Below are 144179 nucleotides of genomic sequence, written 5' to 3'. Positions count from 1 at the left end.
CACGAACCCTGGCACGCCCAGAGCGCCAGCGCCCTCGCTCCCTCGCATCACCTCTACCCTCTCTCCTTGCGCCAGTCGACGCCTCACCTCACCCTGCACTGCCTGGACACGGCCACTTGCCCGCGGGAACGCCACAGGTGACGAACGCGTCGACGACCGTCCGCCATGGCCTGCAAGCTCCCATCAACCTCACCATCGCTTCCGAGCCTCCTCTTCACTGCCATCACGCGCGTCAGCCTCGCCAGGACACCAGCAACCAGACGCGCCCATCACTTGCCTCTTCGCCACCCTGGAACGACGACGACGACGGCGACCCTAGCCGAGCGCCACAGCCACCTCCCGCCGCTATAAAAGGAGGACTCCTCCTCTCAAATTGAGCACGCCCTTAGCTTCCCCTCCTCACACAGCCTCTCCGAGACCACTCACCTCGCTCGATTAGTCACCGGAGGCCACCAATTGCAAGCTCATCGCCGCCCATAGTAGCCGAAGCTCACCGGAGAAGGAGGCCGCCCCAGACGACGCAACTGCTTCCAGACGCTTCCTCATCTACTCCAACGTCGCGGCGCACCCCTCCGACGATCGCCGGAGCTCCGACGACCTCTCCGACCCCCTACCTCCGCTTCCCGTAAGTCTCCCTCTCGCCGGAGAAGACGACCATCCTCGGCCATCGATCTCATCTCTAATCGCACGGCCATCCTTTCCCTGTACCGCTTCGTGCGTTACAGCCCACAGACAGGTGGCCCCCACCTTGTTAGCTGGCCTGCTGCGAAGCTGGGCCGGCCCATTCCTCCCTCTCTCTGCACACCCCATTAATTCTCCCGCCAGCCCACGTTTCAAATTCAAAAATTCAAAATAGAGAAATATGCAATCTGATGTAAACTTTAAAATTTAATAGGGACAAAACTACTTGGCCAAATTTTACAAATTTTATATATTTGGAAAGCTTAGGAATTTATCTACACAATGCCACTAGATTAAACCCTAGATCTATTATATAATTAAAGTATGGAAATAAACAAGGCAGGGACTTTTCTGCCTTAGAATAATTATTGAAAATCGACCACAAATGCTTTTAAGTTAATTCCAACTCCTATAAATCACATTACACTTGTACTAATTGTTTCTGAAAAAATATGCCATGCTTACTTTGAATGATCATGGCCTAGTTTAATTAAAGGACTATATGGCTATTTCTAGTCAAAGATATTGTCCAAAACTATTAATAAGTCTCATGGGAGTTTTTCTCTCATTTAAATCTTGTCACCAACAATTCAAAATGAGGTAGAGACTCTAGTCATTTAGGTCTCATATGATTTGTTGATGATATTAAATCTTTACTATGCTAGGATTAAATTGTATGGGGTGCTCACCTCATTTAAATCATTTTCTTAAATGATAAGTGTGAAGACGCTGACTTTGGTCAACCTAGGTCACATATTGTTCATGAGAGAAATTAAATCTTAATAAGATAATGAGAGGAAATTATTTATCTAGATAATTAAAATTAACACCTAAGTTAGTATGAGAGGAAATTATTTTTCTTAAATAAGAAAACACATCCACTAACTAAATAGTAATGTGTGATGCTAGTTTAAGTGTGTGAATCATGAGTGTGCCTAGTTTAGTAAATAAGTTTTGTATGATGATTGTGTACCCGTATTCGTATTTTAGACGCTAGTACCGAGGAGTATCAAGAGGAGGAGGAGGTCTACTTCCAAGGAGAAGAAGACCACTTTGACCAATTCCCCAACCAAGGCAAGATAATACTCTTGCAAAGTGCAAAGCTCACCATGAGCAAGGCATTACCCCATTTAATTTATGTTTATGATCCTACTTTCCCAGTTTTATTTACAAGCTTTACTTACTTTTGTTTTACTAAAGTAATTTTTGATTTATGATTCACTTGGTTAGTATTGGATTAGTACAAGAATATCAAAGTTAGCCTAGAAGCAAAGCAAATTACTTAGCACCCCTCATACCTAGATGCTAGTGCTAAACTAAAACTGACTACTCTAGATGGGAACATGTGTTTGTGAAATGATGATGGTGAAAACCTTGGAATGATGAGTCATTTCCATTGAATGATTTTTGAAGATGAATATGACATGATTTTTTGACATGGTGAAATGGCTAAAAACCGATGATTGATTTGGATGCGATACCATTCCAATTTTGGAGTACCCCCACAATACCTGATTATGGGTAAGGCTTAGCTGGAAATTTATGTGTCTTAGTATGGGTTCCCTCCGAACAAGCGTCATAGGGGTTATGTCGAGGCTGCCTCCGTTGAAAGTGAAATGACATGAATTGAAGTGAATTGTACGGCCAAGCCCTGTGCAGTTCCCGGGATAACAGTTGGTTATCACCGGGAGGCCAAGCTCATGGGAGAGGTGCCTATACTAGGATGTGTAAGTGAAAGGTTAACGGTTGATGATCCGCGTACTGAGTTACGATTATTCGGGGTTTATCCCTAATGGATGTAATCAAATGTTGTGGCACAAGTGTGCAACCTCTGCAGAGTGTAAACCTATTCGAATAGCCGCGTCCGTGGTTATTGACAATTGGAAAGGCCATACGGTTTCCATCATTAGAAATTATGTCTTTGTGACTGGTGAATTTGAACTTGAACTTGAACGGTGACTTTGAATTTGAATCACAACAGAGTTGTGGGAATGACACTAATGTTCCCACTTGAGTTAGTTAGCATATGAGGAGTTGTTTACTAAAATGTTTCTAAACTAAAATTGGCTTTATGAAAATAACCTTAGAGCTTAGAACACTCTCAATAGCAATGTTAGTACTTACATTACTATTAGTTTGCGAGTACTTGAAAGTACTCACGGCTTTGTCCCTGGCTATTCAAATGGCCAGACTATGAAGCCGAGCAGCAGTACGAGGAGGACGACCAGCAGGACGTTTACCACAACTAAGAGATTCTAACGTCAAGCGTTGGCCTGTGGACTAGAGAGTCCATTTATCTTTACGCTTCCGCTATGAACTTATGTTTGTTCGTTGATCAATAGATCAACTATTCGTGTAATATGGATCATGTGATTCAAGTTGTAAGACATTATGGTTTGTAATGAATGATGACTGTGATACTTAACTATTATGCCTCGCAACAACAATATTCCTGGGATTGCGATGTATGACATAATAGGCATCCGGACTTAAAAATCCGGGTGTTGACACGCGTCAGCGCTCCCGATGGGAGTAGCCCCCGAGTCTGAGTGCAGATGCTTTGCAATCTGTGCACAGACTCAAGTTCACCATCCGATACCTTTTCATTTTATCTTCGGCCGCTCGCAGCAATCTCTATGACGTCACTGTTGACGTGCGGCTGCTGTGGTTTGATTGACAAGACTTGACCTGACGGGCCCACCATAGCTCTGCGCGGGCAGTTTTTAGGACTTCACCAGTGCACGCGCGGTGACCGAGGCGTCTCCTCGATTTTCGCACAACATGGGAATAATGGGCCGCCGGTTCCGTTCTTTCTTCAAGCGCCACGTGTACAGCCAGATCCGCTCCACCTCCCACAACGCCTGCGGAGTTATGGCCACGATCTCGCGTAGATTTTTACGGCATAAATAGAGGGCCTCTTCGTTTTTACCTTTCACACCTCTTACTGCTCATCTTCTCGCTCAAGCCTTCCTGCCTCCTCTGTTCCTTCGTCAGAAGCTCCGCACGCCATGGGCAAGAAGAAGAGCGGCAGCACCTCGGGCGCGGCGAAATTTAGCCGCGATTGGAGCGCCTCCGCCATTTCCAACAGCGACATCAACAAGCTGCGCGCCCTCGGCTTCATCTCCGCATCTGAGGAGGACATTCATCTTCCAGGTGCGGTCTCTCGCCCAAGGCCCCCCAAGGGTTTCACTGTCATGTTTGTTTCCTTCTTGTTCCGTGGTCTCTCCCTTCTGGCCCACGAGTTCCTTCGGTCCCTCCTTTTCTTCTACGGGATCCAGCTCTGGCAGCTGACCCCAAACTCCATTCTCCATCTCTCCATCTTCATTACTGTTTGCGAGGCCTTCCTTGGCATTGACCCTCACGGAGGTCTTTGGAGGAAGATCTTCTACGTGAAGCGCCACAACGACAGCAATGGCCCCCCCGTCGTCGGTGGCGTTGGCTTTGTTGTCAGGAAGGAGGTCGACTACTTCGACTATCCAATGAAGGAGTCCGTCCAGGGCTGGCGCAACAAGTGGTTCTACCTACCCCATAGTTCCTGGGCGGCGTTCGAATCTCCCTCCCTTCGATGACGTCCTGGTGGCTCACAAGAAGAAGTCCTAGCGAAACGCCCTTTCCCCCGAAGAGAGGGCGATAGCCGACAGGCTGTTTGAGCGGGTCGTTGTCTTGAAGAACACGGGAGGCTTGACGATGTGCAGCACTGAAGTAGTTTCAGTGTTCTTGCAACGTCGAGTGCAGCCGTTGATGTCTGATACGTCTCCGACGTATCGATAATTTCTTATGTTCCATGCCACATTATTGATGATATCTACATGTTTTATGCATACTTTATGTCATAATTATGCGTTTTCCGGAACTAACCTATTGACGAGATGCCGAAGGGCCAGTTGTTGTTTTCTGCTGTTTTTGGTTTCAGAAATCCTAGTAAGGAAATATTCTCGGAATTGGACGAAATCAACGCCCAACATCTTAGAATCCCCGGAAGCATCCAGAACACCCGAGAGCCGCCAGAGGGGGGCCACAGGGGCCCCAGATGACAGGGTGGCGCGGCCAGGGCCTGGGCCGCGCCCCCCTATTGTGTCATCGCCTCGTTGACCCTCTGACGCCGCCTCTTCGCCTATAAGAAGCCCCTCGACCTAAAACCTCGATACGAAAAAGCCACGGTACGAGAAACCTTCCAGAGCCGCCGCCATCGCGAAGCCAAGATCTGGGGGACAGGAGTCTCTGTTCCGACACGCCGCCGGGATGGGGAAGTGCCCCCGGAAGGCTTCTCCATCGACACCGCTGCCATCTCCACCGCCATCTTCATCACCGCTGCTGTCTCCCATGAGGAGGGAGTAGTTCTCCATCGAGGCTCGGGGCTGTACCGGTAGCTATGTGGTTAATCTCTCTCCTATGTACTTCAATACAATGATCTCATGAGCTGCCTTACATGATTGAGATTCATATGAGTTTTGTATCACTATTCATCTATGTGCTACTCTAGTGATGTTATTAAAGTACTCTATTCCTCATGCATGGTGTAAAGGTGGCAGTGTGTGCATCATGTAGTACTTGGCGTAGTTTATGATTGTGATCTCTTGTAGATTATGAAGTTAACTATTACTATGATGGTATTGATGTGATCTATTTGGTTATGTTGATCTATCTTGCACTCTAAGGTTATTTAAATATGAACATTGAATATTGTGGAGCTTGTTAACTCCGGCATTGAGGGTTCGTGTAATCCTACACAGTGGTGTTCATCATCCAACAAGAGAGTGTAGAGTCTAGCATTTATCTATTCTGTTATGTGATCAATGTTGAGAGTGTCCACTAGTGAAAGTATAATCCCTAGGCCTTATTCGCAAATACTGCTATCGCTGCTTGTTTACTGTCTTACTGCGTTTCTACTGTCTGCAATATCACCACCATCAACTACACGCTAGTCCTGGATAGCAAAGCACTTTTCTGGTGCCGTTGCTACTGCTCATACTTATTCATACCACCTGTATTTCACTATCTCTTCACCGAACTAGTGCACCTATTAGGTGTGTTGGGGACACAAGAGACTTCTTGCTTTGTGGTTGCAGGGTTGCATGAGAGGGATATCTTTGACCTCTTCCTCCCTGAGATCGATAAACCTTGGGTGATCCACTTAAGGGAAACTTGCTGCTGTTCTACAAACCTCTGCTCTTGGAGGCCCAACACTGTCTACAAGAATAGAAGCTCCCGTAGACATCAAGCACTTTTCTGGCGCCGTTGCCGGGGAACGGAGGAAAGCTACTCCATTTCCTCCCTCGTCAACTACGCGCCAAGCACTTTTCTGGCGCCGTTGCCGGGGAGGAAAGGTAAAAGGCACTCATACTCCGGTTCCAGGTAACAGTACTTTTCTGGCGCCATTGTGTGTGTGCTCGAAGCTATTTCCTTTAGATCCTGCAATTGCATCTTTTTGTTTCTTGTTTACACTAGTAAGGCATAATGGACAACAATGAGCTTCTTATTCTATTTCCTGATTTAAGACATGGATGGTTTGATCCGAAAATTAAAAAACCCATGGAACATATTAGTATGAACACTTTGAACACTATTGTTGCTAATGCTGTGGAAAACTCTAAGCTTGGGGAAGCTGGTTTTGATGAGCATGATATTTTTAGTCCCCCAAGCATTGAGGAGAAAATTTACTTTGATGATACTTTGCCTCCTATTTATGATGATTATAATGATAGTAGTCTTTTGGTTCCACCTGTTATGGAGGATAAATTTGATTATGATTACAATATGCCTCCTATATTTGATGATGAGAATAATAATGATAGCTACTTTGTTGAATTTGCTCCTACTACAATTAATAAGAATAACTATGCTTATGTTGGGAGTAGTACTAATTTTAAGCATGAGACTCATGATAAGAATGTTTCATTTGATAGTTATATTATTGAGTTTGCTCATGATGCTACTGGACATTATTATGAGAGAGGAAAATATGGTTGTAGAAATTTTCATGTTACTAAAACACCTCTCTATATGCTTAAAATTTTGAAGTTGAGCTCGTCTAGTTTTCCTATGCTTATTGCATTATGCCTACATAACTTGTTTATTTACAAGATACCTTTTCATAGGAAGCATGTTAGGCTTAAATGTGTTTTGAATTTGCTTCTTGATGCTCTCTTTTGCTTCAAATACTATTTCTTGCGAGTGCATCATTAAAACTGCTGAGCCCATCTTAATGGCAATAAAGAAAGAACTTCTTGGGAGATAACCCATGTGTTTATTTTGCTATAGTATTTTGTTTTATATTTGTGTCTTGGAAGTAGTTACTACTGTAGCAACCTCTCCTTATCTTAGTTTTGTTGCATTGTTGTGCCAAGTAAAGTCTTTGATAACAAGGTTGATACTAGATTTGGATTACTGCGCAGAAACAGATTTCTTTGCTGTCACGAATCTGGGCAAAATTCTCTGTAGGTAACTCAGAAAATTATGCCAATTTACGTGAGTGATCCTCAGATATGTACGCAACTTTCATTCAATTTGAGCATTTTCATTTGAGCAAGTCTGGTGCCTCAATAAAATTCGTCTTTATGGACTGTTCTGTTTTGACAGATTCTGCCTTTTATTTCGCATTGCTTCTTTTGCTATGTGGGATGGATTTCTTTGTTCCATTGACTTCCAGTAGCTTTTAGCAATGTCCAGAAGTGTTAAGAATGATTGTGTCACCTCTGAACATGTGAGTTTTTGATTATGCACTAACCCTCTAATGAGTTTGTTTCGAGTTTGGTGTGGAGGAAGTTTTCAAGGGTCAAGAGAGGAGGATGATACAACATGATCAAGGAGAGTGAAAGCTCTAAGCTTGGGGATGCCCCGGTGGTTCACCCCTGCATATTTCAAGAAGACTCAAGCATCTAAGCTTGGGGATGCCCAAGGCATCCCCTTCTTCATCGACAAATTATCAGGTTCCTTCTCTTGAAACTATATTTTTATTCGGTCACATCTTATGTACTTTACTTGGAGCGTCTGTATGTTTCTTGTTTTTGTTTTTGTTTGAATAAATGCTTGTGTGGGAGAGAGACACGCTCCGCTGGTTCGTATGAACACATGTGTTCTTAGTTTTTAATGTTCATGGCGAAGGATGAAACTGCTTCGTTAATTGTTGTATGGTTGGAATCGGGAAATGCTACATGTAGTAATTGCTAAAATGTCTTGGATAATGTGACACGTGGCAATTGTTGTGCTCATGTTTAAGCTCTTGCATCATATACTTTGCACCTATTAATGAAGAAATACATAGAGCTTGCTAAAATTTGGTTTGCATAATTGGTCTCTCTAAGGTCTAGATAATTTCTAGTAGAGAGTTTGAACAACAAGGAAGACGATGTAGAGTCTTATAATGTTTACAATATGTCTTTTATGTGAGTTTTGCTGCACCGGTTCATCCTTGTGTTTGTTTCAAATAACCTTGCTAGCCTAAGCCTTGTATCGAGAGGGAATACTTCTCATGCATCCAAAATCCTTGAGCCAACCACTATGCCATTTGTGTCCACCATACCTACCTACTACATGGTATTTCTCCGCCATTCCAAAGTAAATTGCTTGAGTGCTACCTTTAAAATTTCTATCCTCTACCTTTGCAATATATAGCTCATGGGACAAATAGCCTAAAAACTATTATGGTATTGAATATGTACTTATGCACTTTATCTCTTATTAAGTTGCTTGTTGTGCGATAACCATGTTCCTGGGGACGCCATCAACTACTCTTTGTTGAATATCATGTGAGTTGCTATGCATGTTCGTCTTGTCTGAAGTAAGGGAGATTTACCACTAAAATGGTTAGAGCATGCATAATGTTAGAGAAGAACATTGGGCCGCTAACTAAAGCCATGATCCATGGTGGAAGTTTCAGTTTTGGACAAATATCCTCAATCTCATATGAGAAAATTAATAATTGTTGAATGCTTATGCATAAAAAAGGAGTCCATTATCGGTTGTCTATGTTGTCCCGGTATGGATGTCTAAGTTGAGAATAATCAATAGCGAGAAATCCGATGCGAGCTTTCTCCTTAGACCTTTGTACAGGCGGCATAGAGGTACCCCTTTGTGACACTTGGTCAAAACATATGCATTGCAATGATAATCCAGGTAATCCGAGCTAATTAGGACAAGGTGCGGGCACTATTAGTATACTATGCATGAGGCTTGCAACTTGTAGGATATAATTTACATGATGCATATGCTTTATTACTACCGTTGACAAAATTGTTTCTTGTTTTCAAAACCAAAGCTCTAGCACAAATATAGCAATCGATGCTTCCCTCTGCGAATGGCCATTCTTCTACCTTTATGTTGAGTCAGTTTACCCATCTCTCTCTATCTTAGAAGCAAACACTAGTGTGAACTGTGCATTGATTCCTACATACTTGCATATTGCATTTGTTATATTACTTTACATTGACAATATCCATGAAATATACATATTACAAGTTGAAAGCAACCGCTGAAACTTCATCTTCCTTTGTGTTGCTTCAGTATGAATTATTGCTTTATGAGTTGACTCTTATGCAAGACTTATTGATGCTTGTCTTGAAGTACTATTCATGAAAAGTCTTTGCTTTATGATTCATTTGTTTACTCATGTCATTTACCATTGTTTGGATCGCTGCATTCATTACATGTGCTTACAATAGTATGATCAAGGTTATGATGGCATGTCACTCCAGAAATTATCTTTGTTATCGTTTACCTGCTCGGGACGAGCAGAAACTAAGCTTGGGGATGCTGATACGTCTCCGACGTATCGATAATTTCTTATGTTCCATGCCACATTATTGATGATATCTACATGTTTTATGCATACTTTATGTCATAATTATGCGTTTTCCGGAACTAACCTATTGACGAGATGCCGAAGGGCCGATTCTTTGTTTTCTAACATGTTTTTGGTTTCAGAAATCATAGTAAGGAAATATTCTCGGAATTGGACGAAATCAACGCCCAACATCTTAGAATCCCCGGAAGCATCCAGAACACCCGAGAGCCGCCAGAGGGGGGCCACAGGGGCCCCAGATGACAGGGTGGCGCGGCCAGGGCCTGGGCCGCGCCCCCTATTGTGTCATCGCCTCGTTGACCCTCTGATGCCGCCTCTTCGCCTATAAGAAGCCCCTCGACCTAAAACCTCGATACGAAAAAGCCACGGTACGAGAAACCTTCCAGAGCCGCCGCCATCGCGAAGCCAAGATCTGGGGGACAGGAGTCTCTGTTCCGGCACGCCGCCGGGACGGGGAAGTGCCCCCGGAAGGCTTCTCCATCGACACCGCTGCCATCTCCACCGCCATCTTCATCACCGCTGCTGTCTCCCATGAGGAGGGAGTAGTTCTCCATCGAGGCTCGGGGCTGTACCGGTAGCTATGTGGTTAATCTCTCTCCTATGTACTTCAATACAATGATCTCATGAGCTGCCTTACATGATTGAGATTCATATGAGTTTTGTATCACTATTCATCTATGTGCTACTCTAGTGATGTTATTAAAGTACTCTATTCCTCATGCATGGTGTAAAGGTGGCAGTGTGTGCATCATGTAGTACTTGGCGTAGTTTATGATTGTGATCTCTTGTAGATTATGAAGTTAACTATTACTATGATGGTATTGATGTGATCTATTTGGTTATGTTGATCTATCTTGCACTCTAAGGTTATTTAAATATGAACATTGAATATTGTGGAGCTTGTTAACTCCGGCATTGAGGGTTCGTGTAATCCTACACAGTGGTGTTCATCATCCAACAAGAGAGTGTAGAGTCTAGCATTTATCTATTCTGTTATGTGATCAATGTTGAGAGTGTCCACTAGTGAAAGTATAATCCCTAGGCCTTATTCGCAAATACTGCTATCGCTGCTTGTTTACTGTTTTACTGCGTTTCTACTGTTTGCAATATCACCACCATCAACTACACGCTAGTCCTGGATAGCAAAGCACTTTTCTGGTGCCGTTGCTACTGCTCATACTTATTCATACCACCTATATTTCACTATCTCTTCGCCGAACTAGTGCACCTATTAGGTGTGTTGGGGACACAAGAGACTTCTTGCTTTGTGGTTGCAGGGTTGCATGAGAGGGATATCTTTGACCTCTTCCTCCCTGAGATCGATAAACCTTGGGTGATCCACTTAAGGGAAATTTGCTGCTGTTCTACAAACCTCTGCTCTTGGAGGCCCAACACTGTCTACAAGAATAGAAGCTCCCGTAGACATCAATGTCTCGACCCCACCAGTTATGGCTTTATACCGGCAAGAGCGACAAGTCAAGGATCAACTCTGCCGACCTGTCGGCAGATGAGCTTCGGGACGAGGTTCGTCGCCTGACGTGCCTCAGTATGAAGGATAACATCGTCTTGACGTCGGCTCGTCCCCCTTTCGACTTCGACCACCTCCCGACCGAGGTAATCTTTACTGTTTCTTGCTTGCTTTCACCTTTTTTTCTTCGTTGCGTTTTACAAACTTCACTTTCTCTTCTTGATAGGCGTCCTTCGTCACTCAATGCTATCCTCCTACGCCGGAAAGCGGTGTGGAACCATAGGATGATGATGATGATTCTGAAGGGACTGAGGACGCCCAGCAGGTCTTTGAGGACAGCGATGTCCAGGAGGGCGACACTGTCGAAGAGCCTGCTTTCACCAGGAGCAAGCGTCGCCTGCAAATAGACGAAGATTATATCGCAACGGCTGAATCTAGTCCCAGCGACCAAGATAATGATGCCGTTGGAGCTTCTCCGCCTTCTCCTGCTGACAAGGGGCCTTCAGGCTTTTTCGCTGTCGAAGATGACCTGGAACTGTGAGCATCTTCACTCCTTTGTAATTTGACCTTTGCCACTTTGTATGCTAATCATCCTCTTTTCCCAAGTAGCTCTGATGATGATCTTGTCCCTCTCGCAAAGAGGGCTAAGTTATCTGCTGAGAGAGCGGCATCAGCTAAGGAGCCAAACCCTTCTCCTGCTAAATCGACTCCTCCTACGAGGACAACCGTGGAAAAGATTCCAGTGTCGAAGCTTATTCCTCCTAGCGATGCTCCTACTTCGTCGGCTTCTCGTGATCACGTAAGTATTTATTTTGCCTTGTTTTGTTGAATTTTCTTCATGTCGACTGAATCTCCCTGATTTCCCTTGCTGCAGCCGATTTATGCCACAGTCGACGCTGTGGTAGATTTCGCCGAGCAGTTTACCCGACTGGAGGCTGAAAACGCCCAGCTTCGGAAGACTGTCAAGTCTTCGGCTGATCAGGTGCTGGAAGCCAACAGGCTTGCCACCGATGCCAAGAAGGAAAACACCTCGCTGAAGGAGGAGTTGTCGAAGCTGAAGCAGCAGATGAAGGATGATCAAGACGCCAGGCGTGCGGCAGCGGTCGCAGTCGATAAGAAGGAAGGCGTCCTCCGTGAATCCATTAAAGATTTATTGGGTAAAATTCACGACTCATAGTTTCTTTTTTGGTGTTTCTTTACTGGCTATTGATCTGTCTTTCTTTCAGAGGCTGCCAATATAACCATCACTCGACGCCATCAACTTCGGGAGGACTCCACATCCGATGCCTTGTCGCTTGCTGCTGAGTCAAATGTCCAAGTCCTCGGGCTTCTGCAAAAGACTAGAAGAGCACTGTCGAGGCTGTACTCGATGATCTTCCCGAAGGTGAAGCAGGACAAGACCCTTGGCGAGATGGTGGATGCTTTTCTTGTCGACTCTTCCGAGCCTGTGGAGGTATTGAAACGCCGTTCTCGATTGTTTGGGGCGGTTCTTACTTTCCAGCTGCTAATGGGTCATGGGCTGGGGTCTGATTTGGAGAAGTTATCTAAGGCATTGCCTGTGGATGACGACAACCACTTAGTTGACCTTGAACCCTTCAAAGATCGGCAGTAACTTGTGCCAATCAACTGCTGAAGTTGGTAGACGAAGCACAAGCCAAGCCTACTCCCGAAGCTGCCCCTGGCTCGTCGTCAGCGCCTCCTTGATATTGTTGCTTCATTACTTGTAAAAAATACCAATCGTAATTTGACTTAGTCTTATTTTACCTTGGCTTTGTTGCCAATTCAAACAACCTTTTGGATGTAATATATATGCCACGCGCTCCCGATGGGAGTTTTTATGTTAATGTCTTTCTGAATCGAAGATTGCACTGCGGGTTCCTTCATCTTCTTCCCGTGCCGAGATTTTCTCAGATCCTTCGAGTAACGATGAATCTGACCATGTTCGCCGCTTACGTGACCAAGTGTCTCATTTAAATAAAGACATTGCTCCTCTTCGGGCCATGGCAGCGTTGGTGAAGAAAAAAGGGGGAAATTGCAACTGCTATCGAGCAATATGCTCTCGATGGTCTCCATGTTGCCACCGAAAGTTTGGGTTGTGAGTGTTTTCCCCATCTCGTGACTCCTGGCTTAGCTCGGATGTTCTTTTTCAACTGATATTCGTTCCCTTCCAGTTGTATCTTCAGATAAATCCGAGGAAGACAGGAAGATTCATGAGAAGGTCGAGGCGATGACTGATGCTGCTCACCCAAAGCACGATATATGGCTGCATCGTCCGAAGGCCGTTGTCATGGCGAAGTTTGAGTATCGGGTGGAGAAGGCATATTACTACTTCGATAAGTTCCACGCCCATCTCAAGATGGTCTGGAGTACTTTGTTTCCTCTGGATCAGGCACCCGGAACCTTGTCTGCCTTGTTCACCCGACTCAAGTTGCCCGAAAGGATTCGGCAGTTGGTGCGGAAAGAGCTTCTAGCTGGTGCTGAACTTGCCTTTGCCTCTGTATTGGCATGTCATCCTTCCTTAGACTTGAGGGCCGTAGCAAACACTGAGAGGAGTTTAGGCCAATATTATGATATTGCTAGAGGCCCTGCATACACCATTGTCTCTCGGATGGAGTCGTGCCTTGAGAGGGAGACGAGGGGTCAAGGGAACCAGGAAGCCCAATGATGAATGTAACAACCTTGCCCCTGCATAAGATTGTTTTGTACAAATTTACCGCGTGTGCTACACGCTATACTGGTTTGATTGATAATTTATTGTCGAGGGCGGCTGAGTGATCAGTTCAACCTGCTCTCTCGACGACTTCGTTGAATTTTGCAATGTTATTGCGAAGTCGATATGTAAGTTTTTGTAAGAGCGAGACCCGTCGACTTAGTCGAGGGAATTAGACGCTTGGCTTCGTCACGCGGTGCACCGGTTTGAGCCTTATTTTGAGATAATGTAACCATCGACTGCAGCGCTCGTGTGTTTTTTCGAGGCTTGGATTGGTTGTTTTGACGTGTCATTAATCTTAGCTCTCGTCGAGAGTATTTAATCAATGACACTATGTGAACGTATCCTTTAGGCCAGTGCCCCCGATGGGAGTAAGAGCCGATAGTTTAGGGCCTGAATTAAGAAAAAAGGTAGAAAACTTGATTAGAACTTTATTCATAATGCGAAAAGCAACCTTAAGGGCTGTCAAGTAAGTAAAAACAATTGTATCCTATGTATAGAACCGTCGCAACTGTGCGATGTTCCATGGATTCCCAACGTCTTTTCCTGAAGCTGGGTTTTTGAGCCGATATGCTCATCCTGGTATCACTTCAGTGACGACGTATGGTCCTTCCCATGGGGATTCAAGTTTCAGGGGTCTTTCTTGCTTCAGCCGAAGTACCATATCCCCAACATTAAAGCTTCGACTGCGTATTCGTCGGCTGTGATAATTCCTCAATGCCTGTTGGTACGCCGTCGTTCTTGCCAAGGCAATGTCTCGTGCTTCGTCGAGAAGGTCCACGGCGTCCTGCATCGCGATGTTGGAAGAAGATTCTGTGTACGCTGTCACCCGAGGAGCTTCGAACCGAACGTCGGCTGGTAGAACTGCTTCGGCTCCATACACCAAGAAGAACGGGGTATACTGAGTCGACATGTTAGGCGTAGTGCGCAAACTCCATAGTACAGACGGTAGCTCCTCGACCCAGGCTCCAGCCGCGCCTGTAAGGCGTTTCTTGAGGCCATCCCCTATTAGACCGTTGATCCTTTCCACCTGCCCGTTGGTCTGTGGGTGGCTTACTGATGCAAACTTTAGTTTGATTCCTCCATCGTCGCAGAACTTTCGAAACTCTTTGGAGTCGAAGTTAGATCCGTTGTTTGTGACGATACTATGGGGCATACCAAACCGACAAGTTATTCCTCTGAAGAACTGAACTGCTGTTTTGGCCTTTTGGTTTCGAACGGGCACTGTGTGATGACCCAGCGTACCACTGCATGGTGTAGTACACAAGTCGTTGACATAACACAAGTGAAACACCGTTCCACTCATATTACATCTCTCAGAGTGGTACAACAGAAACATATGCGAGTCCAAGGTATGTCTATAGAAGTACACACGAACTGATTACATAAGATCCACACAGCCTCCTACTTTACAGTGAGGTAAAACTTCAAATAAAGCTCTAGAAGAACGACTCGTAGTCTATCTTATAGCTAACTCAAGTTTAAGAGCTAATTGTCTTGCTATAGAACTCTAGCTACTTAGGTGCTAGGATTAGGGAAAAGTTCCCTTCTATTACTAGTCTAGGTTTCCATTATAGCTGATGCAGAAGTTGACTCCATTGACTTCTTTGATTGAATTCCTCATCTTGTTGCAGTTGACTCCTCTATCTTCGAGTTCCACGGTAGTTTCTCCTTCGGTGCCTTGATCTAAGAAGGGGGTTCAAACGAGATAGAATGAGTACGAGCGTACTCAGCAAGTTCATATTAGGAAAGAGGTGTATCATGCACTAGCTACAGCCATAGACCAGAAAGTCATAGGCCAATGCAAGTTTTCATAAACATTTCTTCAAAAGGTTTATTTTATTCAGAAAACTATGCCCGTCAGTCTTCACAGGTTGACTAGAACTTCGTGGAGTTCCTTTCCTGCCGCGTTCGCAGTTCCCTTCCCGGAACAGGGAGTGACAGTCACAATTCTTGATACCCTCTGCAGAGGTGCGTTACTTTACCCCACAAGAGATCTTAACTTTGTTGTCGGCCGAGAGTATGTCCTCGTCCACACTTCCTTTGGTGTGAGGCCCAGTGTAAGATCCAAGCCAATCACTGCCTTCTCCGCGACCCTGCAAACCCACCCTTTTGTCCAACCGTACACCCCCAATAGACTTCTCCCGATAATACGGCTTTACTCACGGTGTACTCCGGACAATCCATCATAGATCGTAGAGCCATCATCACTAATGGATGGGGATTTAAAAGGCTATCCCAACCTACGGCAGTGCCTCCAACACCCCGCCGGCTCTACCAATCCGTTGGCGTGCAGAAGGGAAAAGATACAGCTGACTTCCCCAGAGCCATTATAGATCTTATGGATAACGCGATATGTACGGCGCTAGAATCACTGTACGGCATTGGTAATTAATCCTAGGGTGATATAACCCATGCAATGGAACCTCCACCATATCAACACATACCATGGTTCCATTGTCCACCACATAGTCATATTCATAATTGTAAAATAATACTTTGCTTTTCAATGCATGAGTGATAAGTATAGTACTTTGCATATAGTTTGATACAAATAATAAAATGACATGAGCAAGCGATGAACTTGCCTTTCTTGACTGCAAGATTATGCAGGCAAAAGCTTCGATACGTGATAACTCCAAATTCTGAAATACCATCATCGTCCGGTAAGGACAATGTTTAAAGAACTGGCAAAGATGCTATAATGCATAGTATGAGATGCAATCGTCCCGAGCGTAACCTAACCTCGATGATTTAGGATGTATGAGTTATAAATATTTATTTAGGGTTTGTTGCACTTTTAGGATGGTTCTCAAACAAGGTTCTTATTAGGGTTTGGTTAAATTAACATCTTAAACAAGTGATATAAGACATCATAACAATCATACACATAAAGAATAGTGGTGGAACAATATATAAAGAACAGTTGTCAATTTTAAGTTCTATAAGACATGGTTGATGATTACTTATGCTATACTTCAAAAGAATAACTTTTGAAGAACATGTTGTTTAAGAAATATTGAGTATTTCAAAGAAGGATTAGGGCTTCTAAGGTTTGATTGGTATTTGTACTTCAAAAGAATAACTTTTGAAGAACAGGTTAAAATAAGAATATGAACTACTATATATAGGTGCTATGGCTTCTAGGGTTTACTATTGGATTCATTTAGTTTCACTAATAGGAACTAGTTGGGTTCTTAAGTAGAATTGGTTCTATATACAACAAGCATTGGTAGGGTTATTGCTATGGTCGATTATGGTATTATATTAAAGAATGATGGTCAAGATGGTGCTATGAGTTAGCTATTAGGGTTAACTATGGTTTCACAATTGCTTCACTAAATAATCTCTAATGGTTTCTAAGCTAAGTGGCTTATCATTTGCTAAGTAGGGTTGAGTGGAATAGGAACATGTGATGTGCATTACTAAACAAGATTGGTATTGGGGTTTATCATTATGGTTCAACTAGGGTTTGATGATTGAAGTTGATCCTAATGGTGTGCTACTAAGCATGATAATCAGTGGTGCTAATATATTAACAAGCTAGGGTTTATACCTAGGTGATACTAGTGAATCATATAGATTTTAAATTGGGAATAAAGACATGAAATGATGACTCATGTGAATTGGTCCTATGTTGGTGGATTATGACTTGTATTTGTTGGTCATCTAAAAGGGTTCTCTATGTAAAGTGAAATTCACATGATCACATGTGATAAGCAACTAGGGTTTTAGGGTTAAAGCATTCTTAAATGATCACATAAAATAATGGAATCAAGGTCTTACTCAATTGAAACTAGGGTTTCTAAATTATGATCTAATTCTTAAAGTAATACTTGGTACTAGAATTAATGTGATTAAGTACTTGAAATAAAGTTATTAATAATTTTAACATGCTATTAATTTTTAGAGGGTTTAAGAATTAAAATAAGTACTAGTTAGGGTTTAATTGGAAGTCAGGGTTTCCTAATTATTATTAGGTTTTAAAATAATGACTTGTTAACTAAAAATGCTTAAGTACATAATTGTTGGGCTACTAAAATAATATTGGCTTTTAATATTTTCATGAGTTATTACTATTTAAAGAAAATGGTAAATGGTAATTTGCAAATTAGGGTTTATGAATTTCCACTAATAATTGAGTTAATGCAAATATGATAAATAAAATTAATCTTAACATTTTACTTAGTTACTGAATAGTTAAAATTTAATTTTGGAACTTAATTATTTATTGAATTCAATTTGCATTTTAAATAAATGAAAAGGCATAATTAATAAGGTTAAAAATAAGTGAATTTTTATTTTGACACACATTTTTGTTTTATATTTTATTTGAATAGAGTTTATTTTTGTGAGCATTTTGATATATTATTCATATTTTTCTGAGTTGAAATTATTTTTCCATGATTTTACAAAGTTTCTGCAATTTTCTGGAATTTGAAATTAACACTAAATACTAAAGGTACCGGTTCACCGCCTAACCTAAGACACTGACCAGTGGGGTCCTTTGACCGGTCAATTGCCACGCGGGCAGAGGACCAGTCAAAGGTTCTGACGTGGCGGTGAACACGCCCCTCTCGCCGTCGGCTTGACGCCGGCGACCAGGCGAGGGCGGCGCCGCCGTTTTACTGCTCCCCAGGATGCGCTTCTAGTACTAATCAACTCCCCTCGACTCGCTGAAGCTGATGGTGGTGATGTCTTGGCGAGGGAATCACCGGAGCTAGCTCCGGCGAGCACTCCCGCGGCAAAGAACTCCGGCCAACTAACGAACTGTGGCTACAGGACGCGCAAGGATGTAATTAAGGGCTTCAGAGATGCGCGGGTTCACCTTGAGTCGATTGCAGTGGTCAGAGGCGAAGAAGATGGTCGAATCCGACGAGGAATTCACCGATTCCGACGAGGTGCTGTGGAAGGGATCAACCAAATTGGACTGATTGAAGAAGCTCTTGATCGATTCCTTGCTCGAGGATGATCTGTAGGCTCTCGTGCATCTCCCAGGCCACTCGACGGTCTCCGGGGTGCTCTCAATCGATGGCGCCATGGAGGTCGCCGGCGACAGAGACGCACAGAGTGCGGGAGAAACAGTGAACGAGAGAGGATAAGGATGGGAATCTGGGGTTTCTCGAGCCGTGGCGATCTCTCCGACCCTCTTATAGCTCCGAGCACGGTCTGGTTCGACGGCGAGGCTTGGCGGTGAGCGTCCAGGATGCGGCGGTGTTCCAGGTTAGGGTTTTCGGGCGGGAATCGTGATGCTCCGACTGGCAGTGGATGCAGATGGAATGCTCATCGACTCTGGAATGATTCTTGGCGTCCGGCGGTGTCCTTATCCGCAGCGAGGACGTGGCGGAGCACCGTCGGCTCACTGTCGAGCGTGGAGAAGAGGAGGAAGACGACGGTCTTCTTTTTGTTTGACGCCAGCGACGAAACGGTAAGGTGGGTTGGGTTGTTTTCTTTGGTGGGCTGGGCTGGTTCTGGGCTGCGATGGTTGCTGCGTTGGCCTGCTATGGCCCGGTAGGTAAGCTCCTTTTCCCTCTCTTTTTCTCTTTTCAAATTCTTGTATCTATTTACTAATTTGAGTTCAATTTTGAGTTCTGTTTTGTTTTGCAGGTTCTAAATTATTTGAATGGTTATACAATTTGATAATCATGCTCACTGCCTAGTTTGGTTGTGAAACAACCATTTTATAATTGATAAATTTTAGTTCTTATGAGGCACAAGTTAAAAGTGCAAATAGATATGATCTTAGGGTTCATCTCACTTGCTTTTTAATTAATTTAGGAATCAAATCTGTTTAAATGATTTGGAATGTAGAACATGTGCATGGTGAACATATTCTATTTTTTTCTAGTGCTTAACCATAGTGATTACTCACATATTATTTAATTATGGCTAGGTTTTAACAAATGGTAAAGGAAATGGGATTGGTTCATGATTTTATGTGAATGATGGTTCTTAGAGTTTAAGAAGAGTGGTGATATAACCTCTATAACCATCAATCAATCTTTGACTTAAATTATTTAGGATGAATCCTATATTCCTCATGGTTAATTCAATTGCTCTTGTGGTGATTCTATTTTATAAACTACTATTTCATTTGGTTCCCAAAGCAAGTACTAGGGAAGCAAAATAGAATTGAATATTGGTTCACTCTACTCACCACATGGTATTTAGTTCTAAGTATCTATGGCTTGGTTTATACTTGTGATCCATGATACACAAGTTAGGACATAATATTTTATGTGGGTGAATTCTATTTGAGAGGTTTAGAGCTTTGGTGATGCTTCACTAATTGAAGTATAAAATAGGCATGAGGCATGGCAGGGTTCTAATTATAATCCAAATTAATCCATGGGTTGGAATCCAAATGTAGTTTAGGGTTTAAGTAGTGATCACCAATGTGATACACAACTAGGATTAGAATATGAGCATAAGCTTTGGTTATGTTTCACTAATGGAACATGGCTCTCACCTCCAAGATTAAAGGTTGGTTTGAACAAGTAGAATTTAATACTACTCTAATATTCTCTAGGATAGATATGGATATGGTTAGCATCTATAATCTCTCTCACTTCTAAATGTCTTGCAATAGCCTAAGGTCCTACTCAAGATATGATGATATGATCCTCTAAATATATGGTTTGCCTAGGGATTCTACCTTGCAATATTATGTAGCTTGTTCTTCAGGAAATCTGATAAACCTTCATCTTGTGGTATGCCTCCACCTCCTAGCTTCTTCATCTTGATCCTAGCTAACTCACATGGAAGGTCTCAAGTGTTTGGTTTCCTTGTATCATGCTACAAGGTGATCATATGGATGAAGGGTGTGGCTCTATTTATAGGCTTGGGCAAGCTCTAATATCATGACACATAGGTGGTGACTCTTGTGTTGGTTTGATGAGTAAGGTGCTTGGGTGTCATGTCCTCATCCATAGCAATCCTTTGAGCATGAGGTGGCATAGCTTGGAAAGCAAGTCATTTAGATATTTTCATCCTATGTGGCAAGATCATTATCCTCTCATATGATTTATTTTTGGATAGCCAAGTGGCATTTGTTACTAAATATCTTGTGGATGGTTTTATTATTGTGAATGAGTCACTATATCATATTGGATTGGATTTATATTATAATATTGATCAAAAGATCAAGGTTGAAGGTTATTCCTCAAATTTGGATAGTTGGTGTTTGATTTCACCAAGGCATGATCATATGAGTTTCAAAATACCCATAGTTAGTTTTATTCAAATAGTTTGAACTATAATTTGTAATGTAAATGGATTTAGTTTTATGATATTCCATATATTTAATAAGTTATGATTTAAATAAGAATGTGTGGCTTTTATGCACTTTAGACCCTGTGGTTTACCTTATTTGGTAATAAGTTTAGAAGTGAATTAATTTACACACAAAGGTAGTTGCTAACTTTTAAGTGTTAATAAGTTAGGGTTTGATTCTTAAAGAATGTGTTGTTGTAAATATAATTCCATTTGATCTAATCCATAGATCAAATCATCTCTACCCAAAACAAGGTTTTAACAAAGATCACAGTGAAGTTTATAGCGTTTGACTTGATGATCTACTTCAATTCCAGCAAGTCAAGTGAAACTTCAGTTACTGTGGTAAGTTTTATTTGAAAGCGCGAAAATTCCCCGGATTTTCTATGCATGAATGCAATGCACACTTTGGTGTTCTCTCATTTTATAGCCTCTAAACCTGGGATATTACACACTGCCTCGATCCACTTGGTGAACTTGTCGACTGCGACCAGCAAATACGTGTGCCCTCCAGGCGACGACCTCGGCAGTGGTCCAACTTGGTCGAGTCCCCACTGAGCAAAGGGCCAGGCTAGAGGTATTGTCATTAGATCTGTTGCGGGGGCATGCGGTTTTGGGGAAAAGCGCTGGCATGGATCACATTTCATGACTAGATCTCGAGCATCCGATGCTGCTGTTGGCCAGTAAAATCCTGCCCTGAAGGCTTTTGCTACAAGGGCCCTGCTTCCTGCGTGGTGTCCACAGGTTCCCTCATGTATCTCGCGCAGTAGTGCTTTTCCATCATCAATGGCGATACACCTTTGGAGGATACCCGAGATGCTACGCTTGTAAAGTTCGCCATTAACCACAGTGAAGGACTTTGACCGTCTGACGATCCACCTTGCTTCTACAGAATCCTCTGGCAACTCCTGCTTCGTCAGGTATGCTAGTAATGGTTTGGTCCATAGCGGCTCAAGGAGGAGGACTTGTTCCGCTGATGGTGGTGGAGGTTCTTCGACAGTTTGCTGCTGGTTCTCCGCTGATTCATCAGTCGATGGTTTTGAAGGTGCCGAAGCTTTCTCCTTTATCGATCGATGGGCAATGACTTCATAGAACACTACGTCTGGGATGGGGGAGCACATGGACCCGATATTTGCCAGAGTGTCGGCTTCTTCATTGCTGGCTCTGCCGATATGTTTGAGTTTGCATCCTTCAAACGTGGCTTCCATGTTTTGATACAACTGTCGATAAGCGATCATGTTGTCGCTGACCGCGTCACATAGGTTCATCGACTGCTACACCACCAAGTTTGAATCTCCATAGATTTCTAGGCGAGTTGCCCCGCATGCTTTCACCATCCTCATCCCGTGCAGCAGCGCTTCATACTCTGCTTCATTGTTCGTCGTCAGGGAGAAATTCATACGTAGTGTGTACTTCATCTTATCTCCCTGTGGTGATATCAATATCACTCCTGCTCCTGCGCCCGTGCTCCGTTTTGACCCGTCGAAGTACATTGTCCATGATCCTGACATGTCGGGTGCCGCTGGTGTCTGCGACTGGATCCAATCTGCCATGAAATCAGGGAGGACCTGGGACTTTATCGCCGTCTGATTAACGTAAGTTATGTCGTGTGGCGCTATCTCGATGGCCCATTGGGACACCCGACCTGTGGCTTCTGTGTTAGTCATTATGTTCTTTAATGGCGCTTCACTTACGACGAAAATCGGGTGCTCTGTGAAATAATGACGTAGCTTGCGAGCCGATTTCCATAATGCATACGCCAGCTTCTGATGATGAGGGTATCTCTGCTTCGCGGGTGTGAGTACTTCACTGAGGTAGTAAACAGGCCTCTGGACGCCGTGGACTTTTCCTGCCTCTTCCCGCTCGACGACCAAAACGCTGCTGAAGACTTGTGCTGTTGCAGCTATGTACATAAGCAGCGTCTCTTTCTCACGCGGGGTTTCAAGGACTGGGGACGTTGACAAGATTTTCTTCAGGTTGTCGAAGGACTCCTGCGCCTCTTTTGTCCACTCGAACTTTTCTGACTTTTTCATCAGGTTATAGAACGGCAAAGCTTTTTCTCCCAGCTTGGCGATGAATCTACTGAGCGCTGCTAGACGTCCTGCCAACTGCTGCACTTGGTGTAGATTCTTCGGTGGCTCCATGTCGAGAATAGCTTTAATCTTCAAAGGTTTGGCTTCAATCCCCCTAGCCAAAATGAAGTACCCGAGTACTTGTCCCCCTGGCACTCCGAAGAAGCATTTTTTGGGGTTCAGCTTGATTTTATACTTGTCTAAGTTGTCGAAAGTTTCCCGCAAATCGTCGATGAGTGTGGCGGCGTGCTTCGTCTTCACCACAATGTCGTCAATGTAAACTTCGATGTTTCTCCCAATCTGCTCTCCAAGGCAAGCCTGCATGCAACTTTGATAAGTTGCTCCTGCGTTTTTCAACCCGAAGGTCATGACGTTGTAACAGAAAACGCCGTGTGGGGTGATGAACACGGTCAGCTCCTGGTCTTCTTTCTTCAGCTTGATTTGATTATACCCGGAGTATGCATCAAGGAAAGAGAGGCGATCGCATCCAGCTGTGGAATTGACTATCTGATCGATGCGAGGCAGCGGGAAGTGGTTCTTTGGACAGTGTTTATTAAGGCTGGTGTAATCGATGCACATGCGTAGAGCGGTGGTGTCCTTCTTGGGTACCATGACAGGATTGGCGACCCACTCGGCTTCCTTGAGCTCCCGAATGAATCCTGCTTTACGGAGTCGACTGATTTCTTCGCCAATTGCTCTTCTCTTTGGTTCGGAAAATCGGCGCATTGACTGTTGCACCGGTTTAGTTGTCGGGTCAACATTAAGGGCGTGCTCAGCGAGTTCCCTGGGGATACCTGGCATGTCAGATGGTTCCCATGCAAATATCTCCCAGCGCTCACGGAGGAACTCGATGAGTGCGCCTTCCTATGCGTCAGTAAGGTCAGCCGACGTATTGACCGTTTTCTTCGGGTCAGTAGGATGCACCTGCAGCTTCTTGGTTTCCTTTGCAGCGTCAAACTCGTCGGATCTCACGTTTCGATTGTCGACTGGTGGTTGCGTGTGATCTATAACGGTGTCAATTGCGTTGAGCTCTTCCTTGGCTCCGAACTTCGAGGCAATCTTCTGGAACTCCCGGTCGCAGTTGTCTGATCGAGTAAAGCTTCCATGGACGGTTATTGGGGTCCCGTTGTTGCCTGGCATCTTCAGCTTCAAGTACGCGTAGTGAGGCACGGCCATGAATTTGGCAAACGCGGGCCTGCCAACGATGGCGTGATACTGAGACTCCCAGTCGACTACTTCGAACTCAATCTTTTCTTTCCTGAAATTGCTGGGCGTGCCGAAGACCACATCCAATGATGTTTTCCCAAGAGAATAAGCGGGTCGAGTCGGTATAATGCCATGGAACCCTGTGTCGGATTCTCTTAGCATATCGACTGTTAAACCCATTGCTCTCATGGTGCTGGCGAACAATAGGTTCAGGCCACTTCCTCCATCCATAAATACTTTGCTCATATTGTATCCTCCAATCTGTGCTTCAAGAACAAGAGCTGCATGGCCAGGCCTCGGGACAACTTTCGGGTGATCCGCCCTGCTGAAGGAAATACTCTGATCTGACCAGTCGATAAAGTCGGGTGTATCAACCATGGCAACTTCCGCATATTTTACTTCCCGGGAGAACTTCTTGATCTCTCTCTTTGAAAAGCTGGTCTTATGGATCATGTTGACTTGGCCGCATGGTTCCGGAAACACCTCAGTCGATGTACGCTCGTCTTCTCCTGCTGGTATGTATGGCTCTGGTACGTACGGCTCTGGTGCATAACTGTAGGATCTTGCCCTTCTCTCCATTGCATGAACTCTTGATATGGCCTCGGCTCTGAGGTCATCGCAGAACTGCCGAATCTCCAGAAAATGTCGACAGTTCCTTAGCAGGTGACTGGACTTCTCTCGACCATCCTGCAGATCGATGTAAGAGTGGAGGTAACATGGTGCCTCGAGCTGCTCTGTAGCCGATAGATACGGCGAGCAGGTGCGTCCCTTGATCGATAACATGTCGTGGTATCCTTGCTCGACCTGCCGAAGGTGAGGTGCTGTTCGTCCTTCCTCCTCGCGGTGCGAGTCCCTTCGTCTTTTCCTCCGCCCAACTACAACGTCGAAACTTCCCTGGTGGCTCTCTTGTATGCTCCTGGGTGGAATCCTTAGGGTTGCCACTGGGGGAACGCTTTCCGGGGCCGCGGCCTTCAGACTGGATGCGCTGGTCCTAGGGAGGCGAAGGAAACCTCCAGAGTCGATGATGAAGTGAACACCACCGAAAGTAGCATCCATATCGCCAGTCGATCCTGTAGGGATCAAGTGAGGCGCTTCGTGGTGCGGTACGAATTCGAAGGATCCGCAGCGGATTGAATCCCTTGGTTCCGCTGGCGTTGGCGAATCGAGTACAAACGCCGTGGACGTGACTGGTACTACCGATGACTTGCCTGGTGCCGACAGGCTTCCCACAGACGGCGCCAATTGTCGAGGGTACTCCTTGGCAATGCCCTCCGATTGGGGCTTAGGGTTAGCGGAATCCTGCAAGCTGACATGAGACATCGGTTCACAGACAAGCGGGGAGAGCGATTTACCCAGGTTCGGGGCCCTCGATGAGGTAAAACCCTTACGTCCTGCCTGTCTGTTCTTGATTATGATGATAATGGGTTACAATGGGGTGCCGAATAGTTCGGCTGAGATCTCGTCGAGAGGCTAAGCGCAGCGGCGACCTAGCTCTAGACTGTTTGGTGGCTAAGGCTGCTAAGATTGATTGTAACCCTCGGCAGCCCCTCTCCTGGCCTTTATATAGGAGGCCAGGTCTCAAGAGGTCTAACCGAGTACGACTAGGTTTACAACAGTTTTGCATCTAATCTTTCCTTGTTCGGTTGTTTCCTTGTCTTGCCCGTCAAGGATTCCTCCGGTGCGCCGCCCAGGTGGCCCATCTTGCCTTCAAGTGTCTTCATGGGCCTCCAATTAGTCAATACAGGATATGGAAATGTCGGTCACCCGAAGGGTAATGCCCACGTCAACGGCCGGGCGACGATGACGCGTTGTGTCGTGCCCCTTCTTGGAGTCATCGCTTTGGGATGAGGGGACAGTGGGATGTAGGTGCGGTGACAATGATGGTGATGTCGTTCGGGTGTGGTAATGGCGAGCCCGGAGGCGGCTTTCAGCAAGTTCAAGGATTTTTGGGCGCTCAACCACCTCGATTTTCTGTGGTGGTCGGTGGTTTGACACCCTCGAGCCTGGGTGAGGAGGGAAGGGTCCGTCCTACGGTAGCAGCATGGCGAGGTGGTCTCGGAGCCGGGTCTTCATCCCTTTGACGCTGGTGCTTCTCCTCTTCGCGCGCCAAGGTCTCTTTCCGTCTACAGTAGTTCTTCGTGGCCTTTTCAAGATGGTTCTTTGCTGGCGCTGCTGGGTGGAATTCGTTGTAGTTCTTCTAGGGCTTTGCCTTTTTTTCTTTAAACTTGCTCAAGTTTGTGTAATAAGCTTATTGTATCCTAGCCAGTTGATGGCTTTATTAATTTAAAGTTGGTTCTCTGAGCCTTATGTTTAAAGTTTGTGTGAATAAAGTTGCTGACTTTTGAAATCCTGAAACTGCTTCCGGACCCTTCAGTGATCCAGGCACATCTGGGGTATATGGAATCCGATTGTTGTGGGTTTTTACTCTAGAACAATTGACTTGAAATTTACCACAACTTTATCAATAGACACTTTTTCATTCTTCGGGGTTTACGCGAAAATCTTTGAAATGTGTTCCACAGGGACAGATTTCAGGAAACTCCCGATTTCACCATAATAACTGGTTTCCTTTTATATTTGCCTATTTTATATATAACAAAGTATAAACAAGAACTTGTGCACTTTTGAAAGTATTAATAGGTTGCATAATAATATTGATTTTGGCACACTTCATGTATGCCCTTTACAAGCATCACACCGGCCCATTGGCTTCGCGACGCGCCCGCCCGCCCGTATATGTACCGCTCATTCCCCTCATGCTGCGCACAACCTCGATCTCGCAGACACAAAAAACCTAGCGCCATCCACCCACCATCCACCGTAACCATGGTCGAGCGCTACAAAGGGTACGACGCCACCGCGAACGGCTTCGTCCGCCGCACCCTACACGAGGAGAAGTCACGCGCTCTACGTGTCAGAGTAAATGGCCCCGCTAGACATGCGCGCACCCTTAGGGTGGCTGCTGAGCGCGGGAGGCATCCCGATGTCGCCGGAGTCGCGCGGAAACGTGTGGACGCATGCGATGCACCATCACTTCTACGGTGAGCTGATACGTCTCAAACGTATCTATAATTTCTGATGTTCCATGCTAGTTTTATGACAATACCTACATGTTTTGCTCACACTTTATAATGATTTTATGCGTTTTCCGGAACTAACCTATTAACAAGATGCCGAAGTGCCAGTTCATGTTTTCTGCTGTTTTTGATTCCAGAAAGGCTGTTCGGGCAATATTCTCGGAATTCAACGAAACAAAGACCAAACATTTTATTTCATCGGGAAGGTTCCAGAAGTCCGAAGGGGAGACAAAGATGGGCCAGGGGGGCCCCACACCACACCTGGGCGCGGGCCCAGGCCTGGTCGCGCCACCAGGTGGTGCCCCTCTTGCGCCACCTCTTCGCCCATATAAGCCCTCGTTACCTAAAACTTCGATACCAATTGACGAAACTCCAGAAAGACTCCAGGGGCGCCGCCGCCATCGCGAAACTCCGTTTTGGGGGACAGAAGTCTCTGTTCCGGCACGCCGCCGGGACGGGGAATTGCCCCCAGAGTCATCTCCATCGACACCACCGCCATCTTTATCGCCGTTGCTGTCTCCCATGATGAGGAGGGAGTAGTTCTCCTGTAGGGATTCGTTGCATAGAAAACAAAAAATTTCCTACCGCGAACACGCAATCCAAGCCAAGATGCAATCTAGAAGACGGTAGCAACAAGGAGATGATCGAGACTCACCCTTGAAGATTTCCAAAGCCTACAAGATGAGGCTCTTGTTGCTGCGGTAGACGTTCACTTGCCGCTTGCAAAAGCGCGTAGAAGATCTTGATCACGGTGCCACGATCGGGCAGCACCTCCGTACTCGGTCACACGTTCGGTGTTGATGAAGTCGACGTCCACCTCCCCGTTCCAGCAGGCAGCGGAAGTAGTAGCTCCTCTTGAATCCGGCAGCACGACGGCGTGGTGGCGGTGGTGGTGGAGAACTCCGGCGGAGCTTCGCTAAGCGTGCGGGAGAGAAGGAGGAGTGGGGTGGCTAGGGTTTGGCGAGAGGGGGGGCGCCGGCCACTTAAGGGGTGCGGCCACCTTGTGGTGTTAGGGTGGCCGGCCCCCTCCCCTTGGCCCTCATTATATAGGTGGAACACCCAAGAGTTGGTCTACAAGTCTTCGAATAAGACCCCAAACCAAAACCTTCCATATGACATGAAACCTACCCAAGCTAGGACTCCCACTTGAGGTGGGATTCCCACCTTCCCTTGGGAGGGGGTGGCCGGCCACCTTAGGTGGAGTCCACCTGGGACTCCACCCCTAGGGTTGGTCGGCCATGGTTGGTGGAGTCCCTTCGGGACTCCGCCTTCCAAAGTGATTTCTTCCGGACTTTTCTAGAACCTTCTAGAACCTTCCATAAATGCACCGGATCATTTCCAAACTTGGAATATGACTTCCTATATATGAATCTTATTCTCCGGACCATTCCGGAACTCCTCGTGATGTCCGGGATCCCATCCGGGACTTCGAACAAAACTTCGAACTCCATTCCATATTCAAGTTCTACCATTTCAACATCAAACCTTAAGTGTGTCACCCTACGGTTCGCGAACTATGCGGACATGGTTGAGTACTCTCTCCGACCAATAACCAATAGCGGGATCTGGAGTTCCATAATGGCTCCCACATATTCAACGATGACTTCAGTGATCGAATGAACCATTCACATACGATACCAATTCCCTTTGTCACGCGATATTTTACTTGTCCGAGGTTTGATCATCGGTATCACTCTATACCTTGTTCAACCTCGTCTCCTGACAAGTACTCTTTACTCATACCGTGGTATGTGGTCTCTTATGAACTTATTCATATGCTTGCAAGACATTAGACGACATTCCACCGAGAGGGCCCAGAGTATATCTATCCGTCATCGGGATGGACAAATCCCACTGTTGATCCATATGCCTCAACTCATACTTTCCGGATACTTAATCCCACCTTTATAACCACCCATTTATGCAGTGGCGTTTGATGTAATCAAAGTACCTTTCCGGTATAAGTGATTTATATGATCTCATGGTCATAAGGATTAGGTAACTATGTATTGAAAGCTTATAGCAAATAACTTAATGACGTGATCTTATGCTACGCTTAATTGGGTGTGTCCATTACATCATTCATATAATGATATAACCTTGTTATTAATAACATCCAATGTTCATGATTATGAAACTAATCATCCATTAATCAACAAGCTAGTTAAGAGGCATACTAGGGACTCTTTGTTGTTTACATATCACACATGTATCAATGTTTCGGTTAATACAATTATAGCATGGTATATAAACATTTATCATAAACATAAAGATATATAATAACCACTTTTATTATTGCCTCTTGGGCATATCTCCTTCAGTCTCCCACTTGCACTAGAGTCAATAATCTAGATTACATTGTAATGTACCTAACACCCATGGCATTCTGGTGTTGGTCATGCTTTGCCCTAGGGAGAGCTTTAGTCAACGGATCTGCTACATTCAGATCAGTATGTACTTTCCAAATCTTTACTTCTCCATCTTCGATGTACTCGCGAATCGAGTGGTAACGCAGCTTGATATGCTTCAGCCTCTTGTGTGACCTTGGTTCTTGTGCATTGGCGATGGCACCCATGTTATCACAGTAGATGATTAATGGGTCCAATGCACTAGGAACCACACTGAGCTCTACAATGAACCTCTTCATCCATACCGCTTCTGATGAAGCCTCTGAAGCCGCTATGTACTCTGATTCTGTTGAAGACTTCGCCACCGTGCACTGCTTCGAGCTAGCCCAGCTAACAGCAGCACCATTCAATATAAACACGTACCCAGACTATGATTTAGAGTCATCAGGATCAGTGTTCCAACTTGCATCGGTGTAACCGCTTACAACGAGCTCTTGGTCACCTCCATAACAAAGAAACATATCCTTAGTTCTTTTCAAGTACTTCAGGATATTCTTGACCGTTGTCCAGTGTTCCATTCCTGGTTCACTTTGATATCTGCTAGTTAAACTAACATCATGTGCTATATCCGGTCTAGTACATAGCATGGCATACATGATAGATCCTACTGTCGAGGCATAGGGGATATTACTCATCCTTTCTCTTTCTTCTGCCGTAGCCGGTCCTTGAGTTTTACTCAAGACCTTGCCTGGTAACACAGGTAAAAACCCTTTCTTACTTTCGTCCATTCTAAACTTCTTTAGAATCTTGTCCAGGTATGTACTCTGTGATAGCCCTATTAGGCGTCTTGATCTATCTCTATAAATCTTGATGCCTAATATATGCGATGCTTCACCAAGGTCTTTCATTGAAAAACTATTATTCAAATAACCTTTTACACTGCTTAATAGTTCTATATCATTCCCAATCAATAATATGTCATCTACATATAATATCAGGAATGCTACAGAGCTCCCACTCACTTTCTTGTAAATACAGGCCTCTCCATGACATTGTATAAACCCGAAGTCTTTGATCACTTTATCAAAGCGTCGGTTCCAACTTCTTGATGCTTGCTTCAGTCCATAGATTGAACGCTGAAGTTTGCATACTTTGTCAGCATTTTTAGGATCGACAAAACCTTTGGGTTGTACCATATACAATTCTTCCTCAATGTCTCCATTAAGGAACGCCGTTTTGACATCCATCTGCCAAATCTCATAATCGAAAAATGCAGCTATTGCTAACAAAATCCTTACAGATTTTAGCTTCGCTACAGGTGAGAAAGTCTCATCGTAGTCAACTCCTTGAATTTGTCGGAAACCCTTTGCGACAAGTCGAGCTTTATAGACAAGAATATTACCATCGCATCTGTTTTTCTCTTGAAGATCCATTTATTCTCGACAGCCTTGCGGCTATCAGGTAAGTCTACCAAAGTCCATACTTTGTTATCATACATGGATCCCATTTCGGATTTCATGGCTTCTTGCCATTTGTTGGAATCTAGGCTCATCATCGCTTCTTCATACGTCGCAGGGTCCTCATCATTGTTGTCCACAATCATGACATTTAGATAAGGATCATACCAATCAGGAGTGGCACGTTCCCTTGTCGATCTGTGAGGTTCAGTAGTTTCCTCGTTCGAAGTTTCATGATCATTATCATTAGCTTCCTCTGTTACCGGTGTAGGCGGTATAGGAACAGATTTCGTCTTCGCGCTACTCTGATCAACGAGTATAGATTCATCAATCTCATCGAGTTCTACTTTTCTTCCAGTCACTTCTTTAGTGAGAAATTCTTTCTCAAGAAAGGTTCCATTCTTAGCAACAAAGATTTTGCCTTCGGATCTGTGATAGAAAGTGTACCCTATAGTTTCCTTAGGGTATCCTATGAAGACGCATTTCTCCGCTTTGGGTTCTAGCTTGTCCGGTTGTAACTTCTTTACATAGGCTTCGCAACCCCAAACTTTAAGGAACGACAGCTTAGGTTTCTTATTAAACCATAATTCATAAGGTGTCGTTTCTACGGATTTTGATGGTGCTCTATTTAAAGTGAATGCGGCTGTCTCTAATGCATAACTCCAAAATGATAACATCAAATCAGTAAGAGGCATCATAGAACGAACCATATCTAAGAGAGTTCGATTACGACGTTCGGACACACCGTTTCGTTGTGGTGTTCCCGGCGGTGTCAATTGTGAAAGTATTCCGCATTTCTTTAAATGCATGCCAAACTCATAACTCAGATATTCACCTCCACGATCAGATCGTAGAAATTTAATCTTCTTGTTGCGTTGATTTTCTACTTCACTTTGGAATTCCTTAAACTTCTCAAAAGTTTCGGATTTATGTTTCATGAAATAGATATACCCATATCTACTCAGATCATCTGTGAAGGTTAGAACATAACGATAACCACCGCGTGATGCTACACTCATTGGTCCGCACACATCGGTATGTATGATTTCCAATAAGTCAGTAGCTCGCTCCATCATACCAGAAAATGGAGTCTTAGTCATTTTTTCCATTAGACATGCTTCGCATCTATCAAGTGACTCAAAGTCAAGTGATTCAAGTAATCCATCGGTATGGAGTTTCTTCATGCGTTTCACTCCAATATGACCAAGACAGCGAGTGCCACATATAAGTAGAATTATCATTCAATTTAATTCGCTTAGCATCAATGTTATGTATATGCGTATCACTACTATCGAGATCTAACAGAAATAAGCCATTCTTTTCAGGTGCTCGACCATAAAAGATATTATTCATAAAAATAGAACAACCATTATTCTCAGACTTGAATGAATAACCGTCTTGCATTAAACAAGATCCAGATATAATGTTCATGCTCAACGCTGGTACAAAATAACAATTATTTAGGCTTAAAACTAATCCCGAAGGTAGATGTAGAGGAAGTGTGCCGACAGCGATTGATACGTCTCCGACGTATCGATAATTTCTTATGTTCCATGCCACATTATTGATGATATCTACATGTTTTATGCATACTTTATGTCATATTTATGCTTTTTCCGGAACTAACCTATTGACGAGATCTTTGAAGGGCCGATTGTCAAGTTTTAGCTGTTTTTGGTTTCAGAAATCCTAGTAAGGAAATATTCTCGGAATCGGACGAAATCAACGCCGAGCATCTTAGAATCCCCGGAAGCATCCAGAACACCCGAGAGCCGCCAGAGAGGGGACACAGGCCCCCCAGATGATAGGCTGGCGCGGCCCAGGGGTGGCCCGCGCCCCCCTATTGTGTCATCGCCTCGTCTACCTTCCGACTCCGCCTCTTCGCCTATAAAAAGGTCCCTGACCTAAATCTTCGATACGGAAAAGCCACGGTACGAGAAACCTTCCAGAGCCGCCGCCATCGCGAAGCCAAGATCTGGGGGACAGGAGTCTCTGTTCCGGCACGCCGCCGGGACGGGGAAGTGCCCCCGAAAGGCTTCTCCATTGACACCACCGCCATCTCCATCAACACTGCTGTCTCCCATGAGGAGGGAGTAGTTCTCCATCGAGGCTCGGGGCTGTACCGGTAGCTATGTGGTTAATCTCTCTCCTATGTACTTCAATACAATAATCTCATGAGCTGCCTTACATGATTGAGATTCATATGATGATGCTTGTAATCTAGATGTCATTATGCTAGTCAAGTGGATTTTACTTATGTGATCTCCGGAGACTCCTTGTCCCACGTGTGTAAAGGTGACAGTGTGTGCACCGTGTGGGTCTCTTAGGCTATATTTCACAGAATACTTATTCAGCTTTGTATGAAGAGCATAGTGAAGTGCTTATTTATATCCCTTTATGATTGCAATGTGTTTTGTATCACAATTTATCTGTGTGCTACTCTAGTGATGTTATTAAAATAGTTTATTCCTCCTGCACGGTGTAATGGTGACAGTGTGTGCATCGTGTAGTACTTGGCGTAGGCTATGATTGTGATCTCTTGTAGATTATGAAGTTAACTATTGCTATGATAGTATTGATGTGATCTATGCCTCCTTTCGTAGCGTGAAGGTGACAGTGTGCATGCTATGTTAGTACTTGGTTTGGTTGTGTTGATCTGTCATGCACTCTAAGGTTATCTAAATATGAATATCGAATATTGTGGAGCTTGTTAACTCCGGCATTGAGGGTTCGTGTAATCCTACACAGTTAGTGGTGTTCATCATCCAACAAGAGAGTGTAGAGTCTAGCATCTATCTATTTATTCTGTTATGTGATCAATGTTGAGAGTGTCCACTAGTGAAAGTATGATCCCTAGGCCTTGTTCCTAAATACTGCTATCGCTGCTTGTTTACTGTTCTACTGCATTTGTACTGTCTGCAATATTACCACCATCAACTACACGCCAGCAAGCACTTTTCTGGTGTCGTTGCTACTGCTCATATTTATTCATACAACCTGTATTTCACTATCTCTTCGCCGAACTAGTGCACCTATTAGGTGTGTTGGGGATACAAGAGACTTCTTGTTTTGTGGTTGCAGGGTTGCATGAGAGAGATATCTTTGACCTCTTCCTCCCTGAGATCGATAAACCTTGGGTGATCCACTTAAGGGAAACTTGCTGCTGTTCTACAAACCTCTGCTCTTGGAGGCCCAACACTGTCTACAAGAATAGAAGCTCCCGTAGACATCAAGCACTTTTTCTGGCGCCGTTGCCGGGGAGGAAAGGTAAAAGGCACTCATACTCCTGGTTCCAGTAACAAGATTTTTTCTGGCGCCATTGTGTTTGTGCTCGAAGCTATTTCCTTTAGATCCTGCAATTGCATCTATTTGTTTCTTGTTTTACACTAGTTAGGCATAATGGACAACAATGAGCTTCTTATTCTATTTCCTGATTTAAGACATGGATGGTTTGATCCGAAAATTAAAAAACCCATGGAACATATTGGTATGAACACTTTGAATACCATTGTTGCTAATGATATGGAAAATTCTAAGCTTGGGGAAGCTGGTTTTGATGAGCATGATCTTTTTAGTCCCCCGGGCATGGAGGAGAAAATTTACTTTGATGATACTTTGCCTCCTATTTATGATGATTATAATGATAGTAGTCTTTTGTTACCGCCTGTTATGGAGGATAAATTTGATTATGATTACAATATGCCTCCTATATTTGATGATAGCTACTTTGTTGAATTTGCTCCCACTACAACTAATAAAAATGACTATGCTTATGCGGAGAGTAATTATTTTATGCATGAGACTCATGATAAGAATGCTTTATGTGATAGTTATATTGTTGAGTTTGCTCATGTTGCTACTGAAAGTTATTATGAGAGAGGAAAATATGGTTGTAGAAATTTTCATGTTACTAAAACACCTCTCTATGTGCTGAAATTTTTGAAGTTACACTTGTTTTACTCCCTCCGTTTCAATCTATAATGCATATAGATTTTCTGCACGGTAATTAGAGCAAGTCATTTTTTAACAGAAAATCCCCTAACGAGTCCATCCAAGATTTCAGAAATAGGAGAGAAACAAGGAAAGACAAAACAGAATCTCGGAAACCTCTATGTCGTTAAAGAAAATCCACTGATTTCCTCCCGATCGCTCCATCCCGCGTATCCCCGCCATACTTTTTTCTTATATTATGAAACAAATGCAGAAAATCTATAGGCATTATAGATTGAAACGGAGGGAGTATCTTTCTATGCTTGTTGCATCATGCTTCATGAACTTGTTTATTTACAAGATTCCTATGCACAGGAAGCACGTTAGGCTTAAATTTGTTTTTAATTTGCTTTTTGATGCTCTCTTTTGCTTCAAATACTATTTCTTGCGAGTGCATCATTTAAACTGCTGAGCCCATCTTAATGGCTATAAAGAAAGAACTTCTTGGGAGATAACCCATGTGTTTATTTTGCTACAGTACTTTTGTTTTATATTTGAGTCTTGGAAGTTGTTACTACTGTAGCAACCTCTCCTTATCTTAGTTTTGTTGCATTGTTGTGCCAAGTAAAGTCTTTGATAGTAAGGTTCATACTAGATTTGGATTACTACGCAGAAACAGATTTCTTTGCTGTCACGAATCTGGGCCAAATTCTCTGTAGGTAACTCAGAAAATTATGCCAATTTACGTGAGTGATCCTCAGATATGTACACAACTTTCATTCAATTTGAGAATTTTCATTTGAGCAAGTCTGGTGCCTCAATAAAATTCGTCTTTACGGACTGTTCTGTTTTGACAGATTCTGCCTTTTATTTCGCATTGCCTCTTTTGCTATGTTGGATGGATTTCTTTGTTCCATTAACTTCCAGTAGCTTTGGGCAATGTCCAGAAGTGTTAAGAATGATTATGTCACCTCTGAACATGTGAGTTTTTTATTATGCACTAACCCTCTAATGAGTTTGTTTCGAGTTTGGTGTGGAGGAAGTTTTCAAGGGTCAAGAGAGGAGGATGATACAATGTGATCAAGAAGAGTGAAAGCTCTAAGCTTGGGGATTCCCCGGTGGTTCACCCCTGCATATTTCAAGAAGACTCAAGCGTCTAAGCTTGGGGATGCCCAAGGCATCCCCTTCTTCATCGACAAATTATCAGGTTCCTTCTCTTGAAACTATATTTTTATTCGGCCACATGTTATGTACTTTGCTTGGAGCATCTGTGTGCTTTTGTTTTTGTTTTTGTTTGAATAAATGCTTGTGTGGGAGAGATACACGCTCCGCTGGTTCATATGAACACATGTGTTCTTAGCTTTTAATGTTCATGGCGAAGGTTGAATCTTCTTCGTTAATTTGTTATATGGTTGGAAACGGAAAATGATACATGTAGTAATTGCTAAAATGTCTTGGATAATGTGATACTTGGCAATTGTTGTGCTCATGTTTAAGCTCTTGCATCATATACTTTGCACCTATTAATGAAGAAATACATAGAGCTTGCTAAAATTTGGTTTGCATAATTGGTCTCTCTAAGGTCTAGATAATTTCTAGTATTGAGTTTGAACAACAAGGAAGACGGTGTAGAGTCTTATAATGTTTACAATATGTCTTTTATGTGAGTTTTGCTGCACCGGTTCATCCTTGTGTTTGTTTCAAATAGCCTTGCTGGCCTAAACCTTGTATCGAGAGGGAATACTTCTCATGCATCCAAATCCTTGAGCCAACCACTATGCCATTTTTGTCCACCATATCTACCTACTACATGGTATTTCTCCGCCATTCCAAAGTAAATTGCTTGAGTGCTACCTTTAAACAATTCAAAATTTATTACCTCTGATTTGTGTCAATGTTTTATAGCTCATGAGGAAGTATGTGGTGTTTATCTTTCAATCTTGTTGGGCAACTTTCACCAATGGAATAGTGGCTTCATCCGCTTATCCAATAATTTTGCAAAAAGAGCTGGCAATGGGATTCCCAGTCCCAAATTAATTAACAAAAATAGACACTCCTCCATGGTATGTGATTTTTGGACGGCATCCGAAGGATTCGGTTAGCCATGGCTTGAGAAAGCAAAGGTGGGGAGGAGTGTCATCATAATAAAACTAAAATAAAAAGGCACTACTTCATGGTATGAGATTGTTGGCAGGCACCCGAGGATTCGGTTAGCCATGGTTTGTGAAAGAAAGGTTGGAATGAGTGCCACACAAAAATAAAATAAAATGGGAGCCGCTCTTTGAAGGTTTGTCTGGCAAGGGGGTTAGAGTACCCGCTACCATTCGTTGACAACAACAAACACCTCTCAAAACTTTACTTTTATGCTCTCTTTATTGTTTTCAAAACCAAAGCTCTAGCACAAATATAGCAATCAATGCTTCCCTCTGCGAAGGGCCATTCTTCTACTTTTATGTTGAGTCAGTTTACCCATTTCTCCCTATCTTAGAAGCAAACACTTGTGTTAACTGTGCATTGATTCTTACATACTTGCTTATTGCACTTGTTATATTGCTTTGCATTGACAATATCCATGAGATATACATGTTACAAGTTGAAAGCAACCGCTGAAACTTAATCTTCCTTTGTGTTGCTTCGATACCTATACTATGAAATTATTGCTTTATGAGTTAACTCTTATGCAAGACTCATTGATGCTTGTCTTGAAAGTACTATTCATGAAAAGTCTTTGCTTTATGATTCAATTGTTTACTCATTGCATTACCATTGTTTTGATCGCTGCATTCATTACATATGCTTACAATAGTATGATCAAGGTTATGATGGCATGTCACTCCAGAAATTATCTTTGTTATCGTTTACCTCTGGACGACGAAAACTAAGCTTGGGGATGCTGATACGTCTCCGACGTATCGATAATTTCTTATGTTCCATGCCACATTATTGATGATATCTACATGTTTTATGCATAATTTATGTCGTATTTATGCGTTTTCCGGAACTAACCTATTGACGAGATGCCGAAGGGCCAGTTGCTATTTTCTGCTGTTTTTGGTTTCAGAAATCCTAGTAAGGAAATATTCTCGGAATCGGACGAAATCAACGCCCAGCATCTTAGAATCCCCGGAAGCATCCAGAACACCCGAGAGCTTCCAGAGAGGGGACACAGGCCCCCCAGATGATAGGCCGGCGCGGCCCAGGGGTGGCCTGCGCCCCCCTATTGTGTCGTCGCCTCGTCGACCTTCCGACTCCGCCTCTTCGCCTATAAAAAGGTTCCTGACCTAAATCTTCGATACGGAAAATCCACGGTACGAGAAACCTTCCAGAGCCGCCGCCATCGCGAAGCCAAGATCTGGGGGACAGGAGCCTCTGTTCCGGCACGCCGCCGGGGCGGGGAAGTGCCCCCGGAAGGCTTCTCCATCGACACCACCACCATCTCCATCAACGCTGCTGTCTCCCATGAGAAGGGAGTAGTTCTCCATCGAGGCTCGGGGCTGTACCGGTAGCTATGTGGTTAATCTCTCTCCTATGTACTTCAATACAATAATCTCATGAGCTGCCTTACATGATTGAGATTCATATGATGATGCTTGTAATCTAGATGTCATTATGCTAGTCAAGTGGATTTTACTTATGTGATCTCCGGAGACTCCTTGTCCCACGTGTGTAAAGGTGACAGTGTGTGCACCGTGTGGGTCTCTTAGGCTATATTTCACAGAATACTTATTCACTGTTATGAAGAGCATAGTGAAGTGCTTATTTATATCCCTTTATGATTGCAATGTGTTTTGTATCACAATTTATCTGTGTGCTACTCTAGTGATGTTATTAAAATAGTTTATTCCTCCTGCACGGTGTAATGGTGACAGTGTGTGCATCGTGTAGTACTTGGCGTAGGCTATGATTGTGATCTCTTGTAGATTATGAAGTTAACTATTGCTATGATAGTATTGATGTGATCTATGCCTCCTTTCGTAGCGTGAAGGTGACAGTGTGCATGCTATGTTAGTACTTGGTTTGGTTGTGTTGATCTGTCATGCACTCTAAGGTTATCTAAATATGAACATCGAATATTGTGGAGCTTGTTAACTCCGGCATTGAGGGTTCGTGTAATCCTACACAGTTAGTGGTGTTCATCATCCAACAAGAGAGTGTAGAGTCTAGCATCTATCTATTTATTCTGTTATGTGATCAATGTTGAGAGTGTCCACTAGTGAAAGTATGATCCCTAGGCCTTGTTCCTAAATACTGCTATCGCTGCTTGTTTACTGTTCTACTGCATTTGTACTGTCTGCAATATTACCACCATCAACTACACGCCAGCAAGCACTTTTCTGGTGCCATTGCTACTGCTCATATTTATTCATACCACATGTATTTCACTATCTCTTCGCCGAACTAGTGCACCTATTAGGTGTGTTGGGGACACAAGAGACTTCTTGCTTTGTGGTTGCAGGGTTGCATGAGAGGGATATCTTTGACCTCTTCCTCCCTGAGATCGATAAACCTTGGGTGATCCACTTAAGGGAAACTTGCTGCTGTTCTACAAACCTCTGCTCTTGGAGGCCCAACACTGTCTACAAGAATAGAAGCTCCCGTAGACATCAGCGATCACATCGACTTTGGATCCGTTTCCAACGCGCATCGTCACTTCATCTTTCAGTAGTCTTCGTTTATTCTTTAGTTCCTGTTTCGAGTTACAAATATGAGCAACCGAACCAGTATCAAATACCCAGGTACTAGAACGAGAACCAGTGAGATAAACATCTATAACATGTATATCAGATATACCTTCTTTCTTCTTCTTGACAAGGCCGCTCTTCAGATCAGCCAGATACTTGGAGCAATTACGCTTCCAGTGTCCCTTCTCCTTGCAGTAATAGCACTCAGCATCAGGCTTAGGGCCGTTCTTAGGTTTCATAGGAGGCATGGCAGCTTTCTTGCCACCCTTCTTGAATTTCCCCTTATACTTGCCCTGTTTCTTGAAACTGGTGGTCTTGTTGACCATCAACACTTGGTGCTCTTTCTTGATCTCAATCTCAGCAGCTTTTAGCATGCCAAAGAGTTCAGGTAACTCCTTGTTCATGTTCTGCATATTGTAGTTCATCACAAAGTTCTTGTAACTTGGTGGCAGTGATTGAAGGACACGATTAATCCCCAGTCTGTTAGGAATCACTATTCCCAAGTCACTGAGTTTCTTCGCATGCCCGGTCATAACGAGCATGTGCTCACTAACGGAGCTGCCCTCTTCCATCATACAGCTGAAGAAGTGTTTCGATGCTTCATAGCATTCCACGGCCGCATGAGTCTCAAATATAGCTTTCAGCTCATTGACCAACTCATGAGGATCGTGGTGCTCAAAACGTTTTTGAAGATCGGATTCCAGATGTACAGATGGCACAATCGTACTTGAGAGTACCAAGCTTTCCGAGTTGCGTAAACATTCTTTACTTCCTCGGTTTCAGTTTCTGCAGGAGGGTCACCTAGCGGTGCATCAAGCACATATTGCAGATTTCTGCCAGCGAGGAAGATCCTCACATGACAGAACCAGTCGGTGAAGTTGCTACCGTTGCTCTTAAGCTTTTCTTTCTCTAGGAACTGGTTAAAATTGATTGGGGACGCCATCTCTACAACATATATTTGCAAAAGTTTAGACTAAGTTTATGACAAATTGAGTTCAAATTTTAATTCAACATAATTAAAAATCTAGGTGAACTCCCACTCAAAACAATATCCCTCGCATTGTCTTACTGATCACACGAACCAAATCCACCACACCTAAGTCCGATCATCACGAGACAAGGTGTAATTTCAATGGCGAACACTCAAAGTGTTCATCATATCAACCATATGATTCATGCTCTACCTTTCGGTATCACGTGTTCCGAGACCATGTCTGTACATGCTAGGCTCGTCAAGGCCACCTTAGTATCCGCATGTGCAAAACTGGCTTGCACCCGTTGTATGCACTTGTTGATTCTATCACACCCGATCATCACGAGATGCTTCGAAATGACAAGTCTTGGCAACGGTGCTACTAAGGATGAACACTTTATTATCTTGATATTTTAGTGAGGGATCATCTTATAATGCTACCGTCGCGATCTAAGCAAAATAAGATGCATAAAAGGATTAACATCACATGCAGTTCATATGTGATATGATATGGCCCTTTTGTCTTTGCGCCTTTGATCTTCATCTCCAAAGCACGGACATGATCTCCATCATCTTCGGGCATGATCTCCATCATCGTCGGCGTAGCGTCAAGGTCAATGGCGCCGTCTTCATGGTTGTTCACCTCATGTAGCAACTATTACAACTACTTTGAAATACTACTCAACATGAAATTTAAAGACAACCATAAGGCTCCTGCCGGTTGCCACAATACAATAATGATCATCTCATACATATTCATCATCACATTATGGCCATATCATATCACCAAACCCTGCAAAAACAAGTTAGACGTCTCTAATTTGGTTTGCATATTTTACGTGGTTTAGGGTTTTTGAGAGAGATCTAATCTACCTACGAACATGAACCACAACGTTGATACTAATGTTGTCGATAGAAGAGTAAATTGAATCTTCACTATAGTAGGAGAGACAGAAACCCGCAAAGCCTCTTATGCAATACAAGTTGCATGTCGAACGAGGAACAAGTCTCATGAACGCGGTCATGTAAAGTTAGTCCGAGCCGCTTCATCCCACTATGCCACAAAGATGCAAAGTACTCAAACTAAAGATAACAAGAGCATCAACGCCCACAAAACCATTGTGTTCTACTCGTGCAACCATCTATGCATAGACACGGCTCTGATACCACTGTAGGGATTCGTTGCATAGAAAACAAAAAATTTCCTACCGCGAACACGCAATCCAAGCCAAGATGCAATCTAGAAGACGGTAGCAACGAGGAGATGATCGAGACTCACCCTTGAAGATTTCCAAAGCCTACAAGATGAGGCTCTTGTTGCTGCGGTAGACGTTCACTTGCCGCTTGCAAAAGCACGTAGAAGATCTTGATCACGGTACCACGATCGGGCAGCACCTCCGTACTCGGTCACACGTTCGGTGTTGATGAAGTCGACGTCCACCTCCCCGTTCCAGCGGGCAGCAGAAGTAGTAGCTCCTCTTGAATCCGGCAGCACGACGACGTGGTGGCGGTGGTGGTGGAGAACTCCGGCGGAGCTTCGCTAAGCGTGCGGGAGAGAAGGAGGAGTGGGGCGGCTAGGGTTTGGGGAGAGGGGGGGCGCCGGCCACTTAAGGGGTGCGGCCACCTTGTGGTGTTAGGGTGGCCGGCCCCCTCCCCTTGGCCCTCATTATATAGGTGGAACACCCAAGAGTTGGTCTACAAGTCTTCGAATAAGACCCCAAACCAAAACCTTCCATATGACATGAAACCTACCCAAGCTAGGACTCCCACTTGAGGTGGGATTCCCACCTTCCCTTGGGAGGGGGTGGCCGGCCACCTTAGGTGGAGTCCACCTGGGACTCCACCCCTAGGGTTGGCCGGCCATGGTTGGTGGAGTCCCTTCGGGACTCCGCCTTCCAAAGTGATTTCTTCCGGACTTTTCTAGAACCTTCTAGAACCTTCCATAAATGCACCGGATCATTTCCAAACTTGGAATATGACTTCCTATATATGAATCTTATTCTCCGGACCATTCCGGAACTCCTCGTGATGTCCGGGATCCCATCCGGGACTTCGAACAAAACTTCGAACTCCATTCCATATTCAAGTTCTACCATTTCAACATCAAACCTTAAGTGTGTCACCCTACGGTTCGCGAACTATGCGGACATGGTTGAGTACTCTCTCCGACCAATAACCAATAGCGGGATCTGGAGATCCATAATGGCTCCCACATAATCAATGATGACTTCAGTGATCGAATGAACCATTCACATACGATACCAATTCCCTTTGTCACGCGATATTTTACTTGTTCGAGGTTTGATCATCGGTATCACTCTATACCTTGTTCAACCTCGTCTCCTGACAAGTACTCTTTACTCGTACCGTGGTATGTGGTCTCTTATGAACTTATTCATATGCTTGCAAGACATTAGACGACATTCCACCGAGAGGGCCCAGAGTATATCTATCCGTCATCGGGATGGACAAATCCCACTGTTGATCCATATGCCTCAACTCATACTTTCCGGATACTTAATCCCACCTTTATAACCACCCATTTACGCAGTGGCGTTTGATGTAATCAAAGTACCTTTCTGGTATAAGTGATTTATATGATCTCATGGTCATAAGTATTAGGTAACTATGTATTGAAAGCTTATAGCAAATAACTTAATGACGTGATCTTATGCTACGCTTAATTGGGTGTGTCCATTACATCATTCATATAATGATATAACCTTGTTATTAATAACATCCAATGTTCATGATTATGAAACTAATCATCCATTAATCAACAAGCTAGTTAAGAGGCATACTAGGGACTCTTTGTTGTTTACATATCACACATGTATCAATGTTTCGGTTAATACAATTATAGCATGGTATATAAACATTTATCATAAACATAAAGATATATAATAACCACTTTTATTATTGCCTCTTGGGCATATCTCCTTCATCTCCCCCGAGGCTGAGGGCTCTACCGGTAGCTATGTGGTTCATCTCTCTCTCCCATGGTGTGATCTTTATGTGATCATGAGCTTTGTATCACTATTAATCTATGCGCTACTCTAGTGATGTTATTAAAGTAGTCTATTCCTCCTCCATGATGTAATGTTGACAGTGTGTGCATCATGTAGTACTTGGCGTAGGTTATGATTGTAATCTCTTGTAGATTATGAAGTTAACTATTACTATGATAGTATTGATGCGATCTATTCCCCCTTTCATAGCTATTATTGACAGTGTGTATGCTATGTTAGTACTCGGTCTAAATTGCAATGGTCTATTATGCACTCTAGAGGTTACTTAAATATGAACTCCGGATGTTGTGGAGCTTGTTTACTCCGGCTTGAGGTGTGCTTTTATAGCCCTACACAATGAATGGAGTTTGTTATCCAACAAGAGAGTGTAGAAAGTAGCATTTATTTATTCAGTTATGTGATCAATGTTGAGGGTGCCCACTAGTGAAAGTATGATCCCTAGGCCTTGTTTCTAAGCATTGAAAAACCGTTTCCAACAAGTTCTGTTACATGTTTGCTTGCTGCCATTTTTATTTCAGATTGCAATTACGACTTACAATCATCCATATTACTTGTATTTCACTATCTCTTCGCCAAACTAGTGCACCTATACATCTGACAAGTGTATTAGGTGTGTTGGGGACACAAGAGACTTCTTGTGTCGTAATTGCAGGGTTGCTTGAGAGGGATATCTTTGACCTCTACCTCCCTGAGTTCGATAAACCTTGGGTGATTCACTTAAGGGAAATTGCTGCTGTTCTACAAACCTATGCTCTTGGAGGCCCAACACTGTCTACAGGAATAGAAGCGTGCGTAGACATCAAGCTATTTTCTGGCGCCGTTGCCGAGGAGGTAAGGTAAAAGGTATTCACATCCTCCGACTACTAAGCTATTTCCTAGCACTGTTGCCGGTGTGTGAGTGCTCGAAGCTATTTCATTTAGATCCTGCAATTGCATCTTTTTGTTTCTTGTATTTCACTAGTTAGGCATAATGGAAAACAACAATGAGCTTTTTAATCTATTTCCTGAGTTAAGACATGAATTGTGTGATGCGAAAACTAAAAAACCTATGGAACCTTATTTGCATGCTAGTAGCAATGTTATTAGTATGAACGCAATTACTGCTAATGTTATGGAAAAGTCTAAGCTTGGGGAAGCTAGTTTTTATGATCTTTTTAGCTTCCCATCTTTAGGGGAGAAAATTTGCTCTGATAATACTTTATCTCCCATATGTGATAACTCTAATGATGCTTGTGATATTTTAAATCCACCTACTGAAAGTATTCCTTTCAAGATACCCATGAAAATTATTGAACGTGTTATGGATAACCGCTATGAAGGGGATGGAACTGTCCATCCTGGAGATCATTTACTATTTTTGCATGAATTATGCGGGTTATTCAAGTGTGCATGTATCTCTATGGATGAAGTTAGGAAGAAACTATTCTCTATATCGCTGTCCGGTAAAGCGGCGCATTGGTATAAATTGCTGAAGAATGGGGATTCTCTTGATTGGAAGGATATTGTGCCTCTATTTTACTCTAAATTCTATCCTCCAAGTGAAATTCACAAAGACCGGAACCGCATATATAATTTCTGGCCTCATGATGGAGAGAGTATTGCCCAAGCATGGGGGAGATTGAAGTCTTTAATGCTCAAATGCCCCATTCATGAGCTTCCTGGTAATATCATCATTGATAATTTCTATGCAAGACTTTCTTTTCAAGATAAAACCTTTCTGGATACTACTTCTTCTGGATCATTTACACGCAATGAAGAAGAGTTTAAAAGGGACCTTCTTGATCGGATTCAGGAGAATACTGAAGGACGGGAGAACAACAAAGGTAAAGAGTCAGGTATAAATTATGATTATGAATGCATTGAAACTTTTATGGATACTGATAAAATTCGAAATATGAGTGCTACTTATGGTCTTGACTCTCAAGTTGTTGCAAATCTTTATAAAGCTTTTGCCTCTCATTTTGAATTGCCTATGAAGAATTTTGATAAGTATCATGAACCTTTTAAAGACGCTTGCATGAAGGATGAAATTGTTATTAATGATTGCAATAAACATGCCCAAACTTCTGAAAATACTATTTCTTATAAGCATGTTAATTTTTGTGGAATGCATAGACCTTGTGGAATTAATCAAATCGAAGATGAATATTGTATCCATCATGGGAATGAAAAAACTAGAAAGTGGTCTAGGGCTCTAGATGATCTTGGTAAAAAAAGTTTGTGCCCTCTATCCTTTTATTTGTGAACTTTGCCATAGAGTGGGTCATTTTAATTTTCAATGCTCCTCCAATGATAATTCAAACCCCATGAGTGCTGCAAAGTTGTATTATGATGATGAAATTACTCCTAATCAACATGATGAACTTACTTTATTTTTGTGGTGTGAAGAGTTATCAAGAAAAATCTCTTTGTTACATATGAGTGATCTTGATATTGATGATGTCCTGCATGGGTGTCTTTCTTATTGCATTGATAATTGCCATACAAATACTTACATACAAAATATTTTAGAAGATGACACTTTGCCAAAATATGATAGGACCGCTGTGTGTTTTGAACTTATTAATGAAAAGGAGGAACCCTCCCAAGTTTCTTCTATTGTTTCCGGAAATAAATCAGGTTATGTGGAGGAGCCTCTATTCAAGCCTCTTCCTCCTAAAGAAGGGAACAAGAAGAAGGGAACGAAGAAGAAGAAGAAGAAGAAGAAGAAGAAGAAGAGGGGGAATAAAAATAAAGAGGTAACAGCATATCCCCGCGTGTATGAGGTAACGATAGGTAACCGTAAGTATGTTGCTCCTAATGATTATTATGATAATGAATCTGAGTACAATGATCTTAATATGCCCTTTACCTACATTAGTGATCATGATTTAGAAGAGCACACTACTTTTGATATTGAAAATCTCTAGGAAGGTAATTCTGAAAATGATGATGTTAATAATTGCCATAGTATTAGTACTATCCATGCTTCCTCCCATAATGATATAGAAAGCTCTAAGCTTGGGGATGAGGTGTTTGAAAATCCTTTTGCTACTAATGATTATATGCTTGATACATCTCCTTCTAGTAACAATGATGGTATGGTTACAAATGAACATACTGTGGAGGATAACTATTCTATTTCTTATGATGACACTATGCCTCCAATCTTTGATGATTATTATAAAGAATGCTATGGCATAGGTTATAATTACCCTTATGAAACTTGTCATAGTTATGATTGGATTGCCAAAAACAATTCCCTTAGTATGCAACTGATACGTCCAATTTGCATCACTATTTTATATCATAATTTGCTGTTATTCATTGATATATTTCATATTGGGACACAATACTTATGTTATTTCATCTATTTTGCATATTTCATCATTATTGGAGGATCAAGCACCGGAGCCAGGATTCTGCTGGAAAAAGCACCGTCAGAACGCAATATTTCGGAAGATCAACTGTGGAAGGAAATTATACCAAAAATCCTATTTTTCAAGATGGCGAAGGAAGCCAGAAGGAGGAGCTTAGAAGGCCCAAGGTGGGGCCAGACCACAGGCCGGCGCGGCCCATGGCCTGGCCGCGCCACCATGTGGTGTGGGGGCCCCACATCCCCTTTCGCCTCCTTTTCTTCGCGAAACCCTTCGTCCCGAAGACCTAAGCCACAGAGGGTACCTCACGAAGAGTTACAGCCGCCTTTGCGGGGCGGAGAACACCAGAGAGAAAAGAGCTCTCCGGCGGGCAGGAATCCGCCGGGGAAATTCCCTCCCGCAGGGGGAAATCGATGCCATCGTCACCGTCATCGAGCTGGACATCATCTCCATCACCATCATCATCATCTCCACCATCATCACCGTCATCTCCACTGCAGCACCTCGTCACCGCCGTAGCAATTTGGGTTTGATCTTGATTGTTTGATAGGGGAAACTCTCCCGGTATCTATTTCTACTTGTTGTTGATGCTATTGAGTGAAACCATTGAACCAAGGTTTATGTTCAGATTGTTATTCATCATCATATCACCTCTGATCATGTTCCATATGATGTCTCGTGAGTAGTTCGTTTAGTTCTTGAGGACATGGGTGAAGTCTAACTGTTAGTAGTGAACTATGGTTGAGTAATATTCAATGGTATGATATTTAAGTTGTGGTGTTATTCTTCTAGTGGTGTCATGTGAACGTCGACTACATGACACTTCACCTTTATGGGCCTAGGGTAATGCATCTTGTACTCGTTTGCCAATTGCGGGGTTGCCGGAGTGACAGAAACCTAAACCCCCGTTGGTATATCGATGCAGGAGGGATAGCAGGATCTCAGAGTTTAAGGCTGTGGTTAGATTTATTCTTAATTACTTTCTTGTAGTTGCGGATGCTTGCAAGGGGTATAATCACAAGTATGTATTAGTCCTAGGAAGGGCGGTACATTAGCATAGGTTCACCCACACAGCACTTATCATAACAATGAAGATTATTTAGCCGTATGTAGCGAAAGCACTAGACTAAAATCCCGTGTGTCCTCGAGAACGTTTGGTCATTATAAGTAAACAAACCGGCTTGTCCTTTGTGCTAAAAAGGATTGGGCCACTCGCTGCAATTGTTACTCTCACACTTTACTTACTCGTACTTTATTCAACTGTTACATCAAAACCCCCTGAATACTTGTCTGTGAGCATTTACAGTGAATCCTTCATCGAAACTGCTTGTCAACACCTTCTGCTCCTCGTTGGGATCGACATTCTTACTTATCGAAGATACTACGATACACCCCTATACTTGTGGGTCATCAAGACTATTTTCCGGCGCCGTTGCCGGGGAGTGAAGCGCTATTGGTAAGTGGAATTGGTAAGGAAAACCTTTACTGTTTGTGCTGATTTTATTTCTGCCTGCTGCTATAAGTCATTATGGAGAGATCTTCTCTTCAATTTCTATTTGGGAAATCTACTACTACTACAACGGTAGTGGATGAGGCGCCAGGTGAGGAAGTGATACCATATAAAATACCTATGAAAATTATTGAACGTGTTATGGATAACCGCTATGAAGGGGATGGAACTGTCCACCCTGGAGATCATTTATTGTTCTTGCATGAATTATGCGGTTTATTCAAGTGTGCAGGTATTGCTATGGATGAAGTGAGGAAGAAACTATTCTCTATATCGCTGTCTGGTAAGGCGGCGCATTGGTATAAATTACTGGATAATGGGGATTCTCTTGAATGGAATGATATTGTGCCCCGGTTTTATTCTAAGTTCTATCCTCCAAGTGAAATTCACAAGGATCGGAATCGCATATATAATTTTTGGCCTCATGATGGAGAGAGTATTGCCCAAGCTTGGGGGAGATTGAAGTCTTTAATGCTCAAATGCCCCATTCATGAGCTTCCTGGTAATGTTATTATTGATAATTTCTATGCAAGATTTTCTTTTGAAGACAAGACCTTGCTGGATACTTCTTGTTCTGGATCATTTACACGCAACAAAGAAGAGTTTAAAAGGGACCTTCTTGATCGGATCCAAGAAAATACTGAAGGTTGGGAGAACGACAAGGATAGAGAATCAGGTATAATTTATGATTATAAATGCATTGAAGCTTTTATGGATACTGATAAATTTCGTAATATGAGTGCTACATATGGCCTTGATTCTCAAGTTGCTGCAAATCTTTATAAAGCTTTTGCCTCTCATTATGAATTGCCTAAGAAGAATTTTGATAAGTATCATGAACCGTATAAAGATAAAATTGATTCATCTATTAATAAATGCGTTGTAGTTGAAACTGTTGATCATGTTATTCCTGAAGCTTATATTGAAAAAACTCCTTTCCCTGCTAAAATGAAGGAGTACTCTGTTATAAATAGTGCGGTTCGTAAAAGTGAAAAGAAACCTGTAGAACCTGAAGAACAAATAAAAGTTGAACTCATTGTTGCAATAGTTAAAGATCTTGTGACTGAAAATGTGGAGGATGGTCATATTATTTTCTGTGAAGATGTTTCTAATATTGTTTCACATCCTAATAAACCCAAACAAGTTAGTGTTCCTATGCTATCTGTTAGAATTGGTGATCATTGCTATTATGGTTTATGTGATATTGGTGCAAGTGTTAGTGCTATCCCTTATGAGCTTTACACGGAGATTATGCATGAAATTGATTCTTGTGAACTTGAAGATATTGATGTGGTTATTCAGCTGGCTAATAGAGAAACTATTTCTCCAATTGGTATTGTTCGAGATGTAGAAGTTCTATGTGGTAAGATTAAATATCCTGCTGACTTTTTGGTACTTGGTTCTGCTGCTAGTGATTATTGTCCTATCATTTTTGGTAGACCTTTTCTAAATACTTGTGGAGCTATTATAGATTGCAAGAAAGAGAAAATTTTGACTAAATTTGCTGGTGAATCTTATGAGTTTAACTTCTCTAAATTTACCAAAACTCCTTATAAAGCTGATTTGCCTAGTGATGATTTTAAAATGGAACAGTGTGCATCTATTGTTCTTGTTCCTAATAATCCTTTGCAGCAACATTTGGAGAATAGCGAGAGTGAAGTTTTTAGGAGAGAAAGAGATGAGCTTGAGGAAATTTTTCTTCGTCAACCTATTCTCAAGCATGATTTACCGGTGGAAGATTTGGGTACAACACCGCCGCCAAAGGAAGATCCTGTTTTTGATTTAAAGCCTTTGCCTGATAATCTTAAATATGCTCATATTGATGATAAGAAAATATATCCTGTTATTATTAGTTCTAAGCTTTCAGAGATTGAGGAAGAAAGGTTATTGGAAATATTGAAGAAACACCGAGGAGCTATTGGCTACACTCTTGATGATTTGAAGGGGATTTCTCCTTCTATTTGCCAACATGCTATTAATATGGAAGATGATGCAAAGCCTGTTGTTGAACATCAGCGTCATCTAATTCCGAAGATGAAGGAGGTGGTAAGGAATGAGGTATTAAAACTTCTTGAAGCTGGTATTATATATCCTATTGCTGATAGTAGATGGGTTAGTCCTGTGCATTGCGTTCCCAAGAAAGGAGGAATGACTGTTGTGCCTAATGATAATGATGAGCTCATCCCTCAAAGAGTAGTTGTAGGGTATAGAATGTGCATTGATTTTCGAAAAGTTAATAAAGTTACTAAGAAAGATCATTACCCTTTACCATTTATTGATCAAATGCTAGAAAGATTGTCTAAAAATACTCATTTTTGCTTTCTTGATGGTTATTCTGGGTTTTCACAAATTGCTGTTAAAACTAAAGATCAAGAGAAAACCACTTTTACTTGTCCCTATGGAACTTATGCTTATAGGCGTATGCCTTTTGGTTTATGTAATGCTCCTGCTACTTTTCAAAGATGCATGTCTGCTATTTTTCATGGCTTTTGTGAGAGTATTGTGGAAGTATTCATGGATGATTTTTCCGTCTATGGGAATTCTTTTGATAGTTGCTTGCGAAACCTTGATAAAGTTTTGCAGAGATGTGAAGAAACTAACCTTGTTCTTAATTGGGAGAAATGCCACTTTATGGTTAATGAAGGAATTGTATTGGGACATAAAATTTCTGAGAGAGGTATTGAAGTTGATAGAGCTAAAGTTGAAGCAATTGAGAAAATGCCCTATCCGAGGGATGTTAAAGGTATTCGTAGTGTTCTTGGTCATGCTGGGTTTTATAGGAGATTTATTAAAGATTTCTCCAAGATTTCAAAGCCTCTTACTAATCTTCTTCAAAAAGATGTACCTTTTGTTTTTGATGATGATTGTAAGGAAGCTTTTGAAACTCTAAAGAAAGCCTTAACAACTGCTCCTGTAGTTGAACCTCCTGACTGGAATTTGCCTTTTGAAATTATGTGTGATGCTAGCGATTTTGCTGTAGGCGCTGTTCTTGGACAGCGAGTAGATAAAAAACTGAATGTTATTCATTATGCTAGTAAAACTCTTGATGCTGCTCAAAGAAATTATGCTACAACTGAAAAAGAATTATTAGATGTAGTCTTTGCTTGTGATAAATTTAGATCTTATATTGTTGATTCAAAAGTTACGATTCATACTGATCATGCTGCAATTAGATACCTTATGACAAAGAAAGATGCTAAGCCGAGGCTTATTAGATGGGTACTTCTTTTGCAAGAATTTGATTTACATATTGTAGATAGGAAAGGTGCTGATAATCCTGTTGCTGATAATTTGTCTAGATTGGAAAATATTGCTTATGATCCTGTTCCTGTTAATGATAGTTTTCCAAATGAACAATTGGCTGTAATAAAGGTGAGCTCGCGAGACAGTCCTTGGTATGCTGATTATGCTAACTTTATTGTTTCCAAGTACTTGCCTCCAACCTTTTCATTTCAGCAAAGGAGGAAATTCTTTTATGACTTGAGGCATTATTTCTGGGATGACCCACACTTATATAAAGAAGGAGTGGATGGTATTCTGCGAAGGTGTGTTCCCGAATATGAACAACAAGAGATATTGAGTAAATGTCATGGTAGTGCTTATGGAGGACATCACGCCGGAGAAAGAACCGCGCAAAAGGTTCTACAATCAGGTTTTTATTGGCCAACTCTCTTCAAGGATGCGAGAAAGTTTATTTTATCTTGTGATGAATGCCAAAGGGTTGGTAATATCTCCAGACGTAATGAAATGCCTATGAATTATACTCTTGTTATTGAACCATTTGATTGTTGGGGATTTGACTTCATGGGACCTTTTCCATCTTCAGAAGGTAATACTCATATACTTGTTGCTGTTGATTATGTTACTAAATGGGTGGAAGCCATACCTACAAAAAGTGCTGATGGTGAGACCTCTTTAAGAATGCTTTTAGACATTATTTTTCCTAGATTTGGAGTGCCTAGATATATTATGACTGATGGAGGTTCTCATTTTATTCATGGAGGTTTTAGAAAAACTCTTGCTAGGTATGGTATTAATCATAGAATTGCTTCCGCTTATCATCCTCAAACTAGTGGTCAAGTAGAATTATCAAATAGAGAGATTAAATCTATTTTGGGAAAGACCGTTAATAAAACTAGAAAGAATTGGGCTAGTAAATTGAAGGATGCACTATGGGCTTATAGAACTGCTTATAAAAATCCCATGGGAATGTCACCTTATAAAATGGTTTACGGAAAAGCTTATCATTTACCTTTAGAACTAGAGCACAAAGCTTATTGGGCTGTTAGAGAATTAAATAAAGATCCTAAACTAGCTGGTGATAAGAGGTTGTTGCAATTAAGTTCTCTAGATGAATGGAGAAGTGAAGCTTATGAAAATGCTAAACTCTTTAAAGAGAAAGTTAAGAAATGGCATGATAGGAGGATCATCAAAAGAGAATTTAATATTGGGGATAAAGTCCTATTGTATCGGTCTCGTCTCAGACTCTTTGCAGGGAAATTACTCTCGAAATGGGAAGGACCATATGTTGTTGAGGAGGTGTATCGTTCAGGAGCAATCAAAATTAGCTCTCTCCAAGGCAATGCCACGCAAGTGGTGAATGGACAAAGACTCAAGCATTATATCTCAGGTGATTCTTATAATGTTGATGTTGATATTATTCAAGTGGAAACACCGGAGGCTTTCATTAAAGGACAAATTGACAGTCCGCCGGAACTCGACTTTGAATAGGTAACAGTACTGGTAATGAAAAGTTCGCAATTTACTTTCCGAACAATATTTTTGCTGTTTTTGGAAAATATGAAAAATTACGAGATCGAAACAGAGTGGAAAAGACGCACGAGGGCGTGCCACCATAGGCCGGCGCGGCCTGGCCTGGGCCCGCGCCGCCCTATGGTTTGGCCGCCTCGTTGCCCCTTTCCGACTCTGGTTCGATCTGGTACTTTCCTTATGTCGCGAAATTTTTTGCTATATAATCCCCCGGACCCCTGGAGGCTCGTATATCGTTTTCTCGACGTGTTTTGTTTCGAGCTGTTTCTGCCAGGATCTGTTTTCAGTTTAGAAGCACCATGGTCTCCAAGAACAAGGGTAAGGAGCTTCCGGATGAAGATAATCAAGATCTTGAGTGGAAAGAGGAGGACAAGGACGTCAAGGAAGAGGATGAAGAAGAGATGGAGGAAGATTCGCGCGCACACCCGCGTGCTACCATCGCAAGCATCAAGGTGGTGGACAACCCTTTTAGTGCAAACAAGAGCGCAAGAATTCGCACTGGAGGAGCGGTTCCACGTCATTACCTAGCTCTGAAGACATCCTTATCAGGCACTCATCACCCCTTCCACAATCTAATTTTCAATAATCAAATTGAAGGGACTCCCAAGGCAGCATTGCCTAGCAATTGGGATATAGATCGCTCTAACACTGCAGGAAGGAGGGAGCCTGAGGCTGAAGAGTGGGGAAATAACTCCAAGAGTTGGGACTCGCCGTCGGACAGACTTCTTAACCGCGTCGAGCACAATTCGGAGATGATTCGCAATCTCACATACAAGATTGATGAGCTTCAGGAGCTTATTGAGAAGCTTGTCAGGAATTCATCACCACCATCGCCGCAGGAGTAATTCATCATCGGTATTGGCATCCCCTTGGTTTGTTCCAAGCTTGGGGGAGTGCCGCGGTATCACATCATCACTACCTTTTACTTTTTATTGTCAAGTAGTGTCATATCATGAGTAGGGAAGTTATCATATAAGATGGGTTGCAGTTTGGAATTATCTCTCCTTTAGTTGGTTATCTATGTATCCCTTGGTGTGAGTTATCGTTATGGAATATTAATGAGAAGTCTTATCATTTACATATTGCACATCTCATTTTAGTTTGCAATCTCTATTATATGATTTACCTTGTTGTTAGTATTGGTATCACTTTGGGAGCATTGAATAAATCTATTTGGTTTTGGCAAACTTAGCATTGGTCAATAGCAACAACACTTTGAGGTTTAAGTAGAAAAGAGAAATACATGTAGATGTTTCATTGTCTTTCTTTCTTGTTAGCTCATAGCTTATTATTCTGAAGTTAAAACTGTTTGTGCTTATAAGGAAGATGCATGATTATTTCTATCACATGTATATTTGTTTGTTTCCTTCAACTCTTATGCTTGCTAATTAACCTTGCTAGCCAAAGACCTGTACTGAGAGGGAATACTTCTCGTGCATCCAAACCTTAACCCAAACCTATGCCATTTGTGTCCACCATACCTACCTACTACATGGTATTTTCTGCCATCCCAAGTAAATACTTCATGTGCTACCTTTAAACAATTCAAAACTTAGTATCCCTTATTTGTGTCAATGTTTTATAGCTCATGAGGAAGTATGTGGTGTTTTATCTTTCAATCTTGTTGGGCAACTTTCACCAATGGACTAGTGGCTTCATCCGCTTATCCAATAATTCTGCAAAAAGAGTTGGCAAAGGGATTCCCAGTCCCAACTTAATTAAACTAAATAGACACTCCTCCATGGTATGTGATTGATGGACGGCACCCGAAGGATTCTATTAGCCATGGCTTGTGTAAGCAAAGGTTGGGGGGAGTGTCATCATAATAAAACTAAAATAAAAAGGCACTCCTTCATGGTATGAGATTGTTGGCAGGCACCCGAGGATTCGGTTAGCCATGGTTTGTGAAAGAAAGGTTGGAAGGAGTGCCACACAAAATAAAAATAAAATGGGAGCCGCTCTTTGAAGGTTGTCCGGCAAGGGGTTAGAGTACCGCTACGGTCGTTGACAACAACAAACACCTCTCAAAATGTTACTTTTATTATCTCTAAATGATTTCAAAACTGAAAAAGCTCTAGCACATGATTTAATCACTGCTTCCCTCTGCGAAGGGCCTGTCTTTTACTTTATGTTGAGTCAGTAAACCTATTTCCCTCCATCTTGAGCAAGCATTTGAGTAGTTGTGATCAAACCATTATATTGTGATTTACTTCATCATGTTTTTATTCTTCCTTGTTTAGTACAAGTTTTATCTTAATGAATATAGCTTTGCAAGTTATCAATGATCATGAGGAGACCATTATGATTGAGTATGCAAGTTGTGCAATATAAACTTTAACATGAGAGCGTTGCTCAATGAGATAAGTATAATCTGTTAATTGTTCTCTGACCAAGAACGAAGTTTGCCATCACCAACTATGATTTCTTATGCACCTTTATTTGTGATTACTTTATACTTGTTTCAAGTTGGGTTATATGAGGAAGTTGTTTACTAGAATGTCTTGTGTGAATGAATATGATGCTTCTTGTCCGTATTTTATTTATCGACTCTTCACTCCATAAACATGTGGTCCTGTTTACCGAGTTCAGTTTCGCTTGGGGACAAGCGAAGTCTAAGCTTGGGGGGAGTTGATACGTCCAATTTGCATCACTATTTTATATCATAATTTGCTGTTATTCATTGATATATTTCATATTGGGACACAATACTTATGTTATTTCATCTATTTTGCATATTTCATCATTATTGGAGGATCAAGCTCCGGAGCCAGGATTCTGCTGGAAAAAGCACCGTCAGAACGCAATATTTCGGAAGATCAACTGTGGAAGGAAATTATACCAAAAATCCTATTTTTCAAGATGGCGAAGGAAGCCAGAAGGAGGAGCTGAGAAGGCCCAAGGTGGGGCCAGACCACAGGCCGGCGCGGCCCATGGCCTGGCCGCGCCACCATGTGGTGTGGGGGCCCCACAGCCCCTTTCGCCTCCTTTTCTTCGCGAAACCCTTCGTCTCGAAGACCTAAGCCACAGAGGGTACCTCACGAAGAGTTACAGCCGCCTCTGCGGGGCGGAGAACACCAGAGAGAAAAGAGCTCTCCGGCGGGCAGGAATCCGCCGGGGAAATTCCCTCCCGGAGGGGGAAATCGACGCCATCGTCACCGTCATCGAGCTGGACATCATCTCCATCACCATCATCATCATCTCCACCATCATCACCGCCGTCTCCACCGCAGCACCTCGTCACCGCCGTAGCAATTTGTGTTTGATCTTGATTGTTTGATAGGGGAAACTCTCCCGGTATCTATTTCTACTTGTTGTTGATGCTATTGAGTGAAACCATTGAACCAAGGTTTATGTTCAGATTGTTATTCATCATCATATCACCTCTGATCATGTTCCATATGATGTCTCATGAGTAGTTCGTTTAGTTCTTGAGGACATGGGTGAAGTCTAACTGTTAGTAGTGAACTATGGTTGAGTAATATTCAATGGTATGATATTTAAGTTGTGGTGTTATTCTTCTAGTGGTGTCATGTGAACGTCGACTACATGACACTTCACCTTTATGGTCCTAGGGGAATGCATCTTGTACTCGTTTGCCAATTGCGGGGTTGCCGGAGTGACAGAAACCTAAACCCCCGTTGGTATATCGATGCAGGAGGGATAGCAGGATCTCAGAGTTTAAGGCTGTGGTTAGATTTATTCTTAATTACTTTCTTGTAGTTGTGGATGCTTGCAAGGGGTATAATCACAAGTATGTATTAGTCCTAGGAAGGGCGGTACATTAGCATAGGTTCACCCACACAGCACTTATCATAACAATGAAGATTATTTAGCCGTATGTAGCGAAAGCACTAGACTAAAATCCCGTGTGTCCTCGAGAACATTTGGTCATTATAAGTAAACAAACTGGCTTGTCCTTTGTGCGAAAAAGGATTGGGCCACTCGTTGCAATTGTTACTCTCGCACTTTACTTACTCGTACTTTATTCAATTGTTACATCGAAACCCCCTGAATACTTGTCTGTGAGCATTTACAGTGAATCCTTCATCGAAACTGCTTGTCAACACCTTCTGCTCCTCGTTGGGATCGACATTCTTACTTATCGAAGATACTACGATACACCCCCTATACTTGTGGGTCATCAGCAACTTGTTTACCATGTTCAAATTCTTGATAATGATCCTGCTCCAATTACTATTAATGAGAAGAATTCTTCTTATGCCAAAATCAATGATACTTTTATGCATATGAACCATGATAAGAATGTTTTAAGTGATGGTTATATTGTGGATTTCATCAATGATGCTACTGAAAGTTATTATGAGAGAGGGAAACATGGTTATATGCATCTTAATAATATAAAGTTTCCCCTCTTTATGTTGAGAATCTTGAAGTTACTCGTGTTTTATCTTCCTATGCTTGTCACTTTGTTATTCATGAATTTATTTGTGTACAAGATTCCTTTTCATAGGAAGTGGGTTAGGCTTAAATTTGTTTCATACTTGCTTTTTGATGCTCTCTTTGCTTCAATTCTCATCCTTATGTGAGCATCATTAAAATTGCTGAGCCCATCTTAATGGCTATAAAGAAAGCACTTCTTGGGAGATAATCCATGTTTTTATTTTGCTACTGTTTTGTTGTGTCTTGTAAGTTGTTACTACTGTAGCAACCTATCCTTATCTTTATTTTATTACATTGTTGTGCCAAGTAAATTCTTTGATAGTAAGGTTGATACTAGATTTGGATTACTGCGCAGAAACAGATTTCTTACTGTCACGAAATTGAGCAGCCCCGTCTGTAGATAACTCAGAAAAATCTGCCAATTTACGTGCGTGATCCTCAGATATGTACGCAACTTTCATTAAATTTGAGCTTTTTCATCTGAGCAAGTTAAGTGCCCCAGGAAAATTCGTCTTTACGGACTGTTCTGTTTTGACAGATTCTGCCTTTTATTTCGCATTGCCTGTTTTGCTATGTTTGATGGATTTCTTTGTTCCATTAACTTCCAGTAGCTTTGGGCAATGTCCAGAAGTGTTAAGAATGATTGTGTCACCTCTGAATATGTGGATTTTTTATTATGCACTAACCCTCTAATGAGTTTGTTTTGAGTTTGGTGTGGAGGAAGTTTTCAAGGGTCAAGAGAGGAGGATGATATAATATGATCAAGAAGAGTGAAAAGTCTAAGCTTGGGGATGCCCCCGTGGTTCATCCCTGCATATTTCAAGAAGACTCAAGCATCTAAGCTTGGGGATGCCCAAGGCATCCCCTTCTTCATCGACAACTTATCAGGTCACCTCTAGTGAAACTATATTTTTATTCTGTCACATCTTATGTGCTTTACTTGGAGCGGCTGTGTGCTTTTATTTTCGTTTTGTTATTTTCATTCTCTGAATAAATTCATGCATGTGTGGGAGAGAGACACGCTCCGCTCGTTCATATGAACACTTGTGTTCTTCGTTTTACTTTTAATATTCATGGCGAAGGTTGAAAACTGCTTCGTTCATTGCTATTTTGTTGTAAACAGGAAAATGCTTCATGAGGTAATTGGTATATGGTCTTGAATAATTTGATACTTCGCAATTGTTGTGCTCAAATAGATCATGTTTAAGCTCTTGCATCATGTACTTTGCACCTATTAATGAAGAACTACCATAGAGCTTGTTGAAATTTGGTTTGCATGATTGGTCTCTCTAAAGTCTAGATATTTTCTGGTGAGGTGTTTGAACAACAAGGAAGACAGTGTAGAGTCTTATAATGCTTGCAATATGTTCTTATGTAAGTTTTGTTGTACCGGTTCATACTTGTGTTTGCTTCAAACAACCTTGCTAGCCAAAGCCTTGTATTGAGAGGGAATACTTCTCGTGCATCCAAATCCTTGAGCCAAAAACTATGCCATTTGTGTCCACCATACCTACCTACTACATGGTATTTTTCTGCCATTCCAAAGTAAATTTCTTGAGTGCTACCTTTAAAATTCCATTCTTTGTCTTTGCAATATATAGCTCATGGGAAAATAGTCTTAAAAACTATTGTGGTAAAGAATATGTAGCTTATGTATCTTATTTCTTATAAGTTGCTTGTTGAGCGGTAACCATGTTTCTGGGGACGCCATCAACTATTACACCTTTGTTGAATATCATGTGAGTTGCTATGCATGTTCGTCTTGTCTGAAGTAAGGGTGATTTATCATGATCAAATGGTTTAAGTATGCATATTGTTAGAGAAGAACATTGGGCCGCTAACTAAAGCCATGAATCATGGTGGAAGTTTCAGTTTGGACATTAATCCTCAATCTCTTATGAGAATATTATCTGTTGTTGAATGCTTATGCATTAAAGAGGAGTCCATTATCGGTTTTCTATGTTGTCCCTGTATGGATGTCTAAGTTGAGAATAATCAAAAGCGAGAAATCCAATGCGAACTTTCTCCTTAGACCTTTGTACAGGCGGCATAGAGGTGCCCCTTTGTGACACTTGGTTGAAACATATGTTATGCAATGATAATCCATGTAAATCCAAGCTAATTAGGACAAGGTGCGAGCACTATTGGTAATCTATGCATGAGGCTTGCAACTTATAGGATGTCTTATGCATAACACATATGATTTATTACTACCGTTGACAAAATTGTTTCTATGTTTTCAAAATAAAATCTCTAGCACAAAAATAGTAATCCATGTTTCCCTCTGCGAAGGGTCATTCTTTTACTTTATGCTGAGTCAGTTTACCTACTTCTTTCTATCTTAGAAGCAAACACTTGTGTCAACTCTGTGCATTGATTCCTACATACTTTCTTATTTGCATTCATCATATTACTTTGTGTTGACAATTATCCATGAGATATACATGTTGAAGTTGAAAGTAACTGCTGAAACTTATATCTTCCTTTGTGTTGCTTCAAAACTTTCTACTAAGAATTTATTGCTTTATGAGTTAACTCTTATGCAAGACTTATTGATGCTTGTCTTGAAAGTACTATTCATGAAAAGTCTTTGCTATATGATTCAGTTGTTTAGTCATTATCTTTACCATTGCTTCGAATCACTTCATTCATCTCATATGCTTTACAATAGTATTGATAAAGATTATGTTGGTAGCATGTCACTTCAGAAATTATTCTTTTTATCGTTTACCTACTCGAGGGCGAGTAGGAACTAAGCTTGGGGATGCTTGATACGTCTCAAACGTATCTATAATTTCTGATGTTCCATGCTAGTTTTATGACAATACCTACATGTTTTGCTCACACTTTATAATGATTTTATGCGTTTTCCGGAACTAACCTATTAACAAGATGCCGAAGTGTCAGTTCCTGTTTTCTGCTGTTTTTGGTTCCAGAAAAGCTGTTCAGGCAATATTCTCGGAATTCGACGAAACAAAGACCAAACATCTTATTTCACCGGGAAGGGTCCAGAAGTCCGAAGGGGAGACAAAGATGGGCCAGGGGGCCCCACACCACACCTGGGCGCGGGCCCAGGCCTGGTCGCGCCACCAGGTGGGGAGGGCGCCCTGGTGCCCCTCTTGCGCCGCCTCTTCGCCCATATAAGCCCTCGTGACCTAAAACTTCGATACTAATTGACGAAACTCCAGAAAGACTCCAGGGGCGCCGCCGCCATCGCGAAACTCCGTTTTGGGGGACAGAAGTCTCTGTTCCGGCACGCCACCGGGACGGGGAATTGCCCCCGCAGTCATCTCCATCGACACCACCGCCATCTTCATCACCGTTGCTGTCTCCCATGATGAGGAGGGAGTAGTTCTCCCCCGAGGCTGAGGGCTCTACTGGTAGCTATGTGGTTCATCTCTCTCTCCCATGGTGTGATATTTATGTGATCATGAGCTTTGTATCACTATTAATCTATGTGCTACTCTAGTGATGTTATTAAAGTAGTCTATTCCTCCTCCATGATGTAATGTTGACAGTGTGTGCATCATGTAGTACTTGGCGTAGGTTATGATTGTAATCTCTTGTAGATTATGAAGTTAACTATTACTATGATAGTATTGATGCGATCTATTCCCCTTTTCATAGCTATTATTGACAGTGTGTATGCTATGTTAGTACTCGGTCTAAATTGCAATGGTCTATTATGCACTCTAGAGGTTACTTAAATATGAACTCCGGCTGTTGTGGAGCTTGTTTACTCCGGCTTGAGATGTGCTTTTATAGCCCTACACAATGAATGGAGTTTGTTATCCAACAAGAGAGTGTAGAAAGTAGCATTTATTTATTCAGTCATGTGATCAATGTTGAGAGTGTCCACTAGTGAAAGTATGATCCCTAGGCCTTGTTTCTAAGCATTGAAACACCGTTTCCAACAAGTTCTGTTACATGTTTGCTTGCTGCCATTTTTATTTCAGATTGCAATTACGACTTACAATCATCCATATTACTTGTATTTCACTATCTCTTCGCCGAACTAGTGCACCTATACATCTGACAAGTGTATTAGGTGTGTTGGGGACACAAGAGACTTCTTGTATCGTAATTGCAGGGTTGCTTGAGAGGGATATCTTTGACCTCTACCTCCCTGAGTTCGATAAACCTTGGGTGATTCACTTAAGGGAAACTTGCTGCTGTTCTACAAACTTCTGCTCTTGGAGGCCCAACACTGTCTACAGGAATCGAAGCGTGCGTAGACATCATGAGCTCACGCCGGAGAAACCCAGTAGGACCTGGAGAACACCACGACGTGGGACAACTTCATCAGGCAGCGACGCCTCTTCGAGCTCAACCGCTACGAGGGGAACGGGCCGCCGCTCGCGAACAACAATGCGACGGCCAATCGGATCTGGTGGGGCGCCCCCAGGCTGCACCCTCGCCGCGGTGCTCGAGCACATCACCTATGGGAACGAGCCACGACTTGAGTTTCCAGCGATCCCGAGGACGTGGACGCTAGAGAGGATGGACACCGCATCCTCTTCCTCATCGTTAGGCTCCAGGGCCTCCACCGTGTCCATGCCAAGGACGATAGGGAGCGGGGCAGCCTCTACATCCGAGCGGCGCCATCGACAGGAGCGTGGCTGCCAAAGCGTGAAGTTGGCGGCATCGGTTCCTCTCTGCCAAAGAAGCCGAAAGCGGAGGAGCCGGAGTAGACTCTGCCTGAGGAGTACCATGCCGGTCAGCTCCTCTATGCCGCCGTGGATGACCCAGACGATTTCCCGGGGTAGAGGGCGGCGCTCCCGGCGTCGTTGAACGATGTTCCGCTAGCGTCCGGAGACTTCACGCTGGCGTTGTCACAGTTTGAGGCCAAGACGGAGGTGACTAAGTGCGCGCGCCGACTCGGCATCCTCGTCGAACTGGAGGACTCGTCGCGACAGTGACGTGGGGATCCCATCCAAGGCTGCAGCCGGGCACCGGTCCCCAAGGACGAGCCCAAGGACGACGATTGCTCTAACGAGGACGGCGGAGACTACGACGTCTTCTACCGCCGCCTGGGGCTCAGCTAGTTTTTGTTTTTGTATAAATGTTTGTGATGAACTCGGAGTCGATCGGTGTCGTGTTGGCGCCAAATTATCTATCTATCTCCGTTTCTAAATTTGAATGCGTTTTGGGGGTGATATGGGGGCACTACTGGGTTAATTGGCCCCCCATAAAAAGATCTTGCCGGCGACCCTATACGGTTGTCAAAGAGGATTCACCGGACGCGGTATGGGGAGGACGGTTGGAGATGCTCTAAGTCCCTTTTTTCAGAGTTATGTAAATTACTTGCTATTTATAAAAATTATTATTGAAAAAAATATGTTGGGCCGCTGGGCAACTCTCCACCTATATAGACACTGTCAAAATTTGGCCATTTTGGTGTTCTCGATCAGATCCAAACAAACACAAAGCGTGTCGAAAATGTGTTGGGCCGTTAGAGCATCCCCACTCGTCTCCCCGACGAGGCCCCCGAGCGACGTTTTTTTCCATCCGGATGGCGAAATTCGGCTCAGCCGCGCCCCCGGTTCCTCGTTTTCGTCCGGATTTGGCCCTTCATCCATCCGGCGAGCCCACGCCAACCCCGGTCCCCCGGGGATCTATCGGGGAGTCCGGACGAGTGAAAAGCGGGGAAGGGCCCGATCTGTCGGCGACTCGACACACGAACCCCACCGCCACCTCGCTCAAAATCTCCCCCACCCCTCGTATCTCTCTCGCCGCCGGCACCACCCCGCCGGCTTGTTGCCCAGATTCCGCCGTCCCTCCTTTCCCACCTGCCTATATTCCGCCGTCTTTCGACGACGGCCTATCTCGCTGCTCCTCCGCCGGCCTGTTTTCCGACGACGGCCTACTCCTCGTCGTTCGCGGCTCGGGTTGCCTCGACCACGCCCGTCGGTTGTTCATCCATTTGCCTCGCCGGCCATGGACTCGGACAAAGAGGAGGAGCAGATGTTCATCGAGCTTATGCGAGAAGAGATGACAGCCGCCGCCCAAGACGAGGAGCACATGATGATCCTCGGTTGCTTGTCAAGCATGTACGCCGGGGTGGCAACTGGTCGACGTGGTGGGTCGGCACCAGGTCGCCGGAAGTGAAAGCGGTCGAATTTGTTTGAAATATATCAAATGGTCGAGGTTGGGGGTTTCCTGCCGGGGGACGGCTGGAATTTCGGCGCTCCTCAGGCCAAAATTTCCTCCAATCCGGACGAAAATTCCGCCGGATTTGGACGTGGGGAGCGTTCACGAGTGGAGATGCTCTTAGAGAAGGTGAAGTGGACATGGTCGGTGGCAGGAAGGCCCGCCGTGTCCACGCAGACGCATTCCGAGCCTAAATTTGAGCTACGAATCCATGACCACGGATGGGTCGATTAGTTTGCCTCAGGCCGCTAAGCTTATCTTTCCCCATTTTCTGTCCGCGTGGCCACGTCCGTTAGGATGGCTAGATATTCCCTATGTAAACTGACCGCTTGCGTCCGCGTAGCCGAAAAAAGTTCTGACCCTAGACCAGCACCCTGACAAAAACTGAGTGGCCTAAATTCGGAGACGTAAACGCGGGCTAAATTTACACCGTGAATTCGTCGGTGCGTTCATGATACGGATGCAGCGCGTGTCCGCGCCCTGTCACCGCAGGCCCACATGCGAGCGGGCACGAGGCTGCAATGGCTCCACCGCTTCGCTTTGGCCTCTTCGCTTCCACACCTGCGCGTGCCGCAACCTTCTACGGCCATCATCAATGTCACGCTTCGTCTTCACCGGCCAAACCAGGAATGGTTGGCGGCGGCCGGTCTTCTGCGCGGCCATCAAAGCCAGTCTTGCGCTCATCCTTAAAAGGGCACCGATCATCTTGCCATCGCCCACACCTCCCTGACACCCATTTCCGTCCATGCTTGCTCCCATCACACCGACATCCGCAACGCGCCGCCGCCTTGCCATGGGGAAGAAGAACAACAACCACGAGGCGTCCTCGTCATGGGTGAACAAGGAGGAGCAACCTCAGATAAGGGCCCGCCCTCCTTGTCAGCATCACCCGACTGCTCTACGACAATTGGTAGGCTTGCGATGGCTAGAACGACATGCACCTACCGGGCGGGTGGCGCCTCAGCACCGCGCGGGTTCCCATCCCACCGGTGCCATGGTCCGCCCCGGAGCGGCTTGAAGAGATCCAACGCAGGCAAGCGTTCTCCCGTCGGACCTCCACGGCGAACCCGCGTATGCCATCGACTACCCCGAGTGTGACGACTACCGCTGACACACAAAACCAACAAGAGGCAGCTGGTGGGGTTCGTCGGCGACCGGGAATACAACTTCGGGCGGCCTCTACGCCCTCATCGGATGCTGCCGCGTATGTCGCCACCTTCGCCCCAGGAAATGTGGGGCGAAGAGATCCCGGGCAGGGTGGTGCGGAACAACTCCGATGACTTTGTCACCAACGTGTTCCACGACATTCACAGCACTGGAGGAGGGCAGGAAAATCGAGCTTCAGGAAGAACTGACGAAGGAGGAGTCGATGAGGCTAGGCATCCTCATATTGAAACCGTCGTAGCTTCCACCGATGCCCCGGTATGCCGTCGAGCACATGCCAGCAACCTATCGGAGCAAGACGCCTTCAAACTGACGTTGCAGGCCTCGGTGCCGCCGCCTCCGCCCTCGTGGGACCTGTGGGCAGCAGCGGTCGCTCCATCTCTACCACCGACCGCCCCGACATTTGCTTCGCCGGTTCCCGACTTGTCATGGGTTATCCCGGACCTCGTCGACATGACCCAACTACCCAATGATGGCGAAGCGTAAGCTAGGGTTAGCTGGCCATGGCCATTTATATTTTCATGTTTTTATTTTTCGGATGATGTAAATTTTTTCATCAAAAACTTTTTTGTGGGGAAACAAATGCGTCGGTCCGCGAGGGCACCCTCTGACTCGAACTGTCAGCTGCTTCTTTTCACCCGATCTCGCGTCCACGACCGGACTTAAACATACGCTTAGGATTATTTTTAGTAAGGGCTCTCCAACGGCGTGGCGCATTTCAGACGTCCAAAAGTGGTCGCGAGCGTCCGTTTGCGTCGTCCGTCGAACATATTTTTTCCGCTCGTCCGTTTGCATCTAGGTGTGTTCCCACTGGGGCGCAACGAATTTAAAAATACAAAAAGTAGTACATTTAAATGCATAAAAACTATACAATGTAGATCTAGAAGCCTAGACTATTTGCTTCCGGACGGGCCGGCTCCATCGTTGCGTCGCTCCATCGCCTGCTTTTCCGCCGCCTCCCGTGCTGCTGCTATGGCTCGGTGCGTCGCCGCGTCCTCTTGCAAGCACTGCTGCAGCCTCGCGTTGGCGGCGTCGTCCTTGAGCGTCTCGAAGGACTCGACTATAGCTTTCTGCTTCGCCGTCCTCTCCTCCGGGGTAGGCGCAACAGGGTCATCGGAAGACCATGATATGTTGGAGTCGGACTCCTCTGCGGCTGCGGCAGCCGCCAGCTTGCGTTGTTCCATCTCGACGTCCAACGCTGCGTGGCCCGCCCGCTCCTTCTCTGCTTCCTTCTCCGCGTCAGCCAAGGCCTTGGCGTCCCTGATCGGGTCGAGGAGGTCGCCTGTGCTGTCGTCGGAGCTCGAGGCCGGGGGAGGTGGAGTGGGAGGTGTAGGTGGAGGTGGAGGCGCGACAGCCTGGCCGCGGCTGGCGTTGCTCATGGTGGCTGCGGCGGAGTCTGAGCCACAGCGGCGCTACAGTGGAGGTTATGCGTCGGCTAGGGTTTTTGTGGGGAGGAGATGAGATGCTGGTGCTCCTGTTTATATAGATCAGAGGCAGGGCGACGGCCGCGGCACGCGTGGCAACGCCATTACTTCGTGCACAGAGGTAGGCGACGGCCACTCGCCACGCGAGGCATCGCCATTTACGCGGCCGCAGACTGCCGAAGCGACGCCTTGGCGCCAGTACTGACAGAGAAGACACATCGACGATGGGTCACTGCTAGGCGGGCCCGACAAAGCGTCCGCCAGACGCGAGCGGACACTTTTCGCGTCCGCGTAGCGTCCGCAGAGACGCATCCTAGACGCATATTTGAGCCAGGTTTGCGTCTTCGCGGATGGCCCGATCACTTTGCGTCGCCCCGCTGGAGATGATGCCAGACGCATTTCCGGTCACGGCGGATGGAACGATCGCTCATCATCCATTTACATCACGCCGCTGTAGATGCCCTAACTAAATTGCGCGTCAGGCGGACGGAGATGACATAAAAAGGAGAAGAATTATGCACACAAAAATTTAAAATACAATAGCTAACATCCAACGGCTGATTATCATCATTGGCATCAGAGCTGACATATCCCTGCCGATAGCGACCGGTGATGTGCTCAACTTGGATTGGAATCATAGCCAGATAAATCCGTCCAATTATTCCGTTAGGTCGCGCTTGCTTACACGCTGTGTGTTGCGGTGTGGGCTGTGCGTCTCTACCTACAGTGAAGTCTGTCTGAACATGAGTGGATTCTTCCACTTCATCTCCCTCTCTCTCTCCCTGCTACACGCTCCCCGGCCAAGGGAAACCATACGCACAGAATCAGTCCGGTGAGGGGAAAACTAGTCGCCGCGCCCGGAAATCCGACATGGAGGCAAGCATGGAGGAAACGCTTCTCTCGAGGAGGCCGGAGCCCAAGGAGGAGCAGAGCTCGGCGGTGAGCGAGGAGTTGAAGAGGCAGCTGTGGCTGGCCGGGCCGCTCATCTTCGGCTTCCTGATGCGGAACTTGATCCAGATGATCTCCCTCATGTTCCTAGGCCACCTCGGCGAACTGCAGCTCGCTGGCGCCACCATGGCCACCTCCTTCGCCGGATTCACCGGATTCAGCCTCCTGGTATGTATATGCTCGCTTTGGAACTATCCCTAGATATCCTCATGCCCGGACTCCTTTTGTGGTTTCCTGGGAGCATTTTTTTTCCTGTGGTTCATGCTAGCCCATTCGATACAATATGACACCTTCATATCACAACTATTCAGAAGCAGAATTTAAAGTACTCCCATCTATTTCACCAAAAACATCTCAACTTTGTCAAAATTTAGAGATCTACCTACTAGATAATATATATATAGATTTAAATTTTGATAAAGTTAAAACATTTTTGGTGGGGCGGAAGGAGAATACAAGTCCATAAATAGGAAACCAATACATACCGCATTTTTTCAGTCGCTATCCGTAGTGCTTTTGATAATAGGAGTTAATTAAAAAAGTTGCCCGCGCGTTGCTATTTTTTTTTTTTTTGGATTTGCTTTTTAGTGAACAAGAAAATATATGTTTTTAAGAAGGTTGTCTGTACGTTGCTACGGAAATTATTATATACTGTAGTAGGAGGCTTTGTTATCCCCGCTCTTTACCAGGCACTCCGTATACAAGAGACACTCTTTCGAGCATCCCTCCCTTCGACAATTCACCCATATTTGGCTTAGATATAAGAAATCTGAAGCTTTGCTATTCTGTCAAAAATGAGCTAGAGCAGCATACCTATATCCGGGTAAACTGGGTATTTCGGCCAAAAATGAACTCACGCCGAAGTGTACAACCGGATAGACCCTCCACCACTGCACTAATGCAACGTTGGTGTCAATTACTTGTTTTTTGTTCCTCTTAGAAAGCGTCATGTTTGGACTATTTCTAAATTTAACCAATTTTTTTGGCTGAAATTATTATTTTGCGCTCCTAAAAATTTGGATGAATTTTTTCTTTGACCAGCCGTCCTCGCCAATTCCGTCCGCCGGGCTCCATCGTGCTTGCTCCTGCACGCCTTTCATAGTCCCTTTGTCATCCTCCTCTTTCCTCGCGCGTCAGTCGTCACCATGGAGTCTGATGTCGCAGTCCTATAGTCCCCCCCCCCCCCCTCGCCCCCGCCCCCTAGTGCGTGGTTCATTCTTGACCGGTGCAACTCCTCCGCGAGTTGGTGTCATCCAGCCGTCCTCTCTATCCTTCGACATGCCCGAATATGGCCCTTGGTCACCGCTCGTCCCCACCCGTGTGCGTGGAACTGTTGTCGCGCCCCGATTTGCATAACTTGCACCAACTTAGGTGGTTCGCACCGCCGCCCTTTGCATGAGAAGAAAATAATGAATCAATGAGAGAAACCCACATGTCAGTGTGTGCAAAAAAGGGTATCCAGTTGGTAAGAGCATCCCCGGCCGTTGGAGCTCCCCAGGCCAAAATCCGGCGCGATTTAGCGCCGGATGGATGTATTTTTTGGCCTGGGGAGGCCCATTTTCCCAGCGGCGAGCCCATGGTCGCCTGCTGACGCACACCCACCGCGTGCATAGCGACGGTGCAGTCCTCGGGAAGGGGAACCGTCAGAGTGGCCTCGACGCATTGAACCGCCGTAATGGTTCGCGGAGTGGTCTAGGGAGCCCAAACGCCTCGTCGGGAACGGTCGAAGTGGCCTCAACGCGAGAACCGCCCCCGTAATGGAGCATGAACTCCGCGGAAGAGCAACCGCCGCTCTCTTCATCGGTAGACACATATACGGTTTCCGACGGCCGACGCCATTCATCTCTTCTCTTCTCACCATCCTCTGTCACCATTAGCGATCTCTCTTTTCCATCGGACACCGACAGCGAGGGGAAATCGCCTGGATGGCGCCATTGGTGGGACCGAGCTGCATCGTCCAGCAGCGATGATTCCCCGCCGCCAGCCAGCGAGGAGGAATGGGATGACGACGAGGAGGAGGATGAAGAGGCCGATGAGCTGGCCGAGGAAGAGGTTGAGGAGGAGGAGGAGGAGGAGGAGGAGGAGGAAGAGGCCGAGGACGCGGCGGCCCGGGCGAACGTGAAGGCGAAGGCGAAGGCGCAGCCTGCGAGCACCTTCGACGACGAGGAGGACTCAACTTGCTCCGACACGTCGAAGGACACCAGCTATTAGGAGGAGGTGACGAGCCGGAAGCGTCACCACCAGGACGATGAGGCGGGGCCATCTAGGAGGATAAAGTAGGTTAAGTTTGTTTTAAAGTTTTTATATGTACTTTTTATGTTTATTCGAAGTTTTATATGTAATTTGTCTATGTTGGACCACTTTGTTTGTTCAAAGTTTTCGTTCGACGAGGGTATTGTCGTAGAATTACAAATTTTCCCCCAAACGCACGCGTGCCGTATATCGGGAAGACGAGGGTATTGCCGTAGAACCCAGGCCTTTGTCGCCGACAGGTCGGGGCCACCAGACGGTTCCCGCGCTTTTCTCTCGTCCGGAGTCCCCGAGTGCTCCCGGGGATCCGGGGATGGCATGGGTTCGCTGGACGGATGAAACGGCTAATCCGGGGGAAAACGAGGAGCCGGGAGCACGATTGGACCGTTTTTATTCATCCGGAAGAAAAAAAGGTATTCTAAGGACCTTCCAGAAAGACGGCTGGAGATGCTCTAACGTATGCTTCGACACTTATGCATAATTTGGATACCTACATGTTTTGGTTGGCTTATTAAATTATGAGCAAGTTGCTGAAGATGCTTTCATTTATAAACTTATCAACCTTCCTACTACAAGTTTAGAAAACGTGCCGAAAGCGACAATCTTTTCTTTATGGAAAAGGCTTCGATTCCTCCGGAGGCTACGAGCAACGCAACCTCCGGATCGGCGTAGACCTTCCGATCGACACGCGTCCCATGCAGGCCCATGACCGCACCGATGACTTTTCCTCCTCCTTCTCCTATACTCTCGTCTTCGCCAGGGAATCGACAGCTGCAGCCGCTCCCTTCCATCCTGCGCGGCGAGCCTCCCGGCTCCGGCAGCCACCTATCCCCGCCGCTCTCCACGCCGGCCGCCACCAATCTTCCTCCTCCTCCTAGATCTCCAGCCGCCGCGCCAACCGCCACCAACCTTCTTCCTCCTCCTAGATCTCCGGCCACCGCGCCCCCTACCGATACTCCCATGACGCTGAGCACTCGCAGTCGCCGACCAACTTTCCTTTACCCTGGAGGTCCGTCTCCATTCGCTGGGTCCGAGGAGGAGACACCAGGGGCGGCCAATCGAGCGTGCAGAGTGCTACAAAGGGAAAGCAGTGGTGCTACCATCGTCGGGGGCGGTGCTGCAAAGCAAGGAAGGGGGAGCTTCAACACCGCGTGGAGCTGCAAAGGTGGGCGGCGGGAGCTTCAATCGACCTTGCATGGAGCTACAATGGTGTGTGGCGGCAGCTGCAAAGGTGCACGACCAGAGCTCCAAATCGACGTTGCTTGGAGCTGCAATGGTGCGCGGCGGGAGCTTCAATCGATGTTGCCTGGGGCTGCAATAGTGCGCGGCGGGAGCTTCAACCGATGTTGCCTGGAGCTGCAATGGTGCGCGGCGGAGCTTCAATTGACGTTTCCTGGAGCTGCAATGGTGCGCGGCGGGAGCTTCAATCGACGTTGCCTGGAGCTGCAATGGTGCGCGGCGGGAGCAACGGAGGTGCGCAGCCATTGCTCCAAAGTTCTACTGCCGGAGCTGCAAGCGGTGAACGCCGTCGTTCTCAGCGCCGCCTCGTCTGGAGCACCGGAGCCGTCGTCGTCGAGTGCCATCGCAATTCTTTAGGCTCGCCGACGTCGACATCGCCTCCGTGCTGCATGTCCGCCAGCGGGAGTCACCGGCGGTGCTGCAAGGGAGCAACGTTGCTACGATGGATGTCTTCTCCGGCCACGGCGCAGGCGACGGTGCTGCAAGGGGAGCAACGGTGCTACGATGGGTGTCCTTCTCCGGCGACGGCGCAGGCGGTGGTGCTGCAAGGGAAGCAATGGTGCTTCAATGGGTGTCTTTTCCGGTGACGGCGACAGCGGGTTGGGGTGCTAATGCGAGAAAAGCGCCGGCGGCGAGCTGCAAGCCGGATTAGCACTTTAGCAGTACTGGCGCTGCATCGTGCTACAAGCGTGGGCTCACGCCATGGCTTGGAGGCAAGCGCTTGCGGAATTCCGTGTGTGGGTATTTTTTCCGTCGTTTTATTCGCTGGTGGTCTTGGGGACACGTGTCGGGTGCTGGAGCCGGAGGCTCGGGAGGTAAAATCCTCCGGAGGATTATCAGCATGACCCTTTCTTTATATGTGTTTTGTAATCAAAACTGCGAAAAAGTAGGTCTTCACGCATAAAACATTCGTGTACGGATAAGCTGCTTTCCGGCATGCATGTGCTCTTCTCCATTTTTCTCCTGCAGCGGGGCCAGCGATGGATACGGATATAGAGTAATTTAATTGTAAGTTGGCAGAGATAACAAACATGCATGAACTGTGTATGTAGCCACTTTAGCAGCCACCGATATTGTCCACATGTGCGGTTGTTTTTAATCTCGTAATCCACGTGTTAAGTGCATCTTCGGTACGTTGGCTCCCTCATATACCCCAAACAGCTTATGTAGACGTCGAAGATGAAAATATTGCTCAGTCGTTCCGATAGCCCAATTTTGTCTTGTGAGACCAATTTTTTCCATTCACACCTTTAGGAGAGATCCTCCCTTTTCGCCACTTTCCTTGGCCCAGTCCCCCGATCCGCTTTACTTTGGCGCCCGTCAATAGCTCTAAGCCCCTCACGGCCATCTTGCACGCTAGGTATTCCGCGAACTAAGAGCATCTCCACCGATAGCTCCTAAATAGACGCCGGCAGAGACACCAGCACCTCCGTTTGGGGGACGTTGGTACTGCATCCTCTATTTGGGGGAGCTGTTCCCACACTGACGCCCCCAAACAGACGGTTACGATAGAAATTTTCTTTTACACAAACTTCATATTATACTTAAAATTTCATTTTAATGTCATCCAGGATCGAGGAATGAAAATTATTTTCGGGGTAAATCCGAGTAAAACATTATTCACTCCTCAATCCCGGATGACATATGAAACCTGCTTCATCTCTAGACTACTACCTACTGGCCACTTGGCTCTATGGAGGTGGAGCTGCTCTCTTCGGTGGTCTCTCCTCTGCTCTCTCCGCTGCTCCTCCGACGATAATCCCCTGCTCTCTCCGTCACGAATGTCAAGTAGGTGGCTCTATCCGCGGCCACCGCTCCAGGTCCTCCCGCCGCCGACGGTGATCCAACTCCTGCCTCTGTAGGCGGAGCTGCAACTCCGCCAAACGCCGCCGCTCACAGACTTCCTCCTGAATCTGCGTCTCCTCCCGCTGCGACCGCCGCAGCAAAAGGTCCTCCCACCCCTTCTGTCGTCGCGCCTCCCACCGACACTCGCTCGCCGCCTCCCGCCGCCGCCGCGCCTCCAGTAACTCCGCCTCCTCCGCCTCCTCCCGCTGCCGCCGCTCCGACTCCTCCCGCCGCCGCGCCACCTCCTACCGCGCCACCCCCCCACACCGCCGTCGCGCCTCCTCGGTCACCCGCAGTCGTCGCTCCGCCTCCTGGCCTGCCGCTCGTCCGCGACGTGGGCATCCACGGTCGCCGCTAGCGCCGCCTCCTCCCACGCCTCGTACTCTACGAGCTGCGGGTCCGCTTCCACGACTTCTACGGCCGCCTCTAGCGCCGCCTCGTCCCACGAATCGAACATTGTGCTATTTTTCTAGGGTTTTTGCACTATAGAGGCAGGGGAGGAGGGATTATATGGACCGTCGGCGAGGCGGGAAACCTCCCGCGCGGTGTCGTGGTGGGAGAATTTCCCGCGCAGCATCGCGGCGGTAAAATATCCCGTGTGGCGCCCTGGCGTCATTGACATGTGGCTCCCACGACCAAAATTTCAGCCTCGCGAGGCGTCGGCGCGCCCGATTCGCGCCCTTGGCGAAGGGACCGGCACGGGGTTGCCGGCGATTCTATTGGGCTCCAAAATTGGCCGACGCCGTTTGGGGCGCGCCGGTGCGAGCCCATTTTCGCCCCCGGCCCCCAAAAAGCTATCGGGGGCGCCGGTGGAGATGCTCTAACTAGGCCATGGATTCCGACGACGAAGAGATGATTGCAACTCTGCTGGAGAAGAATCTGACATGTTGCCACCCCCAACCATGAGCATATGAAGATCCTCTCTTGTCTCCTAGGCTTGTACGCCAGAGAGGCAAAGCAACAGCATGGAGGTTCAAAGTCATGGCGATGCAAGAGCAAGCCAAGGAAGATTTTGGAGCGCTATTGCATGATGTACGCTGACTACTTCGCCAATAATCTATTGCAAGGCGAGCTGGTAATTCAACGCTGTTTCAGGATGAACCCAAAGGTATTCATGAACCCAAGGGAGTGTGACACCTACTCCATTTGCAAGAAAGTTTGTGTCGACATGGTAAGTTTTTCCTCAATCCAGAAGTGCGCTGCTTCTTTGAGGGTGCTTGTCTATGGTGCTCCTAGTGATACACATGAAGACTATCTACGCATGGCCGAGTCCACAACCATGGACTACATGGGCGGATCCAGGCGAATGCCCCCACTGGATTTTCTGGCATCCTTATACCTAGCCCTAGTATGGGGAGTTGCCAGAAAATCCAGTTGTTGTTGATTAAAGATGGAAGATGTACAACCCATGAACGAGGAGCCGGATCCAACCTAGCCTATGCAAGAAGCCAAATCTATGGAGGCCCATGAAGGAAACCGGATCCAATACGATAAGTTAGGATAGGTGGATCCTTGACGTGCACGGTAATGTAATATTCCGTAGATATGCAACTTGTATCCGGGTAGGACTCTCTGTAGAAACCCTAGGATACGGGCGCCTATATAAGATGGATCCTGGGAGGCCTAGAGGCACAACCACAACACATTGTAATACGCGCAAGCGTCTAGATAATTCCAGATAAGCAGCAGGTCGCTGCCATCGTGCAGCGTGATCTGAAGCTGGGTAAATCGTGTACCACCGTTCCGGTTGCTCTTCGCCCTATGACCCCATCTTCCTCCCTCCCTCGTGAGGATACCTCCTCTCGGGTATTGTCTTCTATGCAACGACAGTTGGCGCCCACTGTGGGGCCAGCGGCGTCTGGAGGCCAGAACCGGACGGGTTCCGTGTTTTCAGGCATCGGTGATACGGTCGCCGTGGGGTGCGTTCTGTACGCGGGAGGTTTTCCGATCATTCCGCCAGACGAGTGCTAGATTTTGGCTAGGAAGAACACAGTCAAACTCTCCATCATCACGGTCGGCAGGATACACATCTTCATTGGCGAAATTGTTAATTTCGACGGAAACGCCCTGGTAAGTAGTGCAGTTGCCTTTGTCGCTGAGCTGGGCGCAATTGCACATGTCCGATCTAAGCTGCTGGAGCTTCCGAAGGAAGATTCTGCCTTAGATCTGGAAATTTCAAAACCCACCCAATCCGCCCTGAGTATAAAAAAGCGGTGCAGGACCAACGCAGGTCCACATGGGTTTTCCAGGTGTTATAAAAACAGAGGTGTCACTTCGTGCACTTCCTCGCACATACGTCAAGATCCGCCTCTCGGAAAGAGGGCATCGGATCCGGCCAGATGGAGGGTGCCGGAGAAACTGATGAATCCATACTCGATGATCTCAGCCCACTTCCAGACGATATCTCCCCCATGGGGTCAGCCGAGTATGAAGCATGGTGCAGAGATACGGAAGCGGCTTTTGAGGCTGACGATCAGTCATCTTCACCAAAGCAGGTCTTCGCGACCATTGCTGGCATGGACGAAGAGGAAGTCGAGTCAGATCAAACTCCATCTGAGGGAATACCGAACCCAACGGTTCCGGGCGCTCTGCCATGAATTAACCCTCGATGGGTGGATCAACTAATAGGACGGATCCTAGATTTTGCGGAAAAAACGACAGCATAAGAAATCATGTGGTTGGCAGGCGAAAACGGAGAGAGAACCGTGCACGAGGAGATCCTAACCAATCCCCTCATGCTGGATCAGGTGGCGGATCTGGAGGCCCTCGAAGAAAAGTGACAAGAAGTCCTGGCCGAAGACAAAAAAAAACTCGCAAAGCTTAACTCGGACATCCTCAAAGAAAAGGTTGCCATCAACCAGGGGTACGAGCAAGCCCGCATCTTTCAGCAGAACACAGAGGAAGCCTACCAGAAAGCGGAAGCACTCAAGATCCAGATGGAGACGCAAGTTAAGAGAACCCGTGAGGACCTGGAGAAGAAAAAGATGAGCCGGAGAGATGCGATCCAAGCCTCGCCACATCGACTTCGATGGCGCAGCGCACCGGAGGCTGATGGCCACCCCAAAGGACAACATGGAGAAAGCATTGGAGCTCCTGGCCAACGACGACGATAAGATCGACCTTGACTACTTAAGGACGATTGTTGCACTGACATGAAGCAGCAGAGCAAGGCGGATACTTCACACAAGCTGGCTTCCAACCTAGAGGCCTGCATGTCCACCGCGCGAGATCTGTCTACCAGAGACCACCGCGATAACCAATCTTGTACCGGCTTATCAGAAAGGTATGTTGGTATGCCCACTGATGTAGGAAAATCAAATAATGGATCTTTCAAATATTTAAGAGATAAGATTTCGAAATATATTCAGGGCTGGATGGAACAGATCCTATCAGCAAGAGCCAAGGAGATGTTGGTCAAAGCCGTGGCTTAGGTTATAGCAACGTTTTATATGTCATGCATCAAACTGCCAAGAGGCTTATGTCTTCAAGGATATGGAGCTCTTCAATTTACCCCTTCTCGCAAAAAAGGCGTGGCGTCTGATACAGACTCCAGACTGCAGGAACGTTGAGTGCAGGAATATTGATTTCCCTATGGGAAGCAGAATCTCACAGATTAGGAAAGCAATATTGGGCAGTTGGGATGCTCTGAAAGTTGGACTTATCAAGCAGATAGGCAATGGGCAGACCATCTCTATTTGGAATGAAAAATGGCTTCCCAGAAGTACACGTTTACGACCATATGCGCCAAAGGCTGCTCACCCTCCACTTGTACTTTCAGACCTAACTGATGCAACAAGTTTAGAATGGAGATATGATATTCTTGATGAGCTTTTTATCCAATGGACGCGGATGGAGGTCATCAAATCAATCCCACCTACCACAGCCAACCAAACAAGAAGCCCGCTTCGATACGGGGGCTTGGGGATTCCAGACCTTGCTCGCACTACGATAAGCCTCAGGGTGCGTTGGTTGTGGAGGATGCGTACTGACCCGCTACGACTTTGGCGCGGGCTCCACATGCAGTTCTCCAAGGTTGAGAGGGATGTCTTTGCCGCCTCCACCTTCATGGTGGTGGGCGATGGAGCATCTGCCCTCTTCTGGGAGGACAAGTGGGTGGATGGACAATCCATCGGCGAGATCGCGCCGGAGGTGTACGCGTTGATCCCGAACCGCCACCGGAAGAGTCGTACGGTTCAGCAGGCGCTGGTGGAGCGCACTTGGATTTCATACATTGCTGGTGCGCCTAGCGCTCTGGCCCTCTGGCAGTATGTCCAGTTGTGGTGCAGGCTTAGAGGCGTGCAGCTCTCGATGGAGCCGGACAGGTTGGTATGGCATTGGACGACGGACGCACATTACTCTTCCTGTTACAACACCCTCTTTCAGGGGGTTGTTCTCTCAGGTTCTTGGAAGCTGAACGTGGAGATCCTGGGCGCCGCCTAGGGTGAAGTTCTTCATTTGGTTGGCCTGCCTTGACAGGTGTTGGACGAGCGAGCGACTTGCGCGGCGTGGCCTGCCACGCACCGCGAGATGCCCGCTGTGCGACCAGTCAGAGGAGACTATGGCGCACATTCTCACCGGTTGTTCCTTCTCCAGTGTTGTGAAGTGTATATGTGGATTGCCTAGCTCTTTCCATCAGTTCGGACTTTTGGTTCAAGTGGCTAGTGCATGAAGCTTAACATGGTATCAGAGCCCCAGGTCTCGAGTTCAAATCCTGGCTTTCACATGGTTTTCGCAATTAAGCCTAAAAATTGTTGTTGCCCCCTCTTTAGCCACCGCTGTTTCGGTGTGCTCTTCTTCTTTCACGTGTTGACTTTCTCTTCTCCCGTCACACGCGAGTGGGGGTGTACCATCTGGTATGAGGTCCTATCTTGCGTTAGGTCCACCTCTGGGCCACCCACGGTTGAGAGTGACTTAGCGGAGTGGTGGTCGCTATCGGTGCGGACCGGCCCTCGCCAGTTGCGCAAGGGCACCTCGTCACTAATCATGCTCACGGCAGGGTGGATATGGAAGCATAGAAACGCTGCAGTCTTTGACAACGCACGTCCTTCGGTTGCTTCCCTATTCGACGACATTCGGGCCGAGGCACGACTTTGGGCGGACGCGGAGGCTCGGGGTCTTCGCCAACTTCTCTCCTAGATTAGGTCTTCTGGGTTGAGTTGTATGGCGCTTGGTCCTTCTTTGGACTTGTACATATAACTCTCTCTTCTATCAATGCATAGAAACGCAAAGCTTTTTGTGTTTTCGCGAAAAAACAGCCAACCAAACAGATTCATGGGGTTGGCATTATGAACGATTTTTAGGTTATTCACTGTCCGATCAATGTACAGGCTTTTGGTTTCGACCAAGAAAGTTAGGGATGATTGGCTAGAGGGTCGTGCAGCAAGCTCCTCGTTCGGTTCAGAACAAAAGATGTGGTGTAAAATGTGGAAAACAAAGGTACCAAGCAAGATAAGAGTGTTCTTGTGGAAATTAGCACACCAATCACTACCCATGGTCTCTGTTTGTCATCATAGGAATATGGCACCGGGGTGTCCGTTTTATGCAGCTACAAATGATAACTGGAGACATTTGTTAATGGACTGTACAACAACTCGTTGTGTATGGGCACCGTTAGATGAAGAGTTTTTGAGGCTGAATCAGTGGGTTTCCCCACTGAGATATTTTTATTAATTTTCAATAAAAGAGTATATACAAAAAGGAGTTGCTAGAGATTAGCAAACAACCTCTATCTACAGGCTCCAAGCCTAAAATAAAAGAAAGAAGAAAAGGCAGATGTTACCGAAATCTCGCAATCCAATTTCCGAATCCACCATAGGACTTTCTGGTGGCTTTATGCAAAAGGAGAGCCAACTCATCCTTGAGCTTTCTCCTGCATCTGTATAAGCTCGGAGGAATGCCTTTGAAGATGAAATCATTGCGCGTAGTCCATGTTAGATGAAGAGTTAATTGAACATATCGCATTAACCAATGTGGAGAGGCTAAGGAATGGATCTTCTTCATTATTGAGTAACTTTCTCATGAGAATTTCACCAAGGTCGTGGTTACACTTTGGGCAGTATGGTGTGCAACAAGAAAAGCGATACATGAGAAGATATTTCAGAGCCCTCTATCGATCTATGGGCTTACCACAAGCTACCTTGTTGAATTGGACATTGCATATATTGCTAAGCCAGCACATCATCAGACGGATACCATGCCATTGACTGTTACCTGGATCCCTCCTCCAGATAATTTTACTAATATTAATGTTGATGTCGCGGTCTCCAAACAAAACAACAGAGGAGTTGTTGCAGTTGTATGTAGAGATGGATCAGGCCAATTTCTTGGAGCATCGGTTCTTGCAGTACCGGGCATTTCTGATCCCGCTACGCTAGAAGCAATTGCATGCCGTGAGGGTTTATCGCTTGATGCTGATATACATGTTCAACACCCTTACATTGCTTTAGATTGTTTAGAGGTAATCAATTCCGTTAGAGATTCAAACAGATGCAACTATTATTCAGTCCTGTGTGAGATCGATCAACGTCATGCTAAGTTTCCAGATTCTAGGTTCCGCCATGAGAGGAGATGTTGTGTGCATCCTTTATGCCATTAAGAGGCTAGGTGTAATTGATATCTACGCGATATTAATATAAGCTCTTTATCGGAAAAAATTGAGAGGAGATGTTTTAATACTCATGCTCACAATCTAGCTTGCTCTACTATTTCCTTAGAACATGGCCGCAATGTCTGGCTTGTGAACTCGCCTGATACTTCAATTGTACCTCTGATGATTGAACAATAAAAGACGACGTTTACCCTAAAAAAAGGTGGAGAAATCCGTCCAATTATTCCGTTAGGTCAAGCTTGCTTACACGCTGCGTGTGGTGTGGGCTGTGCGTCTGCCTACACTCTGATGTCTGAATACGAGTGGATCCTTCCACTCCATCTCGCTCTGGCACACACTCCCAGGCCAAGGGAAATCATACGCACATAATAAGGCCCGTGAGAAGAAAGCTAGTCGCCGCGCCCGGAATCCGACATGGAGGCAAGCCTGGAGGAAACGCTTCCCCCGAGGAGCCCAGGGCGCAAGGACGAGCAGAGTTCGGCGGTGAGTGAAGAGGTGAAGAGGCAACTGTGGCTGGCCGGGCCGCTAATCGTCGGCTTCCTGATGCGGAACTTGATCCAGATGATCTCTGTCATGTTCCTAGGCCACCTCGGCGAACTGTCGCTCGCTGGCGCCACCATGGCCACCTCCTTCGCGGGATTCACTGGATTCAGCCTTCTTGTACGTACCATACCATCCGCCGATTTCGTTTACATACTGGTTTTAGAATTTTCACCAAGTATGCTAAAAATAAATTATTTTAATTTCGTAACTGTTGCCTTATAATTTGTGCTAGTTATATGTTGCAACATAGGTTGTAAGCGGCTTGAACTGTTGGATTGCTTCATAATTTGTGTTACTTATTAGTTGTGGGAACTAAAAATTAACGACATCATCTGACTAAGAACTAATAGCTAAACTAGCTTAGTTCTGAGTTGATTGAGAACTAGTCACGTCCTCTTTTCAGATAAACGAGTCTACACAATAAAACGTGTCTACATCTAGATAAAAACTAATCGAACCGTTTCACTTAATTTGCAATTCATAGTAAAATTTTGGCATCTAATTCAGATATGGCCCAAACACCAAATCTTAATACGAAATTCTCATATTTCAAAGTGTACTTAATATTTTTTGTGTTTTCTACAATCTTGATCAGAATGGTTTGGCAAGTGGTCTGGAGACCTTGTGCGGCCAAGCATTTGGAGCGAGGCAATACCACCTCGTGTGCGTACACAAGCAACGGGGAATGCTTATACTTACCCTGCTCAGCGTCCCGCTAGCCGTGGTGTGGTTCTACGCCGGCAGCATCCTCCTCCTGTTCGGCCTCAAGGACGAGGACATCGCCATGGAGGCTGGCACCTATGCCCGGTGGATGATCCCGGCGCTCTTCGCCTACGGCCTGCTGCAGTGCCAAGTCCGGTATCTGCAGATGCAGAACATCGTGTTCCCGGTGATGCTGAGCGCTGCCGCGACGGTGCTCTTCCACCTAGCCGTCTGCTGGGTGCTGGTGCATGGCCTCGGGCTGGGTAGCAAGGGTGTCGCCATCGGCATCGCCATTTCCTACTGGATCAACGTGCTCATACTCGCCGTGTACGTGAGGGTGTCGAGCACTTGCAAGAACACGTGGACGGGGTTCTCCATTGAAGCCTTCCATGACCCTCTCGTCTTCTTCAGGGTTGCCGTGCCCTCTGCTCTGATGGTCTGGTGAGTGAGGTTAAATTTGAGCTCCATCTGATCGACCATGTTATTCGTTTGATGTTGTCAAGTGTGATCACCGATATATGTCTTGATAATGCAGCTCGGAGTGGTGGTTGTTCGAGACCATCATACTGCTTTCAGGCCTTCTTCCTAATGCAAGGCTGGAAACATCCGTCCTGTCAATCACGTAATACAATCCTAGTACCAGCTATTTTAACTTATTCTCTTCATCTTCACATCTACTAGTTTTTTTTTTTTTTTTTTTTTTTGGATAGACTCAGCACGGCGGACTGCCTTTACATGATACCCTCCGGCCTCGGAGCCGCCATAAGGTAAACACGCCAGCGAAACTTGCTCGATCCTTCTCATGCGGTCCTTCTCATGGTTTCTTGCATTATCTGATCTCATGCAGCACCCGCGTCTCAAATGAGCTGGGCACGGCCCGACCACGGGCTGCCCGCCTCGCCGTGCGTGTCGCTATGTTCTTTGCCATCTCGGAAGGATTGGTCATGGCGATGATCCTGATCTCTGTGCGCCACGTCTGGGGCCATGTTTACAGCGACCAGGAGGAGGTGGTCACGTACGTGGCCAAAATGGTGCTGCTGATTGCAGTGTCCAGCCTCCTTGATGGAATCCAGTCCATTCTCTCAGGTACTACATACAAATCATAGAAATTAATGGCCATGCATTGGCTACTTAATTGCCAAGTAGTTTTCCATAAATACTACTAGTAGAGACGACTCATGGATTAATTGATCTCTAGGTGTGGCTAGAGGATGTGGATGGCAGAAGATCGGCGCATGTATCAACCTCGGCGCATTCTACATCGTCGGCATCCCTGCAGCCTACCTCTTTGCCTTCGTGCTGCACATCGGCGGGATGGTGCTCAATTCTCCTTTAATTTTTTCCACGACTCATGCATCTTTTCTGCTTGATAACCTGAAAATACTGTGAAAATAATGCATGACCAGGGTCTTTGGATGGGAATCATATGCGGCATTCTGGTACAGGACTTGCTGCTCCTAGCTATCACACTATGCACCGACTGGGAGAAGGAGGTATTTTATACAAAAAGCTTGTAGCTTTATTATGCACTTTTCTGTTCTGGTGGATTACTTAGGTCGATGCGCGCAAGTGATTTATGTCAACCTGACCTACATATATACATTCATGTTTGTCTGAACCGCATATGTATCCATGTGTTTATAGGCAACAAAGGTGAAGGACCGAGTCCTCTGTTCTGCCCTGCCAACAGATCTCACGACATAAAGATATACTGTATACGCGTGAAATACCCAGGACCTTCAAAAGAATGACGGTCGGGGTGTGAATCAAGCCACTTAACGAGCATTGGTAATTGCTGATTTGGTGTTGAATACCACTTGGATGCTGAGTACGGTGGAATTCACGTGGCATCAAGAAAATAATGCGGAGCAGGTCGAGATCTATTTTTGGAAATAGCTATTTTATTAATACTTCAAGGTGAGACAAATAAGTAAACCATGACCTAGAAGAGCAGAAGCCGAACACAAAGATATCACACATATGGCCACTTCTTTTTAGCTTCAGCTTATGAAGAAGGTCACTTGCACTGGAAAACTGGAGATAATCTCCTCGAAGCTATTTTTCTTATCCTTTTTTAGATTTTGAATTTAGGCTTATTTGCTGTATTGAGTAGTGAAAATATGTAATGACCCTGAATTTAATATGTGCCCTGGATAAGTGACAATATCATTATGTATGATAGATTAGTAGAAGAAAGGGCTCATTATGTATGGCAATTTATTAGAAGAAGATGAGCTCATTAGTTATGAGAGTTCAATACAAAAAAAAAATGGGCCAAAAACGAATAAGGAACATTATGAAGTGTCAAATCATAATAAAAACATGGTGTCAATGAATAATTCTGTCAAACTAAAGAAAATCTCCGTGGTTATGTGATTACAATTTCCAAGCCTTAAAAGAGGACTATGGATGTTCAACTGGGAGCTGTTGGTTCTCGTGGATTTCCATCAGACATAGACCCTTGAGGAATTCGAATTCATCAGCACCCCGTGTTGGATTAGAGTTCTAAAGATACCATTTCGGATAATGGATAATTTATGAGTCCGAGATGGTGGAGCGGATTGAGGAGGAGAAGTGTTTATGTCCGTTTCAATATGACTTCTTTCTGGATTTATATTGTCTCTGTTGTAGGCTCGGGGACATGAAGGAGTATTGGACTACTTGATATCACAAATAAAAAAAATTCGAATATGGTTCAAGCTTGAAAACAGGCCATGTACAGAGGAGGTTTGGAGAGAATGGGACTCGTGATGGTGAGGGGAATTTCTGGAGGCGGCAGGGGTGGTTTTGGCTCGATAAGCAAGACCAGGATACGGGGTGATGGAGGATCATGGTAGAAGGAAAGTGGAACAATGTTGTGGCTAGTTGTGGGAGAGATGTTCTAAATTACATACTAAAAACATACTAAAATGAGTTGTTCCCATGTGGAGTATGGCGTGATGCCGTTCGGAGTTTGGCGGCGGTGGAGCTGGAGCTACTCCCTGCGGCTGGTAGTGATGTTTCTACTGCTCGCGGCGCCGATGGTCGGAGCCAAAGGCGACTGGCGATAAAGCTTCTACACCTCCCCCAATAAAGCTTGTTTACTGCTCTTTGGATCTGGGCGGTGAGGCCTGGGTTCCTCCACTTTCAGAACACCGTGGTGGTGGTGATGAAGAGGAGATTCCGGGTCAAGCCGTTATTGGCGGATCTACGGAGGACGTTCTGGAGCTGTTGTTCATCTTCGAGCGCAACACACGTTGACCGACGCCGCCATGATCTTCGCGAAAAAGGTGGTCCATCTACAACCTCCTTGACGGAGGCCTCCATGGTCAGTCGCTGGAGCTCGGTGCTTCTGGAAGGCGAAGTGATTCGTCCCCGGCCATCTAGTGGTTGCCATTGGCTACATCCTGTCGTCGGAGGAGAGCTGTATGCATCCTACTCTCGAAACTCGGCGGAAACGCCTTGAGTTCGACGGCGCTGGGTGACAGAGGCGCCCCTAGCTATCCTTGATTGTGTTTTCTATTTTCTTTTTAGGATGCTTTTTGTAAAGTGCAAGGCCCCATCTTTAAATTACAGGTTCTTCAAGACGAGTGATGAAAAAGGGTCTTTCTGTAAAATGTACCTGTCACGTGTTGATCTATAAAAGCTCCACCGGGGCATTTGACCCCCTTGTGTTAAAAAAAAACCGAATGATATGCAACGAGACAATATGGTTTGGGTTTGTGCACGGGATGCTGCTCACCCTTTGGATGTATCTCTTCAAGCAGCTCTATCCTCCGAGAGCGAGCGTCACCCCTCAGTCCCCATGGCCTACCGCACTAGTCCCGCACGTCCCCGCCTCTGCCGCTTGTTCTCACGTGCCGCTGCCGCTACCTCTACCTCGAGGTCTTCCACGAGATCCACGATCGTGGACCAGGCTGCTTCCCAACTACATTGTGTGGTCAGTCATCATTCACACCAGAGGTGACCTGGAGTACCACCGTCCAAAAGGGAGGTGAGGGCCTGGATTACCCTGGCTGTCTGGCTGTGGCTGTGCGTGTTGTGCTTCTGAGTTCTGAGTGCGATGTGCGTCGATATATATATAGTCTGGATTCTGAACACGATTGATACTTACTCTCTTTGTCGCGCACACTCTCGGGTTCGGGTCAACAATACACAGAGAAGAAGGGTGAGGGGTTTGACGCCGCGCCGAAATCCAACATGGAGAAGCAGGCAAGCTTGGAGGAAACCCTCCTCCCGAGGAGCCGGCCGGAGTGGAAGGAGGAGGAGAGCTTGGTGGCGAGCGAGGAGGTGAAGAGGCAGCTGTGGCTGGCCGGGCCGCTCATCGCCGGCAACCTGATGCAGAACCTGGTCCCGATGATCTCCGTCATGCTCGTCGGCCACCTCGGCGAGCTGCCCCTCGCCGGCGCCTCCATGGCCAACTCCTTCGCCACCGTCACCGGATTCAGCCTCCTGGTACGTGCGTATACGTATCTATTTTGCGTGCACATCCTCTGTTTTTCTTGCCCTGCTGGTTCTTCGATCATGCTAGTAGTATGCTTGCCCGAAGTCACAAATCAAATCTACCAATTCATTATACGCATCCTTTCGTATGTATTCATAAATGTTCGAGTTACAAAAAGAGAAAGTCATCACGTAGCCATTTCCTTGGACTGTCGTTGCGCTGTATGCATGCATGCATCACGTGCTCTTTAATCCCATCCATCAAATTGGCATATACCCTGCAGAGATCGATGATCCTCTGTTTCCCACTGGAATATATACATGCCTGCATGGTCTCGTCGTGTCCCCGGGCGAAGTTCCCGGCATGTACTTTAGCTGGCAGAACTGAGAGGGAGAAGAAGAGCACGGGAAGAAGAGGAGAGGGAGGAGCAGCGCCGCCGGCCACCGGACTCGATACCTACTCCACCGCCGGCCGGACCATCTGCCACTGCCGCCCCGCAATACTCGAAGCTCTTCCTCCCTCTATGCTCCGCTCCGCCGCCATCTCGCTTTTCTCCAGCGACGACGCAACCCACACCTCCCTTCCCCAAGTCTACTGCTCGCCGTCGCTTTTTCCACCGCAGGCTTGCTCTCCTCTCTCTCTCTCTCTCTCTCTAGGCGCTGGTCGCTGCTCCCCCCGCCCTCTCTCTGCAGAAGAAACGAGAATACCGGTAAAAGCGGATCGAACAAGAAGAGTAGAATCGTGCAATTAGAATAATGGGTGTTCGTGGGCACGATCACCCCGTCGGGGAGCAATTCTGCTAGCAGTGATGGATTGTTGGATACATTGGAGTATTTTACGTGCTCGGGCCAGACTGGAGGCCTTAAGTTTAAAAAAAAGTACTTTACGTGTACGATGACAAATCCACTTCTGTAGCCACCCTTGCAGTCAACGTATGGGATTAGTTTTTAACCACGCAGTCCATGTGTTCACTCAGAAACGAATCGGCTCGGTCCAAATTTCGACAGCTTGACGAAGATTTTCTAACACCAGTAAGTTAACCCAAAAGAAGAAGAAATAAATCTCATGCGTGACCTTCAACACTAAACCGGACGGACCTTAATGGCTCTGGGGATATACTAGTCGCTTTGCTATCGGTTCAACTGAGATTTTCTTAAGTCTAAGTCACTTACAAAAATGTGCCTTGAGTTGCACTTTTCTGTTAAAAAAGTGCAATTTTACTTTTCTGACAGAAATGTGCAACTGAACCGAGTTACATTTTTCTTTAAACTGTAGTTGCACTTTTCTGAGTTGACTGAGACTTAAGAAAATCTCAGTCAACTGAGACGTAGGCACACCCCTTTGCTATCTACCACAAACTTGTGGCTCAGACTAGTCACAGTGTACTCATAGTACTCTGAGAATATCATGATATTATCATGTAGTATACTATCATAACTAGATTCAGTCTCCAGTCATTGTATCACTTTCTCCTTGAAGCAAAGTATACTATTATCATATAGTACTATCATAATTTATTGATTTAGAATTTTAATGCAAATTGTGTATAAGATTTATTTTTAAAATGATATTAGTTTCTATAGTTCTACATGCTGTAATATGGCATTTTCCTATGATAGCACTTAATTGTTATGCTTATTTTGATATGTCCTCTCACACTTAATTGTTTTAAGTCCTGAATGTTAAAAAGAGGAGAGATAAAAATGCAACAGGAGGATCACAAGTTTTCTTGCAAGATAGATTTGAATTTGACATGTGGGGCATACAATTATTCATGAATCTCTATACATATAACTGAGCTTGTGATGCCTTAAATAAATATTAGCTATCTTATCTCTTTTTTTTTGAAACGAGGCAAAAGCTTTGCCTTTCATTGATATAGGAGAAAAGAGTTGACCCGTTTATGAGGAAAACTGGCCGAAAAATCGCACAACACGACACCACACGCCAGCCCCGAGGCTGCGCTCCACACGGGTCGACGACCAGCCAGGTCGACACTACACCTCAAACGCGACAGGCGGAGGCGAAAGACCGGAGCCACCGCTCCCACTACCACGCCGGCCCCGAGGCCGCGCCCCACCTGGCCGAAGACGAACCCGCCTCCGCCGAAAACCACCAAAACACACCACGAGATCCTTTGTCCGGTGGACATCCAAAGCGAGGCCCCAAGAGGCAAAGCGACGCAAGATCGCCGCCCACGCCCGATCCCGCGAGGGATCTAGGGTTTCCCCCGGAGAGCCCGAGCGGAGAACAAGAAACCCCCGCTTCGACGACGCCTTCAAGAAGAAAGTGGCGCCCACAGGCATCACCGTCGTCGGTCCTGGCCAGCCGCCAAGATAGAGCTTTCGCCCAGCGAAGAGATTCAAGACCTCGCGCCCGCCAAAAAAGGACCGGCACAAACCACCACTCGCAACCGCAGAGCAACCCCCAGGACAACCTGTAGCCGCCGACGCGCAGAGGGCAGCACAGCCCGAAGCCAACGGAGTACCGCCGAAGAACGCCATGGGAGCCGCCGGAACGCCGCATAGAGGGGACGCTGAACAACACCAACACGGGACTCGAGGACGAACACCAAAGTCCGTAGGCATGAACTCCCCGCACCACCAGCCGCCACCGCACAGCCAGCATAGCCGCCATGGCCTCCAGCAGGCTCCTCCGCCGACGCATCCATCGCATCCGCCGCACGAGCCCAACACCACGCGGCCGCTGCCCGGAGCCGTCGCGCCGGCAACCCATCAGAATCCAGACGCAGCACCAGGAGCTCCTCGTCACGGCCGCCGCCGCTGCCAGGGGACACCGCCCCGGCAAACCGCTGCACCTGCCCCGGACCTGGGCAGCACCACCGGCCGCCCCCCGCGCTGCCGGAGAGGCGCCACCGCGGCACCGCCCGCCGCGCAGCCCCTCACGGCCAAGATCTAGCTCGGAAGGCCTGCTCCGCCCGCCGGCACCACAGCAGCGCCATGAACTCGCATGACCACCGCGCTCCGCCCGCAGACAGCCATGCCCGCCGCCGCGTCCGCCGACCGTCCTCGCGCCCGCCGCGGTCTCCGCGCCCGAGTGAGCTCCCTCTCACCAGGGACGCGGGAGGGAAGAACCTCCCTGTAACATCCCTGTTTTAGCAAACCCTAATTAGGAGTTGTTTGTGCATTCATGAGCATCATTTAAAATGCATTAAGAAAATTTGCAAAAAAATCAATGTGGAAACCAAAATGTGTGCAAACTTCCCTCTGTTTAAAATCCTCTTAAAATGTTTCAAACCAAATAGTTGGATCCTCAAATATAATTAGAAGGGCCACTAAGTATTTTAGCTAAAGTTTCAGAGAGGTTTTGGATCTTTAAAAGAATTCAAAACACCAAAATTAGAGTTGTTTTAGCCCTGTTTTAAAATTTCAGAGAAAAACCCAAAGCCTAGGGGGTTTTCTAAAAATTCCCCTTTGTCTTCTTCGGCAGACACGCACGCTGCTGCGTGCCGCGGCTCCGGCCGTCCATCCTGGCCGCGATGCGCGCCGCCGCTCGCCGCCCCTGGGAGGGGATAAGGCCGCCACGACGCCCTGCCCCTCTCCCTATCCTCTTCCTCTCTCCCTTGCGCGCCTCTCTTCCTCTCTCTGTGAGCGCGCGACCAAACCCTAACCGGCCGGCCACCGCTCGTCGTCGTCGCTCCGGCCAACCCCGCGCCCAGCTGCGACCTCCATTGGCTCCGCCTCGTCGTCCTCGACCTCCCCGTAAAAGGAATCGGCCGGGGAGCCCCGAAATCGCCCCGCCGCCCTCGTCTTCCCCGCGGCTGACCACCATCTCCGACGACCATGGCGTCGCCGTCCGGCCGCCTCTGCCTCGTTTGAGCCCACCATCGCGCAGCTGGTGAGCCGCCGGTACTCCTGCGCCTCTCCAATCTCTCCCTCTCTCTGCGTATCGCCGCCACGCCGTGCGCCACCGCCGGCAGCCGCTCGGCCTCGCCGTCGTGGTCGCTCAGGCGACCCTACGCGGGCGGCGCTGCCACCATTCGAACCGCCCCGCTCACGCGCATCCAACGCACCCGCTCGCGCGTGCAGGCGAGCACGGGAGCGGCGGCTCCGCTCGTCACTGCCGCCGGCCGCCGTGGTCAACCACCGGCGGTTGACCCGGTGGGCCCCTGGCTGTCAGCCTTTTCCTTTTATGTTCTTTATTTTCTGTAAATAATAAATCCATGACAGGTGGGCCCCGTCCGTCAGATATTTATTCTTTTCCTAAATGTTTATAAATGATTAAAACCCTGACAGTGGGTCCGACTGTCATACTTTTATTATTTTCCAGAAATTCTAGATTATGGATAAAACTTGTATAATTCATAACTATTTCATTTTAAATCAGAAAAATGTGTATAATATATCAAAATCTTCAGAAAAATGAGATCTACACTTTAGTATCAAAAGCATGCATTGTTAAACAACTCTGCCGGTTCACCTCCACCACCGACCGCCCCGACATTTGCTCCACCACCGACCGCCCCGACATTTGCTCCGCCGGTTCCCGACTGGTCATGGGTTATCCCGGACCTCGTCGACATGACCCAGGTGCCCAATGATGGCGAAGGCGAAGGCTAGGGTTAGCAGACCATGGCCATTTATATTTTCATGTTTTTATTTTTGGCATGATGTAAATTGTTTCATCAATAACTTTTTTGTGGGGAAACAAATGGGGCACCCTCTGACTCGAACCGTCAGCCGGTTCTTTTCACCCGATCTCGCGTCCACGACCTGACGTAAACGAACGCTTAGGATTGTTTTTAATAACTAAAATGCGTCAGGCGGACGGTGGTAACATTAAAAGGAGAAGAATTATGCACACAAAAATTGAATAATACAATAGCTAACATCCAACGGTTGATTATATCATCATTGGCATCAGAGCTGACATATCCCTGCCGATAGCGACCGGTGATGGGTCTGCTCAACTTGGAATCATAGCCAGATAAATCCGTCCAATTATTCCGTTAGCTAGGTTGCGCTTGCTTAGGGCATCTCCAACCGGGCGACCCATCCCGCGCCCGCGCGTCCGGATGGGTCCAGCCGGACAAAAACCCGGCCCAGCGCGCGGATCCATCCCTAAAACGGATGCCCGCGGCGTCCGGATCGACGCAAACCCGGCCCAAATCTTGGCCGGGTTTGCGTGGCCGCGGACGCGAAAGGCTGGTCGCTCGCGTCCGCCCCTTGTCCGCCCCTGGCCCGCGTATCATAGGCATAAATAATATTTGTCATTAAAAAGAACTCATTACATTTTTTTAGGTACTACTTCTATCCTAAGTACGTACGGGGCCGGCGGCCTCGCCGGCGACTCCCTCGCCGGCTCGCCGTCGGGGCCGTGGATTTCACTCGACGCGGGCGGCCTGTACGCGTGAGGATTCCACTCCAGCTTACTACGGGCTGGGTGGCGCGTCGGCGAAGGCGCGGGCGTCGGCGTCGGCGCGGGCCTGGGCAGCTTGGAAGGAGGCCGTCATCCTCCTCCTTTCCGTCCGCGCACCTCGGGCGCGCTCGCGCTCCGCCTCCTGCGGCGGAATCATCCGCTTCCCGCATAGCTCCACCTCCTGCAGAGCGGCGCGTTCCACAGCGGCGCGCGCCTCAACGCGGACGAGGGCGGGGGCCTGGGCCTCGTGGATCTCCTGCCGCCGGCGCATGCGCTCTTGCCGGCCGCGCTCCGCCGACTCAAGATCCTCCGTGCGCGCCGCTCGGGGACGGCATCTGGATGAGGTGACGGGCTGCTCGCATAGCGAGCGGCTCGTTCTTCGGCCGAGGAGGTCGCCTGGCGGCGGCGGCCGGCCCGCCGGATGCCCTCGTGCTCCTTCGTCACGCGCGTGAGGTCGGCGAGTCGCTCCTCGATGGCGGCGTTGATGTTCGCCGGCGCGAGGTCCTCCTCGTTGACGGGCTCCTCCGCGGCGGCCGCCCCTCCTCCGCGGCCTCGTACCGGCCCGTCCGCGGTCTCGTGCCAGCCGTCCGTGGCCGCCTCCACCATCTCCGCGTCACCGGCCTTCTTTGCCGCCGCCTCGGCAGCGACGCGGAGCGCCTCGTCGTCGGCGACCCACCGGGCGTCCGCGCGCTCCTCCTCCACCGTCCGCGGGAACCTGGCCCGGGCGGCGAGGGAGAGCTTGGCCCATGTGGCCTGCAGGGTGCGCGGCATGGCGACGGAGAAGGTGGAGTGGCCGCCGGAGAAGGTGGAGTGGGAGAGGAAGGTCTGGCGGTCTGTGTGAGACCGCCGCCGTCTTTTATAGCCGGCGGTCTGGCGGGAAACTAGGGCGCGAGCGCGCGCCAATGTCGTTTTCGCGCGCGCGGGAACCTTGCCGCGCGCGGGATCTTTCCCGCGCGTTCCACCGCCCACCATGGCTGTCCCGTCGAGGCTCGCCATGGCGCGGCGCGCCGCGCAAGGAAGACGAACCACGTGGCGTCTCTTTGGGTCGCCGCGTTGGGCGCAGCGCGCGACCCAAACGGACACGCGGACGCGGGGCGCTGTCCGCGTGTCCTGGCGGCGACCCAAACGGCCCAAAACGGACGGCCCAGCGCGTCCGTTTGGGTCGCCCGGTTGGAGATGCCCTTACACGCTGTGTGCTGCGGTGTGGGCTGTGCGTCTATACCTACAGTGAAGTCTGTCTGAACATGAGTGGATTCTTCCACTTCATCTCCCTCTCTCTCTCTGCCACACACACTCCCGGGCCAAGGGAAACCTTACGCACAGAATCAGTCCGGTGAGGGGAAAACTAGTCGCCGCGCCCGGAAATCCGACATGGAGGCAAGCATGGAGGAAACTCTTCTCTCGAGGAGGCCGGAGCCCAAGGAGGAGCAGAGCTCGGCGGTGAGCGAGGAGTTGAAGAGGCAGCTGTGGCTGGCCGGGCCGCTCATCGTCGGCTTCCTGATGCGGAACTTGATTCAGATGATATCCCTCATGTTCCTAGGCCACCTCGGCGAACTGCAGCTCGCTGGCGCCACCATGGCCACCTCCTTCGCCGGATTCACCGGATTCAGCCTCCTGGTATGTACCATACCGTCCGTCGATTTCTTATACATGCTCGCTTTGGAACTGTCGCTAGGTATCCTCATGCCCGGACTCCCTTTGTGGTTTCCTGGGAGTATCTAATTTCTGCCCTGCCCGTTCGGGCTAGCCCATTCGATACAATATGAGTATATGACACCTTCATATCACAACTGCTCATTAGGGCATGCTCAATGCACTGTTCTAGAGTACTGCCTCACAACTTTAGTTAGATTCGGGTGGTCCAAAGTAGGTTCAGATGAGGAGGTAGCCTCTTTATCAGCTTCTTCAGCCATAAAATGAAAACTTAGTGAAAATGTGAGAGAGAAAGAGAAAAACCAAATCAGTTTTTGAGAGAAAGATATATTAATAGAACCATAACATGGTATGCATATGTCAAAAGTTTTATCCAAGTCTAGTTGGACAACTGCCTCCATTGCTCATGCCCTTAGGAAGGAAACAAAAGTATGCGATTTCCTTTCCAAAAAATAGGAAACCTATACAAACCGCATTTTCTTTCAGTCGCTATCCGGGTACTAAAAACTGAAACTTAGGTATTTTGGCCAAAAATGAGCTCAGGGAGCAGTGTACTCCACCACTGCACTAATGTAAAGTTGGTGTCAAATACTTGTTTTTTCTTTCTCCTACAAGCGACCTGTTTGGAATATTTTTAAATCTAACCAAAATTTCGGCTGAAATATTGTTTTTTTCGCTCCTCATCGAAAGTCGTGAAATTCATCCAAAATTTGGACGACTTTTTTCTTTGACTAGCTGTTCTCGCCGATTCCTTCCGCCGGGCTCCATCGTGCTTGCTCATGCACGCCATTTATAGTCCCTCTTACATCCTCTTATTTCTTCGGGCATCACCATGGAGCCCGAAATCGCTGCCCTAGCTAAGCCACCTCCTCCCACCCCCACTGTGCGCTTCATTCTTCACCGGTGCAACTCCTCGGTGAGTGGTGGCGTCGTCCACCAGTCCTCTCTATCCTTCGACGGTCCCAACTGTGGCCCTTGGTCGCCGCTTACCCCCACATGTCTGCATGGAACTGTGGCGATCTCGTCTGATTCGACATTGTTGTTGCCGCGCCTTGATACGCAGAACTCACACCGCTACCCAGTGCACGAGTTCTAAGAAAGCGTCGCATGGGCACACAAGGAAGAAAATAATGAATCAATGATAGAGCCCTCTGACCTAGCCGCCGCCTCCTCCTCTCCCGCCCCCCTCCCGGGCGGCGGCGGAGGATCCGCCCGCCCCGCCCTGAGCAGCCGCCCCCGGACTGCTGCAGCTCAGCTGCCGCTGCTGCCAGCCTCAGCCCCGGCCCCGGCGCTGGCCTTGGACCCGGCTCCAGCCCTGGCCCCGACCACAGCCCTGGCCCCGGTCCCGACGGCGGTGGCGGTGCCCCTTACGTTGAACGACGAGGGGAAGAGAGTTTCTGCGGCGGCGTTCCATGGGAGGTGATGAAGCGCCGGTGGAGGAAGCCGGGCGGCACGGCTACTTGGCCGGGACCTGATGCTCTCCATCGATAGCCATGGAGGATTCAGTGGACCGGTGGCGGCCTCCGCCCCCGGTGACAGTTCGACGGTGGTACGCATGATCCGCGCCGCTGTCCTCTTCCCTGGTGATCCGGCAGGAGGGACTGACGTCGTGGGGGCTGCTGGTCTTGCTTTGTTTTTGGTGGCGGTCCCCGGGTTTCTCGCAAGCAAAGATGAAGATCTACCGGAGTTCAGTTTGCCTTGATCTGGCTGGAGAGATGAGGTTCGGAAAGCTCCGTCGGAATGGAATAGTGCATCTTTTGCCTGGAGTTTGCTGGATCGGGCGGTATTCGGTTGCGCGCACGTTTGGTTCCGGAGAGAGCGGCGTGAAGCTCTATTATGTGTTGACATCAGGTGACTTTTTGGTCCATGGTGAAGTCAGAAGAAGGAATATCATGAAGGCCGAATTGGTGGACTGGCTAAAGGAGGTTCGAGTCTCCGTGATGCTGAGGGATTTTCTTGGAGTTTCGGGCTCCGCAGCAGTGGTATGCGTGTGGGGGGCAGCATATTTGAAGTTCAAAGTCTTACATCTCGGGTGAAAACCCAAGGTCTGGTCTTAACTGGTTGTGCCTTGCAATGACCTTGTTGGAGGCATTGTTTTGAGAGTGGGGACTATCTTCAGGTTGAAAAGCCAAAACCTTTGGTCGGGCGACGACGGCGCTGGTGCACTGTTCCCTTCTTGGAGACGTTGCTTTTGAAGAGTCTGTATTTTAGGTGTTGTCACGGTGGTGGTTGTATTGCTGTTGCTAGGTCCGAAATGATGTAGCGGGACTTTTACTTCTTAGTTTTTTTTTACTCTTTTTTTGGTTGTGTGTATCCGTATTGCTATTAGGGTGGAGCGTAGAAGCTAGGTGTAAATGTATTTTTTTATATTAATATATTCCGTTTTTAAAGATACCCACATGTGAGTGTATGCAAGAAAGGGTATCCAGTTGGTAACATATGCTGCAATTTATGCATGTTTTGGGTACATTGTACATGTTTTGGCTGGCTTATTAAATTATGAGCAAGTTGTTGAAGATGCTCTCATTTATAAAGTTATCAAACTTCCTACTACAAGTTTAAAAAAACGTGCTGAAAGTGACAAGATGGCGGCCATCTTTTTCTTACAGCTGTTTTGTAATCAAAACTGCAAAAAAGTAGGTCTTCACGCATAAAACATTCGTGTACGTCTGAACTGTTGTACTGATAAGCTGCTTTCTATCCTACGCATGCATGTGCTCTTCTCCATTTTTTCTCCTGCACCGGGCCAGCGATGGATACGTATATATATAGGACTATTTTAATTGTAAGATGGCAGAGATAACAGACATGCATGAACTGTGTACTAGCCACTTTAGCAGCCACTGATATTGGAGATTGTCCACATGTGCGGTTGTTTTTAATCTCGTAATCCGTGTGTTAAGAGCATCTTCTGTTGGCTCCCTCATATACCCCAAACAACTTATGTAGACGTTGAAAATGAAAATATTGCTTAGTCGTTCCCATAGCCCGTTTTTTTCTTGCGAGACCAATTTTGTCCATCCACACCTCTAGGAGAAATCCTCCCTTTTCGCCACTGCCCAGTCCACCCGTGTTCGCACCACCCACCAGATCGCCGCCAACGAACTCGCAGCTGAAACTGAATAATTCCGGCGAGAATAGGTGTTTGGTTTGGAGATGGGACAGAACGGAGCCCAAACTCGCGGCCTGGCCCGTATAACGAGTTCGGGTCCTCGAGAAATCGAGCGGTCGCATTGTATTAAAAGGGGCCGCGGAGGGGAGTTCGGTTTCTAAACCATAGTCCCCTCCGCCGCTTTCACACCCGCCGCCGCTGCCGCCTGCCTCCTCTCCGGCGAGCGATTCCGCCTCCCTTGACGCCGCTCCGCCGCTTCGGCCACCACCCCTCCATCCGAAATGGGGCGCATAAGACGCGTAGTTAGGGGAGGTGGCCAAATCGGTGGCGGAAAAGTACCTCGGTGTCCGCCGGGTGTACGGGCGAAGGCGGACCGCGCGAGGCGGTCGTGCTCCAACGGCGCATGGAAGCGGGCTGGCCGGAAGTGGTCGGAAGCTATCGTGCGCCGTCAAGCGCGCGAGGAGGCGGCCGACGAAGGAGAAGAGGAGGCGCCCCCCGTTGCCGGCTCGCTGCTGCCGGCGCTGCCCCGCGTGGCAATGATGACGACGACGCTAACGGGCTGCCCCTAGCCCGCGGGAGCGCCTGGCCTTCGAGGTGGCGGCGCTCATCGTCGCCTAGGAAACGCCGGTGGCCAAAATCCCTCCGCCGCGGACGGGAAGCGCCCGGTGACACTCTAGTCGATTCGGGGACTAATCTAGTCTAAATTAGGCCCCTAATTACCGAATGTAGGTCGAACAAGCATGTATTTTGCCTAGATTATTGTAAATTATCGACGAATTCAGCTTTATCGGAGAAAATCGGGTTCTTTCTCGCGTTTGATTTTCCCGCGACGTTCGATTTCCGTTTTTTCGGTTCGCGAGTTCGGTTTCTGTTCTGCGCCGTGACAAAATCCAGCTATTTTCAACAGTTCGGGAGACCAAACTCGACGTTTTCGGTTCCGCGATATACGGGCTCTGCTAAAGATGCTCTAAGCCTCTCACGACCATCTTGCACGCGAGGTGTTTGACGAATTACCTAGGCCATGGATTCCGTTGATGAAGAGATGATCGCAGCTCTGCTGGAGAAGGAATCCGATATGTTGCCGCCCCCGACCATGAGAATATGAAGATCCTCTCTTGTCTCCTAGGCTTGTATGCCAGGGAGGCAAAGCAGCGGCACGGAGGTTCAAAGTCACGGCGACGCAAGAGCAAACCGATGAAGATTTTGGAGCGCTATTGCATGATGTACGCTGACTACTTCACGATAATCCATTGCAAGGCGAGGTGGTATTTCAACACCGTTTCAGGATGAACCAAAAGGTGTTCATGAAGATTTTCATGGCCGTTGGGGAGTGTGACACCTACTTCATTTGCAAGAAAGATTATGTCGTCACGGTAAGTTTTTCCTCAATCCAGAAATGCGTTGCTTCTTTGAGGGTGCTTGCCTATGGAGCTTCTAGTGAGACACATGAAGACTATCTAGGCATGGCTGATGGATTATATGTACAGGTTTGGCAAGGCATTGGTGGCAGTGTTTGGACCAACTTACTTAAAAATACCCAATGTAGAAGGCATTGACTGAATCTTGCCACATAGCACATCTAGAGGATTTCCTGGGCTGCTTGGAAGAAGAATTGCCCATCTTTTTACAAAAAATATACAAAGGTAATAAAGGAGCTTGCAGCGTGATACTTGAGGCAGTGACAGATCGTGATTCTGTGGATTTGACATGCTTTCTTCGGTATGGATGGATCTCACCATGACGACAACATGTTGGAGGGCTCAAATGTGTTCGCCAAACTATGTGATCAATGGACACGAGAATAACAAGGGGTACTACCTAGCGGATGACATCTATCCAAGATGGTCAATATTTGTGAGAAACCCAGTTGAGGAAAAAAAAATATTGGTTTGCTAAGTCTTAGGAAGTTTGCAGAAAGATGTCGAGTGAGCATTTGGTGTGTTTCAATAAAAAAATCTATTGTGCGTACCCTTGTCATACCTGGTCGAAAGAACAAATGTTGGATGTCATGAATGCATGTGTTATCATGAATAACATGGTCGTGAGAGAATCCAGTGAACGAAACTTAATTGTATCACGGTAGGATCCTCTTGCATATACCTGGCAAAACTCGAGCAGGGCCTAAAATGCCCAAAGCTGGAAACCTAAGCCTAGCCTGGCCCGGCTTGACCGTCGGGCCACAAAATCGGGCCTGAGCTCAACCCGAAGCCCGAAAAAGACCGGCCTGGGATTTTTGGGCCGGGCTGGGTCGGGCTGCCCATGCCCATGTATACTCTTGCGGATGTTGATAACCATGTGTCTTGTTCAGCTTGTCGATGCCCGCGTCGAAGAGGTGGCTCGTCCTTTGCGTGATGAGGTGACTAATTTGAAGCTTTTATTGGCGCGTGTTACCGAGTCTGTGGGGCATGCAGACTTGTTTGCTTCCTGTGAGTCCTCTGAGCATGAGTCGCATGTGGTTGTTGATGATAATGCAGTCGTTGCAGTGGCGTCAAAGACTGGTGATGAAGCCATTGATGACACGGCCCATGTGGAGTCGAATATGATTGGGGAGGAGGAATGCTTCTTTGGTTGCTTCTCCCCTCGGGCATCCCCGTCGCCACAACCTGATGTGCTAGTTGGCTCTGAGTTCGAGGACATCGATGTGATCATGCCTGTGATCCAGATCATGCCTGACCTGCAGGAGCTGTGTGAGGGCCTCTCCCCTCCTCTATCGATGGTTCACTTGCAGGTGGACTCGCTTGTGACCTCGGAGGAGGCTTCCACACCACCACCGGTGGAGGCAAGCTGTTGTGGTGATAAGGTCATCGAGTCAAGCGCTTTGGCACCTAACTCTGATGCGCTCTTTGCTAGGGAGCTTGGTGACCTTCTTGCCAGGTTGGAGGCGGCTAGTCCAGGATCTAGCAAGGAGATTGCTCGCCTCCTAGAGGATAAGTCTTCGAGGGGCAAAATCCAGAAGGTGAAAGAGTACCTCAAAAGCAGAAGCAGAAAAAGTGGCGCCACAAGAAACAAGTCCGCAGTTGGTTGATGGATGTATTTTGTCTGTAAAGTTTATGGTTGTAGGAGTTGCTTGGCTTGGGAGTAGTCTCTTGTGTTGTAGGTGTTGCTGGTGTTTGTAGCTGTTGGTGGTGTCGTTGTAACGGTCTTTTTGTCCAGTTTCCCGGTAATTAACTGGACAATTCTCTTCTTAATTAATGGATTGGGGCAAAGCTTTTGCCCCCCTTTCAAAAAAAAAACATTTGCTGCTATCCTCGCCATATGTCAGGAATTCCGTGACGCAAATACTTATCACCATCTACAAGATAATATGGTGGAGCATTTGAGGATGCTCACCTAGTTTTATGTGTTCAAAACTTGTAGAATTAGGACCTTTCTTTGTTGAACTTGTTAATTCATTTATATTAAATGCTTGATCAAAACAATGATTTGTGATTTTCCCTATCAAATTGTCTATTGGGGGTCGAATAAGGGGCACGGATGGGCGATGCGCCCAGCCATACAACGCAAAATACCTAACTGTCGGACGCAGTATGGGAGGAATGGACGGAGATACTCTTACGTGAGTAACATTTCTTCTGAGAAATAGTCCTGATTATGAGTAATGAAATGCCCATCTCATACTTAAATCAAGTTGATCTCGATGGAGGCAGGATAATGTTTTTATGACGTGTGTAGTCTATCCGTCAGTCACCCAAAACCTAGCCTCGTGAGCGACTCCGGAGGCTCACCGCCGCCTGCCGCCACCGTATATACCTTCGCCCAACCGCTCCACCTTCTCATCGCTGCCGGAGGAGGTTGTCTGATGGCAGCAAATGCCGCTTCCAGTCGTTTTGTTCCTGAGACAATCTTCCCCAATTCTCGATCTGGTGGTCTCTCCTCTGGCTTGCATAGTGGCGGCTTTGATCTGGAAATCTTGTTGCCTGCCCAAGGGCTGATAATCACCAAGCACTTGATATTTGGAACAACAGAATATATCAAGTCTTAGCGTTATACATGATGCGATCATTGCAAAAGTAGATGGAAGAAGATATTTGTTAACGGGTTTCAACGAAAAACACCTACATTTACGGATCCTTGTTAAGCCATGTAATAAGCATAATACACCAACAACAAGCCCGTCAACGTCAACATACACATCAAATCTCAACCCTACTTCGATCAGGCAGCCCTAATCACGGGATTCTGACCGTCCTCGTGTAATCTTCTGTCTAACCTATAACTTGTGTCTAGTCTAATTTAATTACCCACAATGCCATTATATAACATGTTCAGGTTACAAGTGTCCAACTTTGGCACCTAATCTAACTGTGCAATCCAAGTCCAATTGTAGCCTATACACATACTCAGCACAACTTAAAGATCGAGGATGCATCGTTGAAGACGCGACATCGATTTCCCATCACCAAGTAGATGATATATCATTATTAAACCTCCTACTCATTTCCTTGCAGTCATATGTATGTCATTATAAGTCGTCATGTAATTATTAAAATATATAATTGTGGTTGTGAATGTGATGCGTCTTAGTATGTCATTCGAATATTTAGAAAAAAAATGTGAAATGTTCGATTTGTTTAGCTAGATAATTTAGAAGCATTTGGGACACTCATTTTTCTGAAGGATGATATGGGGATGTTTTTTAGGATGATTTTAACCATTTTTTCATAACAAGCCAAAAAATCCAAATACAAACCGTCCCTTTATTAGGCGTAGAATATATAACAGGAGCCTAGACATACATGTGCATCGAACTGAAGTGGAGAAGCTATGCACAATCTAGAGGCCGTGACATATAATTGTTCCGAAATAGGCCTTGGTGCATTTTTGTTTTTTTTCAGAAGATGTTCAGTTTGTTCAGATATTAGGCCCCAAAATAATTCGATCCTTCATTCATCGTAAAACATTTAACTAGACCTAGACTGATGTTAGCATCGAATTGCAGCGGTGAAGCGTGTTAAGCTTCATGTACTAGCCACTTGAACTAAAAGTCCGAACTGATGGAAAGGGCTAGGCAAGCAGGAGACTGCGGGGACAGGAGATAATTTTTAGAATAAATTGTGAAAGCCAGGATTTGAACTCAAGACCTGGGGCTCTGATACCATGTTAAGCTTCATACACTAGCCACTTAAACCAAAAGTCCGAACTGATGGAAAGGGCTAGGCAATCTACTTTATACACGTCAACAAAGCTATGGAACCGAGATATAAATTTCCCGGAATAGGCCTTGGACTTGGTATGCTACCCTTGTCCAGATTTAAATATAACCGGGGCACCTCTAGGGGTATTGTTTCAAACTGAATAATTATGTCTTGATATATGATCTATACACTCTCCTAAGTATGGTCCAAAGACATAACTGACAAGTGAGACTCCTAGTGAATTATATGAGTCACACATCACCATGCGGCCCGACAAGCACGACACATGGGACACATGCCAGCGCGACAGACAACATAGACCCACCAAGCTGCTTGGCAGGGTAGACACGTTGAAGCGCATGTGCACAATCTTTTCAGCATATCAAGTGCCATGTGGAGCCCATAGTAGACGTGCTGACAATACTGGTCGACTACGCTGACTTTAAGGATCCAGGGACCGCTACTTCTTGACCGCTCTAGAGAGAAGAGCTCCTTCACTCAGGAGCCCACTGTCGCGGCCAAAGCCAGCAACCTCGATTGTGAGGAGACTGGTGCGAGGAAGGGCGCTGGACGTGGGAGGGGGTCCAGTGCCGCCAAAACAAGCGGCACTTGAGGGGAGGGGAGTTTTTTTAGGAAGGGAAAGGGAGAGTTAGGGGGATAGGCGTTGGAACTTCGTGTCATGGCCCATTTCTCCCCTCTCGTTAGGGTTTATACTTTCTCTTGCCGACACTGCTGATGTTGATGTTTCTCGTCGGGTCCCTTGTCGAGTCGTGCGCTGGAGTGTCTCGGGCTGATCAAGGGGGAGTCCTTGTACCCCTGCTCGGCCTTGGACCTTTGGTTTTTGGATACGATCGAATGTTTCGGTGATAGAACAACTCTAATTTGTAGTGTTGTCTATGGTTACGATGACAAAGAACTCCGGAGCTGGATCGGAGAAAGCAGGCGGTGATGATGTGGAGAGCATGATGGCCATTCTAGTGATCCGTGAGGAGGACTTGGATGATGTCCTTTTTAGGAGGAACGAGGTCAATCCGAGGAGGCCACACGCTGGCTAGCGGTGGGTAATGTACATACTGAAACTGAGTTCAGTCATTTTTCATTTTTTGGTTCTTCAAGAATATGAGAGCTCCTGGGATCTACCGAAGGAGGTTAAGATTAAGGTGATCGAATTAAATTTGTTCGTTCTTCAATTTGCCTGCCTTGGGGGGGGGGGGGGGAGGGACAAGGTAATGAAGTGAGGCCCTTGGGTCTTCCGAGGAAAGACAGTTCTGATTGCGCCCTATGATGGATTCACAAAGCCGTCGATGATCGAGCTGAAACAACAAAAATGTGGATACAAATTCACGATCTGCCGGTTGGTTATAAGGGGATGGTGAAACCTTTAGCAAGCAAGGTGAGCGAGGTGGTGACATCTGAAAACCCATCTGATGACTCTGCTGGTAATTTCTACTTTCTACAGATGAAAGCTTGCTATTCATTAAAGGAAATTCAGTGGGAGCCATGGAGATTTCTGAAGTCTTGGAGGTTTACTGTCTAGCTTCGGGTCAACGAATAAATAAAGAAAAATCATCGATATTTTTTGGTAAGGGGTGCCCTGATCTAGTTAGAGAAGAGATCAATGGTATTCTTCAAGTGACCAATGGATCCTTATCAGAAAGGTATGTTGCTATGCCCACTGATGTAGGAAAATGCAAGAATGGATTTTTCAAATATTTAAGAGATAAGATTTGGAAATATATTCAGGGCTGGATGGAACAGTTCCTATCAGCAGGAGGCAAGGAGATGTTGATCAAAGCCGTGGCTCAGGCTATACCAACGTTTTATATGTCATGCTTCAAAGTCCCAACAGGCTTATGTCAATATATGGATTCGGTAATTCAGGGGTTTTGGTGGGGAAGCAAAAATGGAAAAAAGAAAGGTTCCTTAGGTCTCATGGGATGTCCTCGTTATGCCCAAGTACCTGGATTAGGCTTCAAGGATATGGAGCTCTTCAATTTATCCCTTCTCGCGAAACAGACGTGGCGTCTGATACAGACTCTAGACTCTAGGAACGTTGAGTGCAAGAATATTGATTTCCCTATGGGAAGCAGACCCTCGCAGATTTGGACAAAAATATTGGAGAGTCGGGATGCTTTGAAAGTTGGACTAATCAAGCGGATAGGCAATGAGCAGACCACCTCTATTTGGAATGAAAATTGGCTCCCCAGAAGTACACGTTTACAACCTGTTGCGCCAAAGGCTGCTCACCCTCCACTTTTAATTTCAGAACTAATTGATGCAACAAGTTTGGAATGGGGATATGATATTCTTGATGAGGTTTTTTATCCAATGGTCGTGGAGATCATCAAATCAATCCTACTTACTACAGCCAACCAAACAGATTCATGGGCTTGGCATTATGAACGATTTGGGTTATTCACTGTCCGATCAATGTACAGGCTTTTGGTTTCGACCAAGAAAGTTAGGGAGGATTGGCTAGAGTGCCATGCAGCAAACTCCTTGTTTGTTTCAGAACAAAAGATGTGGTCTAAAATGTGGAAAACAAAAGTACCAAGCAAGATAAGAGTGTTCTTGTGGAGATTAGCACACCAATCTCTACCCATAGCCTCGGTGTGTCATCATAGGAATATGGCACCATCAGCAGGGTGTCTGTTTTGTGCAGCTACAAATGATAACTGGAGACATTTGTTAATGGACTGTACCACAACTCGTTGTGTATGGGCACTGTTAGATGAAGAGTTAACTGAACATATCAGCATGAACCGATGTGGAGAGGCGAAGGAATGGATCTACTTTCTTATTGAGTCACTTTCTCATGAGAATTTCACCAAGGTCGTGGTTACACTTTGGGCAGTATGGAGTACAAGGTGAAAAGCGCTACGTGAGAAGATATTTCAGAGCCCTGTATCTATCTATGGGTTTATCACAAGCTACCTTGCCGAATTGGACATTGCATATATTGCTAAGCCAGCACATCATCAGACGGATACCATGCCATTGACTGTTACCTAGATCCCTCCTCGAGATAATTTTACTAATATTAATGTTGATGTCACGGTCTCCAAACAAACAACAGAGGAGTTGTTGCAACTGTATGTAGAGATGGATCAGGCCAGTTTCTTGGAGCATCGGTTTTTGCAGTACCGGGCATTTCTGATCCCGCTACGCTAGAAGCAATTGCATGCCGTGAGGGTTTATCGCTTGATGCTGATATACATGTTCAACACCCTTACATTGCTTTAGATTGTTTAGAGGTAATCAATGCCATTAGAGATTCAAACAGCTGCAACTGTTACTCAGTTCTGTGTGAGATCGATCAACGTCATGCTAAGTTTCCAGATTCTAGGTTCCGCCATGAGAGGAGATGTTGTGTGCATTCTTTATGTCATTAAGAGGTTAGATGTAATTGGTATCTACGCGATATTAATATATGCTCTTTATCGGGAAAAAAAAAAAGAGGAGATGTTTTAATACTCATGCTCACAATCTAGCTTGCTCTACTATTTCCTTAGAACATGGCCGCACTGTCTGGCTTGTGAATTCGCCTGATACTTCTATTGTACCTCTGATGATTGAACAATAAAAGACGACGTTTACCCTAAAAAAAAAGGTGAAGAAATCCGTCCAATTATTCCGTTAGGTCGAGCTTGCTTACACGCTGCGTGTGGTGTGGGCTGTGCGTCTGCCTACACTCTGATGTCTGAACAGTGAACACGAGTGGAACCTTCCACTCCATCTCGCTTTGGCACACACTTCCAGGCCAAGGGAAATCATACGCACATAATAAGGCCCGTGAGAAGAAAGCTAGTCGCCGCGCCCGGGATCCGACATGGAGGCAAGCCTGGAGGAAATGCTTCCCCCGAGGAGCCCGGGGCGCAAGGACGAGCAGAGCTCGGCGGTGAGTAAAGAGGTGAAGAGGCAGCTGTGGCTGGCCGGGCCGCTAATCGTCGGCTTCCTGATGCGGAACTTGATCCAGATGATCTCTGTCATGTTCCTAGGCCACCTCGGCGAACTGTCGCTCGCTGGCGCCACCATGGCCACCTCCTTCGCGGGATTCACTGGATTCAGCCTTCTTGTACGTACCATACCATCCGCCGATTTCGTTTACATACTGGCTTTAGAATTGTCACCAAGTATGCTAAAAATAAATTGTTTCAATTTCGTAACTGTTAGATTGCCTTATAATTTGTGCTAGTTATATGTTGCAACATAGGTTGTAAGCGGCTTGAACTGTTGGATTGCTTCATAATTTGTGCTACTTATTAGTTGTGGCAACTAAAAATTAACGACATCATCTGACTAAGAACTACTACCTCCGTCCCAAGGAATAAGGCGCACGCGTATTTCAAGACGAACTTTGACCATAAAAATTGGACAACAAAATCTTGGTTATATTGTGTGTAATTAGTATTGTTGGATTCGTATTGAGAAATACTTTCTAATGATGTTAATTTTATACAAATAATCTTTGTATATTTGATGTAATACTTAGTCAAACGAAAAACACGTAAAACGAGGGCGCCTTATTCCTTGAATCGGAGGTAGTAATAGCTAAACTAGCTTAGTTCTGAGTTGATTGAGAACTAGTCACGTCCTCTTTTCAGATAAACGAGCCTACACAATAAAACGAGTCTACATCTAGATAAAAACTAACCGAACCGTTTCACTTAATTTGCAATTCATAGTAAAATTTTGGCATCTAATTCAGATATGGCCCAAACACCAAATCTTAACACGAAATTCTCCTATTTCAAAGTGTACTTAATATTTTTTGTGTTTTCTACAATCTTGATCAGAATGGTTTGGCAAGTGGTCTGGAGACCTTGTGCGGCCAAGCATTTGGAGCGAGGCAATACCACCTCGTGTGCGTACACAAGCAACGGGGAATGCTTATACTTACCCTGCTCAGCGTCCCGCTAGCCGTGGTGTGGTTCTACGCCGGCAGCATCCTCCTCCTGTTCGGCCTCAAGGACGAGGACATCGCCATGGAGGCTGGCACCTATGCCCGGTGGATGATCCCGGCGCTCTTCGCCTACGGCCTGCTGCAGTGCCAAGTCCGGTATCTGCAGATGCAGAACATCGTGTTCCCGGTGATGCTGAGCGCTGCCGCGACGGTGCTCTTCCACCTAGCCGTCTGCTGGGTGCTGGTGCATGGCCTCGGGCTGGGTAGCAAGGGTGTCGCCATCGGCATCGCCATTTCCTACTGGATCAACGTGCTCATACTCGCCGTGTACGTGAGGGTGTCGAGCACTTGCAAGAACACGTGGACGGGGTTCTCCATTGAAGCCTTCCATGACCCTCTCGTCTTCTTCAGGGTTGCCGTGCCCTCTGCTCTGATGGTCTGGTGAGTGAGGTTAAATTTGAGCTCCATCTGATCGACCATGTTATTCGTTTGATGTTGTCAAGTGTGATCACCGATATATGTCTTGATAATGCAGCTCGGAGTGGTGGTTGTTCGAGACCATCATACTGCTTTCAGGCCTTCTTCCTAATGCAAGGCTGGAAACATCCGTCCTGTCAATCACGTAATACAATCCTAGTACCAGCTATTTTAACTTATTCTCTTCATCTTCACATCTACTAGTTTTTTTTTTTTTTTTTTTGGATAGACTCAGCACGGCGGACTGCCTTTACATGATACCCTCCGGCCTCGGAGCCGCCATAAGGTAAACACGCCAGCGAAACTTGCTCGATCCTTCTCATGCGGTCCTTCTCATGGTTTCTTGCATTATCTGATCTCATGCAGCACCCGCGTCTCAAATGAGCTGGGCACGGCCCGACCACGGGCTGCCCGCCTCGCCGTGCGTGTCGCTATGTTCTTTGCCATCTCGGAAGGATTGGTCATGGCGATGATCCTGATCTCTGTGCGCCACGTCTGGGGCCATGTTTACAGCGACCAGGAGGAGGTGGTCACGTACGTGGCCAAAATGGTGCTGCTGATTGCAGTGTCCAGCCTCCTTGATGGAATCCAGTCCATTCTCTCAGGTACTACATACAAATCATAGAAATTAATGGCCATGCATTGGCTACTTAATTGCCAAGTAGTTTTCCATAAATACTACTAGTAGAGACGACTCATGGATTAATTGATCTCTAGGTGTGGCTAGAGGATGTGGATGGCAGAAGATCGGCGCATGTATCAACCTCGGCGCATTCTACATCGTCGGCATCCCTGCAGCCTACCTCTTTGCCTTCGTGCTGCACATCGGCGGGATGGTGCTCAATTCTCCTTTAATTTTTTCCACGACTCATGCATCTTTTCTGCTTGATAACCTGAAAATACTGTGAAAATAATGCATGACCAGGGTCTTTGGATGGGAATCATATGCGGCATTCTGGTACAGGACTTGCTGCTCCTAGCTATCACACTATGCACCGACTGGGAGAAGGAGGTATTTTATACAAAAAGCTTGTAGCTTTATTATGCACTTTTCTGTTCTGGTGGATTACTTAGGTCGATGCGCGCAAGTGATTTATGTCAACCTGACCTACATATATACATTCATGTTTGTCTGAACCGCATATGTATCCATGTGTTTATAGGCAACAAAGGTGAAGGACCGAGTCCTCTGTTCTGCCCTGCCAACAGATCTCACGACATAAAGATATACTGTATACGCGTGAAATACCCAGGACCTTCAAAAGAATGACGGTCGGGGTGTGAATCAAGCCACTTAACGAGCATTGGTAATTGCTGATTTGGTGTTGAATACCACTTGGATGCTGAGTACGGTGGAATTCACGTGGCATCAAGAAAATAATGCGGAGCAGGTCGAGATCTATTTTTGGAAATAGCTATTTTATTAATACTTCAAGGTGAGACAAATAAGTAAACCATGACCTAGAAGAGCAGAAGCCGAACACAAAGATATCACACATATGGCCACTTCTTTTTAGCTTCAGCTTATGAAGAAGGTCACTTGCACTGGAAAACTGGAGATAATCTCCTCGAAGCTATTTTTCTTATCCTTTTTTAGATTTTGAATTTAGGCTTATTTGCTGTATTGAGTAGTGAAAATATGTAATGACCCTGAATTTAATATGTGCCCTGGATAAGTGACAATATCATTATGTATGATAGATTAGTAGAAGAAAGGGCTCATTATGTATGGCAATTTATTAGAAGAAGATGAGCTCATTAGTTATGAGAGTTCAATACAAAAAAAAAATGGGCCAAAAACGAATAAGGAACATTATGAAGTGTCAAATCATAATAAAAACATGGTGTCAATGAATAATTCTGTCAATCTAAAGAAAATCTCTGTGGTTATGTGATTACAATTTCCAAGCCTTAAAAGAGGACTATGGATGTTCAACTGGGAGCTGTTGGTTCTCGTGGATTTCCATCAGACATAGACCCTTGAGGAATTCGAATTCATCAGCACCCCGTGTTGGATTAGAGTTCTAAAGATACCATTTCGGATAATGGATAATTTATGAGTCCGAGATGGTGGAGCGGATTGAGGAGGAGAAGTGTTTATGTCCGTTTCAATATGACTTCTTTCTGGATTTATATTGTCTCTGTTGTAGGCTCGGGGACATGAAGGAGTATTGGACTACTTGATATCACAAATAAAAAAATTTCGAATATGGTTCAAGCTTGAAAACAGGCCATGTACAGAGGAGGTTTGGAGAGAATGGGACTCGTGATGGTGAGGGGAATTTCGGGTGGTTTTGGCTCGATAAGCAAGACCAGGATACGGGGTGATGGAGGATCATGGTAGAAGGAAAGTGGAACAATGTTGTGGCTAGTTGTGGGAGAGATGTTCTAAATTACATACTAAAAACATACTAAAATGAGCTGTTCCCATGTGGAGTATGGCGTGATGCCGTTCGGAGTTTGGCGGCGGTGGAGCTGGAGCTACTCCCTGCGGCTGGTAGTGATGTTCGGAGCCGAAGGCGACTGGCGATAAAGCTTCTACACCTCCCCCAATAAAGCTTGTTTACTGCTCTTTGGATCTGGGCGGTGAGGCCTGGGTTCCTCCACTTTCAGAACACCGTGGTGGTGGTGATGAAGAGGAGATTCCGGGTCAAGCCGTTATTGGCGGATCTACGGAGGACGTTCTGGAGCTGTTGTTCATCTTCGAGCGCAACACACGTTGACCGACGCCGCCATGATCTTCGCGAAAAAGGTGGTCCATCTACAACCTCCTTGACGGAGGCCTCCATGGTCAGTCGCTGGAGCTCGGTGCTTCTGGAAGGCGAAGTGATTCGTCCCCGGCCATCTAGTGGTTGCCATTGGCTACATCCTGTCGTCGGAGGAGAGCTGTATGCATCCTACTCTCGAAACTCGGCGGAAACGCCTTGAGTTCGACGGCGCTGGGTGACAGAGGCGCCCCTAGCTATCCTTGATTGTGTTTTCTATTCTCTTTTTAGGATGCTTTTTGTAAAGTGCAAGGCCCCATCTTTAAATTACAGGTTCTTCAAGACGAGTGATGAAAAAGGGTCTTTCTGTAAAATGTACCTGTCACGTGTTGATCTATAAAAGCTCCACCGGGGCATTTGACCCCCTTGTGTTAAAAAAAAACCGAATGATATGCAACGAGACAATATGGTTTGGGTTTGTGCACGGGATGCTGCTCACCCTTTGGATGTATCTCTTCAAGCAGCTCTATCCTCCGAGAGCGAGCGTCACCCCTCAGTCCCCATGGCCTACCGCACTAGTCCCGCACGTCCCCGCCTCTGCCGCTTGTTCTCACGTGCCGCTGCCGCTACCTCTACCTCGAGGTCTTCCACGAGATCCACGATCGTGGACCAGGCTGCTTCCCAACTACATTGTGTGGTCAGTCATCATTCACACCAGAGGTGACCTGGAGTACCACCGTCCAAAAGGGAGGTGAGGGCCTGGATTACCCTGGCTGTCTGGCTGTGGCTGTGCGTGTTGTGCTTCTGAGTTCTGAGTGCGATGTGCGTCGATATATATATAGTCTGGATTCTGAACACGATTGATACTTACTCTCTTTGTCGCGCACACTCTCGGGTTCGGGTCAACAATACACAGAGAAGAAGGGTGAGGGGTTTGACGCCGCGCCGAAATCCAACATGGAGAAGCAGGCAAGCTTGGAGGAAACCCTCCTCCCGAGGAGCCGGCCGGAGTGGAAGGAGGAGGAGAGCTTGGTGGCGAGCGAGGAGGTGAAGAGGCAGCTGTGGCTGGCCGGGCCGCTCATCGCCGGCAACCTGATGCAGAACCTGGTCCCGATGATCTCCGTCATGCTCGTCGGCCACCTCGGCGAGCTGCCCCTCGCCGGCGCCTCCATGGCCAACTCCTTCGCCACCGTCACCGGATTCAGCCTCCTGGTACGTGCGTATACGTATCTATTTTGCGTGCACATCCTCTGTTTTTCTTGCCCTGCTGGTTCTTCGATCGTGCTAGTAGTATGCTTGCCCGAATTCACAAATCAAATCTACCAATTCATTAATTATACGCATCCTTTCGTATGTATTCAGAAATGTTCGAGTTACAAAAAGAGAAAGTCATCACGTATTGCCATTTCCTTTGACTGTCGTTGCGCTGTATGCATGCATCACGTGCTCTTTAATCCCATCCATCAAATTGGCATATACCCTGCAGAGATCGATGATCCTCTGTTTCCCACTGGAATATATACATGCCTGCGTGGTCTCGTCGTGTCCCCGGGCGAAGTTCCCGTCATCTACTTTAGCTGGCAGAACTGAGAGGGAGAAGAAGAGCACGGGAAGAAGAGGAGGGAGGAGCAGTGCCGCCCGCCACCGGACTCGATACCTACTCCACCGCCGGCCGGACCATCTGCCACTGCCGCCCCGCCCTCCTCGAAGCTCTTCCTCCCTCTATGCTCCGCTCCGCCGCCATCTCGCTTTTCTCCAGCGACGACGCAACCCACACCTCCCTTCCCCAAGTCTACTGCTCGCCGTCGCTTTTTCCACCGCAGGCTTGCTCTCCTCTTTCTCTCTCTAGGTGCTGGTCGCTGCTCCCTCCGCCCTCTCTTTGTAGAAGAAACGAGAAAACCGGTAAAAGCGGATCGAACAAGAAGAGTAGTAGAATCGTGCAATTAGAATAATGGGTGTTCGTGGGCACGATCACCCCGTCGGGGAGCAATTCTGCTAGCAGTGAAGGATTGTTGGATACATTGGAGTATTTTACGTGCTCGGGCCAGAGGCCTTAAGTTAAAAAAAGGGAGTCTTTAACGCTCAGTCGACTCAGTCAATTGACGTCATTGCTGTTTCGTTTGAATCTGTTTGACCTGGGTTGTCCAGTTGTCCTTGTTGGGCCAGTTTTGTTCCAGGTTGTTGGGCCAGTTTTGTTCTTGGGCTTCTTCATAAACAAAAAGCCCAACTTGAAGCACACGAAATCAACCACTTCTAGATCCCTGTCGAGTACGAGAAAACAGACACGATAACCACTCCCAGATTCGTTTCTTCCACCTCCAGCTAAACTACAGTAAGGAGAATGAATGAGCAGATCTGACGGAGGGGAGCTAGTTCATGAAGAAACTAGAACAATGGATAAAGGAGACGAGGCTTACCATGGTAAATTCTCTTCGATCTGACTTTCTGCCCAAACCCTTTCCCCAAAAATCTTACCCAAACCTTCATCAGTCAATGATAAGGAACCGTCCTTTGCTAAAACCTGATGCATCAACAACAAAGAGGTCGAAAAAGATAGTATTATCCTCTAACTAATAGATGATTTCATTTGCAACAGATTCGAATTTGGAGGCTGATTTCATAATAGGGACACAGGTAAACAGCACAACAATGGCTCCAATTTTTATAAAAGCAAATTTGTATGAAAGGTACCATACTGAGTTAAAAATCCAACACTGCATACATTTCCAGATACCAAAGTACCCATACCTGGAAGTTGCAGGAAGCAGTAGCAAGAATTATGACACCTTCTGCCTGAATCAGGTACCACTTCTCTGAAAAGAAGTTATGCATGTACCTGCAATTTATATTGACTACAAGTTAATACTGACTACATACATCATCCAGTTCGAGTACGTGCATTCAAAATTTGTCCGTTGCATTCAAAATCTGGTATGTGCACCCAGGTTTGCTAGTCGATGGGTCGTGAGTATGCAAAATCTTCATGTTCCTCCTGAGCATGTGCCCAAAACATGCAAACATGTACATATGTCTGACAAACTGAAAGCATGTACATATCCAAAAAAAAATCCTATACAGGCTACTATGCTCATGATTTAATAATTATACCTCACATTTGCATGTTCTACACTTATTTACCAGCACAATAAATATCATACTAATATATAGATATCTCTCACCAAATGCAAAGCATCTACATATCGACCCAAAATGCATTTGCACTTCTTCAGACGGAAGTATATGAACATAGCAAAATATACTGAGCCTTACCAGCAACAAGTGATCTAATGTTACTGTGTTAAGAAGCTCCCGACTATAAGTAAAACAAACATTGATGTGTCCCAACTTGCTGAACACGGAAAGCAAGCGAAAACATGAAGGGCAAAAAATTCGAAAAGAAGCCAAAAAATATGATCATGACATAGCTAACCTGACTATTGCATCTTCGTTGTCTAACACGTCCTACATGAGAAGCAGAAAACATCGCTGTAGATTGCATCCTTTTGTATCACTGTTATCAGAATTTGCAGAGCCGTAATAATAGTTGGTTAGAGCAGGTTGAATCACAAAAACAAATTAGGAAACAGAAAAAAATAGCAGGTAATAACAAGACACAGAGGAGAAACTGTAACTAAATTGGAGAGGACAATGTGGAACTCGATTCCAACAAGAAACCAGTCACCGCCAGAAGAAAGCAAATTCAGAAGCCGAATTTGTGGACAGTAGTTTCTATTTCTAGCAAACAAAGTTGTTTACTTCTCGCATTATTTTCAAGACTATATAAGTAGTAGTTTGTTGTGTCACAGTAGTTTTTATTTCTAGCAAAAAAGTTGTTTATTTCTGGCATTAATTGTCAAGACTATATACAAAAACAGAATAAATTGGATTTATATGGCTATTATTTTTCCATGCAGAAAGAAACTGAAGCTCACACAGAAAGCTATACTTTGAACAACAACTATGTTAACATGCAGGTTACTTTGATTTACTTTCTGAACTACATATCAAAACATGAATTACAACTCAACTTTGTCAACTAACATATAGTTTAATGAACTTGATGTTTAGACTAAGACACCAGCATGGACATATGACTACAACTCAAAGGAAGCTGAACAAGGTGACCTTGAAGATCGCTATGTTGTAAGTTGTTCCATACTAACTTTAGTACATAATTATATGATCATAAAAAACATTGAAATATGGGATAATGGGATGACAGATGGATTAATGACTTATCTGAAACTAAAAATGCAGATATCCTTATCACAAGGTAATGGTATGTCCTTCACGGAAATGTTGTTGTCTGTCGAAGCACCATCAACATCACAGGTAAGAAGCAACATACATAGCGCAGCGAAAATGTTGTTATAAGAAAGTTCCTGGTTGTTTAAACTGACTATTATTGTAAAAATATAAATTTACAGAGCTATTTACAAAGCAATTTCAATGGAATGGAAGAGGGAATGGGTTCAGAGGTAAAAAAGATAACTGTGACTACAAATTAACTGTGGATTATCTTTAGCTGCATATTATAGATAACCAAAAATTGAAAAATTGTGCAGAACAAGACATTTATGATAACTGGCAGATATGCAAGTTCCCAGTCTACGCTCCTAGATGTACAAGAAGAAGAAGAAGCTTATGAGCAACCAGTATTTGGTGATGAAGATGAAGAATTAGCTGAAGATGAGACAAATATTGGAAATGAAGATTTGCCGAATTATGGTTCAGATAGTTACTACAATTGGCAATTCGATGATAATGAAAATCAGAATAATGATCCAGTACATAATGAGCAGCATATTCCAGAGGAAAATAATAGTTTCGACAAAGAAACTCACAATAATGAAGATGGTGAAGAAGCAGCTATGGAGATGCCTGAAGGAGTGGAGCAGCTAACTCAAGAAGATATCCGTATTTTCCTTGAAAATGAAAGTGTTGTTGCAGCATTACAAGCTAGTCAGGAAGTTACTGGGCATCATGCTCCACACTTAAACATGGTATTTAACACTGAAGAGGAAGCCTACAAATTTTACAATGAATATGCTTCAATTTGTGTATTCTCTGTGAAGAAAGCGGGAAACTACAAAGGCAAAAATATTGGAAATGCTATTGGCACGAGAAGAACTTACACATGCAGTAAGTTTGGCAAAGTAGTTGCACCTGAGGTAATTGAGGAAAGGAAGAAGAAGAGACAAGAGAGAAACCAACAGAAAGCTGGTTCTGGACCGCCACCTAAAACAAGAAAAAGAAGAAGAAATGTAAATCATGTTTCAGGTTGCAAAGCCAAAATGGTGGTTACACTAAAAGGAGACAAGTGGGTTGTGACAAACCTAGAGTTGCACCACAACCATGAGTTAAGCCGCCCTGATGAGAGCAAATTCCTGGCATCCCATAGACATATGACCGATCAAGAGAAGATCTTCATTCGCACTTTCACTTCTGTGAAGCTTCCAGCACGAAAGATAATGGCAATACTCACATACCTGCGAGGAGGAAAGCCAAAGAATGTTCCTTACAACAAGAAATATGTGAGCAATGTCATGACTGCAATCAGATTAGAAGACAGCACAAATGATATGATGAAAGTTCTATCTTTTTTTAGGCAGAGGCAAGAAGAAGATCCAAGGTTCTACTATAATTTTGATCTTGGAGAAGGGAACAAGGTCAAATGCATTTTTTGGTCTGATGGATTTTCTCGACACATGTATGACTTATACGGAGATTGCCTTAGCTTCGACACAACATTCAAGACTAACAAGTATAACCTCCCATTTGCTCCTTTTGTCGGAGTGACAGGACATGGCCACAACTGCCTATTTGCTTGTGCAATAATCAATAATGAACAAGCAAGTACCTTTGAGTGGTTATTCGAGGAATTCCTCATATGTATGGGAGGGAAGCATCCTGCAACAATTATCACTGATCAAGATGTTGCAATGGCAAAAGCAATAAATGAAGTTTTCAAACAATCTTGTCATAGAAACTGCTTCTACCATATCAAGAGAAAGTTGGAAGAGAAGTGTGGAGGAAGCTTTAGTAAAATACCAAACCTTCATGCAGATTTCTCTGATATTCTGCGCAACTCACTGACTATAGCTGAATTTGAGCATTTGTGGCCAGAAATGATTTCCAGATACAATGTTGGACACCTGAAATACTTGAAAATTATGTGGGAAAACAGAAAGAAGTTTGTCCCCGTTTACTTCAAGCATAACTTCTTACCTTTCATTCACTCAACTGCAAGAAGTAAGGGCACTAATGCAATCTTCAAAGACAATGTAAGGTCTACATATAGTGTTATCAGCTTCTTGGGTGAGTACCAGAAAATATCTGAAAACATAGAGGAATTGGAAAGAGAACAAGATTCAGTAACAAGGATAACAGAGCCGGACTATTGGGTGCGTAGCGAGATAGAACTTAAAGCTGGTCGCATGTACAATCGGAAGATATTCTATCGCTTCCAAAAACAAATAATGTTCACAACAAAATTGCATGTTCATGAGGTTCAAAAGTTTGTCAGGTATGAGGTCTACAAGACACCTATGCTACAACTGCAAGATTTCAGGTCCAGAAAGTACCTTGTTTCTGTAAACCTACAAGCACAAGAATTCGCCTGCATATGCTGCAAGTTTGAGAAGGATGGCATAATATGTGCACATATACTGAGGGTCCTCGTCCACCTTAACTTGTCAGAGCTTCCTGAAAAGTATTACATCAGTAGGTGGAGGCCAAAAGATAGAAAATACATGAGAGATAAGCAGTCCATCCCAATAGATCTAACAACAAGTAACAAACATCTGAGATATTGCGTGCTATCTAGGAAATTTTGCAATATTGCCTCGGAAGGAGCTGTGACTGAAAGGAAATACTTGTTCTTGCTGGATGAAATCAAAAGGATAGAGGACAGACTAGATGAAATGACTCAAGAAGATGAAACTGCAGAATTCCAGAAAAGAGGAAAGGGCAAACAACCATGTGCAACCAGTGAACAGCAAAAAACAAGTGAACAACAACATAAAGATGGTTTCCCTGATAACCTACAAGATCCTGATGTTGTTCCTTCGAAAGGACGTCTAGAAACTTCTAAACGACTAAGGACATTCGTTGAAGAATTGATGTCAAAAAATCAAATTACATGCAGCCACTGTGGTTCGCATCAACATAACATTGCTACATGTACAATAAGGCACATACCCAAGTCATTTTTTGAGAAAAGAGTGAAAACCAGCAACAAGAAGACATCGGGTAAAAACAAAACATTAGCTAAAAAAGAGCAATTATAAAGTATTTCCTATGTTTATAATGTTTAGAAACTAATTCCTAGAGAATTTTGATTTTGTTGCAGGTAAAGCTGATGGTGAGAATACAACAAAGAAGCAAACACAAAAGAGGAACCAGGTGAAATTAACAGGCAACATGAAGAAGACATCGTCAAAAAGCCAGGGGAAAACATGCCTCTAAAAAAGCAAGATGGAGATTTGTGTGAAAAAGATTCTAGCTATTTATTGATGTTGTGAAGTAGATTCTAAACAATGAATCTGAGATACTGGAGCAAATAAATGTAATAGTACTAGTCATAACTGGAAAAAAGCTTCTGCATTTCTTCTCTGTGTCAGATTCTGATATGTCTTCTACATTTCTTAACAAAAGCTTTTCATACATATCTTTACTTATGAAAAGTGAAAATATGCAGTTGTCATGGTACTTATAGAAAAAGACAGTAAAGCAACCAGAGGCTGTTTCCGCATATCCAGAAAAAATTCAAACAACACTCAAAAGGTGTGAGATAACATGCCATGTTCTCCGATAACAGGGCGACAGTAAAACGTTGTTCTCCGATAACACTCAAAAGGTCTAAGATAACATGCCATGTTCTCCGATAACAGGGCGACAGTAAAACGTTGTTCTCCGACAACACTCAAAAGGTCTGAGATAACATGCCATGTTCTCTGATAACAGGGCGACAGTACTTATATACACATCTCTTTGAATTTACATAAGAGAAAGAACAAACAACAAATCATTAACTATTTCGAGCACTGTGGTAGTCACTTTGGGAGTATATTCACAGCTTATGCAGCAATTTTGTTTGAAGTTCACCATTTCCATGTCTTCTTTTGATATTCTTCTCCTGACAATAACAAAAACACAATAAATTTAGTTCTAAGAAAAAATCATTAGCAAACAATTGTAATATATTGACCTAAAAATATAACACTGTACCTATGAAGAAAACTGAATGGCTAATTTTTTTGCATCATTCTCAACATTGTAGTCGCACGTAAAGATGTCATGAGCATATTTCATACGAAACGCCGTGATGTCCAAATGAGAAAATGAGCACTGAGCAGGATTTCTAGCAGTAAAGAGTTCCAGATACTTCATGCTGAAAATTCCACAATCATTCCTGCGGCGAAGACAGACAAAAAGAAAAGCAACATGAATAGAAGCACAACATCTAAAAATGCATAAAGGAATCAAAGAAAGTGCCACAAGAAAAAACAATGCATACCCATTCCTTTGCTTAGGTACATTTGGATATGCTACTCCAAAACTGTTGAAGTCCAACTTCTTTAGCCCAACCTCGTTCCAGGTTGCCTTGAATTTTTTAATCTGTTTCATGCACAAAAACAATGATAGCTAGTATTACTAGCAAGAGGCAAAATTCAAGAAAGGATTACAAAAAAGAAACTACAAAAGAAATTCGTTATTACCAGCAAGTTTGCAACTTTCTTCTGATAACTAGTTTCTTGAGAATAATATGAATCTAGGAATATGAAGTTGCGATATTTGATGTCAACCATGAACACGAACCAATGATCATCAAACACACTAGGGAAATACAACTGCAGCATATAAAATACAAAATTAGATAAGCTAGAATAATAGAAACAACAGATAATGAAATTTGGGATCATAGAAGAACAAAAAAATACCCCATCTGACAAGTGCAATGATCTGGCTTTATTTGATAAGGTGAATGATTCTACTGCTTTCTGTTTCCAAATTATCCTAGTTTCTTCATTTTTCCATTTTTCAAGAAGATAATCCTGTTTAAGAGATACAAAACTGAAACATAAATGATTTACCCTTGTACAAGTAAACTGAACAACAGATACTAGTTTCAGCAAAAAGACTTACCGAAGTAGTATTGAAGAAGAAATGCTTGTTAGATTTTCTAGGATGCTTGTCTCTGAATAATTTGCGACAGAATGCATTCATTAGCCAAGCCTCAACCCAACCGTTCACTTTCATTGAGTTTCCTAACTGCAACATGGATACTCTAATATTATCAATGTTAATTGCCCATATCCTGCAAGACATTAAAAATCAAAGTAACTTGTTTAGAGAATGCAAACTGAATAAAAAAATAAAAAAATATTACAGAAATAAACTTACAAACTATCAGGTTCTACATCACACAGAGAAGTGACAGCTTCCCAAATTTTTTTGCTGAAAAGGTTGTACTGCCACTGCGGGGCTTGGGTTGACATCAAAAGGTGAACATATGTACTTGCTGCGTTGTGGTATTTGTTGCGGAAGCACATTTTCTTTCCCATGCCATGAGGAACTCCCAAGTGACAAGCTAGTATTATACAACTTTTCTGCTTCATCATTCATAGTATTGCAGTTCTCTTTGAATGATTTTTCACCCAAAATCTGAACGTCTGGTGATGATGACTCCTGAATTACAAAATTAAACAACATAATTACATACTAAATTGCAAAAGGTGCAACTACGAAAAGCTATAGTCATGACTCAGTTGCAAGTGTTGTTGCAACTCGAGAATTCATAGGTTGCGAGTCATTTTGAAACTTAACAGAGATAATAGGGAGTTGCAAGTAATTTTGAAACTGACATAACACTCATTTTTGAATTCCTACTGGAAAAAGTATTGGAACTTGAGTTCAACCAGTATTCTAACTTGGTATGCAAAAATGATAAAAAGGACTTGCAACTATGCTTGAAACTGGCATATTATTTGACTAAGGTTGCCAATCCGAGTTGCGACTAAGGTTGCAAGAAATATATAAAGACGGACAGTTGCGACAGAAGTTGCAACTGAGATAAGTTTTACAGATGCCAATCCGAGTTGCGACTAGGGTTAAAGACGAACAGTTGCGACAGGAGTTGCAATAGAGATAAGTTTTACAGATGCCAAATCTCAATTGCGACTAGGGTTAAAGACGGTCAGTTGCGACAGGAGTTGCAATTGAGATAAGTTTTACAGATGCCAAATCTCAATTGGCATTTGCAACTCAGGTTGAAACTATGCAACCTGAGATAGATATCAATCCAAGTGGTGACTAAGGTTGCAAATTAAATGTTTACAGTTGCGACTGTGATATATAAACCTAACAAGGCTATCTGCGATATATAAAATCAGTCAGTTGCGACATGGGTTGCAAACTGGGTTATTTTTGCAGTTGCGACTCAGGTTGCAACTACGCAGATTAGTCTTGCACTTTCAACTCAAGTTGGAAAATAATGGTGTTACTAAAAAATGGCAATGAGAATAAAAATAGAAGACATGTATTTGATCATGTGCATACCTTGCCAAAGTTGTTCAACATTTGCTTGAGAAGACTCTTGCTCATTGAGCTGGAATCATAATTCTGATTCCCTTCAAAAAGCCTACGGCCAACAATTGAAGCTCTGTTGTAGCTCTGCATTATTATAGCAGGAAAAGAAAGGAAAAAAAGGAAGAATATATCAAAAATCACTATTATCTTTTTAAAAAGAAATAAAATTAGAAATAGTTAGAATAAAAGAAAATACAAGAATCTCACATGTGTTGATTTATATGAAGTGTCATGTTGATCCACGGAATCTATATATATGTCATGTGTTTCTGGTGAAACCTAGAAACAAGAGAAAAAGAGCAAAAGTAAATACTTAGAAAAACAAAATTTGCTCCACCCAAAACTAATATTTAAACGAACAAAAGTAAAAAACAACTTACAAGATCTATAAAATCATGACCCAATTTCGATGGCCATCTTGGGGAGTTGGTAAGACCAGTAACACTAGGCTGATTTTGTGCACATTGAATGGTAGTGTCACATTCGGAAGTGTCAATTCTCTGATGACAAAAATAATATAATTTAAAACAACATAAATAGGAAACAACAATTAATACAAGTTAACTGAAAAAATCTGGAAGTAGATTGGCACCTCTGGTGTACTATCTATCTTGGTAACAGAATGAGTGACAGTTTATTTGATTGAACATGTGCTGGTCAAATCCTTCTTGAAGTTCAATATAGCTAACTGTGGATTTGCAGAATGATGAGAAAAAAAAATTACAAAATAGATAAAAATGTAAGAAAAACAGACTTAAAAATAATAAAAATGGCTATACAAATTTACCTCAATCTGCTTATTATATGCGTAATCATTCATACCAATTGGACAAAACAATTCAGGCTCTTGAATTGATTTGCCCATGTCATCCTCATCTTCTAACAACCTAAATGATATTCCAGTGTCATTCCAATAGTACTTGTGTCGTGCAATCTCTAGATATTCTCCTCTATTCTCTGCAAAATATGTGTTTTCGTATAAGCATTCAGAGCAATGATAAAAACCTAATGATATATGAAGTAAAATCAATTAAGCAAATGATTTTTAGCTAATAAAAACAAGAATAAAACAAAAAACAGTACCAAAGTTCTGAATATTGAGAGCATCAACATCCATTGATCTGCCTGCCTCTTTTTGATCCTTGTTTTCTTGAAGGATGCCACAGTGTTTTAGTTGGTGTGAAGTATATTGTAATTATAAATAAAAAAAGTATGCTGTTAATGACGCCACACAAATTTCATAGACAAAAATAAAGAACAAATCCAATTCTAGAACACTTATTTAATAATAAAAACATTAAAAGCTGAGTATTCAGATGGTATGAATGGCATAGTAATGTCCTGCTATGGGAAAGCAACAACATGGGACAAAAAACAAAGTGAAAAAGAGCAAGCACGGGGAAAGAGTCTTTCCACGGGAGCTTGAATTGACAATTCCTAGTGTGAATACTAAACAGACAAGTTGATACTGAAACGTGTGTAGAAACTACTAAATTTTAGTATAAAATAAGTTGTGGGACTGTATAATTTTACCTGGTCAATATTACTTGTGTTGAATCCATTGAATTCTTCTTGTTCTTGTTCAATACATTTTTTATTCAAATCCATCTTTACTGACGGTACTGAACAAAAACAAAGAAAACAGTGGATTAAGAGAAACTTCATGAAAAAAACAAAATGATATTATCAGTAACTGATTAAAAAATAAATTGAAAATAACTATTAAAGATTTGCAATCTACCTTCTTTTACACCAACTTTTTGAGTGGGTCTGTTAACTTGTTGAGAAGATAAATCATCATCAATTGATGCTCATTGTGAATTAATATTTGCGGGCAGCATATATCCAAGACTTGCTGAGTGGACAGGTTGGGACACAATATTTGCATTTCCAGGTATATCCTTCATAGATATAAGAGAAAACAATCAAAAAGGAGAGTATATAAGAGACACTCCAAAAAAATGCTTTGAACTAGTTTTCATTTGCCATTCTACCTTGAATGGTACATTGTGTTCCTCAAAACTCATGTTGGCTGTTTGGGAATTACATGAATGTTGTGAAGTATTATTCAATAATATTCGTCTCCTTTTCCTATGATATAAAGCACCCTCTATACAGAACCAAAACAGATAAAAAAAATGTTACTCTTAAGAGATAAAAATGAAGTTATTATTTACAGGAATCAATGATCCAAAAAAAGAAAGAATACATGATAAAAAATGCTAATTAGAAATGACAAAAAATTTACCATCGCTAGCTATTTCTTGGTCACTAGATGGCAACTTTTCAGTAGTGCGAGAATCTATTGCAGTTTTGTCAGAACCATCATCGGAACAATTCAACTTCAAAGTATCCTGGGATCCAAAGTTATTTGATTGAAAAGCTTGAACCACTTTAACAACTAGCTCTTGAGCTTTCATACAAAAACTTTTTCCTTCATCTTTCATGATACTTATGAATGAAGAAGAAATATCTTCCTTCAACTGAAGAAAAGAAAAATGTACCAACAATTCAGAAAAGTTATAAAAAAAAGAAAAAGGACATTTATATAGTAATATAAACTACTGTGCTATGGGCACCTTGTTGTTAACAAGACCACCAAGAGCTGCATGTAATGACTGCTTCATAATTTCATTGGACCATGCAAACTCACTTGTACTGTTGGTATTTGTTGAGTAACATGTTTCAGATATATCCTTGATCTAAGAAATGATATAAAAGGTTATTATACCTGATAAAACATAAGCATTACTGATAAAAAAGAATAATAAGAAAAAAAAGATAACTTACTGGATATGCGCTGATACGTCTCCAACGTATCGATAATTTCTTGTGTTCCATGCCACATTATTGATGTTATCTACATGTTTTATGCACACTTTATGTCATATTCGTGCATTTTCTGGAACTAACCTATTAACAAGATGCCGAAGTGCCAGTTCCTGTTTTCTGCTGTTTTTGGTTTCAGAAATCCTAGTAACGAAATATTCTCGGAATCGGACGAAATCAACGCCCAAGTTCCTATTTTCACCGGAAGCATCCAGAACACACGAGAACCGCCAGAGAAGGGGGACAGGGCCACCAAACCACACCCCGGCGCGGCCAGGGGGGGGCGCGCCCCCCTATGGTTTGGGCAGCCCGTGGCCCCTCCGACTCCGACTCTTCGCCTATTTAAGCCGTCGTGACCTAAAACTTCGACACCGTTTGACGAAAACCACAGAAACCTTCCAGAACCGCCGCCATCGCGAGGCCAAGATCTGGGGGACAGGAGTCTCTGTTCCGGCACGCTGCCGGAGCGGGGAAGTGCCCCCGGAAGGCTTCTCCATCGACACCGCTGCCATCTCCACCGCCATCTTCATCACCGCTGCTGCTCCCATGAGGAGGGAGTAGTTCTCCATCGAGGCTCGGGGCTGTACCGGTAGCTATGTGGTTCATCTCTCTCCCATGTACCTCAATACAATAATCTCATGAGCTACTTTACATGATTGAGATTCATATGAGTTTGTATCACAATTTATCTATGTGCTACTCTAGCAAAGTTATTAAAGTAGTTCTATTCCTCCTGCACGTGTGTAAAGGTGACAGTGTGTGCACCGTGTTAGTACTTGGTTTATGCTATGATCATGATCTCTTGTAGATTGCGAAGTTAACTATTGCTATGATAATATTGATGTGATCTATTCCTCCTACATATGCATGAAGGTGACAGTGTGCATGCTATGTTAGTACTTGGTTTAGTCTTTTGATCTATCTTACACTATAAGGTTACTTAAATATGAACAAATTGTGGAGCTTGTTAACTCCGGCATTGAGGGTTCGTGTAATCCTACACAATGCGTTCATCATCCAACAAAAGTGTAGAGTATGCATTTATCTATTCTGTTATGTGATCAATGTTGAGAGTGTCCACTAGTGAAAGTGTAATCCCTAGGCCTTGTTCCTAAATACTGCTGCGTTACTACTGCTTGTTTACTATTTCACTGTGTTACTACTGCTGCAATACCACCACCATCAACTACACGCCCGCAAGCTATTTTCTGGCACCGTTGCTACTACTCATATATATTCATACCACCTGTATTTCACTATCTCTTCGCCGAACTAGTGCACCTATTTGGTGTGTTGGGGACACAAGAGACTTCTTGCTTTGTGGTTGCAGGGTTGCATGAGAGGGATATCTTTGACCTCTTCCTCCCTGAGTTCGATAAACCTTGGGTGATCCACTTAAGGGAAAACTTGTTGCTGTTCTACAAACCTCTGCTCTTGGAGGCCCAACACTGTCTACAGGAAAAGGAGGGGGAAGTAGACATCAAGCTATTTTCTGGCGCCGTTGCCGGGGAGGAAAGGTAAAAGGTACTCACACTCCGGACCTCGGCTACCAAGCTATTTTCCGCCGTTGTAAGTACTCGAAGCTATTTCCTTTAGATCCTGCAATTGCATCTTTTTGTTTCTTGTTTACACTAGTTTGGCATAATGGACAAGAATGATCTTCTTATTCTATTTCCTGATTTAAAACATGGATTGTTTGATGCGAAAATTAAAAAACCTATGGAATCTTATTTGCATGCTGGTAGTAATATTAGTATGAACGCTTTGAACACCATTGTTGATAATAATATAGAAAGTTCTAAGCTTGGGGAAGCTGGTTTTCATGATCTTTTTAGTCCCCCAAGCATTGAGGAGAAAATTTACTTTGATGATACTTTGCCTCCTATTTATGATGATTATAATGATAGTAGTCTTTTGTTGCCACCTACTATGGAGAGTAAATTTTGTTGTGATTATACTATGCCTCCTACACTTGATGAGAATAATAATGATAGCTACTTTGTTGAATTTGCTCCCACTACAACTAATAAAATTGATTATGCTTATGTGGAGAGTAATAATTTTATGCATGAGACTCATGATAAGAATGCTTTATGTGATAGTTATATTGTTGAGTTTGCTCATGTTGCTACTGAAAGTTATTATGAGAGAGGAAAATATGGTTGTAGAAATTTTCATGTTACTAAAACACCTCTCTATGTGCTGAAATTTTTGAAGCTATACTTGTTTTATCTTCCTATGCTTGTTACTTTGCTCTTCATGAACTTGTTTATTTACAAGATTCCTATGCATAGGAAGCATGTTAGACTTAAATGTGTTTTGAATTTGCCTCTGGATGCTCTCTTTTGCTTCAAATACTATTTCTTGCGAGTGCATCATTAAAACTGCTGAGCCCATCTTAATGGCTATAAAGAAAGAACTTCTTGGGAGATAACCCATGTGTTATTTTGCTACAGTACTTTGTTTTATATTTGTGTCTTGGAAGTTGTTTACTACTGTAGCAACCTCTCCTTATCTTAGTTTAGTGTTTTATTGTGCCAAGTTAAGCCGTTGATAGAAAAGTAAGTACTAGATTTGGATTACTGCGCAGTTCCAGATTTCTTTGCTGTCACGAATCTGGGTCTACCTCCCTGTAGGTAGCTCAGAAAATTAAGCCAATTTACGTGCATGATCCTCAGATATGTACGCAACTTTCATTCAATTTGAGCATTTTCATTTGAGCAAGTCTGGTGCCATTTTAAAATTCGTCAATACGAACTGTTCTGTTTTGACAGATTCTGCCTTTTATTTCGCATTGCCTCTTTTGCTATGATGGATGAATTTCTTTGATCCACTAATGTCCAGTAGCATTATGCAATGTCCAGAAGTGTTAAGAATGATTGTGTCACCTCTGAATATGTTAATTTTTATTATGCACTAACCCTCTAATGAGTTGTTTCGAGTTTGGTGTGGAGGAAGTTTTCAAGGATCAAGAGAGGAGTATGATGCAACATGATCAAGGTGAGTGAAAGCTCTAAGCTTGGGGATACCCCGGTGGTTCACCCCTGCATATATTAAGAAGACTCAAGCGTCTAAGCTTGGGGATGCCCAAGGCATCCCCTTCTTCATCGACAAATTATCAGGTTCCTCCCCTGAAACTATATTTTTATTCCATCACATCTTATGTGCTTTGCTTGGAGCGTCGGTTTGTTTTTGTTTTTTGTTTTGTTTGAATAAAATGGATCCTAGCATTCACTTTATGGGAGAGAGACACGCTCCGCTGTAGCATATGGACAAGTATGTCCTTGGTTTCTACTCATAGTATTCATGGCGAAGTTTCTTCTTCGTTAAATTGTTATATGGTTGGAATTGGAAAATGATACATGTAGTAATTGCTATTAATGTCTTGGGTAATGTGATACTTGGCAATTGTTGTGCTCATGATTAAGCTCTTGCATCATATGCTTTGCACCCATTAATGAAGAAATATATAGAGCATGCTAAAATTTGGTTTGCATATTTGGTTTCTCTAAGGTCTAGATAATTTCTAGTATTGAGTTTGAACAACAAGGAAGACGGTGTAGAGTCTTATAATGTTTTCAATATGTCTTTTATGTGAGTTTTGCTGCATCGGTTCATCCTTGTGTTTGTTTCAAATAAGCCTTGCTAGCCTAAACCTTGTATCGAGAGGGAATACTTCTCATGCATCCAAAATACTTGAGCCAACCACTATGCCATTTGTGTCCACCATACCTACCTACTACATGGTATTTTCCACCATTCCAAAGTAAATTACTTGAGTGCTACCTTTAAAATTCCATCATTCACCTTTGCAATATATAGCTCATGGGACAAATAGCTTAAAAACTATTGTGGTATTGAATATGTAATTATGCACTTTATCTCTTATTAAGTTGCTTGTTGTGCGATAACCATGTTCACTGGGGACGCCATCAACTATTCATTGTTGAATTTCATGTGAGTTGCTATGCATGTCCGTCTTGTCTGAAGTAAGAGAGATCTACCACCTTATGGTTAAGCATGCATATTGTTAGAGAAGAACATTGGGCCGCTAACTAAAGCCATGATCCATGGTGGAAGTTTCAGTTTTGGACATATATCCTCAATCTCAAATGAGAAAATTATTAATTGTTGTTACATGCTTATGCATAAAAGAGGAGTCCATTATCTGTTGTCTATGTTGTCCCGGTATGGATGTCTAAGTTGAAGAATAATCAATAGCGAGAAATCCAATGCGAGCTTTCTCCTTAGACCTTTGTACAGGCGGCATAGAGGTACCCCTTTGTGACACTTGGTAAAAACATGTGCATTGTGATGATCCGGTAGTCCAAGCTAATTAGGACAAGGTGCGGGCACTATTAGTATACTATGCATGAGGCTTGCAACTTGTAAGATATAATTTACATGATACATATGCTTTATTACTACCGTTGACAAAATTGTTTTATGTTTTCAAAATCAAAGGTCTAGCACAAATATAGCAATCGATGCTTTCCTCTATGGAGGACCATTCTTTTACTTTCAATGTTGAGTCAGTTCACCTATTTCTCTCCACCTCAAGAAGCAAACACTTGTGTGAACTGTGCATTGATTCTTACATACTTGCTTATTGCACTTATTATATTACTCTATGTTGACAATATCCATGAGATATACATGTTATAAGTTGAAAGCAACCGCTGAAACTTAATCTTCTTTTATGTTGCTTCAATGCCTTTACTTTGAATTATTGCTTTATGAGTTAACTCTTATGCAAGACTTATTGATGCTTGTCTTGAAGTACTATTCATGAAAAGTCTTTGCTATATGATTCACTTGTTTACTCATGTCATATACATTGTTTTGATCGCTGCATTCACTACATATGCTTTACAAATAGTATGATCAAGATTATGATGGCATGTCACTCCAGAAATTATCTGTGTTATCGTTTTACCTGCTCGGGACGAGCAGAACTAAGCTTGGGGATGCTGATACGTCTCCAACGTATCGATAATTTCTTGTGTTCCATGCCACATTATTGATGTTATCTACATGTTTTATGCACACTTTATGTCATATTCGTGCATTTTCTGGAACTAACCTATTAACAAGATGCCGAAGTGCCAGTTCCTGTTTTCTGCTGTTTTTGGTTTCAGAAATCCTAGTAACGAAATATTCTCGGAATCGGACGAAATCAACGCCCAAGTTCCTATTTTCACCGGAAGCATCCAGAACACACGAGAACCGCCAGAGAAGGGGGACAGGGCCACCAAACCACACCCCGGCGCGGCCAGGGGGGGCGCCCCCCTATGGTTTGGGCAGCCCGTGGCCCCTCCGACTCCGACTCTTCGCCTATTTAAGCCGTCGTGACCTAAAACTTCGACACCGTTTGACGAAAACCACAGAAACCTTCCAGAGCCGCCGCCATCGCGAGGCCAAGAGCTGGGGGACAGGAGTCTCTGTTCCGGCACGCTGCCGGAGCGGGGAAGTGCCCCCGAAAGGCTTCTCCATCGACACCGCTGCCATCTCCACCGCCATCTTCATCACCGCTGCTGCTCCCATGAGGAGGGAGTAGTTCTCCATCGTGGCTCGGGGCTGTACCGGTAGCTATGTGGTTCATCTCTCTCCCATGTACCTCAATACAATAATCTCATGAGCTGCTTTACATGATTGAGATTCATATGAGTTTGTATCACAATTTATCTATGTGCTACTCTAGCAAAGTTATTAAAGTAGTTCTATTCCTCCTGCACGTGTGTAAAGGTGACAGTGTGTGCACCGTGTTAGTACTTGGTTTATGCTATGATCATGATCTCTTGTAGATTGCGAAGTTAACTATTGCTATGATAATATTGATGTGATCTATTCCTCCTACATATGCATGAAGGTGACAGTGTGCATGCTATGTTAGTACTTGGTTTAGTCTTTTGATCTATCTTACACTATAAGGTTACTTAAATATGAACAAATTGTGGAGCTTGTTAACTCCGGCATTGAGGGTTCGTGTAATCCTACGCAATGCGTTCATCATCCAACAAAAGTGTAGAGTATGCATTTATCTATTCTGTTATGTGATCAATGTTGAGAGTGTCCACTAGTGAAAGTGTAATCCCTAGGCCTTGTTCCTAAATACTGCTGCGTTACTACTGCTTGTTTACTGTTTCACTGTGTTACTACTGCTGCAATACCACCACTATCAACTACACGCCCGCAAGCTATTTTCTGGCACCGTTGCTACTGCTCATATATATTCATACCACCTGTATTTCACTATCTCTTCGCCGAACTAGTGCACCTATTTGGTGTGTTGGGGACACAAGAGACTTCTTGCTTTGTGGTTGCAGGGTTGCATGAGAGGGATATCTTTGACCTCTTCCTCCCTGAGTTCGATAAACCTTGGGTGATCCACTTAAGGGAAAACTTGCTGCTGTTCTACAAACCTCTGCTCTTGGAGGCCCAACACTGTCTACAGGAAAAGGAGGGGGAAGTAGACATCATGCGCCTGATACGTCTCCGACGTATCGATAATTTCTTATGTTCCATGCCACATTATTGATGATATCTACATGTTTTATGCACACTTTATATCGTTTTTATGCGTTTTCCGGAACTAACCTATTGACGAGATGCCGAAGGGCCAGTTCCTGTTTTCTGCTGTTTTTGGTTTCAGAAATCCTAGTAAGGAAATATTCTCGGAATCGGACGAAATCAACGCCCAGCATCTTAGGATCCCCCTAGTGTGTCGTCGCCTCGTTGACCTTCTGACGCTGCCTCTTCGCCTATAAAAAGGTCCCTGACCTAAATCTTCGATACGGAAAAGCCACGGTACGAGAAACCTTCCAGAGCCGCCGCCATCGTGAAGCCAAGATCTGGGGGACAGGAGTCTCTGTTCCGGCACGCCGCCGGGACGGGGAAGTGCCCCCGGAAGGCTTCTCCATCGACACCGCTGCCATCTCCACCGCCATCTTCATCACCGCTGCTGTCTCCCATGAGGAGGGAGTAGTTCTCCATCGAGGCTCGGGGCTGTACCGGTAGCTATGTGGTTAATCTCTCTCCTATGTACTTCAATACAATGATCTCATGAGTTGTCTTACATGATTGAGATTCATATGAGTTTTGTATCACAATTCATCTATGTGCTACTCTAGTGATGTTATTAAAGTAGTCTATTCCTCCTCCATGATGTAATGTTGGCAGTGTGTGCATCATGAAGTACTTGGTATATGCTATGATTGTGATCTCTTGTAGATTATGAAGTTAACTATTACTATGATGGTATTGATGTGATCTATTCCTCCTTTCATAGTGTGATGGTCACAGTGGCACGCTATGTTAGTACTTGGTTTGTTTGTGTTGATCTATCTTGCACTCTAAGGTTATTTAAATATGAACATTGAATATTGTGGAGCTTGTTAACTCCGGCATTGAGGGTTCTTGTAGCCCTACACAATTAGTGGTGTTCATCATCCAACAAGAGAGTGTAGAGTCTAGCATCTATTTATTTATTCTGTTATGTGATCAATGTTGAGAGTGTCCACTAGTGAAAGTATGATCCCTAGGCCTTGTTCCTAAATACTGCTATCGCTGCTTGTTTACTATTCTACTGCATTTGTACTGTCCGCAATATTACCACCATCAACCACACGCCAGTCCTGGACAGCAAAGCACTTTTCCGGTGCCGTTGTTACTGCTCATACTTATTCATACCACCTGTATTTCACTATCTCTTCGCCGAACTAGTGCACCTATCAGGTGTGTTGGGGACACAAGAGACTTCTTGCTTTGTGGTTGCAGGGTTGCATGAGAGGGATATCTTTGACCTCTTCCTCCCTGAGATCGATAAACCTTGGGTGATCCACTTAAGGGAAACTTGCTGCTGTTCTACAAACCTCTGCTATTGGAGGCCCAACACTGTCTATAAGAATAGAAGCTCCCGTAGACATCAAGCACTTTTCTGGCGCCGTTGCCGGGGAGGAAAGGTAAAAGGCACTCATACTCCGGTTCCAGGTAACAGTACTTTTCTGGCGCCATTGTGAGTGTTCGAAGCTATTTCCCTTAGATCCTGCAATTGCATCTTTTTGTTTCTTGTTTAACACTAGTTTGGCATAATGGAAAACAACAAAAATATGAGAGATCTTTATGAACTTTATCTTGAATTAGGACATGATGTGTTTGAAGAGAGAATTAAAAAACCCATGGAACTTTATATGCATGCTAATGGGAATGTTATTAATATGAATGCTTTGAACACTATTGTTGCTAATGCTATGGAAAATTCTAAGCTTGGGGAGGTCGGTTTTGATGAAAATGATCTCTTTAGCCCTCCGGGTATTGAGGAGAAAGTTTATGTTGATTATGATATGCCTCCTATTTATGATAATTATAATGATAGTAGCCTTTTGGTGCCACCTGTTATGGAGGATAAATTTGATTATGACTACAATATGCCTCCTATATTTGATGATGAGAATAATAATGATAGCTACTTTGTTGAATTTGCTCCCACTATTACTAATAAAATTGATAATGCTTATGTGGAGAGTAATTATTTTATGCATGAGACTCATGATAAGAATGCTTTATGTGATAGTTATATTGTTGAGTTTGCTCATGATGCTACTGAAAGTTATTATGAGAGAGTAAAATATGGTTGTAGAAAATTTCATGTTACTAAAACACCTCTCTATGCGCTGAAATTTTTGAAGCTGCACTTGTTTTATCTTTCTATGCTTGTTGCATTATGCTTCTTGAATTTATTTATTTACAAGGTTCCTATGCATAGGAAGCATGTTAGACTTAAATGTGTTTTGAATTTGCCTCTTGATGCTCTCCTTTTGCCTCAACTACTATTTCTTGCGAGTGCATCATTAAAACTGCTGAGCCCATCTTAATGGCTATAAAGAAAGAACTTCTTGGGAGATAACCCATGTGTTTTTTTTACTACAGTACTTTTATTTTATATTTGAGTCTTGGAAGTTGTTACTACTGTAGCAACCTCTCCTTATCTTACTTTATTGCATTGTTGTGCCAAGTAAAGTCTTTGATAGTAAGGTTCATACTAGATTTGGATTACTGCGCAGAAACAGATTTCTTGCTGTCACGAATCTGGGCCTAATTCTCTGTAGGTAACTCATAAAATTATGCCAATTTACGTGAGTGATCCCCAGATATGTACGCAACTTTTATTAAATTTGAGAATTTTCATTTGAGCAAGTCTGGTGCCTCAATAAAATTCGTCTTTACGGACTGTTCTGTTTTGACAGATTCTGTCTTTTATTTCGCATTGCCTCTTTTGCTGTGTTGGATGGATTTCTTTGTTCCATTAACTTACAGTAGCTTTGTGCAATGTCCAGAACTGTTAAGAATGATTGTGTCACCTCTGAACATGTGAATTTTTGATTATGCACTAACCCTCTAATGAGTGTGTTTCGAGTTTGGTGTGAAGGAAGTTTTCAAGGGTCAAGAGAGGAGGATGATACAATATGATCAAGAAGAGTGAAAGCTCTAAGCTTGGGGATGCCCCGGTGGTTCATCCCTACATATTTCAAGAAGACTCAAGCGTCTAAGCTTGGGGATGCCCAAGGCATCCCCTTCTTCATCGACAAATTATCAGGTTCCTTCTCTTGAAACTATATTTTTATTCGGTCACATCCTATGTACTTTACTTGGAGCGTCTGTTTGTTTTTGTTTTTGTTTTTGTTTGAATAAATGCTTGTGTGGGAGAGAGACACGCTCCGCTGGTTCATATGAACACATGTGTTCTTAGCTTTTAATTTTCATGGCGAAGGTTGAAACTGCTTCGTTAATTGTTATATGGTTGGAAACGGGAAATGCTACATGTAGTAATTGGTAGAATGTCTTGGATAATTTGATACTTGGCAATTGTTGTGCTCATGTTTAAGCTCTTGCATCATATACTTTGCACCTATTAATGAAGAAATACATAGAGCTTGCTAAAATTTGGTTTGCATAATTGGTCTCTCTAAGGTCTAGATAATTTCTAGTATTGAGTTTGAACAACAAGGAAGACGGTGTAGAGTCTTATAATGTTTGCAATATGTCTTTTATGTGAGTTTTGCTGCACCGGTTCATCCTTGTGTTTGTTCCAAATAACCTTGCTAGCCTAAGCCTTGTATCGAGAGGGAATACTTCTCATGCATCCAAAATACTTGAGCCAACCACTATGCCATTTGTGTCCACCATACCTACCTACTACATGGTATTTCTCCGCCATTCCAAAGTAAATTGCTTGAGTGCTACCTTTAAAATTTCTATCCTCTACCTTTGCAATATATAGCTCATGGGACAAATAGCCTAAAAACTATTGTGGTATTGAATATGTACTTATGCACTTTATCTCTTATTAAGTTGCTTGTTGTGCGATAACCATGTTCCTGGGGACGCCATCAACTACTCTTTGTTGAATATCATGTGAGTTGCTATGCATGTTCATATTGTCTGAAGTAAGGGAGATTTACCACTAAAATGGTTAGAGCATGCATAATGTTAGAGAATAACATTGGGCCGCTAACTAAAGCCATGATCCATGGTGGAAGTTTCAGTTTTGGACAAATATCCTCAATCTCATATGAGAAAATTAACTGTTGTTGAATGCTTAAGCATTAAAGAGGAGTCCATTATCTGTTGTCTATGTTGTCCCGGTATGGATGTCTAAGTTGAGAATAATCAAAAGCGAGAAATCCAATGCGAGCTTTCTCCTTAGACCTTTGTACAGGCGGCATAGAGGTACCCCTTTGTGACACTTGGTTAAAATATATGTATTGCGATGATAATCCAGGTAATCCGAGCTAATTAGGACAAGGTGCGGGCACTATTAGTATACTATGCATGAGGCTTGCAACTTGTAGGATATAATTTACATAACACATATGCTTTATTATTACCGTTGACAAAATTGTTTCTTGTTTTCAAAACCAAAGCTCTAGCACAAATATAGCAATCGATGCTTCCCTCTGCGAAGGGCCATTCTTTTACTTTTATGTTGAGTCAGTTCACCTATTTCTCTCTATCTCAAGAAGCAAACACTTGTGTGAACTGTGCATTGATTCCTACATACTTGCATATTGCACTTGTTATATTACTTTGCATTGACAACTATCTATGAGATATATATGTTATGAGTTGAAAGCAACCGCTGAAACTTAATCTTCCTTTGTGTTGCTTCAATACCTTTACTTTGAATTATTGCTTTATGAGTTAACTCTTATGCAAGACTTATTGATGCTTGTCTTGAAAGTACTATTCATAAAAAGTCTTTGCTTTATGATTCAGTTGTTTACTCATTGCATTACCATTGTTTTGATCGCTGCATTCATTACATGTGCTTACAATAGTATGATCAAGGTTATGATGGCATGTCACTCCAGAAATTATCTTTGTTATCGTTTACACCTGGGACGAGCGTAAACTAAGCTTGGGGATGCTGATACGTCTCCGACGTATCGATAATTTCTTATGTTCCATGCCACATTATTGATGATATCTACATGTTTTATGCACACTTTATATCGTTTTTATGCGTTTTCCGGAACTAACCTATTGACGAGATGCCGAAGGGCCAGTTCCTGTTTTCTGCTGTTTTTGGTTTCAGAAATCCTAGTAAGGAAATATTCTAGGAATCGGACGAAATCAACGCCCAACATCTTAGGATCACGCGAAGCTTCCAGAACACCCGAGAGAGGCCAGAGGGGGGCCACAGGCCCACCACACATGACCCTGGCGCGGCCAAGGGGGGGCCCGCGCCCCCCTAGTGTGTCGTCGCCTTTGACCTTCTGACGCCGCCTCTTCGCCTATAAAAAGGTCCCTGACCTAAATCTTCGATACGGAAAAGCCACGGTACGAGAAACCTTCCAGAGCCGCCGCCATCGCGAAGCCAAGATCTGGGGGACAGGAGTCTCTGTTCCGGCACGCCGCCGGGACGGGGAAGTGCCCCTGGAAGGCTTCTCCATCGACACCGCTGCCATCTCCACCGCCATCTTCATCACCGCTGCTATCTCCCATGAGGAGGGAGTAGTTCTCCATCGAGGCTCGGGGCTGTACCGGTAGCTATGTGGTTAATCTCTCTCCTATGTACTTCAATACAATGATCTCATGAGTTGTCTTACATGATTGAGATTCATATGAGTTTTGTATCACAATTCATCTATGTGCTACTCTAGTGATGTTATTAAAGTAGTCTATTCCTCCTCCATGATGTAATGTTGGCAGTGTGTGCATCATGAAGTACTTGGTATATGCTATGATTGTGATCTCTTGTAGATTATGAAGTTAACTATTACTATGATGGTATTGATGTGATCTATTCCTCCTTTCATAGTGTGATGGTCACAGTGTGCACGCTATGTTAGTGCTTGGTTTGGTTGTGTTGATCTATCTTGCACTCTAAGGTTATTTAAATATGAACATTGAATATTGTGGAGCTTGTTAACTCCGGCATTGAGGGTTCTTGTAGCCCTACGCAATTAGTGGTGTTCATCATCCAACAAGAGAGTGTAGAGTCTAGCATCTATTTATTTATTCTGTTATGTGATCAATGTTGAGAGTGTCCACTAGTGAAAGTATGATCCCTAGGCCTTGTTCCTAAATACTGCTATCGCTGCTTGTTTACTGTTCTACTGCATTTGTATTGTCTGCAATATTACCACCATCAACCACATGCCAGTCCTGGACAGCAAAGCACTTTTCCGGTGCCGTTGTTACTGCTCATACTTATTCATACCACCTGTATTTCACTATCTCTTCGCCGAACTAGTGCACCTATCAGGTGTGTTGGGGACACAAGAGACTTCTTGCTTTATGGTTGCAGGGTTGCATGAGAGGGATATCTTTGACCTCTTCCTCCCTGAGATCGATAAACCTTGGGTGATCCACTTAAGGGAAACTTGCTGCTGTTCTACAAACCTCTGCTCTTGGAGGCCCAACACTGTCTACAAGAATAGAAGCTCCCGTAGACATCAGCGCCGTATTTTCCATTAGTGCCAATGAACATGTCACTGAAGACTTTAATTAAATTCCCTTTCCAGATTCTGATTCTTGGCAATGTTGACGGTATATGAATTGGACTGAAGTCCACGAAATCAAGACAACGAATCTGGAAAAACCAAACCAAAATTAGTTATGAAAAAAACTAACAAACTAAGTGGCTCATAGCAAACTGACAAACTAAATTAGAGAAGGATAATCATACCGCTAAAAGATATATACATCCACCAAGAGTTCGATTTAGTCGTTTTGCATTAAGTGGCTCATTCTGGTACTTCCTGATGTAAATCATCATCCACTCATGAATAAACTTGGACCAGTTGCGATCTTTTATTCTATAAACAACTACTAGAGCTCCCATGTACTTGGTACTAATTTTTGTGTTTGAGTTTGGACAGAAGAGAGTTCCTAAACAAACCGCCATGAAACAACGGCAAAAAACATCATCAGGGAGAACCTCCTTAGACAGAATTTTTTCCCAAAGAATTTGATTGAAGGAACATCAATAAGGCCAAAAAGAGCAAGAAAAGCAACTTTTCCTAATTCTTCGTCACTATCAACAAGGATTTCACCAGAAGGAGTTCCAAAAGTATCAACAACTGCTTCAGGTGACAACTTGATTGATTTGGAGCCAAGTTGAATAGCCTCATCAGAACAAGAAACATTGTCTGCAACCCATTGATCAAATTCCCTTGGCACGCAACAATCATCCATATTCAGAACCTCGCCAAAACCCATCCAATTGACAAGACGCACATAGTTGCTATTAGATCGAACTGCTGTAAACACTTTGTTTAAGAACGAGATACTGCATCTGCTATAAGCTTTCAACTCATTATCTGCTTCACTGCCATTAACTTCAGATCTTGCAAAATTATACCTCTACCAAAATAAAGAAACATAAAAAGGAAGAAGCGAGAACTGATAGTGTAGAAAATTAAACAACAGAAGTACATACTAAATTGCAAAAGTGCAACTACAAAAATATATAGTCCTGACTCAGTTGCAAGTGTGGTTGCAACTTGCAACTCACAGTATCAGTTGCAACTTTAGTTGCAACTCGAGAGCATTTTAAGTTCCTACTGGAAATATTGGAACTTGAGTTGCAACCAGTATTGAAACTTGGTATGCAATGCTGGTAGAAAATCAAAAAAGGATTTGCAACTACGCTTGAAACTGACATAAGAATTTCAATAAAAGCAGTTGCGAGTAGGGTTGCAACTAGGCGGCTTCGATTAATCTAACTAGTGATATAGTTGCGACTAAGGTTGCAATTAGCATAATTGACTATGTAAAAAGGCGCAATTCCAACTAAAGTTGCAACTAGACAAAAATTCAACTAGCAAACGCTCCAAGTTTAGCCATGCATCGGGGAAATATTTACTCCAGCTACGCCCCTGCTTCAGGTTAAAGGTCAATTGCAACTGTTGTTGCAACTGGCATATTAATTGACAAAAAATCCTTGATAAAAGCACTAAGTTTATATATGCCAATCCGAGTTGCGACTAAGGTTGCAAATAATATATAAATATGGACAGTTGTGACACGAGTTGCAAATTGAGATAATTACATACATGCCAATCCAAGTTGCGACTAAGGTTGCAAGTAATATATAAATATGGACAGTTGCGACACGAGTTGCAATTTGAGATAATTACATACATGCCAATCCAAGTTGGGACTAACCTTTCTCTTCTTCTTCTTAGCACTATTACGTCTCTCTTTCTTTTGAACACTATTGATAATCTATAAAAAAAAGTAAAAGAGAATGCTCAGATTGAAGCTCCAAATATAAGAGCAAAAGTAACAAATTCAGTTTCAACAGCAGCAAAAAGCAAAAAAAAGATCAAAGGATCATACCAGCCTTATAATCTCCTGCGACAAATCATCATCACTCACATATTCATAATGATTGGCTTCATTTTCTGCAACATTCTGATGGCCATCATTGATATAATACCCATCAAATGAATAATCCATTTGGACTTCAGTATCCATGATCGCTATCAAAGAATTAGATAAAAAAGATGAAAAACATGACCAAAGGGGTAGTACCTTGCAAATTAAATTTAGGATACAAGCATCCAAGCACTTTAAAACTATTTGTTCTCACCACTGATTTTACTTTCAATTACTCAAGACAACTACACAATTAAACATGACTATAGGCAGTTTGAAACTATGTTAACCCAATCATTAAAGCAACTTAAAAAAACAGGACCAGCTATTGTACTTTGAAGGCATGCAGTACAGCCAACCAATTTCACTTCTGAAAAATTATAGAACACTACCAGCCAGAGATCCACGAAAATCGCACCAACTAGACAACGAACCCACACAAGAGGACAACTACTTTCTCCCTATCATTCCAGGTTTCAAAATAGCAAGTGAAAAGGACATGAACAAACAACGAGGCAAATCTACCAGATCTCTCCATCCTGAAAAACGCACACGAACATACCACAAAAACCTACCATATCTCTCGATGAACCAACCTTAATGCTCAAAAAACAAGCATAATCGACTAGCATCATCATATAGACAAGATATTCAAGGCTGGTTACATAGGGATTCGACGAATTGACACCCAGATTTGGTCCGCAACTAGCAAATACAGAGCAAAAAACCAGCAGAGAGAGAACCTTCTCACCTTCCCCCGTCGATATCCTGACCGCCTCCAACGCAGGAGACGCCTCACTCCTCCGAGGCGGCGAACCCATCTCTCCTTCTTCGCCGGCGACACCTCCCTCCTGCGACGCCGCCGAGTCCTCCATCAGGCGACGCCGGCGACGCCTCCCTCCTGCAACGCCGGCGACGCCTCCCTCCTGCAACGCCGGCGACGCCTCCCTCCTGCGACGCTGGCGACGCCTCCCCACCGACGGAAGCAACGCCTCGCCCCCCGTCCCCTGCTTCTCCCTCTGCCGCTCCGTGGTTTGAACAGTGGAATGGATAGGAGAGGAAAAAGCGGTGGATGATACGCTCACTACTACCAGAGACAGACAAGCGGGACCCACACAGGCAACGGTAGGCAACAAAAAAAGCCCAACAACTACCAGACCACAACCCAAATAACAATCTGGGCCCAACTAGACAACATAACGGGCTGACTGGGCTGACACAAATCTTGATGCACACACAAATCCAACGGACACAAAAACGACTGAGACATAACATAAGTTAGCTGACTGAAACTTAGCAAATTCGTAAAAAAAAAAATTACGTGTACGATGACAAATCCACCACTTCTGTAGCCACCCTTGCAGTCAACGTATGGGATTAGGCTATTGCTCCGGTGTCCCCCCCTCTAAGTTTTGTTTTATTTAGACGGCTAGGACCTGCTGATACCCCTTCGTGGGTTGACTTAACAAGTGTGTTTGGTTCATGGGCAAACATGTACGGGATGAGATAAAATATGTTTAATTAACGATTAATAGAAAATATAAATATGACATTAACACACCGGTTAATATGTAATTAACGGGTCATTTTCCCTTTGTGGTGGAGGCCGGACCTAGCGGACGGCCGCCTACCCGTGCTTAGCAAGGTCACCACTCGCACATACTTAGCGAGGCCGTTTCTTCGACTGGGTGTGGCGCAGACGTAGCAAGCTCGTTGCTCGCCACGCCATGGAGGCCGCCGCCGCCGAGCTAGGGAGCCACGTTGAAAATCAAGCCCGCCGCTTACCGCGTCCTGGAGGCCGCCGATATCGAGCTGGGGAGCCACGCGGAAAAGCAAGCCCACCGCTCGCCGTGACATGGTGGTCGCCGCTGAGCTGGGGAGCCACACATACGACGGTGGCAGGTGTCGGAGTCGCGTCGACGGCCATGGATTCTCAGGCGGCTAGTGAGATTAGTCATGAAATTCACGGATCATATGGTTCAGTCTTTCTCAGAAATATTCGGCTTTTAAGATGGGATCATCCATATTTTCTGGTCACGAACCAAACGCACGTTTACCACTGAACGTCGTTCGCCGGGGGACACCGGAGCACAGGCCATGGGATTAGTTTTCAACCACGCAGTCCATGTGTTCACTCAGAAACGAATCGGCTCTCTCCGTGGAATAGTGTAATCAATTGCCTAGCTAATCGTGCTCGGTCCAAAATTCGACAGCTTGACGAAGATTTTCTAACACCAGTAAGTTAACCCAAAAGAAGAAGAAAAAACATCATGCGTGATCTTCAACACTAAACCGGACGGACCTTAATGTCTCTTTTTTGGATAAAGAGAATATATTAATATCAAAAGATACCAATTACACCCGGTCTCTGAACAACGCACCACCCTAATAGCACTCTGGATGCATACAGCCAAAAAACGAAAAGAAAACTAAGAAACAAAAGTACCACTACAGTATCTCGGGCCTAACAACAGCAATACATCCACCGCCAAGACAACACCTGAAAAACAGACTCTTCAAAAACGACGCCTCCAAGAAGGGAACAGTGTTCTAACACCGTCGTCGCCCGATCAAAGATCTTAGGTTTTCACCTTGAAGATAGTCCCCGCTCTTAAAACAATACCTCCAACAAGGTCATTGCCAGGCACAACCAGTTAAGGTCAGACCTTGGGTTTTCACCCTGAAAGGTAGGACTCTGAACTTCACCTGTGTTGTCGCCCCCACTTTCACACCGCTGTTATGAAGCCCGGAACACCAAGCAAGTCCCTCAACAGCGCGGAGACTTGAATCTCCCTTAGCTAGTCCTCCCCTCCGGCCTTCATGAAATTCTATTCTTCCGACTTTCATCATGGATCCGTAGTCACTTGATGTCAACACAGAAAAAGAGCTTCGCGCCGCTCCCTCCAGAACCAATCGGTCGGAATAAAAGCATGGGTGCGCACGACCGAATACCACCGATCCAGCAAATTCCAGGCAAAAACACTGTTACATTCGCCGGCGGAGCCTTTCGGAACTCAACACTCCGGCCAGATCACGAGTCCAGGCCTCCGGTAGGTCCTCCTCTTCACGCAAGAGAGGCCCTAGGACTGCCGCCTTTATTCAGGTCAGACCCCCACGTCGGCGACCACCCTGGGCTGGCCATTCCGGCCAGATCACGAGTCCAGGCCTCCGATAGGTCCTCCTCTTCACGCAAGAGAGGCCCTAGGACTGCCGCCTTTATTCAGGTCGGACCCCCACGTCGGCGACCACCCTGGGCTGGCCACTCCAACCCTCCACCGGCGACACCATCGCCGGCTTCCAAGCCCCTCCATCTCGCCGCCAGAACACGGTGATAGATCAAGGGATCCACCACCACCAACCGCAGGCCGATCCTCTCCGGCGAAGAAGAGGGTCACCTCCACCGCCGAACCCAAGGCTGCTGCCCCGGGCGTCCTCGTACCGCGGGAGAAGCTCAAGATCATCACCCCTCACCGGCGAGAAGCAGAGGGAAAGGCGCCCGCCTCCACCAGCCACCACCGCCGGCATGCCACCGATGGGAGGCGGAGAGGCCGCAGCCCGCAGCAGGATCGACCCCGGGAGGGCCGCCGCCGCCCCTACATCCTCATCTGGCCGCCGCTGCCCCGGGAGGCGGAAGGGCCGCCGCCGCATGAGAGGCTCCTTTGGCCGCCGTTCCCGACGCACCACGAGGGGAGGCCCCCGCCGCCGCCATGCCCCGAGATCTTTGCCCCGGCGGCGCTGCCGACGGCGGCGGGAGGGTTGGGAGAAGGGGTGCGGTGTAGGCTAGGGTTGGGAGGAGGCTAGGGAGGAGGGTTCAGAACCTTAATGACTCTGGGATATACTACCGCAAACTTGTGGCTCAGACTAGTCACAATGCATTCATATTACTCCTTCTAGGAGTATCATGACATTATCATGTAGTACTATCATAACTAGATTCAGTCTTCAGGCATTGTATCACTTTCTCCTTGATGCAAATCATACTATCATCATATAGTACTATCATAATCTATTTATATTTATTGATTTAGAATTTTAATGCAAATTGTATATAAGATTTATTTTTTAAATGATATTATTTTCTATAGTTCTACATGCTATACTATGGCATTTGCCTATGATAGCAATATGATATATTTCAGCACTAACTATACTAAGGCATTAGTATTTTGCATGCATATGAATGCATGATACTATCTATCATATCCTATTATGAGTAGTCGCAACACTCGATCGTGATATCCCGACAATAAGTACTATATGCTCTAAATGGGCGTTGTTTTCTAGCATTTGTGTAAAAAATATTACAGGTGCCGGTTTCGCATACTTTTTTACCGTCCCACGCTCTTGGTACCATCCGTCCCGTACTACCAATTTTACCGCCATTAGATCAGGTTGTATGAAAGCTTTATAAAAACGTCAACCAATGTAAAACATGTATCAACTTTATTGTTATGTTTGTTTGATATGTCTAGGCATGATGGCTTTTGGTAGTGACATAGAAATGTTTATTTATGTTTAGTAATATGAATCTTTCTGCGTGAGTGGTAGAGAGAGAACTTTCAGACCAAGGGCTCACAGTGCTCAGCAGAGTGTACTGCTCTATTTTTTGTTTTTATGACTACTTTAATACTTCCTATTTATAACTTTTTTAATAAGGTACACCCTATATTCCAAATTATACGTAGTACTAATAATTCAAACAGGCGCTAATATTTCTACATTCATGAGCAGCTTGGCATGGCATGTGCTCTGGACACCCTGTGCGGCCAAGCATATGGAGCCAGGCAATACCATCTTCTCGGCATCTACAAGCAACGGGCAATGCTTATACTCACCCTGGTCAGCGTCCCGCTGGCCGTCCTGTGGTTCTACACCGGCAACATCCTGCTCCTGTTCGGCCAGGACGAGGACATCGCCATGGAGGCCGGCACCTACACCCGGTGGATGATTCTGGCGCTCTTCGCCTACGGCCTTCTGCAGTGCCACGTCCGGTTCCTGCAGACTCAGAACATCGTGCTCCCGGTGATGCTGAGCGCCGCAGTGACTGCGCTCTTCCACCTCCCCGTCTGCTGGCTGCTGGTGCATGGCCTCGGGCTGGGAAGTAGGGGTGCGGCTCTTAGCATCGCCATCTCCTACTGGATCAACGTGATCGTTCTGGCCGTGTACGTGAGGGTGTCGAGCTCTTGCAAGAAGACTTGGACGGGGTTCTCCGTGGAAGCCTTCCATGACTTGCTCAGCTTCTTCAGGCTCGCCGTTCCGTCTGCTCTCATGGTGTGGTGAGTGAGATCTGGAGCTCAATTTGTTCGATCCAGTGCTCTAATGTTGTGAACTGTGATCATTATCCATGTTTTGATATGGTGGAATTGCGCGCAGTCTGGAGTGGTGGTCGTTCGAGACCCTCGTGCTGCTTTCAGGGCTTCTTCCAAACCCCGAGCTGGAAACATCGGTCCTGTCGATCACGTAAGACAATCCCAAATTGCCGCGATTCTTTATACTACCTCTCCATAAAATGATGCCGTATGTTGCTCTAAATTTAGATGTATCATACATACGAATTTAGATAAGTCTTCGACATCTTTTTTTTGTTGGACGGAGGGAGTATGTTAATTTTCTTCGTGTCCTCACACATGTTGCCTCTGTTTTTTCTGACGACGACAGAATGAACACCTCGACCTTCCTGTTCATGATACCCTTCGGCCTCGGAGCCTCCATAAGGTAAGCAAACCACCAAGGCAGACTAATTATGCCGGCTAGTTATATATCTCACTCATTCATCACACTACTATACATTTTTTCGATAAAGGATGCTTTATTACTTCAAGAAGCAATTACATCCTGCCTCTGCATAACCAGGATGCACACAGCCGTTTGTTGTCTCAAGTGACCAAAGTTACATAAAACAAAAATAGGCGAAATACATATCGGAACGATAAATCATATGACGCCTAAGAGCTAGGTGGAGCTACTATCCGTAGACTATGCTGCCACCCATGTAGGGAAAAAGTATCCCTCGCCGTATCCTCCAACCGTGTACAGACCTCCGTAAATAGATCTCGGTTCTCCACACGCTGAAGAGGTAACTTACAGTACCCGAGTTTCAAACGAGCTTGGAGCGGGCCGAACCATGGGCCGCCCGCCTTGCCGTGCGCGTCGTCATGTTCTTCACCATCTCGGAAGGTCTGATCATGAGTGTACTACTTGTCTCTGTGCGCTACATGTGGGGCCGTGTTTACAGCAACGAGGCGGAGGTCATCATGTACGTAGCCAAGATGGTTCTGCTGATTGCAGTTTCAACCTTCCTTGACGGAATTCAGTGTGTTCTCTCAGGTAATTACCAGATGCATATATGCAACCCGGCCATGCCAATAGCCATCGAGTTCTCTCCTCAACTGCGAAGCAGTTTATCTTACCATATCGGTATTAGAGATGTCTCATGGATTAACTTGTCTGCAGGTGTGGCTAGAGACTGTGGGTGGCAGAAGATATGTGCCTGCATCAACCTCGGCGCGTTCTACATCGTCGGCATACAACCAGCCTATCTCCTAGCCTTCGTGCTGAGCTTGGGCGGAATGGTGCCTAATCCTAGCTCCTCCAGTTGATTGTTACCTCTTTTGTGTTCGACAACCAGCTAATAATAGTTCGAAAATATTGCGTGATCAGGGCCTTTGGGCGGGGAACATCTGCGGCAGTCTCGTGCAGGTATTGCTGTTCGTGGCCATTACACTGCGCACCGACTGGCACAAGGAGGTATATTTATAGTATATACAAGCTTGGCTATGCATTTCTAGTTTTCCAGGACTATTTAGTTCTAATGCGCGTAGATAAATTCATGTTTTGTATGAACTTCATCCATACGTTCGGGTTTGCCTAAACTGTGTTAGAAGTATATATCTGTCTATTATAATTTCCCATATGTTAGGGGCCTTTCTGCATATGTGCACCTGTACATGTACTATATATTGTGGCCTTTGGTCCCCTGGTAATACAACATGCATATTGCTCTAACATGGTATCAGAGCTTTAGGTTAGCTCCTCCTCCTCCATCGCAGCAGCCGCCGCCGCACGCCCCGGCATCTTGCCGCCGCGACTCGGCCGCAGCCGCTGCCTCTTTTTTTTTTCTCGCCCGTCTGTTCCTGCTCCCTGCTGCCCGATCGAATCCCCGGCCGTGCTCCTCCGTCCGCGGCCGTCCGCCTGGTTTCCCCGGCCTCGATCCCCTGCCTGCTCCGCCCGTCGCCAGGACACGCCAGGCTCCTCCCGTCAACGCGAGTCCGCCGCCCGCGCGCGTGGATCTCGCCCCTGCAACGTACGCCCGCTCGCCCGCTCTCTTCACGATTTCGCCCGCCCGCGCGCCAGGGCCCGACTTCGGCCCGACGCCCGACGCCGATCTCCTTCGGCTCGACGCCGATCTCCCCCGGCCCCGCTCCAAATCGCCCGCGCCGCCACCTCCGTTCCAGGCCGCCGCTCCGATCCGAGCCG

The 144179-nt window shown here is 45.0% G+C and overlaps 2 protein-coding genes and 1 pseudogene across 4 annotated transcripts; all 3 read left to right on the top strand.

Annotated features, from left to right (window-relative positions):
• Positions 1-67160: 67160 nt before the first annotated feature.
• Positions 67161-82860, top strand: LOC127317035 (protein DETOXIFICATION 16). Of its 2 annotated transcripts, XM_051347566.2 has the most exons (9): positions 67484-67596; positions 79953-80029; positions 80508-81055; positions 81150-81236; positions 81325-81381; positions 81462-81700; positions 81813-81931; positions 82021-82107; positions 82259-82860. In XM_051347566.2, exons 2-9 carry the CDS (start codon positions 79988-79990, stop codon positions 82316-82318), a joined length of 1239 nt encoding a protein of 412 aa, XP_051203526.1. In that variant the 5' UTR covers positions 67484-67596; positions 79953-79987; the 3' UTR covers positions 82319-82860. The 2 variants fall into 2 exon arrangements, with proteins under 2 accessions (XP_051203525.1, XP_051203526.1); XM_051347565.2 differs by lacking the exon at positions 79953-80029 and having other exon boundaries at positions 67161-67596.
• An 8829-nt stretch (positions 82861-91689) lies between these two features.
• On the top strand, positions 91690-107461 carry LOC127317034 (protein DETOXIFICATION 16-like). 2 transcript variants are annotated; one of them, XM_051347564.2, is made up of 8 exons: positions 91690-92033; positions 105113-105660; positions 105755-105841; positions 105926-105982; positions 106063-106301; positions 106414-106532; positions 106622-106708; positions 106860-107461. In XM_051347564.2, exons 1-8 carry the CDS (start codon positions 91788-91790, stop codon positions 106917-106919), a joined length of 1443 nt encoding a protein of 480 aa, XP_051203524.1. In that variant the 5' UTR covers positions 91690-91787; the 3' UTR covers positions 106920-107461. The 2 variants fall into 2 exon arrangements, with proteins under 2 accessions (XP_051203524.1, XP_071680804.1); XM_071824703.1 differs by lacking the exon at positions 91690-92033 and adding an exon at positions 104131-104391.
• Positions 107462-109254: 1793 nt separating this feature from the next.
• On the top strand, positions 109255-143462 carry LOC127317037 (protein DETOXIFICATION 16-like; annotated as a pseudogene).
• The last annotated feature ends 717 nt before the right edge of the window (positions 143463-144179 follow it).

Source organism: Lolium perenne, chromosome 7 (genome assembly GCF_019359855.2).
Source record: "Lolium perenne isolate Kyuss_39 chromosome 7, Kyuss_2.0, whole genome shotgun sequence".
Taxonomy (NCBI): Eukaryota; Viridiplantae; Streptophyta; class Magnoliopsida; order Poales; family Poaceae; genus Lolium; species Lolium perenne.
The sequence above is the reverse complement of the archived record's forward strand: the minus strand, read 5'-3'. Positions and strand labels throughout refer to the sequence as shown.

What these genes read in the sequence shown, in the direction of transcription:
- LOC127317035 (XM_051347565.2), top strand. Translation starts at nt 67,351, where the DNA reads ATGGAGGCAAGCATGGAGGAAACGCTTCTCTCGAGGAGGCCGGAGCCC. An exon ending in AATCCAGTCCATTCTCTCAG is followed by an intron (nt 81,701 to 81,812) that starts GTACTACATACA and finishes ATTGATCTCTAG; the next exon opens with GTGTGGCTAGAGGATGTGGA. An exon ending in TGCTGCACATCGGCGGGATG is followed by an intron (nt 81,932 to 82,020) that starts GTGCTCAATTCT and finishes ATGCATGACCAG; the next exon opens with GGTCTTTGGATGGGAATCAT.
- LOC127317034 (XM_051347564.2), top strand. Translation starts at nt 91,788, where the DNA reads ATGGAGGCAAGCATGGAGGAAACTCTTCTCTCGAGGAGGCCGGAGCCC. An exon ending in TCACCGGATTCAGCCTCCTG is followed by an intron (nt 92,034 to 105,112) that starts GTATGTACCATA and finishes AATCTTGATCAG; the next exon opens with AATGGTTTGGCAAGTGGTCT. An exon ending in CCCTCTGCTCTGATGGTCTG is followed by an intron (nt 105,661 to 105,754) that starts GTGAGTGAGGTT and finishes TTGATAATGCAG; the next exon opens with CTCGGAGTGGTGGTTGTTCG.